The sequence below is a fragment of the Anabrus simplex genome, chromosome 3 (assembly GCF_040414725.1).
Source record: "Anabrus simplex isolate iqAnaSimp1 chromosome 3, ASM4041472v1, whole genome shotgun sequence".
Classification (NCBI taxonomy): Eukaryota; Metazoa; Arthropoda; class Insecta; order Orthoptera; family Tettigoniidae; genus Anabrus; species Anabrus simplex.
The window spans coordinates 24,609,771-24,753,949 of NC_090267.1; the positions used below are offsets into that span (position 1 = coordinate 24,609,771).

Here is a 144,179-nt window from a genome sequence, read left to right on the forward strand (position 1 = left end):
GGCCTTCTGGCCCGAACGTGGCAGGTTCGATCCTGGCTCAGTCCGATGGTATTTGAAGGTGCTCAAATGCGTCAGAGTCGTGTCGGTAGATTTAGAGGCACGTAATTGAACTCCTGCGGGACTAAATTCCGGTGCCTCGGTGTCTCTGAAAACCTTAAATAGTAGTTGGTGGGACGTAAAACAAAATAGCATTATTATTACAACCTGCACCTCCTTCTTAGTGCTTTACTTCTCTGTTATAATATCATGGATCTTTACCACCTTTAAAGTACGGGTGTGTGTCCGTGAGATGCATCTGAATTTAGCATGGATGGGTTTTTGGTCTATCTGGAATCAGTGAAATCAATTTCCCGGCACCATGACAACCAGTGTTGTATACTAGGTCAGTAGCAACATCTTCTCATTGTGCGCTCTGAATCCTCTTGTTCATCAATGATTCCTGAAATGTCCTTCTTGGAAACCATTTCTGCCTTAAAGTACCTATACATACATTTCCATTTTTTTTACTAAAATTAGTATGGCCACCAATTATGCTTGCCATCATGTTATCCTTAGCTGACTTCTTTGCTATATTCAATTTTCTAGTGAGTTCCTTCCATTTCTCCTTACTTTCACTGCAATTCCTAACTCCATTTCTTTCTAACCTGCACCTCCTTCTTAGTCTCTTTACTTCTCTGTTATAATATAGAGGATCTTTACCATTCGTTACAACCTTGAAAGTTACAAAGCTGTTTTCACATTCCTCAACCATTGCTTTAAATCCATCCCAGAGTCTGTTTATATTTTTATTTACCGTTTTCCACCGGTTATATTTAATTTTTTAATTCTCCCTCAAGCCTTTTTTTTTTTATGAGCCATGTGGTACTGCTTAATAGTCCTACATTTTAGACCTACCTTTCTATCACATTTACTTTTAACTATGACAAAAACAGCTTGGTAATCACTAACACCATCTATTTCTTGGTTTCTAAAAAGAGCTCATCTGGTTTTACTGGCACCATGTCCAGAATATTCTTCCTTATAGTTGGTTCTGTCACTTTTTGAATCAGCTCTCCTTATATTAAAATGTTTAACAATTAATTTATTGAAAACCACCTATTCAATACATTTAAAGTCTTTAAGACTATAATACAATCATTATATTAAAGTTCAAGCATATGGTACATGTTTCACCTGTCATTGCAGGCATCATCAGCCATAAATTCTAAACTCCAAGTCAGAGCTCTGAGTAGGTGCTATACTAAAACTATTCTCAAAAATTATTTCTATAACAATTTGCACTGATGTACAAGAACATCATGGTCATATTTGGAGTGAACTGGCCGATCATGTCTTAAAGGCATTATGAGATTTGATATCTTTGTATTATCTCCATTGGATGTGAACATGAGTTGGGCGTCCCATTAGAACTGTAATTTGGAATAGGCCTAAATTGTAATTCTAGACCAGGTACTACTACTACTACTACTACTACTACTACTACTACTACTACTACTACTACTACTACGTTTTGCACCATGTGCCAAGTGGAGGGCCACCGCTCAGATCAAATGAAATGTCCTACTTACAGGAAGCTAATATTAGAGGCAAGGAAGTTGAATTTAAATGACCAATAATGCACATACTGCAGGCGAATCTCATGAGGAAATCCGACAGTCATGACATTATGTATGCGACAGCCTTGGAAAAGAAAGTAGACTTAGTGCTTGTAAGCAAGCCAAACAGAAGGTGAGTAGCTGAAGGTGGTTGGTTCATGGACAAAAGATGTGATGTAGCTGCATATTTTTTAAATGATAAGTTGGAGGTGCTAAGCATAAGGGCAGAAGAAGGATATTTGTGTATTCAACTTCAGCAATATCAGATTTATTGTTGTTATATCTCTCCTAACATCCCTTTTGATATTTTCAAAGCTGAAGTAGATGTAATAGTTCAGGACTGTATGGCGTCAGGTATTGAATCTATCATTCTCGGAGACCTAAATGTCAAGTCGCCTCTGTGGGGGGCACCAACTGCAGATTGTAGGGGAGAATATTGGGCAGAATGGATAGTGACCCTAGACTTGGTGGTTCATAACAATGGAATCTTACCAACTTTTCCAGAGGGAGCTCAGAGTCTTTCATAGACGTCACCTGCTCAACGCAGGGTATAGCATTATTCATTGTTGACTGGGAAGTTATGGAAGATGAATCTCTCAGCGACCATCGTTTTATTTATTTTCAAGTTAAGGGATCGAAGAAGCTTAATGATATCACGAAAACGGTGTGGAACTATAATTGGGAAACTTTTAAAATTGCAATCGAGTGGATGTCACAAACTGTAGATACAGTGCAACATACTCTAAAAGATGTAACTGCTGTTCTTAAAGATGCTTGTAGGACCAGCCGATTGAGGGGATCAATAAAATATAAAACACGAGTCCCTTACTGGTGGAACAATGAAATAGACACGCAAAGGAAAGACTGCAATCGCAAGAGACGAATTCTTACAAGATCTAGGAAAGAAATCAGCCAGGTCAACTTAATACAAGTAGAAGCTGACTATAAGGCATCAAAGTGGCAACTAATGAAGCTAATAAAGGATTCTAAGAGAAATCTCTGGCAAAAACTATGCGAAGATCTAGACAGTGATATCTGGGGGGCGGGATATAAGATAGTGACCGGTCGAATAATCAACAGGGTACCAGTTTAGCTCCCAGCTGATAGAAGGAAAGCCATAGCAATGGAGTTGCTCCCTTGAACTAATGACAGACTTGAAACGGAATCAGATTTTTGTGTTGCAGAACTGTTTACTGTGGTTGAGTTACAAGAGGTAGCACGAAATATGAAGACTGGTAAGGCACCAGGTGTAGATGGAATCCCACCAGAAGCCATCAAGTATGCAGTTGAGGTGGCACCTGGTTGTATCTTATCAGTCTTCAATGATTTATTAAAAAAGCGTGAATTCCCCAATGAGTGGAAAGTAGCCAAGCTAGTGCTGTTATTGAAGGCAGGGAAACTATCATTAGATCCATCAGCGTACAGGCCACTTTGCTTATTAAACACCTTGAGCAAAATTTACGAAGGATTGATTAAAACTAGATTGGAGAAAGAACTTGAACAACAGGGAGGACTTTCTTTGAACCAGTTTGGATTTAGAAAGGGTAGAACCACAACCCAAGCTATTGAGAGTGTGATTCAAATAAAGGCAGAAAGCAGTAAGAAATGGGCTGCCTTGATAAAGCTAGATGTCAAAAATGCTTTTAACACTGCTTCTTTGAGAGAACTTCGTAGGATGAACATTTCTCGGTATCTACAACAAATAATCATTAAGTACTTCAAAGGACGAAGAATACAACTTCATGATTTAGAAGACCTTGAAATGAGTGCTGGTGTTCCACAGGGATCTGTCCTAGGACCCGCCTTGTGGAACATTCTATATGATGGTGTCTTACACCTGCAGCTGACAAAAGGGACAACATCTATTGGCTATGCAGATGACCTTGCAATAGTGGTAATGGCAGAGAATGTAGAAGAACTGACCTTCCGAGTAAATGAATCACTGAGACGAGTTAACCTTTGGATGGTAAATAATAAATTGAGATTGGCTCCACATAAGACTGAGGCTGTAATTTTGAAAGGTTCCAGGAATTGGAAAAATGTCCGTTTCTTATTAAATGATACAGTGATTATCCTAGAGAAGTCTGTACGATACCTTGGGGTTCTTATTGACAGGAATTGCACATTTGGTGCACATGTGAAGGCAGTAACCCAAAAGGCAGAGAAGAAGGCATCGGCATTAGCCAGACTTGTGCCTAACATCGGGGGACCAAGAACAGTTAAGAGACAGATTATGTGCTCTGCAGTATAATCCATTTTACTTTATGCTGCACCTATCTGGCACTATGCACTCAGGAGGAAGATTCACCGAAGAGCTATGGAAAGAGTACAGAGGAAAATGCTGCTCAGAGTTACCTGTTCATATCGAACTGTTTCAACAGCAGCTTTACAAGTTGTAGCTGCCAGTATTCCCATTGTCCTCCTTGTTGTAGAGAGAAAACTTTGGCATGAAAGGGATGCGACTATATCGGTTGAAGAAAAGAAAGCCTTGAGGAACCAACTTTTACTAGACTGGCAAGACTGATGGAATGGCACAACCGATGTTGGCCAATGGACAAAAAAGCTAATACCCGACATAGGAGACTGGCTTAAATGTAGATCCTGACAGGACATGGAAGATTCGGCGTATACGCCATGAAGATGGAAAAGACGCAGGGAGATGGTTGTCGGTACTGTTCTGAAAGGGATACAGTAGAACACACATTGTTCTACTGTGTTCGATGGGAAGAAGAACGAAGGAAAGCCTGCCAACAACTTGGCCGACGATTCACGCCAGGGAATCTGGTTCAGATTATGTTAGAGAGCCTGTTTGCCTGGAACACAGTAAAGGCAATGGCGACAAGCATTATGGGGATGAAGGAAAAAGAAGAGAAAGGAAGAACTTAATAATGAGGCTACTTAAAGGATGCAACAAAGAATTAAAAGAAAAAAGTTACTTAAGTATGGTTCGTCCATTATTGGAATATGCAAACAGTGTTTGGGATCCTCACCAAGAATACCTAATAAAAGAAATAGATAGTGTGCAGAGGAAAGCAGCAAGATTTGTAACAGGGGATTTCAGGAGAAAGAGTAGTGTATCAGAAATGTTAAAGGAACTTGGATGGGAAACTTTAAGTAAGAGAAGGGAGAAAACTAGACTTATAGGATTATATAGAGCCTATACAGGAGAAGAAGCATGGGGAGATATCCGTGAGAGGCTTCAGTTGGAAAATAATTATATCGGCAGGACTGACCACAAATATAAAATTAGAAGGAATTTTAGCAGAAGCGATTGCGGTAAATTTTCATTCATTGGGAAGGGTGTGAAGGAGTGGAACAGTTTACCAGGGGTAGTGTTTGATCCTTTTCCAAAATCTGTACAGATATTCAAGAAGAGAATAAACAGCAACAGAGAAAATAAATGAAGTGTTAGAGGGCATTCGACCAGTGCAGGTTATCGTAAATAAAAAAATGTGTGTGAATAAATTAATTCCATCCCCTGGTCTAAGGAGTTTGGACAGCCAAAGTAGGGGACTGCCTGTAGGGGTGAAGTACAGTGGGAACTTCGAGGGCCCTGGGACCGCTACAGTAGCTGTGAAGGCCCTTCAGGAACTCTGAAAAGTGGTGGCAAAAGGGGCTCTGGTTAAGACGCAGCAGGTTGTTATGCTACTTAGGATCCAGAACGGGTAAAAAAAAAAAAAGTAAATAAATAAATGCAATGTAAATATTAATGTTATACCAGTTGTATAGTATCATTTGAAGTAATTCCACATACTGTATATCAGTTGACTATATTTGTAAGTAGTACAGGAGATATTATCAGTAGAATTTTGTAAACAATATAAATTTATTAAGGATGAGCTGTGTGTTTAATAGAAAACATTGTTAGCGTAAATTGTATAATATTGTATTATAGGAAAAATTTTCTTCTCTTGTTAATTTAATATTTAGTGCTTGACAATAATGTATTTTAGTGTACCATTTGCCACCGAGGTAGACACCTCATTTGCAAATAAAGAGATTTTGATTTGATTTTTGATATACATCACTCCATTCTGATGCCATGCCGACAAGCAGTTCCAGAATGGGCTGAGTGAAGAGGGCAGGGGTTTTTAGTTGGTGGAAATCCAACTCCCACACAGAGTGGTGTCTTTAAAAGATTTTCCCCTGCCATAACAACAACAACAACAACAACAACAAAACTACTACTACGTGAGCCTCTGCCTAAGTGTGCACACTGCTCATTCAAAACAGCACGTCAAAGTAGGGATCGAATAGCTGGAATACTATGATGAACCAGTCTGTTATGTACTGGCAGTATCAGAAAATGTATGAACCAGAGGAATGGCATGCTAGAGAAGAAAGTTTTCTAACTTCCCAGCTATTTCCTGCCAATATTCAGTCAGGCTGTTATTCAGGGCACACAGCAATAATCCCATCTATCTGAGTTGAGCAGCAGCATAAGAGACAAAGAACATTACAACAAACAATGGTCAATGTAATGTTATTGTTGATCAATGTTGTAGGCTTTCAATATTGTAGGTCTTCACATTTAGTTTTCTTCCGACTCTCAAATACCTCTCTTACTATAGTCGGTACTGAAAAATGGAATAAAACATAAATGGTTGGAAATTGTATTCTCTATAACTTTTGCATGTAGTACTTTTCAATAGGACCAATAACATAGGTATTTAAAAATTAAATTTTAGGTGTCTTCCCCTAACTACAATTTCATCTGGGGTGAATAAAATTGTTTATAACTTAGACTGTGGTTTCTTATTCCCTGACCCTATATACTGACTTTCATTAAATTCTGTTAACCCATTTTCTCGTGGCTCGGCGTTGACATAGACTTGGCAACAAAAATACAAATTTATGAATATCTGTGTTATCAAAGCCGGTATGAAACAATGTATGACATAAATGATTGGAAATTAAATTCTATATAACTTTCGTTATGTAGTATTTATCGACAGGACCACTAGTAATGTAAATATTTGAGAATTAAATTTTAGGCCTTCTCCTAAACTACCATTTCACTCAGCGTGAGTAAAATGATTTAGAGCCTAGATTGTGGTGGCTCATCCTCCGATATCACATACCAATTTTAATTAAATTCTCTTCAGCCGTTTTCTCGTGATGCGTGTGCATACAGACAGACGGACAGAAATTACAGAAAAGTAAAAAGTGCATTTCCTTGTTACTATGGACATGATCGATACAGAAATACCATTCTTTTCAAATTACGAGCAATGTACAGACAAAACTCTTATTTTATAATCATCCTACATATAGTATCTTCAATACAGATCCATAATGATATTTATCACTTATATTGAAGCTCCGTTACACTGACAGCTGTTTGTTTTGACTGACAATGCAGGAAGCACACTGGAGATTTTACTACGAGCCTAAAGACTATACGCATGCTCATGGAGATGACGTCATGGTTTATCCACATATATCTCGATAAGGGAGGAGCACGGTAAGGTATGTGCCTTTTAGTCTACAACTACCCTCAAACAAGTGATAGTATTACAGTTGACCACAAGGGTCTGCCACCTCACCTGTTACTATTGGCTACAGCTCCCAGAAGTTACTATTGCATTACATCGCCAGAAGATTTTGCTAGTAGGTAATTCTGAACAGGGTTTGTAATTACGGGAAAATATTTGCTTTACATTGTGGGTGGAGAATTGTTTCTATTTCAGTTAATTTGAGTACTGGTAAATGTGGTAATTGCATGCATTATGTTTATGCTTGTTGTCATACTTAGGTGGACTTCGTGCTATGTAAATCCAAGAATATTCTTCGCATCTTTTAATATTTGCTACAATTCAACATTGTAGCAAAGTTGCTGTGAATTTTACTCTTACCGAATTAAGTATTGAACCTGCCAACTTGAGTCTAAAATCTGTCGGAGCCGCTCAGCCCGGCAGTTGTAATTTTAGTTTTGTGTTACACTCACTGCTTAGTCTTGGAAAAATGCATCCTCGGTTATAGGGGTTCTACCACATTATGAGTGGAGAAGCAACTGAACAAGGAACTTTTAGTGAAATGATTTAAGTAAGTTATTTTGCACTGATTTGCATTCTACTTTGGTATATTTGAAGACACATTTTGTTGTGAATCCCCTGAAAATTTTGTCACAAGCCGTCACTGCTATTAAAATAGGTATGTAAAATTGAATATTTTAGAACCTATTTGAGAGTCTACTCTAGGCAGCTAAAAGAACATTTTAGTACCTAAAAATCCGAGGTCTAATAATCACTATTGCATGTTTCTGTGGTGGTTGGAAGTGTAGTATGTTGTCTGAATATGAAGAGAAACATGTTGGAACAAACACAAATACCCAGTCTCCGAGCCAGAAGAATTAATTAGACGCGATTAACATCCCCGATCCATCCGGGAATCGAATCCGGTATCTTCTGAACCAAAGGCCTCAACACTGACCATTCAGCCAAGGATTCGGAGAAAACGTAATCATTACCGGTATTGGATTTCATTAGTTCTGTTAGCATTAACATTCAACTTTCGTAGTAGAACAAAGCAAAAATCTTTATTTAGTTTCATTATTTCTATCAATTTTGACATGCAACTTTTGTAGTTTCAATCTTGCCACCTGATGTTTAAGGTCGGGCTGCCAGGTGCGCCACTCTCAAGATATCTCTCAATAATAATAATTAATAATAAGTGAAATGCGCCGGCCCCGTGGTGTAGGGGTAGCGTGCCTTCCCCTTAAACGGAGGCCCTGGGTTCGATTCCCTGCCAGGTCAGGGGTTTTTACCTGGACCTGAGGGCTGGTTCGAGGTCCAGTCAGCCTACGTGATTAGAATTGAGGAGCTATCTGATGGTGAGGTAGCGGCCCCGGTCTAGAAAGCCAAGAATAACGGCTGAGAGGATTCGTGGTGCTGACCACACGACACCTCGTAATCTGCAGGCCTTCGGGCTGAGCAGCGGTTGCTTGGTAGGCCAAGACCCTTCAAGGGCTGTAGTGCCATGGGGGAATAAGTGAAATGCGCACAAATGTGCAAAGACTTTAATAGTTAATGGTCTTTACTGTATTTGTTGATTGATCTTGTTCTTTTTTTTGCACTGAAGTATGTAGTAGCGAACACACACTTCCTCACATAGAGAGCACACACACTCGTCATTCACCTCACGGAATTGCTTAGTCACACATAGCTTATGGTGGAAGCCATGGACTGCCATCCTTGTAACCACATGTCGCTGTTCGTAGTTCGCTTCTGTCCATTTTCGCTCCAGCATGGCGTCGGTGGCATAGAATTCGAGCTCGATTTGGGCTCATTTCATTCTTCTCTCTTCAATTATCTTTGCGCTTTGTCTTGTGAAGGGCAGAACTAGATTGATTCTTAGATCCTCGATATAGAATAGTTCTTTACAATGTTCGTACACTAGCCTGGACTTTGTGTTCGTAGGCACACCTAATACTCGCTTTAGAAATCTGGCTTTTAGTTTCTCTAGAGCCCTAAGGTCAGCCACAGATAACTTTTTCCAAATAATTTCAATGCCATAAGTGGCAATTGGGCTTATTGCAGCATAAAATAACTCTAGTGCTGTTTTTAAAGAAATTTTTTGTGGGTCTTTAATTCTATATATCACTTTGATGGCTGTTGTTGTCCTTTCCTTTATGTGCATCTGTAGGAGTTGATTGTCGTTTGTAAGATTATTCCAAGGTATTTGAAGGAATTCGTTATGTTTAGGTCTCTGTTCTGAAATTTAATTTTGTCCTTTGTTGTAGCTCTTCCTCCTTTTCTGAAGATCATCATTACTGTCTTAGATTCGTTTATCTGCAGATCATTTTCTTCTGCCCATGTTTCCAGCTTGTTCATTGCTTCCTGAAGGTCTTCCAAGTTGGATGACCCAATTACCATGTCGTCAGCGTATATGTGTTGTGATACTGTTTCACTGAATTCTACTATTTTCGATACGTCTGCAGTTGCAATGTTGAACAGTATTGGACTAATTGGGACACCTTGCATTACTCCATTGGTCTGGTAAATATCTTGGGAGAGAGAGATGCCATCACTTATGTTAACTATGTTGTATTCTAGGATGTTCTTCAGAAGGACTGTAATGCTGTGTGTTTCTCCGATCATTTGTGCTAGTTTCTCAATCACTACTTTTCTGTTTAGGGTGTTGAAGGCTTTTGTGTAAAGAAGTAAGTATAAATAACCACCTAATCGATTAGGTGGTTATTTATACTTACTTATTGATTAAACATCGATACGGTCATGAAATGGACGGCTTTTGTGTAGTCGATGAATACTGCATAGTATTTTCCGTTTGGAAAGCTTAAGGCCTGTTCTATTTCACTTATTAGGTTCGTTACCGTCTGCAGTGTCGAGCGATGTTTTCTGAAGCCATACTGACGTTCAGGAAGGAGATGGTCCGTTTCCCTCACTAATCGGTCCGTGATTATTCTCATAAAGATCTTGAAAGCATTGTTTTCTAGGGCGATGCCTCTAAATGAGTTTGGGTCCATGTTGTCTCCTTTTCCTTTATAGATTACTTTTATCATGGACTTCCTCCAAGATTCAGGTATTTGTGTGCTGTCCAGACACGCATTAAATAACTCAGTCCACACTTCTAGGAGTATGTCTTCGGTCATTGTAGATCCCATCAGGACCAGCAGCTTTCCTGCTTTTAGTTTTTGATATGGCTTGTTTTTCCTCATGAGTCGTTATTGGGATTGGGTGCAACTTTGGTTGACTTCCTGTTCGTGTTGACATACTTGCGGTTGGAGTGGTGCACTTCAGATTGAGGATGTTATTGAAATGGTTTTCCCACACGTCCATTTGTATTGTCTTGGTTTGAGGGACTTTGTTCCGTTTTAAGACAACGCACGGGTCTCTCTTCACTTCTTCGACCAATTGTTCTGCTTCTTGTTCCTGATGATGTTTTTATCTTTTAGAGTGAGTTTGTACTTTTTGCGTTTCATTGAGAATTCTTTAATGTCCTCTGTTTCTCCACTATATCTTGCTTTATGGAGGGCTTGCAGTGTTATGCGTCTTAGTTCATAGCATTCCCTGTCAAATCATGGCTTCGCGTGTCTTATAGGGGATGGTGACTGACCTAATGCTGTCTTCTATGGTTTTCACAGCCAGGTCAAGTTTGTTGGTTTTAAGGTGGTGCATCGCTTCCTCCGCACCCTTCCGTAAATTCTCTGTTCTGCTTTCAGTTATTTTTCTTGCCAGTGTGGGTGCCGTGTTGGTATTTTGTGTTTCCTTCACTGTTGATTTGATTTCAATGTCTGTCTTAATGGGAATGTGCTTCCTGAGTGGTGTGTTGGCCGACGACCAGAGTCCACCTTGTGATATAAAGCTTAGTGATCTTCCCTTGATAAACACTAGATCTATGACACTTGCACCGTTGTGCGCAAAGTAAGTTAGAAGGTCTTTGCTGTTTACCAGTTTGAAATTCTCTTCTGTCATTAGACTGAAGATTAGCTCGCTTTTTATGGTCTGGTTTGTCTAGCCTGCAGTTTAGATCCCCAGCAATTATAACATTTTCTTCAGACTCGATTAGAGAGACTGCTCGGGCAACTGACTCAAACGCATCTTCCATTGATGATTGTGGCTGTATGTAAAGTCCTACGATTGTGATATTTGTTGTGAAGACAATAACCATGTTGTCCACTGTGTGTGTTTTCGTTACTTTGCCCATTTTATTGTTATAAAGACAGGAGACACCCCCTGAGGGTCGGCCTTCCTGCTTTTGTGTTGCCAGAGCGTGCACTCCATAGTAGCCCGGAATGTCCATGGGTTCAGTTAGAAAGGTTTCTACCGGGCGAGTTGGCCGTGCGCGTAGAGGCGCGCGGCTGTGAGCTTGCATCCGGGAGATAGTAGGTTCGAATCCCACTATCGGCAGCCCTGAAAATGGTTTTCCGTGGTTTCCCATTTTCACACCAGGCAAATGCTGGGGCTGTACCTTAATTAAGGCCACGGCCGCTTCCTTCCAACTCCTAGGCCTTTCCTATCCCATCGTCGCCATAAGACCTATCTGTGTCGGCGCGACGTAAAGCCCCTAGCAAAAAAAAAAAAAAAAAAAGAAAGGTTTCTGTTAGGATAACTATATCACTTGTGAAAAGTACTTGACTAGTAGAGATCTTTGCTATGCTTTTCAATCCTTCGATGTTCCACAGTAGGACGGTCAGCTTTTGGCTGGTACCCATTTTATTATCCTCTGCTGATCGACTCCCCGTGACGTTGTGAGGGGCAAAATCGATATCTTTGCACTGTGACGTCTTTTGGCCAGAAGGACGGTTCATAAGCTTTCTCCTTTTCCTGAAAGTCTATTCCAATCAGGAAAGCTTTATTGCGACCCAGTGTTGTCAACTCTTTGCATGTTATGCCTCCTTGGATTCCTCCGTCTTTCATGTGTCATGTTATATCTTCTGGGGTTGTTGTTTCATGCAGTTTCCCCACGTATAGCCAGGCATTTCTTGATCCGGCCTTGAGGTTGCTTGATGATTGGGGCTTTGAACCTGAGGTTGATGGTGCGTTCCTCCTTACAGCTTCTGTCCAAACCTGCTCGGTTTCATTTGTTGATCTTTCCCGATTGGGTCCTCTCGAGGGTGAAGAACGAGCAGGGTTTGGTACGGTATGTTCTTCAGGGGGCTTTGAACCGGGGAGTTTTGGTGCTTTCTTCCTTGCCTTCGTTCGTTCATTCGACCTGTTGGACCTCTGGTAACGAGTGGATTATGAAGATTTCGGGATCAGTTTCGTTTCTGTAGTAGTTTACTTGCCGATCGTTTTCCCTTCGGATTTTAGGGTCTGTTCTTGCGGAAGTTTCCTCCTTAAGTTCTCGTGAGTCACACTGCTGAGATTTAGTTTTGTTTAGCGTCTTCTCGTGTTTCCTTAGGACACTGGGTTGTTCAGTGTCTGTCTCCTGGTGTGGTGGGGATTTGTTATTATTGGTATCATGAGTTTCTCCTGTGGTTCCTGGCAATACGCTTATTTCCTTTATTACTGATGATCTGGATGTTTGAACAAATTGTCTCTCAGTTTAGAACGGGAGAATACGGACGTGTCCAGTATTGTCTATAGCGTATTTGCTAATATCACTATTTAGTGATTAACTATAACCATACTGTACTTACTTATTGTATTTACTATGTGTATGTATATTTTATTTTGCAGCAATAAACATTCTATATGCTACTCTAAAGAAAGTTGTATATTTATTCCTTGCTCTCGATGGAAAAGGTTGAGTTGGAGAATTTTTGATAGTATGTTGGCCACACTGATATAGATATACTGGAGGAGTGGTAACTTAGCGCGCCATGCGAAGGACGATTACTAAAATGCGAAACTTTTTTCCAGTTTATTTTGTATTCACTGATATCAAAAGCATGTTAGCTAACTAATCTTGATAGTTATTTGTAATTGAATTCGTGGTCATGTATTTACGTGCAATGTCAACTAAGATATTTTTGTGTATAAATTGGGCTGTGATATATTGCTTATTGTGAAGTATTGAGGTTTGGAACAACCGCTGTGTTTTTAGTTTATTTCCCAATGAGCCAAATGGGATATACTGACGTTCATCGACTTTTACTTCAGAACTTTATGTGCGAGCCGGTTATGCTCAAGCAGAATGTTACAGAAAAGGTTCGAAAATTGTGTCGGCAAGTGCAAGGTAAGATTCAGTAGACTATATATATACTGTACTCGGTCGTGTCCAAGTGCCATGCATGTCTAATCATTTCTTGTAGTATCTCATTTCAGACAGAAATTATTACTGCAGTTTATTGAAAATAATTCGTATCAAACAATCGTGCCATGATCTTGACGCGCTTGTGAACGGTTGGCTGTTGAGAGAGCTCTTGCATTATTGCAGTGGTAGAATAGTTAAAACCTGTTGAAATTGTTTAAATTCTGTGTGTGTGTGTGTGTGTGTTCCATTTAGTGCTATTTATGTATTGGTGTTTAGTGCTCGTTGGTGGAAATTGGGAGTAGTGATATTTATTTGAATTTTATAGCAAGTAATTCAGTTGGTGTTCAGTAGATTACGTTTTCTAGGTTTAGTAGGTTAGCTAGGTGTACCTTGTTTCGAATTTAGGTTTAGGAAATATTTTAGGTAATAATATTAACTTTTAAAAGAATATAATTAAATATCTGTAGGTTCGTTGGTATAATACTTGCAAAGGCAGATTATCCGTCCCGCTTAGTAGGGAAAATAATAGTAATTCCACCAGCGGTAAAAATTCATATAACCACATTTCAGCTGAAAATTGTAGTGGGCAAAATTTTTCCTTCCGCAGCCCAGGGTTTATAACATTATAAGGAAGCTAAAATAATGCAAATGTTACTTGGAATACCTTGTAGAGGAGAGATGTGTTCATTGCGATGTCTAGGAACCCACCATCCCGCACCCAGAAGTGCATTTACTTTTATAACCTAATAAGAGGGCAAAATTTTTCCTTCCGCAGCCCAGAGTTTATAACATTATAAGGAAGCTAAAATAATGCAAATGTTACTTGGAATATCTTGTAGAGGAGAGATGTGTTCAGTGCGATGTCTAGGAACCCACCATTCCGCCCCCAGAAGTGCATTTACTTTTATAACCTAATAAGAGCAGCAGCCGCCATCGGCCATGGCTAGTGTTACTACTCGCATTCTCATTGGCGAACTTGAAGGAAATGCGACGTCTTTGCCATCAATGCTGATAGGTACATTGCGTTACCAACCCTGGCTGAATAAAGGCACAAAGAAAAAACACCATGTAAAGGAAACAATGTGATATACACAACAGCAGTTATTTAATTTAATACTTACGTTAATGTAGAGGTGGATACAGGGCTGCGGCAGCTTTGAAGAATTCGTGCATTTTCTGTTCTTCGCGGCTTCTAACCGTCCAGACCAATGGTCTTGTCCACGGCAAGAATCCTAACTGTCCAGACCAATGGTCTTGTCCATGGCAAGAATCTAACCGTCCAGACCAATCGTGTTTCCTCATGAAACTAGGTGCCTAACGCCGCTTCGTGGCTTCTAACCGCCCAGACCAATGGTTTTGTCCACGGCAAGAATCCTAACTGTCCAGACCAATGGTCTTGTCCATGGCAAGAATCCTAACTGTCCAGACCAATGGTCTTGTCCACGGCAAGAATCGTACCATATCTTGCCTGCGATATTCGTGTGAATCTATTAGAGCATAGTACTAATAATAACCTATCTAAGCATTTAGCTTTGTTAATCATCTTTGAGTACAGTTGTTCTTGCAAATTTTAAACTTGCAATTTTCATTTCTGTTTGTGCTTAGTAGTGACATAATGCCCCCCCCCCCCCCCCCGATTATTGCCTGGCTAAGCCCAGCCAGTGAGAGACAGATCCCGAGGTGGACCGTTCGTTCCTGGCTTTCCGTTTTTAGAGGCATTTAAGGGAAAAGGGGTGACGACCAAGCAAAATAAAATAAATTTTAAAAACAACACACTTACCTTTATTAACACAAACGTTCAAAACACAAAATTATCCTTGCTGGATTTATTACAATGAATTTTCATAATGTCTGATCTTCATGTAGCGCTTTATAACCAAAGTACAGGTGATCGATCACGGGGCGGATCTTGCCCTTGAGGTTTACGTTACCATGTTCTCCCTTGGTTGATCGGTCTTGATTCCTCCTCCTTACTTGTGGTGGAAACTTGATGAACTTGAGGCTCTAGATTTCGCGCCTGACGAGCTGGTTCTTTGGATGTCATGTCCAGCTGTCTTAATAATGCCTCAGCCTGGATTGCTGTTTGTGTGTTCAAGGCTATCATAATCCTCTGCACATCAGCCGGTAGTTGTCGGACAATCACCTTGACCAGTTCAGACTTCGATGGTGGTGAATCAAGTTCTCTAAGCTTACGCAATTGACTAGCAAAGAAGTCTGCGTACTTAGTGGGCATCCACGACGCATCCTCCTGGCGTATAGCTCCGCTTTAAGGTTGTGTTGTACATTGCTATTCCAGTACTTTTCCAGGAATGCCTTCTTGAAACCTTCAAAGTCGTCGAAGGAGAATCTAAATGCCACAAACCAGGTGTGCACTGAATTTTCTAAAAATCTTTCAGTGACTCTCAATTGCCTTTCTGGTGAGATTTTCGCATCACGGAAGTAGTCCTGAAGTTCATTAATAAAGCCTTTTGGTGTCACGTTGCCTCTGGCGTTGTTGAATTTCTTTGGCTGGTCCTTGTGAAGTCGGATGATATTAACTGTTTGCGTCTGATCAGTCGTGTTTAATTGGGACGTGTTTACCAACGGCCCTGAAGAAATCTCGATAAGATTAGCAGCGCTCTTTCGTAACGTTGCCAGTGGGGTTGATGCCTGAGCCGTGCCGGTTATGCGTTGCTCCAACCACGCTTGTTTTTCTAGCAACGAGTTGGTTATCATGCTAGTATTTTCATTTTGGATTTTTAGGAGGTGCATCTCATGTACAAGCTCCTTAATTCCATCCGACCGGGCGAGTTGGCCGTGCGTGTAGAGGCGCGCGGCTGTGAGCTTGCCTCCGGGAGTTAGTAGGTTCGAATCCCACTATCGGCAGCCCTGAAGATGGTTTTCCGTGGTTTCCCATTTTCACACCAGGCAAATGCTGGGGCTGTACCTTAATTAAGGCCACGGCCGCTTCCTTCCAATTCCTAGGCCTTTTCTATCCCATCGTCGCCATAAGACCTATCTGTGTCGGTGCGACGTAGAACCCCTAGCAAAAAATAAAATCTGTCCGAGTATTCTTTTCTCATACCATTGGAGTCGACTTTGTCCTTTCGGATTTCATTAATCAAGGTGGCTTTAATGGATTTCATTTCGGATCGACTATCCTCAAGCGATTCGTAAAAGAAATCCATCTGTTCTGAATTGTCAGCCTGGGATGTCTTGATTTCGTCAAGGATGCCCTTTTCGACCTGTTTCAAGTTCTCATTTAGTCCGGTGAACTTCCTTGCCCATGCCAATTTAGTGGCTTTGAGGTCCTCGGCGTTATCGTCAATCTTTTCCTCAATGTTCTGGAATGATTGCTCAACTTCGCCCTTGTACTTGTCTATTCCGGTCAAAATGTCTTGTTGAACGTTAGCCAACCGTTCACTAAATTCATTGGACATGTCTGCCATGGATTTAGCTATGTTTTCGTTTACTTCCTTTTTAATACTTGCGAAATCGCTCTTGACTAATACGAGTTCGCTTTGCATTGAAGCTATCTTGCCATTAAAGAGCTTAATGTCCGCGCAAATTTTTCCAAGACCTTCCTCAGTTTGATGTTTAATGTCAGTAAGTTTTTCCTCTATAGCTTCCCCAAGAGATTTTTCCAAATTTATCTGAGCATCACTAAGATCAGAAAGTTCTTTTTTCTAAATTGACTTGACTATTCGTAAGCGATTTCTCCAAATTAGCCTGACTGTTGCTGAGATCACAAAGTCCTTTCTCTAAATAAGCCTGGCTATCGTTAAGGGATTTTTCCAGGTTAGCCTGATTGTTGCTAAGATCACAGAGTCCTTTCTCTAATCTAGCTTGGCTATCGTTTAGAGATTTTTCCAGGTTAGCCTGATTGTCGCTAAGTTTCCTGTCCAAGTTCACCTGATGGTCACTAAGTTTCTTTTCTAAATTAGCTTGGCTAGCATTTAAGTTAGTGTTAAGTCTCTCCTCCATCTCCAGTAACATCTGCCGTAAGCCCTCCATAATAACAATAATTCATTAAATGGTTACTCTGGCAAGAGAAGGATTCCGATCGGGATGCGGGTATGTTAGGAATTGAACCCATCTAATAGCATAGGCACTGATTTGTCGACACCATGAAAGTTCTGAATTTTACCAATATCGGTCATACTTATCTTTCTAATTTAATTACGTTATCGCAATAATTCAGAATTTCTAATCACCAGCAAGAATTTTATTTTAAACAAGATCCATATAAACTAAATTTAACACGTGCTTACGTTAGCCACAATAATTTGGGCGAATAAATGTATCAGAGTCAGCTTAACTTAATTGGTCTTCTGATCTTGTCAATGTCATAAACACTGGACAGCACAAGATCATTTCTAAGCTTGGATAAACCCATCATTGAGCCCCACGTTGGATTAAGCCATCTTAAATGCCCCCGATTATTGCTTGGCTAAGCCCAGCCAGTGAGCGAGAGATCCCGGGGTGGACCGTTCGTTCCTGGCTTTCCGTTTTTAGAGGCATTTAAGGGAAAATGGGTGACGACCAAGCAAAATAAAATAAATTTTAAAAACAACACACTTACATTTATTAACACAAGCATTCAAAACACAAAAATATCCTTGCTGGATTTATTACAATGAATTTTCATAATGTCTGATCTTCACGTAGCGCTTTATAACCAAAGTAATCCTCGTCCTCCAGCTTTACTGTTCTGGAATGAAAATTAACAGAAAAAAATTAGGCCTTTACTGCCTTTAAAAATTAAAGTATTTAACTGAAAGAGTCCAGAGACTTCAATAAATATTTGCACAAAATTAGTAGGCAGCTATCTCGCCTATTATTCCACAGAAAAATTAACCTAAGGTTTCATGAATTTATATTAATCTCATAACGGGGTCAATATTGAATTTTGATGAATTTCGGTATTTAAAGTGCATAACATTCATCAATAACACCAGTTTAAGCTTTGATGAAAAATCAAAATCAATTCCAAAATCTTATAATTTATTATTATTATTAATCTTTAACCTTGTCTATGTAACATCCTTTTACTTTATCATCACACGATCGTGTTTACCAATTAGTGTATCTCACTAAATAATTCTCATGGCAATTATAATTCACATTTCTCTAAATAATTATCCTTCCAATTAATTATTGTTATTATTACTCATTATCACTTGGATTCAAGTTGATTATGCCATTTGTGTACATTTAATTTTTATATTTGCATAGCATTCAAAGTTCAAGTCTGTTTGAAAATATTTTGGAATTTGAATATAAATGTATTGAAAATTTCCTCATCCAAGTGTGAGTTAATTGAAGATTAATTTACAAATCGCTTGCCTTTGCGGAAAAGTAACGAGACGATTTTTCACCTAAATCTTTAGAAATTGCAAATTAAATCCTAGTCTGGTCTTACTCAACATTAATCTTATCAAATTTTTCCCTAAGGTGCTCTAAATAAGTCCTCATGGTGGCAAACAACGTTGAACACAATCTGTGCCGTTGCCATAAATGCACGACCAGATCAAATCACATTAAACAATCGAAAAACATTGAAAATATTCATAATTACACACACACACACACACCACATTCATTCAAGGTAACACGTACTTTTTATATACACTATTTACACCGAATCCTGCCCTTATAAATTTATTCATTATTTTTAGCATGGTCACATCAATAGTTTCTGGAGGATGAATTCGTGTATGGAAATACTCTTTCTTCAATAGTGGCTAGTGATCAAAATTCGTGATATCACTTGGATTGAAATATTCCTCAAACAACGATGGAGATTCATCTAAATTTCTGAAATTTATTTGAAGATTCCGATAAGATTCCATAATCATCACCATCACATGGGTTAAAAGTCGCAAATATCGCGTTCGTGAGCCTTAATCGCATTATTATTACTCCCTGTTCATGAAATATTCAACATGTGCTCCGCTTATAATAAACCACATTGTGCTCCCAAAGACAACAAGAAGTCACATCCTGCAGGACAGCCATATTCCAGGCACATAATGAACTGAGCACATTAAATCTCACATATAAGGAATCTAAGATAATTTATAGCTCATGACCGTTTAATTGCATTTTTTAACCCGATCTTTACTTGATTTTATTATTATTCAAGTGATTATTAGATCTATCAGTCCTCATGAAATGTCGTGAAATTAGATGACTCAATCCTAAAGAATACAAGTGATCTTAAATTGACACCAAGTTCGATCCTATCTCACAAATTTTACACGTAACTCCAATCCACATTAATTCCAATATCACAGGCAAACAAATGAAGTTTATCGCGTGGTCAGTGATTTTTAGATATATCTAACTCCTATGTATGGGAACTCACTCAAGGACAGACTACACGGCTAATCTAATAAGTTTCAAATTTCAGTCACACACATGTAACTCGACTACAATGACACCTCAAGAAATGGAAAATGAAATAATTCTATCTACAACAAGAACTAATAGAGCTACGATTTAGAGAAGAAAGATCCTCTAGCTTTACAAAGATAAGAAAGAAAATAAACATTTAAATGGTACTCAAGTTTTAGATGAGGTTCGACTCCAGGTTGCAGTCAGTCATTCCGGCATTTCCCTGGTCAGTCACCCTCTCTGACCAGATGCGCTTCACATACTTAGAAGGTCATGGAGACACGGCAGTAGACGTCCCACGATGAAATTAAGATGCACATTGTAGAGGAATAATCCACCGTGATGTACACAGCGATTCACTGGGATGAATTCCGTCACGTTCCAGAAGTGTAGGCTGTAACTAAGACAACAAATATAAAAATATGTTCACACACGCTGGATTACTAAATGTTCTCGTGGAGAAATAAACTTAACTTGGATCTCCAATGTTGAGATTCACTCCATAAGAGTTGCTAATAAACTTTCACTAATTTTATCAGAGCGGATGTCTTTTTGCACGGCAGAGTTCTCCTTCCGCATGGTTACGATGAAAAGTAGCAACAGCAGAGTGACAGCAGAGATAGTAGATATCAGCAGCAGAGCAGAGAGTGATTTACTTTGAACATGGCATGTTGTGGTCTTCGCTCGGGGGGGCGTGTACTTTTTAAAGACGATCGTTGGTTCACGGGGTCTCTTATAATTGGCTGTGAATGTTCTCGAAGTTTGCTCGCAGCACAGGTCGTCCGCGCGTGGCACGCTGGAAACACAGGCTTGTCACGTGATCTACCCCGCACTCAGTCGGACACGGATCAATACCTCGCTCTTCTGAATGATAGAAAAAACAGTTTGGTGCCCACACACAGCTTTGCAAATAACGAATACAGATCCTGGTGAACAATAACACTTTTAATGTTGGCTCGTCATAAATATTCTAAAGATAGCCAAATTTGAAGGGGACATCAAGGTACCAGTATTGTAATTAGGATATGTCTGAACATAGTTTAAACTTATTGTAGTGTACTGTACAGTAGTATACGAGTGATATCTTATTCAAATTTAGCGTGCTTATTTTATTATTGTAAAATATTTGTGTAGTACCGGTATGGTATGGTATGTTGGTTGAACGATTACAGGTTGACAAGGTAACTATACAGTAAATTTACAATATCCATTTGAACAGTTGAGAAATCACAGCTTATATACATATTTACAAGAGAGCAGCTTGGTGAGAGAGGGTGTAAAGATGTCTAGCATCAAGTGCGTCTCGTTGTTTTAGTCGTTGGATGACGATTGCAGCATTAACACATCAGTAATATGCAGACAGTCCAACCTTAGTTTATAATCACAGGGGGCAGGGAAAAATATTCCATAGTTTAATTTTTTATTTTTAGAATGTCAATGAGGTATTGTAGGCGTAGTCAAACTGAAAGTTGTCTGGTTGAAGTCCCGGGTTCAGTGCGGTGAATTTGGTCGGCGTGGACGGAGACTCATTGGGTGTCACTGAGTACACAATGCAAATTTGAATGGCAACAATGACGACAGTTATTTGTTGATAATTGTATTATTGGGAATATGTTGCGGGTTAGAATCCTTCATTTTTTAGTTTAACTTCATGTAGCGTTGAATTTTATGTGAAAACATCACCAACGGCAGTAATTAATGTTATGAACATTGATACCCTTTTTCCCCTGATTGTTTTAATGTAAATATTTGTATAAACTTTATAATTTCATACGATTTTCAATGAGTGCGTCAATTATTCTTCGGAACACCACTGCTGGACTTGGCCAAAATACCCAGCGATTTTACACATTGGTGCCGACTACTATGTCTATAAACTTATATTGTTTAACTGTATCACCTGTGAACAAGTTTTTCTTGGTTGCTTAATTTTCCCATTGTATCGAAGTCACATCTCCCCTACTAGAATAGAACGCTAGCCAAGACGGTAGAACATTACGGGTCTGATGGGGTGATAATCTTCTAATAATCTCTATAGTAGGGGAATATTAATTATGAGAGGAATACTAGTTCATTACTGATGAGAAGATAAACTGTATCTTATATAACAACTTTACTAGTGAAACACATCTTATTGATGTGGATATGCCATACAATACACTTTACAAATAAGATTTTAGGGTGATCTTGACGTTTGAAATGTTTGGTAGTCTCATTCTACTTTCAATTATTTCAATCTTAAAAGAGGCGTTACTTCTTGAACTATTTACACTTTGCACTTGTCCTTATCACATTGCGCTTGGCCTGTCACGATTACACACATTAATTAGTATGGGCATACACTGCTATAATTATGTTTATCTGTCGAGAATTAATATATTCAAATAATACCAAGTTACGATGCCCTAACACCGAATGAACTGAAGTAAATTGTATATTTCAATGACTACATTTCCAAATATTTGAAGGTCGTATCACGTCATTTCCCTAAATTAATCGTTGCTGAATATGCAATATACACACGCTTGTTTCATTAGGATTCCAGCAAATACACCAACATATTATATACAGCATTGCAATCCTGTGTGTGAAACAATAGAGCAATTTCGAACATCCAATATCGTATGAATATACAATTTGCACTTCCTGTAATAAATATACAGAACATATGGACTTTAAATACACTAGATGAAGTTGCAGGAGGTTCAATCCTTCTGTCGGTAGCAACAGTGGGCACCAACTTTCACTGTATCCAAGGAGTGAACTTGGGTCTCCTGATACATGGACTACGCTGATCTGTAACCCTATACGTTTTAAATGGTTAAAGAAGAAATTGGTGGGATCGTTCATCTCAGAACGCTGGGGCTTAATCGACGGTGTTAATAATAAATGGTAGCTTGGAATCATTGATTCGAGAGATATACGACAGATAATACTTCTCTACTCTTCACAAACGGAGCGAGCGTTCAGTCTCGTCTCCGTCCTTTTGCCGGGTATCGTAAATCACATCAGCCGTGACCTGGTTCACTTCCAAAACACAACGGGTCGCCCATCCGCATCCCTTTAGATCTGTCTTTTCACAGCGAAATACATCATTCCTTTCCTAGCGGCTTATCCCAAATTATTCCATCTTGTATCTACCTCCGTCCTTAATTATTTTATCTATGGCGCGGCATATACCTCGCGCTGATAAATTTAACTCGAAAGGAGCTTCATCTACATTTCACAATACCATGTCCAAACTACAGCCTGGACAATAAGCTGTCTCTTTCTGCTCGATACACAAAAAACAAGCTACCTTGGAGATGAATCTACTACATGGGTCAAGTCATTATCACCGGGTGAGTTGGCCGTGCGGTTAGAGGCGCATGGCTGTGAGCTTGCAACCGGGAGGTAGTGGGTTTGAATCCCACTGTCGGTAGCCCTGAAGATGGTTTTCAGTGGTTTTTCCATTTTCACACCAGCCAAATGCTGGGGCTGTACCTTAATTAAGGCCATGGCCGCTTCCTTCCAACTCCTAGGCCTTTCCTATCCTATCATTGCCATAAGACCTATCTGTGTTGGTGCGACGTAAAGCCACTTGCAAGTTATTCCAAGCACTCCCGAGCGAAATAGGCATGCAATGCATATTCCAATTTCATGTCTCGTTCGTTGTCTCCGACGTCTTAGATTCTAAATGGTGGTTTCCTATCTTATTATGTGAAGTGTCCAATCAATAAATTGAAAGCTTGTGATGACTCCTGTTAGCTAGTGAATCAGTGATGATCTGAGTCATTTATACAGAATATTTACGCTATATTATTTTACGACACTTCACACTTAGTTAATCTAAGGTTCTTAAATCTACGTCGTGCACTATAAACCCTTATATATGCAGAAAAGAAATATGGTTGCCTCAACCATGAAGAAATACCTCCTATAAAAACCCATCAAATAAATGTTGTAATCCCGCTAAAATAGCATAGTAGCAACCTATGTTGTATCTACATGCAAATTTATTATTTGTATTTTACATTATGATGCAATATTCAAATGATTCATGGTGAGGGTTGCTGGAGTCACGTCCTAGTTCGTGAACCATGGGCAGCGGCTGAGTGGCCTAATAAGTGGTCCTGAGAGTCGGGATACCAGTTGCTATGGAATGGGAGTGGGCATCTTGGACATATTCTGAGTCATGGCCCTCCTTGTGCTCAGGTGGATAGGACTACACAATCCACCCACCGGTGGTCCATAACCCGTCAGAGGAGAGATCCTCACTTGGACCATGTGTAAGTATGGTAGCATCCTGCTTCATGAATATACCGAGCTCAGAACATTTTAAGCAAGCCTCGGACCTATGGGAGTAACGGAGTCCCAGTCCCATTTGACAGGCGAGAGACTCCTTGGAAACAACTTGGCGAACGAAGTGGAATTTGATGGGGAGCTATCAATATTAATGGGGCTTATGGAAGAAAGAAAGTAGAACTGGCTGAGTCAGCAAAGAGGATGAATCTAGATGTACGAGGAGTAAGTGATATTCGAGTAAGGGGAGATAACAAGGAAAAGATAGGAGATTATAAGTGTACTTGACGGGTGTTAGAAAGGGAAGGGAAGAGTATGGGGTAGGGCTGATTATCAGGAATACCATTGCATGCAATATAGTTTCCGTTAGGCACGTAAATGAGCGAATGATGTGGGTAGATTTGGTGTTCGGAGGAATTGGGACGAAAATTGTCTCAGTGTATTCACCATGTGAGGGTGCAGATGAGGATGAAGTTGACAAGTTTTATGAAGCATTGAGTGACATTGTGGTCAGGGTCAACAGCAAGGATAGAATAGTGCTAATGGGCGATTTCAATGCGAGAGTTGGAAGTAGAACTGAAGGATACGAAAGGGTGATTGGTAAATGTGGGGAAGATATGGAAGCCAATAGGAATGGGAAGCGTTTGCTGTACTTCTGTGCTAGTATGGGTTTAGCTGTTACGAATACATTCTTCAAGCAAGGAGCTATTCATTGCTACACATGGGAGGCTAGGGGTACCACATCCATAATAGACTATACTGTATCTTAACCGACTTGGAATTCAGGAAATCTACCAGGAATTTACGAGTTTTCCGGGGATTTTTCGATGATACAGACCACTTATCTGATCTGTAGTGAACTAAGTATCACTAGGCCTAGGGTAGAGAAAATGAAATCTGTCTGCAAACGAATAAGGGTAGAAAATCTCCAGGATGAGGAAATTAGACAGAAGTACATGGATATGATTAGTGAGAAGTTTCGAACAGTAGACAGTAACCAGGTTCAGGATATAGAGAATAGGTGGCATACAGGGATGCTGTAGTAGAAACAGCAAGTGAATGCCTAGGAACAACTGTGTGTAAAGATGGGAAAAGGCGAACATCTTGGTGGAATTATGAAATGAGAGCAGCTTGTAAACGTAAAAAGAAGGCTCATCAGAAATGGCTCCAAATAAGGGCCGAGGCAGACAGGGATTTGTACGTAGATGAAAGAAACAGTGTGAAACAAATAGTTGTTAAATTCAAAAAGAAGTCATAGGAAGATTTTGGTAATAACTTGGAAAGGCTAGATCAAGCAGCAGGGAAACCTTTCTGGACAGTAATAAAGAATCTTAGGAAGGGAGAGAAAAAGGAAATGAACGGTGTTTTGAGTTATTCAGGTGAACTCATAATAGATCCTAGGGAATCACTGGAGAGGTGGAGGGAATATTTCGAACATCTTCTCAATGTAAAAGGAAATCTTCCTGGTGGTGTCGCGAACAGCCAAGCTCGTAGAGAGGAGGAAAATGATGTTTGTGAAATTACGCTTGAGGAAGTGGAGAGGGTTGTAAATAAACTCCATTGTCATAAAGCAGCAGGAATAGATGAAATTAGACCTGAGACCTGAAATGGTGAAGTATAGTGGGAAGGCAGTAATGAAATGGCTCTGTAGAGTAGTAAAATTAGCATGGAGTATTGGTAAGGTACCTTGAGATTGGACAAAAGCAGTATTGCACCTGCCGGGCTGAGTGGCTCAGACGGTTAAGGCGCTGGCCTTCTGACCCCAACTTGGCAGGTTCGATCCTGGCTCAGTCCGGTGGTATTTGAAGGTGCTCAAATACGTCAGTCTCGTGTCGGTAGATTTACTGGCACGTAAAAGAACTCCTGCGGGACTAAATTCCGGCACCTCGGCGTCTCCGAAAACCGTAAAAGAGTAGTTAGTGGGACGTAAAACAAATAACATTATTAGTATTGCACCTATTTATAAGCAAGGGAACAGGAAGGATTGCAACAACTATCGAGGTATCTCGTTGATTAGTATACCAGGCAAAGTATTCACTGGCATCTTGGAAGGGAGGGTGCAATCAGTAGTTGAGAGGAAGTTGGATGAAAACCAGTGTGGTTTCAGACCACAGAGGGGCTGTCAGGATCAGATTTTCAGTATGCTCCAGATAATTGGAAAATGCTACGAGAGGAATAGGCAGTTGTGTTTGTTTCGTAGATCTAGAGAGAGCATATGACAGGGTTGTTGTTGTTGTTGTTTGAGTCATCAGTCCATAGACTGGTTTGATGCAGCTGTCCAAGCCACCCTATCCTGTGCTAACCTTTTCATTTCTACCTATGCATCCTACATCTGCTCTAATCTGCTTGTCATGTTCATACCTTGGTCTACCCCTACTGTTCGTACCACCTACACTTCCTTCAAAAAACAACTGAACAAGTCCTGGGTGTCTTAAGATGTGTCCTATCTTTCTATCTCTTCTTCTCGTCAAATTTAGCCAAATTGATCTCCTTTCACCAATTCGATTCAGTATCTTTTCATTCGTGATTCGATCTATCCATCTCACCTTCAACATTCTTCTGTAACACCACATTTCAAAAGCTTCTATTCTCTTTCTTTGTGAGCTAGTTATCGTCCTTGTTTCACTTCCATACAATGCCACACTCCACACGAAAGTCTTCAAAAAACATCTTTCTGATTCCAATATCAATGTTTGTACCGAGGGAAAAGATGTTCGCCATACTGGAGGAGTATGGAATTAAAGGTAGATTATTAAAATCAATCAAAGGCATTAATGTTGACAATTGGGCTTCTGTGAGAATTGATGGTTAAATGAGTTCTTGGTTCAGGGTACTTACAGGGGTTAGACAAGGCTGTAATCTTTCACCTTTGCTGTTCGTAGTTTACATGGATCATCTGCTGAAAGGTATAAAATGGCAGGGAGGAATTCAGTTAGGTGGAAATTTAGTAAGCTGTCCGGCTTATGCTGACGACTTGGTCCTAATGGCAGATTGTGCCGAAAGCCTGCAGTCAAATATCTTGGAACTTGAAAATGGGTGCAATGAGTATGGTATGAAAATTAGCCTTTCGAAGACTGAATTGATGTCAGTAGGTAAGAAATTCAACAGAATTGAATGTCAGATTGGTGATACAAAGCTAGGACAGGTCGATAATTTCAAGAAGTTAGGCTGTGTGTTCTCCCAGGATGGTAATATTGTGAGATTGAATCAAGGTGTCATAAAGCTCATGCAGTGAGCTCGCAGTTGCGATCAACAGTATTCTGTAAGAAGGAAGTCAGCTCCCAGACGAAACTATCTTTACATCGGTCTGTTTTCAGACCAACTTTGCTTTACTGAATGGAAGCTGTGTGGACTCAGGATATCTTGTTCATAAGTTAGAAGTAACAGACATGAAAGTAGCGAGAATGATTGCTGGTACAAACGGGTGGGAACAATGGCAGGTGGGTACTTGGAATGAGGAGATAAAGGCTAATTTAGGATTGAACTCGATTGATGCAACTGTATGCATAAACCGGCTTCGGTGGTGTGTCATGTGAGGCGAATGGAGGAGGATAGGTTACCTAGGAGAATAATGGACTCTGTTATGGAGGGTAAGAGAAGGAGAGCTAGACCAAGGCGACGATGGTCAGACTCAGTTTCTAACGATTTAAAGATAAGAGGTATAGAACTAAATGAGGCCACAACACTAGTTGCAAATAGAGGATTGTGGCAACGTTTAGTAAATTCACAGAGGCTTGCAGATTGAACACCGAAAGGCATAACAGTCTATAATGATTATGTATGTATGTACGTACGATATTCAAATAATGATAATAATTGAAATGTTTTTATCCTTCAGCGACCACGAACACAGCTTTACAGGAGGGCACACCCATATATTTACTCGGTCTTCATGATGCCCTCAGTGATGTGTAGTCCTTTGATGACCAACTGTTGAGTCACGAACGTGACAGCTTGATCTCGTGCGTCGTTTTGGACAATCTCTTTTATACAAGGCGAAATTCCGGTAGGCAGCTAGATGTTTCGTTCTCTCTGCTACACAGGGCGAAATTCCGGCAGATAGCTAGATATCTCGTTCACTCAGACGTTCTTGTAGACTCCTTATGTAAATAAGGGGAAGTTGTTTCATGTGAATGCGTTAGTTTATATCACACATCACAGATTAAATATATGCTCAATGACACAAGCATCCCAGCCTAGTGACGGTTATGTCTCTTAAACCCGACATTATTTCCTCCTCATCTACCTATCCTTCTTATTGATAGTTACTCTAGGTCTTGAAGTTTCACTGGTTCACTTGGAAATGTCACTGGTTACGCTACCAATGTGTTAACACTCTCGTACTACACTACAATTTAGGCATACTTAGAGGCATGATTTTTTCGCATTAACGATAAACGCGACAAAAAATATTTTGAAGCGATTTTGCCTTATCTTTACGAATCATATGTTTCTGGTTAAGAAAATATGGATATTATGTTGGTGAATTAAAGTGATAAGGCCATTTTAAAGTGAAATTCATTTATTTCGCGATAAGCGCGATATTACAGCGAAATCTGTAGTGAATAACGAACTTGACATTTTGTTCCCAGATTATGTATGAAAAGAAAAGGAAGAGCGAACAAAGATTCATCAACAGGAAAGATGTTATCATTAATGTTCTGGATAATCTCTTTAAGACATGGCATCAAAGAAAAGGGGTTGGCTCCAGGCTTCATGCCAAACGAAATGTTTGGAATGTTGTTCTTGTGGCGGCTGGTAATCCCACCCCAGCCTGACTCCTCACGGCATTGTGCAATGCTGTAATCCCTACTGACGTCTACAAGCAGCACAATTGACTGGTGTAATTCGGCTTCGTGGTCCGGTAAAATTAAGAAAGTGATCACAGACAGTACCGAAGATGGGTCGCTCGACAAGTGTTACGGTGCACAGTAGAGCTAAAACAGTTTGCGAGTGAAGGTTTATACGTTTTGGAAAGCAATATTTTAATGTGTAGATTTTGTAATGTTCATATCGAGTGGAGAAAAGAGATACTGTCTCAAAACATTGTTTTAAAAATAAGGAACATCAGAACATAAATTTAGCACTCCAACAGTGAAACGGCAGGCAACAATAGAACTCCCATTAGATATGCAAAAGAAAGCTAAGAGTGAAAAAACAGAATTTATTCACGAAACAACAGCGATGCTACTCAAAGCCAACATCCGCTGGAGAAGGTAGACGACCCTGCAGTCCGGTAATGGCTTCAAAAGTATGTACCAGGTATGTACAGTCCATCAATTAAACCTCCACAATCAACAATCAGTGATAGTAAGACTAGGTTTTCTAAGACCTCTTTCTGATAAAGATTTTTCTTTTTTTCTATTGGTTAGGATTTTGAGACTTTCCCACAGCCAACCAACTAAGGAAACAATGATTAATTTCAGTATTTCATTAAAGCGAAATTAAAGCAATACGTCAATGTCTGTTTCGCAGAATAACGCGAAAATGAGTATCCTTCTCGCGAAATCGTTCAAAAATTAATGCGAAAAAATCATGCCTCTAGGCATACTCCACTGCACTTAGGCATTCGTAGGTCGAGCTCTTTACTGCGTTAGGGGGATTTATCTGGCGAGACACTGCACTTATACATTGCCGACAATGGGCCGTCCACTCACCTTCCTAACTATTTCACGTTCGTTTCTGATACACTCGCTCCGCGCACTTAGTTAAATACGTGCCTATTTATGTTAATTGAGCCGTATTAGTTTAGGCATATATGAGGCTCGATGCACGACTTCATCACACGGACAGCAATCATCACGGTTTCGTACCGTTTCTACTAAATTGGTTAGCAGCACACTGTACATGCAAATAACTTAATGAGATCGTGGTTACTTCCACATAAATTCACAGACTTTAATCAATCACTGTAGTGTATTGTTCATACTTCAGAATGATTCCTTCACAAAGAACTCGCACACAAGTCACGACGAACTGAAAATGAACTGGTGGTGTCTGTTCTCCAGCTCTGTAATATATAGGCAAGATACCATGAAGCTGGCAGGGGGGGAAGACACGCCATTTTTCTCAAAAGATAAAAATTTCATTGTTCCGTATTGAAATTAGAGTTGGGTCGCGAGATTCAGCGCGCTGTCATTCGTGTCCCGGAACGGGTGGAAAAATCCTAACTTAGACAATTTTTATCATAGAATGATGCGGAAAACTGCATTTTTCATCTCCTGGATATCGTGATATACTATAGGTGACGTTGTAAACGGTCACAATAGCACTCACGTTCCAGGTGAATTTCACCCCTCCTCTGCGCTGTTTGTGCCTGAAAATAATTTTATTTCTCACTTCATTTAACTTTTTGAGCCCTCTACACTTCACATAGTTCCTCTCCCTCGTTATCAACCCGTGCCATTGATAAACGTTCAAGATCTCCACTAAATTCTCGTCCAAACAATTAAATGAACTAATTTTTCATTCAGGACCTCCACACAAAGCCATAGCAATACTACAACTAAACCTTCGCTTCCCCCACAGTTGTTTCAACCTCCCTGCTGTAGTATTATACAATTTTGTGTAACTTCATAACATTTCATTGGTTATTTCCGTACTAGTGGGTAACAGTTCACTGAACGTAAAGATGCTCCTATCAGCAATCCCGTGAACTAAGCTGAGAACGGAAATAAAAGAGCATCATCTGCCAGAGAGCCTCCGTGTACAACACTGAACACCATTATATAACAGAAGTGCACAGTCCATGTTACAGCTTGGAAACAGAGATGGTTGCAGTGCTCCTAGTGGTCTGGCTGCTAAGTGATAGTACGGCCAAATGGATCCGTTCCTGTGCTAGCGAGAGCGACGCATGAATTTGGACGTGGTGATAGGTATGAGAATCTTAGCTTGCAAAGTACCTCCTGGTATGAAAACTTTTGTTACTTAGGATATCCCACCTCCCCACACGTTTCTCAGTATTTTAACATATTGAATAACATGTAGGCCTGATAGTCTACAATTTTCTCTCATAATGAATATGGCATGACTGTGCAATTTGTTTTACTACTGGTTCACAAATTACTTTGTATTTTCAGACATCCATATACATTACCATGAACTGATAAATACAAAAAATGTCATTAAATTTCTTGAGTGAAAAAAGGCCTATTTGGTTTCATCTAATTTTTAAAAATATGCTTTAGGTCACAACAATATAATACCAATATAATGGTCCGTTATTGGACATTATAAATTTTCCAGCTAACTCATTCTTGGTTGCCTGCGTTTCGCCCTCGTGTGCTAAGTTAGGCTCATCAGTTGGGACTTAGCACACCACCCAAGACGCAAGGCTAGTGCATACCGTGGAGGCCACTGCATAGGCTACTTGAAGCCACCAGCAGTGCCAGTGCACTATGAGAACTATGTCTCCTTTCCAAAAATTGATGCCTGCCTGGCCATCAGATAATACAGATGTTGATTCCCATAGGGAATTTAAAATATTTGTCCCGAATGAGTAAATTTATAATACCAATATAATGGTCCGTTATTGGACATTATAAATTTTCCAGCTAACTCATTCTTGGTTGCCTGCGTTTCGCCCTCGTGTGCTAAGTTAGGCTCATCAGTTGGGACTTAGCACACCACCCAAGACGCAAGGCTAATGTATACCGTGGAGGCCACTGCATAGGCTACTTGAAGCCACCAGCAGTGCCAATGCACTATGAGAACTATGTCTCATTTCCAAAAATTGATGTTTAAAATATTTGTCCCGAATGAGTAAATTTATAATACCAATATAATGGTCCGTTATTGGACATTATAAATTTTCCAGCTAACTCATTCTTGGTTGCCTGCGTTTCACCCTCGTGTGCTAAGTTAGGCTCATCAGTTGGGACTTAGCACACCACCCAAGACGCAAGGCTAGTGCATACCGTGGAGGCCACTGCATAGGCTACTTGAAGCCACCAGCAGTGCCAATGCACTATGAGAACTATGTCTCATTTCCAAAAATTGGTAAGTTTTATGGTGAGTATGGGATAAGAAGGGGCTAGGAGCGGGAAGGAAACGACCATGCCTTAATTAAGGTACAGCCTCAGCATTTTTCTGGTGTGAAAATGGGAAACTACGTAAAACCATCTTCAGGGCTGAGGACAGTGGGATTCGAACCTACCATCTTCCAAATGAAAGTTCACAATTACGCGGCCCTAACCGCATTGCCAGCTCGGTCCATTTCGAAACCTACAAGCTGAAAAATAAACTTTGTCACTGGGAACAGGAGTGCAATGTCGCATACTATTGTGTACAGTTTGGAATGAGGGGCGTTGAATGTTTTGTATTCTGTGGGAGAAACACCAACACAACCTTATCAACCAATAAAAACAATATCATGATGACATTTGAAGTTTTAAAGTTTATTGAAGTTAATGCAAATTAATTAATACGTTGAAAACCTTATAAATTACAACAGTCAGCCTCCGTGCCTCAGGCGGTAGTGCGCCGGCCTCTCTCCGCTGAATACCATAGTTCGTGTGAGATTTGTGTTGGATAAAGTGAAGGCGGGGCTGGTTTTTCTCTGGGTATTCCGGTTTTCCCTGTCATCTTTCATTCCAGCAACACTCTCCATTAACCTTACATTTCATCTGCCAGTCATTTATCATTGTCCCAGAGAAGTGTGACAGGCTTTGACAGCCGGCTCATTTCCTAACCTTGCCGCTAGATGGGGGCTTCATTCATTCCATTCCTGACCCGGTCGAATGACGGGAAACAGGCTGTGGATTTTCATAAATGATAACAGAAGCAGAGGAAACTGATCTTTCCGTTCAGAGAAAGGATATGTACATGAAAGAAGACGATCATCAGCGATCTGCATTTAGGGCTGTTGCCGAGATGGTAGTTTCATTACGATGTACACAAACAATATTTACCACCACACAACAGGAGTTGACCAAGGGTGGTCTGATAGAATAGATGAAACTGAAGAGCCTGGCACAAGTAAGTGGACGCAATGTCAGGACTCAGTTAATGAAAAAAATACAGTACCATGGTTTCAGCAAAAGTACAAGCATCAATAAAATACATACATATATCTTCATTGTAGACGGTTATGCCCTTCACCGTTCAGTCTACAATCCTCTGTGAGTTAACTATGTCTTTTCAAAGCCCTATTTTTGTAACTAGTTCTGTGGTTTCGTTTAGTTATACATATCTGACCTTTAAGTGGTGGTGGTGATTATTATTTTAAGAAGAAGGCAACCATTCTTTATATAACACTAATCAGAGAACAAAAATGGGAAGGGAATGGATGATTTTCCCTAAACATGCATGTTAAATTAATAATTTTCTATCATAAGGTGTATTGACAAGGTGGACTCAAAATAAACCTATAATATTTTCTTTAATATATTCAGACAAGTCAATACAGGATCAAATAAAATACCTATCATTTATCAACAGACTCCCTAGGATTCGCAGCGTAGTACCGTCCGGGTCGAAAAGAACAGGAGTTGACCAAGGGAGGTCTGATAGAATAGATGAAATTGAGGAGCCTGGCACAAGTAAGTGGACACAATGCCAGGACTCAGCTAAGAGCCCCGTAGTCGCTACCCACGCTCCCAATTTTGAAGCCCTTAGGGCTGCTTTTAGTTGCCTCGTACGACAGACAGGAGATGCCATGGGTGTTATTCTACCACTCACCCCACAGGTAGATCTGACCTTTAAGTCCCTGAAAACTCTGATCATCGTCTTGGTCTCACCCTACATCTCTTACCCTCTATGACCAAGTCCATTATTCTCCTAGGAATGATCCTCATCCATTAGTTCTTCCTGTGGATGGGGCTGATAGAACAACACCCATGGTATCCCCTGTGCAATGTAGATGTTGGGAAGGGCTTGAGGCAGTTGAAAAGATTTTATTCACTCTTTGTAAATATACCTTGTATGAGTGAAGCTCCAATCAGGTTAAAAACCTTAAGGAGTGAGGCCCGGGTTCGATGTAAGCCAAGCCTTGTTTAGATTCAAGCATTATGTATTTCTGTCTGCTTGGACTTATATTTCCTTTAGGTACTTTCGTCCTGATTGAATTGGAGGACAAATAAATATAAATATGGTTAAACTGATCTTATAATGTACTTACATATTAACTTTCGAAGGCTTGTAATTAACTTTGGTGGAAGACTATACGCTTCTCATATGTTTACTCTGTTGAAGTATGAAAGGTGCTTGTGCATCTTGGGAAGCCTTAGCTTTTCTTATTACCTTTGTTGTGTTTAGTGCTGGGCTTGTTCTTACTTTCTTGTTATATGAAGTGTTTTTAACTAGATGGTTAATGCCAGATTTTCCTAGAATTACCAGGTTCTAACTTGTTATTGAGCAGTTCAGGAAACCCTTCCGAGTTGAATATTGCGAAATTATGAATGCTTATTTTATGAGGGCTGGACACCTCTGTTATGTATTACTACATTAATCAGTTAGTTATGTAAGAGAACTTGTCAGATTGTATCACTATACAAACGCTTGTTTATTCTTATTCTTTCTTAAGGCATATTGTTACGAAGTAAAGCAAGTAGTCCCTTTCATCAAAATAAATTTCGGGCATTATTAACTTATTGTGCCTTGCACTCCAGCTCCTAAGGGCCCTCTGCTTCTTTTGAAAAAGCTACCGGGTAAATTGCCGGTACAATTATTATTATTATTGGACCTGCCTGGTAGCTATGATCGTTAAGGCATTGAAGTCTACTTATTGTGCCTTGCACTCCAATCAAGACCATCCTGTCACTTCCTTCCTACTCCTATCCCTTTCCTTTCCCATCATTGTCATAAGAGCTATCTGCGATGGTGCGATGTAAGGCAAAATGTAGCATGTTGAAAAAAATAAATTTAGCTTTGAAATGAAATGGTGTGTGGCTTTTAGTGCCGGAAGTGTCCGAAAACAAGTTCGGCTCGCTGGATGCGGGTCTTTTGATTTGACTCGTTAACAACCAGCGCGTCATGATGATGACACATACTCCCAGCCCCCATGCCAGCGGAATTAACCAATTATGGTTAGAATTCCCGCCCCTGCCGGGAATCGAACCTGAGTCCTCTGTGACCAAAGGCCAGTACGCTAACCATTTAGCCATGGAGCCGGACAGCTTTATCTATGGTAATATTATATTGAACTTGAATACGACAAAGTTATCAATACATACCAGATAAAACAGAAACGCAAATAATACAGCTAGGTAGCAGACCTCCAATACCAGTATAGTATGTACTAACTGTCTGCACTAAGTATATTATTCATTCTGATTCGTAAGGACTAGACCTGTTATAGGAGCATGATGATTAGTCTGCTATGTCGTATGAACAGCCTTCTCCACGTTTGTGTCACAAGGCAATTTCAGTCTTTTTCTACCGGAAACTGTTGTTTTACATCACATTGCAAGCAAACATCTTCAGTTTATCCTTGTTTATTCTTATGCCTGTAACTAGTGGTGCTACATTCTTTACACACATTTGTCACAGAAACACTCGTCTGTACTCTTTTTTGATGAGTGTAAGTTTCCCTCCAACATTTAATAGTGCACTTTTTCTCTTATTTGATACTGTTATGCATTGGCGACTTCCTTTATCTCAACTGACTGAGATATCTGTACATTAGCATGGTATGTGCACTTGCGTTTAGTGCAGTGATGGAATGAGAGGGGTAGTAGCACTTTGTTGCAAGATCTCCCCCTAGCCCCTTACATTATCTATTTCTGTAACATTTTTAGCCTGTCAGAATGAGATTTTCACATAAATAATTAAAATGATATTTTAGAAAAGTGTTCAAGTTATCCGTCCAAGATATCAAGGTCTGACTTATTGAGGGCTGAATGTAGTATCATCTGGTAGTCTTTAAGGCTCACTTTGTGAGTAGTTTGAGTTATACAATGTAGAAAGATGTATGTATGTATGTATGGTGAGTACTCTGCCCAAAGGCTGGTTGGATACTCAACAGCTCTGCCATAAGCTGTCGTAGATGACCTGGGTCTATTATAGAACTATTTAAAATAGTTTTTACTTGAGTCCGCCTTGTCAATATTCCTTATGATAGAAAACTCTTTATTTTACCATACATGTTTCGGGAAAATCATCTCCCATCATCCATTCCCTTCATCCCTTCGAACTGAAATCACAGATGAAGGGAATGGATGACTTTCTCAAAACATGTATGGTAAAATAAATAGTTTTTTTTAATCATTATAAGGTATATTGACAAGGCGGACTCAAGTAAAAACTATTTTAAATAGTTCTTTAATAGATCCAGACAAGTCAATACAGGATCAAACATAATACCTGTTATGGTTGAGTTTATCAACGATGACCTGGGTGTCGCTGAAGGGGCTTACGTGGGAAATGAGGAATGATGTAGTTTCCGGGCTAGAATTTGCTCTTACATGTCGGTCTGCCAAGCCCACTGTAATGCATGCACCAGCTGACCCTATGAGTGACATTTTCACACTGTTCTTTGCATGGACTGGCTTTGTAAGGAATGGTGTTGCTAACATCGTTCATAGCTCAGTAATTTCAAGGATGAGACTGAGACAGACAGACAGTGTTCTAGTCCATAGTGTGCTCTAAACATTAGGTATTGCCAACAAGGGCAGATGTAGAAAGATAGGGACATGAAAAGGAACATATAATTGGTTAAATGCAAACAAGCTAGTGTGGGAAATAACAACAAACATGAAAATACAAAAGTAGCTCAGATGTTAAGAGCACTGGTCTTCTGAACCCAACTTGGCTCAGACTGGTGGTATTTGAAGGTGCTCAAATTGTCAGCCTTGTGCCAGTAGATTTACTGGCATGTAAAAGAACATACATACATACATTATCATTATAGACTGTTATGCCATTCACCGTTCAGTCTGCAAGTCTCTGTGAATTTACTAAATGTCGCCACAGTCCTCTATTTGCAACTAGTGCTGTGGCCTCTTATCCTTAAATTGTTAGAAACTGAGTCTAACCATCGTCTTCTTGGTTTCCCTCTACTTCTCTGACCCTACATAACAGAGTCCATTATTCTCCTAGGTAACCTATCCCGGTGGGACAGAATTCCAGCAGCTTGATGTCTCCAAAAACTGTAAACGTAGTTTGTGGGGTTGTAAAAAAAGTAGCTTTTTTTAATTACAGTATAGTTGTTCAGATGAATAGCTACTCTCCTCTTCTCATACACTGAGCTTCATGATTAGGGTAAGCATCAGTCTTGAAGTTTGTATGAAAATGTGGAGCCTGTTTCCACACTATCCTGTTGTGTGTTCCCATTTTGTTTCTCTATATGTTATGAATTATTTCTTCTTCATATTGCCTCAGCTATTTTAATTTGATGCCATCTGGTTACCTGTTCATTCTGTTTTAATCTAGACCTACTAGATGGCAGAGCAGATCAAACCTCTCTTGGGCATCTCCGGATGAGTCATAATGAATTTTGTTGGGCAAACAACAATTTTCACCAGAACGGTTTTACATACTGACATTGTAGAACACAAAGTGTTGAATGGACTTTTCTTTTTCACCCTTTAAAAATCGGACTGCATCGGGTTTGTTTGAACAGGTGATATTGGGATCTGGAAGTCATCACTCTACCACTAGTCCACAGAGGGTGCTTTATGTTTGTTCAGTTTGTTGTAATGCTAGGTAGGAGTCTTCTCTCTATAGAACTCATTATACTGGTCAAGTTTTGTTGTTTTTCTAGTTTCTGATGCATGTCTAATAAAATCTTTCTTTGATGGAACATGTGTAACAGTTCTGGTTATTTTATATTTTTCCAGCAGGTAATACCGAGGCTGATTTAAAAACTCTAATTGATGATATCAATTTGAAAATTAAGAATCATGGTTTGGAGATTCGTCAAGGTACCTGTGAAGTGACCCTGAAGTCTTACTTCGTGTTAGTTCACACAAAGCAAGATACAATTTCTAAGTAAGTACTTGACATTCTTTGTTTGTATTGCATTTAATTATATTAACCCATTGCCTTGCTGTGACTGAAATTACCATCATTGCTTTGTGTTTCTATAAATACAATGATAGAAATTTCTGTCATGACTCTTTATCGCTTTAAAAAAATAGATTTCCATGTATATGTATTAGTATTTCTTTGAGTTCTCACTGTTTCTAACATATGTTGGTAATTGATTTTCTGCTGTTTTTTAAATCATGGTTATTTATTTATACATTTCATAATCAGTTCATTCATTCCATGACCTCCAGAGTCAAGCAGAAAGTTATGTGACTACCAAGGACAGAAAGTGCTCCTGTTAAACCTCACCATGTACCATGAAAGTTGGAGCAGTAGTGTTGGAGTAGGGTGCAGATTGATGTAGGATCTGCGTCTTTTAGACGTTAAATCTAACGTGTCCACAAGATGCACACGAGATGCTGTCAGTTGCTACAATTATATTTTTAAATCTATTACATGTATTTACAAATTAAACACACACATAACCTTACTCACAGTATCACAAACAAAACACTTCACTCCGAGAACATCATCAAAGCCGTCATTTTAAAACAACTGAATAACACAGCACATAGAGGTTACAACCTTGAACCACAGTTGAAACAGATGACTACTGACTGCCTACATCGGCATGTCAGCCTAACCACAACACGTGTTCATCATTGAAACAACTCTACTAAACAACAACTAACTTTTACCGTCAAAATCATCCCCTTATATATGTGCCTGGCCAGGCCTCTAGAAAGTTACATTACAAAATATATCTTCGTGAAAATTCTAGAGTGCGTAATACACAATTTACAATCGATGCAATATTCTCAATCGTTCTCGTCACCTATTACCATTCTGGAAGTTACAGTGTGTTTCACAATTATGGATTACAGTTTATATATACAGGTGAGAATAAATTATATAAATTACAGGTATTTACATTAACAGAACTGATATGAATGTCTATGTACAACACAAGTTTCATGACATAACCACGCACACAATATGATCATTCGACTACGTAAATAATAATAAATCTAATACTAAATGGATGTACATCACTTCATAGCTATACATGTGTGTTGTGTTTGAGTCATCAGTCCATAGACTGGTTTGATGCAGCGCTCCATGCCACCCTATCCTGTGCTAACCTTTTCATTTCTGCGTAGCTACTGCATCCTACATCTGTTCTAATCTGCTTGTCATATTCATACCTTGGTCTACCCCTACCTTTCTTACCACCTACACTTCCTTCAAAAACCAACTGAACAAGTCCTGGGTGTCTTAAGATGTGTCCTATCATTCTATCTCTTCTTCTCGTCAAATTTAGCCAAATCGATCTCCTCTCGCCAATTTGATTCAGTATCTCTTCATTTGTGATTCGATCTATCCATCTCACCTTCAGTATTCTTGTGTAACACCACATTTCAAAAGCTTCTATTCTCTTTCTGAGCAAGTTATCGTCCATGTTTCACTTCCATACAATGCCACGCTCCACACGAAAGTCTTCAAAAATGTCTTTCTAATTCCTATATCAATGTTGGAAGTGAGCAAATTTCTTTTCTTAAGAAAGCTCTCCCTTGCTTGTGCTAATCTGCATTTTATGTCCTCCTTACTTCTGCCATCGTTAGTTATTTTACTACCCAAGTAACAATATTCATCTACTTCCTTTAAGACTTCATCTCCTAATTTAATATTTCCTGCATCACCTGCCTTCGTTCGACTGCACTCCATTACTTTTGTTTTGGACTTATTTATTTTCATCTTGTACTCCTATACATACAAGCAATAATAATAATAATAATAATAATAATAATAATAATAATCATCATCACAAACGTAAAATAATAATTGTAATAATAATAATTCGAGCTCGATATCTGCATTAGTACCCATGGGTGAGAGAATATTGTATACCTGTTCATTGCACTTGTCAGTATCCCCCCTATAACTTGAAACAATTTCCACATTTTGTCACACTCGTCGACTTTGCCTTGGACGTAGATTGTATCTTCTTTCTTCCTCGATGTAGCTGGATGTGCTTTCCTCCTCTTGACCAGCATGTGCTGTGTCGGGGGTTGGGATTGCCTCGCTGCCAGCCTCTTCCTCGATGATAGTAATGTGTTTTCCTCATGATGACCAGATGATGCTGTGTCATTGGTTGCCTCTCCTCCAGACTTACTCTGTATGTGCAGTGGTTGGGTGACTCGCCGCAACTCCTATGCATGGACCATGACAGGAGGGTTGGTTTTCAGTAAGTAGACCCCATGACCCAGCCGTTTATCCACCTCAATAGGACCAACCCATTTAGGTGCGAGAACTGCGTGAAATCCTCCAATCTTATTACTGACTGGGTGGTTAGGTCACTTGTTGGCCTGGTAGGAAGATCTGCGTCTCTTCAATATCTAGAGCCTTGACCTGGGTAAGGGATCTCTTCTCAGCCAAAGCTTGCTTCTCCTTGATGTTCTGTTGCTGCCACTCTGCCAGGGAAATAGCTTCATCATCTTGACCCAAAGTGGATGGTGGACGAATCTCCCAATCCCCAGTGCCATACAGCTGTTGACCAAGGAACAGCTCTGCTGGGGAATAGCTAGTGACACGGTTGATGTGTCGTTGCAGGGCAAAGTGTGACTGCGGTATTTGACGGTCCCACAGTTGATGTTCTTTGTCTATCAGGTGGACTCTTACATCCTTTACAGCTTCTGGTTCCGTCGTTCCGTTGGATTTTCCCATGGGTTGTAGATAGGGGTGGTCCAGTGCTCCACATCCCATTCCGTCATTTGCTGCCACTTCCTGATCTATATTGCTGAAACTATGTTTTGAGTCATGAATGTGTTGGCCTATTGCCGAGAACCTGTTGTACTTGATGGCATTGACGTGCTCCTGATATCTAATTTTAAAACTTCTTCCGGTCTGCCCATGCCTACACACGCTCAGTCCACATCTCCGCTTCACATAACAAACAACAAGCATGCTGAACAAGATGAGTCCCATATTCCCAATACGGCCACGAATTTGTCTTGTCCCATTTTAAGTAATTTATTCATCTAATCAGTTTTCTTTCTTCTTTTTAGGCTTCACTATCCACATTGAATTGAGACAATTTTAGTCCAACTAAGACCATATTCAATCCACCACTTATTATATGCTGGTTATAAATAAATAATTATAAGAAGAACTTGTTAATAATACAGACTGTTGGACGTTGACATATATCTCTACCGATATCAACAGAGGAGTGAACTTTAATCTTGCTTCAACATTTCAATATGTACATCAAGATTTTAAATTCGCATATTATCAACCCAACATTGAACGTGTAACATCATCAACAGTTTCACAACCACAAGAGACTATTACGCCTGTAATGCCTTGCGAAACACCACCATATATTTGACGTACCTTTATTTTTAAGTGTGAAATTGTTATATGTATTTTGTATCATATTGTACGTATATTGTTAATGGTAATATAATATGTTACTCGCCCAGTTTGCAATTTTAGGCTGAAGATGACACTCTTACGTCTCGAAACTGGTACTACGAATAAATAGCATGTTGAAAACTAATATCTTACACAATATATATTTAGTATTGAACAGGAGGAACCTTCATTCAATTTTAACGGTGTAATCTCAGTTCAACTTTTATCTCAATGTTTGCAAAAGGCCTAGTTCAATTCTGAGTTTTTCAGGTTACAACTATTGAATTTTAGCTCCTGATCTAATTCCCAATTCTAATTCTGTTTTAAAGTCTAAATTCTAATTAAATTTTATTTTATTAATTATCTGATGTTGGCCTTGTTCCTCTCATTGCGCTTTTCCGTCATTATTATTTATTGTGCTTCTTCTTCTTCTTCTACCACTTGTATGCTTAAGCTATATATTAACTATCTCTATAAATATATTATCTCAGCACCGTACGTACATACGATGACAGCTGGGTAACAGCCTGCAGGCAGACGCCAGCGACTGCGGCTTAGGAGCAGTGTTATTCCGGGAGAGATGTGACGGCGGAAGGAACATCATAGAGTATGACAGCAGGAAACTATCTCCCACCGAACAACACTACTGCACTGCCGAGAAGGAAGCCTTAGCTGTGGTGTGGCCCATGGGCAAATGCAGAGGCTACTTGGAGGGAAGGAAGTTCCAGCTCTACACTGATAACGCCGTTCTCAAATGGTTGAACTCGGTCTCTGGCTCAAAATCTAAATTGATGTGCTGGGCCCTGTTAATCTCAGAATTTGATTTCGATGTGTGTCATGTCCCAGGACCAACGAACATAGGAGCAGACAGCTTATCTAGGCACTCGGGGATGGAACCTGAAGCGGGGAGCACTGTTGTCGAGAGGGAGTTCCCACACAAACTCGAGAGTGAGCCTAAGGAACCTGTCCCGATAACTATGAAGAAGGAACTTGATCCGGGAGTGATCAAACAGTGGCAGGAACAAGACAAGCCCTGCAGGACCATTAAGAGTTAAAAGCTTAATTTCGTGAAGTTTAGATATAAGACTAGAATGGCTGTTGAGTGTGTTCTTATACATTTAACATTTGTTTTTAACCTTTCTGGTAGAGTTTATGTCTGTGGAAAAGGTCCTTCTCACTTAATAGCACCTTAAAAACAATATTAACTAAACAACATTAAAACTATAACACTTATTAAAACATACTTAGTGCATCTTAAAAACTGGACTTGGGATTACGTAAAACTGGACATTTTAAAATATATAATCTTCAATAAAGTTGCTGAATGCACAACTGTTTTTTTGTTGTTGTAGTCTTATTGCAAGCTGTAGGGAAAAGGGAACATCTCAAGGTGTACAATATAATTATTAAATTAATGTAGTAATGGTCCACCTTTCAATACTATAATATGTAATATTCTAAATTACATTAATTAATTAGGGACTAGTTCAGCCCCAATGTAGAACATCTAATAACCAAACAAATGTACATGCACCCAATTGACATAAAACAAATGAAACAAATATATACAAATTGACATTAAAAAATTGGGATGAAATTATGATTAAATTTGAAAATAAACTAGGTTCTAACTTCTTGAGTATGCTCATCATTGAGATATTTCTAGTATTAATTTATGTACACAGAACATCTAATCATTAATAATTCAATAGTAAATGGGAACTGGTAAAAGTTGATCCCGTAGCTCATCACCAAATCTATTTGAGTGGTGTTAGTCAAATGCAAGCCATTGGACACTGCTGTAAATAACCATTAGCTGACGGAGAACTGTTAGATGTTTCATCATCAGTCAAGGTAATAAAATGAGATGCTCTCGTGGTGCTTGTTAAATCCTGCTGAAATGTTTTTGGACATTGTCCGGATGGCACATGAAGATGTGGTTAACATAGATACATTGTGTCTGGTATAAAATTTGCAATTCATTGCGGTGCCCATGAAGTTAACCTGAATAAATTAGATAAAATTAAATTAATGAATTGAATGAGAGAATGTGTTAGATGATCTCAAGATGTGTTGTGAACGAATGCAGACCTGGCATACCAATATATAAGAATCTCAGTAGATGTATGGTGTTTAGATATTATAAAAGTCTGGAAAAAGGGGAAATAAAAGAACTGTAGAAAACTGGAAATCATACTAGTGGCATTTTATTATGGGGAAAGAAACTGGACTCACCCCTCTCTTCCTCCACACAGCTGACTACCTTAAGTAACTTCACCCGCTGCTATTCTTCTCGTATAATATTGGTAGTTTCCACTGGCGGCAGAACCTAGCTGATAGGAGAACGAGAAGAAATCTTGCTAGTGAGAGGGACAATAGGGAGGGAAGATTTGCTTATTGGCTGTAGGCTTAATATATTAATCCTAATACATCTATGACATGGGGTATTCGATCGTATAATGGATTTTTATTATCCAGCACATCGTTTAAATTATTGTTCTTATTAACACATTGGAGACGCCGCTCGTAGAAACTACGGGCATGCTAATTCATTGCTGCTGACGGAGCTCGGAGAATCTACGGGCACGATTGCACTGTAGCTAAAAAATTGTATTTGCCGTTTCAGAGAGCTGTGACTTCAATAAGATACTGTCGAATGCTTCTATAAGCATAAAATATAATAGTTATGAGCATAAGTTGAGAGCTCTTCCTTCAAGGCATTGATAACACAGCCACGTTCCTACATAACCTAAGGCTGTGTCATCGTTGACTCTCAGCTGTGAAATGGGTGGGAAAGTATGTACGGTACATGCGGTCAGGAAGAGTGTGTGTTCGAGAGGCAGGCTTGTTTGCGTAATTCTTGTGAATATTTAGCATGTCTAATTGAAGTGTACCAAATTTCGACAACGAATCCATAATGGATGATCTTATGGAAGACACGATTTCTGGAAATGAGGATAACAATTACACACTAAGTAAACATGATGATTCTGGTGCTTCAGGTTAGTAAATGTAGAAAATGAGCTAATTTCAAATTGGTGTGAAGTGTAACGTAGTTTTTCATCGCTTCCTTGAAGTGGGTTCTGCAATACTATTTTATACTGCTTCCTAAAAATTGTGGGTGTTTCCCGTGTACCTGCAACAACTCGATGCAACACCGTCGTCAATCAACGAACAGTGGGAATGCAAATTTCTTGTTGTAAACAAGAATACCGGTGTCAATTGACTAATTAGGTTAGAATCTGCATTAGTGTGTTTCAGTAGATGTGCCCACAAAGTCAAATTTCGAAATATTAACCGAACTGGCATCCATAGCTGCGTCAGATTTTTTTTCATTTGTAAAACACGTTATTTTCATAAATTTATATTTTAAAATTGCTGCACTATTATGATAATTAAAACTAATTTTTGTGTAGAAGAAAGTGTGATCTTGCTATGCATTCCAAAAGTTGTTATAGTCATGACTTACCGTAGCATTGAAAAATTTTCACAAACCATAAAAAATCCTGCGATTTCTGGAGAATAGCACATTCAAATATGGCCGTCTCCAATGTGTTAAAGAACTGATCTATTCCAATGTATATGTTTTGGTATACATTCATTAAACTACCCTTATTAATTTTCTTATGTTTGGCATCTCACAGCTCTACGCCCCTACCTGCACGGCCAACTCACTTGGTTACATAGCTCAAAAGTAATAAGGCTCTTCGGCCAGATGGAATCGCTTCTGAATTCTTCAAGGAAAGGAGTCCAACCCTTGCTGAGCATACACATATGCTTATCATGAAAATACAAACTGAAATATTGGTTCCTGCAGATGTCAGTGATGCATTAATAGTGACTTTATGACTCTATTTAAAAAAAAGGGCGGAGAGCTCAATATGCCACAACCGTTGTTGAAGTTGAATTTAAAGTTTGACTGTTGAAATATGTCTAAAACGAGAAAGTGAGAAAAATTTAAGTAACAAGGGTTGTATTTTAATAGAGAAAACCTTGTGAGAATATATGTTGGTGAGGTGTATAAGGATACATGAAATTATTTACTTCATAGTCGGTTGTATTATTTTTTGCGTCCTCTCTTACACCGTGTCATCAGCTGATGAGTTTGTATGTGTATGAGGAGCTTGTGGTAGGTGAGGGGAAGCATATTTGATGTTTTTCTGGATCCTTTTTGATGGCTTTCCTAGATAAATCCAATTTGGTAGCCTCTTCTAACAATATATTGATATTGTGGCGACGTTTAGTAAATTCTCAGAGGCTTGAAGACTGAATGCTGAAAGGCATAACAGGCTATAATGATTATGTATGTATGTATCTATTTTGTTAATATTCTGGCTAGGGTTTTGCTTCTGATCTACGAGGATGGTTTGAAAAGTTCTCGGAATCACCGCTAGATGTCAGTGCTAGAGCAACGCGGTTCCCGCGCAATAATCACACATCCTTTGTGAGTGAACACGTGGCACGTCAGTGCTCTAGCTGCAGGAGTGTGGTAGTGATGACTCTTTGTTGTTGTTCCCGCGTAGTGATTTGTGACAGTGGAACAAACTGAGATTTGAGCAGTGATTAAGTACTTTGTAAAGAAAGGTATGAAAGCAAAGGAAATTCATGCCGACTTTCAGAACACACAGGGGACTCTGCTCCTTCATTTTCAACTGTTGCCTAGTGGACCAGCGAGTTTAAATTTGGTCGGGAGAGCTTGGATGATGATCCACGTATTGGACGGCCAAAAAGTGTTACGACCCCAGAATTTATCGCAGAAGTGCATAAAATGGACATGGAGGATCGTCGACTGAAAGTGCGGGAGATTGCTGAAGCTGTAATGATGTCTTCTGAACGGGTATATTATATTTTAACCGAAGAATTGGGTATGAAAAAATTATCCGCAAGATGGGCTCTTGACATTGGACAATAAACGCACCCGATTGGAAATGTCTGAACAAAGTCTGGCCCGCTTTCAGTGCAACCAACAAGATTTTTTGCGCCGGTTGTGACTACAGATAGAACTTGGGTCCACTACTATACCCTGGAGACAAAACAGCAGTCAAAGCAGTGGAAAGATGCTAATTCACCACCAGCAAAGATAGCAAAGGCAGTGCGTTCGGCCGGAAAGGTCATGGCCTCAGTTTTGTGGGATGCAAAAGGCATTCTGCTGATAGATTATCTTCCTACTAGCCAAACAATTTTGGGGCAATACTATGCAAACCTCCTAGACCAACTATAGGAAAAGATACGCGAAACATTGCCTGGTTTGGCAAGGAAAAAAGTCATCTTTCATCAGGGTAACGCTCCGCCGCACACAAGTGTTATTGCCATGGCAAAACTTCATGAACTGGGGTACGAATTGTTGCCACATACACCTTATTCACCTGATTTGGCACCATCAGACTTTCATCTATTCCCCAAGCTGAAAAGTTTCCTCGGTGGACGGAGATTTTCTACAAGGAAAGAACTGACAGCCGAATTGGAGAGGTATTTTACAGGCCTGGAGGAATCTCATTTTTGAGATGGGATCAAGGCATTGGAACATCGCTGGACCAAATGCATTAGTCTACAGGGAGACCATGTTGAAAAATAAAAGCAGTTCCACCGAGGTAAGATACTTAATTCTAGTACATTCCGAGAACTTCTCAAAGCACCTACGTATCTCAATATAAATATTTTTCAGAATATTCATTTCCTTTATTTAACGTTCGTAAAATGGTTAAGTTTTTTTCTGTTGTCGTAAAATTGTGTTTATATTCAGTCATATGTAGACTCATGGCAGAGTATTTCCTATATTTCTCGGCATTAACATGTTCCTGGTATCTTATTGAGAAATTCCGTCCTGTTTGCCCATTGTAAGCATTGGCACAATTTGTACACAAGTTTATATATCCCTGAATTTGAATATCTATTATTTGTAATGCTTTGGTAATTGAAAATTAAACATTGATTATTGTTATTGGTGCGAAAGTCTGTATTGAAATTAAGTCTCTTGAAAATATAGGTAATCTGGTAAATGTTTCCATTATTATAGGTGAAGGTGACAAAGATTTTCTTCTTATGCTCTTTTTTCAGCTGCGTTTGAGGTTTACTCTTTATTTAATTTATTAATCTATGTAGTATTTTGTGTATCCGTTCCTTATCACAATTTTGTAAATGAGATTAATTTCTTTTTGGAAATTTTTTTTGGACAAGGGGATGTTAAAGGCTCTATTTAACATGCCAATTGCTGAAACTGAGAAGTGAAATGAAAACCTACAACTACAACCTGTTTTCTAGTCAGTGACCAGGTCAAGAATGGAATGCGTCGAGGATAGGAATTGTGCCGGCTGCCGAAGCCTGTCGCACTCCTCTGGGGCAATGATTAAACTTACAAATGAAATGATAGTGGAGTGTGTTGCTGGAATGAAAGATGGCATGGAAAACTGGAGTACCTGGAGAAAAACCTATCTCACATGAAGTGGCCGGGATTTGGACCACAGAACCCTGCGGTGAGATGCTGACGCGCTGCCGCCTGAGCCATGGAGGCTTTTGAACCTGATAATTATTAAACTTAAAAGAACAACATAGTCTGCATGGTCTTGGTGAATGCTGGAGAGTAGTGTGGCTAGGGTAGTTGCTGTGGGTAACCTTATCAACTTAAGTTCATGAAGAATCGTAACGCATCAGAAAAAACATTGCACAATTCTAATGCTATCCATCGAGAAAAACTTATTTCTGTTACAGTGATTTAAAACTCTACTAAATACAAATTCAAACAAATACAGTATTATGAAAGTTATAGCTGAAAAATATTTTAACCCAGTCCTGTCTAGAGACATAACCAATAGGTATATTGGGAAGACTGTTATATTGCATAGGAGAAATAATGTACGCCAAACCACAAGGGTGCCTTTGCAAACTGTCACGTGTTTGCCAGTCTATTTGCGTTTAAAAGTATTTTTCCAAAGTCATATTCAATATTGGCATAAAAGTTGCATTTTAACATTATTTTGCAATTCAGAAAATGTACTTTTGGGATAAAATAGTTCTAATCATGAGCTTAATATGTAAAGAAAGGTTGAAAATAAAAAAGTTTGTGTCTCACAAATTTTACAAATCTCTACCAGTTGGGCTTCTTTGTTGGTCTGTTAGGCCATCTGCCCAGAACACTTTTGGATCCTCAGCACCATCAGGGGTTATGCGGTTATAAGGAAACCACAAAAAACAATGACACACGAAAATGAGGAGTGAAGTAATTTTCAAATAAGTATCTTATTGACATTTTTGGCCAAATTGGACCACTTGAGTCTTCCATGTACACTTTTTCTTTGAAGGTTGCACTGTTCGATTCTTATCTGCTCAGTTCTTCTTAATTTGTTTGATTGCAGTGTTCTTAATTCAACTCAAATCACTTTTTCAATTTTTGATTGTTAAGAAGGTGGTAATTTTATTCTTGATCTCTGCATCTGTAATTTAGAGTCTGACTGTTTTGAGACCCTCTTGAATTTCTTTGATCCAATGCATTCTGGTCTTCTTTCCCAGATTTCTCATCACTAGTTGTCATAAAATCCTGTTTTCTGGTAATCGTAAGATGTGAAAGAACGAAAGAAAGAAAGAGATTTTCTTCTTCATCATGCTGGTAACTGGGTCAATCTCTCGATAGACAGTTTCATTGGGGAAGATTCTCCAGACTCCTTCAACCTGGTACTTTTTATTTATGCAAGTTCTGATAATTCTTCTTTCAGTTATAAGTATTTTATGATAAATAATAGTTATACAAAATTAAAAGCTTCAGACAGAATACTCTATTCTTATAACCAAAAGCTCCAGAAAATAATGTTATACATGGAAAAATGTTTAATCTTAAGAGTAATACTATACAGTACTGGTAAGATTCGAATTGGTGATATATTTTGAATAACATGTTTTATATGTTTGCTATAGTATTGTCACCATTTTATATTTTGTACTAGCAGATGTATCCATGCTTCGTTTCATTATTCTATAATGAACTCTTATTTCTATGTCAATTACTGTACATGCAGTGAATAAGATTGTATTAAATTACATGTCTCTTTGTGTTATATGAGAAACAGCATGGGGAGGTTCCCATACGTTGTTTTCAGTGTAAAGTGCGAGTTGCATAATTGTGATGATAATGGCAGGCCCCCATTTCACTGCCATTCACAATTGAATTTGGGAGTTTCTACTATAATGGCAGGCTCACTTGCCTGCTGCCATTCACAGTCGAGTAGGGGAGTTTTCGTTATAATGGCACGCCCCCTTGCCTACTGCCAATCACAATCATTTTGGGGAGTATTGGTTACAATGGTATTTGTGCTTTCCTACTTCCAGACCATACCAGTTGAGGAGTTTCATTTTAATGGCAGGCACCTTCACTACTGCCAGTCAAAATTGAGTAGTCCTGTTATCATTATAATGACAGGCTCCTTTTCCTAATGCCAGTCACAACCGGATTTGGGGAGTTTTGATTATAATGACAGGGCTCCATGTTTACTGCCATTCACAATCGAGTTGGGGTGCTTTCATCATAACAACGGGCCCTCTTGCATACTACAACTTACAGTCAAATTGGGGTGTCTTCTTTATAATGAGAAGCTCACTTTCCTATTGCCATTCTTGGAGAGTGCTCATTGGAACGGCAGGTAATCTTTCTTACTGCTAGTCAACTTGAGTTGGGGAGTTTCGATTATAATAGCAGGCCACTTTGCCTAATGCCAGTCACATTCTATTTGGGAATTTTGTTTATAATGGTGGGCACACTTGCCTACTGCTAGACACAATCGGTTAGGGAAGTTCTGACCAAAATGCATCCTCCCTTGCCTTCAGCCAGTCAAATTGAGAAGGTACAATGGTAGGCTCTCCTTACTAATGCCAGTGAGAGTGGAGTTGGAGAAGGCCCACTTTCCTACTACCACTCAAGAGTCTATGTTTGGAGTGTTGATCACAATTGCAGACACATCTTCTGACAGTCTCTATTGATTTGGGGAGTTTTAATTATAATGGCTTGCATCCGGGAGATAGTAGGTTCGAATCCCACTGTCGGCAGCCCTGAAAATGGTTTTCCGTGGTTTCCCATTTTCACACCAGGCAAATGCTGGGGCTGTACCTTAATTAAGGCCACGGCCGCTTCCTTCCAATTCCTAGGCCTTTCCCATCCCATCGTCAGCATAAGACCTATCTGTGTCGGTGCGACGTAAAGCCCCTAGCAAAAAAAAAATTATAATGGCAGCCCCACTCCCTTCTAGATCACTAAAAATCGACTTCAGTTTATATACATAGATCGATATATAAAGTACTGTACATGCGCATTTCGAGTTGCAGACCTCCATTTTCAGATAAACTGCTGCTAAACAGTACATCATATCAACCAACAGATTGCACCATAAGATGCCTCTTTTAGTGATCTACATAGTTGGTCCTATGACATTTTCTCATATCTCCTCTATTTATGCATTAGGTTGAGTTAGAAGCTTTGAATAGGTCGAAATTTGGGTACGGTGTTCACATTTTGCTTTATTTTTCTGATATTGATGATACATCTAGAAACATAAAATTTGGCTCGCATGTAGCCACTGGGTGTGCAAATATTCGTGCCGAATTTGAAGATCCTATCTTCCATATAAGTGTGTAAAACTACAGAATATATGTGTATAAAGTACAAGACTTGCATACAGTCGAGAAATACAGCTCTATCTAATGTATAAGGATAGAGATATGACAAAATGTCATAGAACCAAAGTTGTAGATCACTCCAAATTGAACCACGGTTGTGTTATCTGTTTTGTTATACGATAGTTTTCAGGGGTAAAAAGTTAAACATTTGAAAATCTTGTAATTTTGCATCGGTTACATGCTAAAAGCTATAATTTTGCCAAATTGTGCCGCTGTCTTGATTTGGTGGGCTTAAATTGGGCCTTTCAGAAAATTTTATGCCCATGGATTCATCGCTTTGGAAAAACTTACCCCACTGGATGAAAGAAATTGCATAATTATGCTGAGACCTAAATTTCAAAACCCCACCAGTCTGGCCCACTCAGGGACTTTTTGGAATTTTCGAGAGATCATGAGGTCATGAGCTACTCTGGCAGAGAGTTTTAAGTTTCTAAGATACCTCGAAGTGCCTCATTAATTCATATCTATTTTCATTTTTTTTATCTTTATAGATCACTTCAAATAGACTTCCACTTATGTATACACACTCGGAGTCAACTCAAGTCCTAAGTGGTCCCTTTGATGTTATATATTGTACTGGTTACGACCTGTACATGCCGTATTTTTTGTTGATTAATTGTATTCAATCATTACGCAAGACGTTCAGAGCTAACTTGGTTTGTTTATGTTTGAAAGAGCGAGCAGGCTAGCCGCCGACAGCTGTGTGTGTGACGTAGCTGAATGGACAAGATAGACTTCCCGTCTGAAACCACGTTTAGCCTGCATGGCCTGGTATGTTCTGGATATGAACGTCACGCCTTTGCGAACATTCTATTGAAAAAAATTCATAACTTCTCTAATAATAATCGCAGCGACTTGCGCGATGCGTCATTTTGAAGAGGATAGCATAAACGTCTCAAATTGCGAATCCCAAGGAAATTCGTCAAGGGGTTCGCGAGATAATCCGCTTCAAAGAGATCACGTTATGTGATGACGTAGGAGCCCCAAACCGAATATAAGGAGAGCTCACTTTACCCAGATCAGACAGTCATAGCTGACTGTTCAGCCTTACTCTCCACGCTGCAGTGTTCGTCGAAGTGCTGACAGTGTCTATCTTCGAATATTTAAAGTCTTCATGTGGGACTTAAACTCTGACAGGTGTGTTGAACTTATTTTGCGTGTGTTGGATCTCTGATTATGACAAGTTATGTATTGGACTTAGGTGACAACAGTAAGGTATAACTTATATTCTGTGCGCACGTAGAAACTTCTCGATATAACTTACTTTTGTTCTTGCGGAACTGAGTTCATTACCACGTTGCCTGTGTGAAACTTAATCTCCGAACCAATATTAATTTAAATATGGCACTACCGCGATATACTAGGAAGTGTGATATTTCTTTTTAAATAGCAGTCAGCAGAACTTAATCTCTGAACCCATATCATTAATGTCAGTGTGACACTATTACGTTATACTATTAACCGTGACATTTTTTTCTTTAAATCTCAGTCAGCATAATTTCCTTAATAGACATGAGTATTTATGAAAGTGTTCAAACTTTCCCATGAATGTTACTGCAAATGATTACCATGATAAAAGTATAATCGTGTGCTACGACACCAAGGTTTCACTCCAAACTCAAACTGTGTTCTTTATCCAATTCAAACAAAATTGTGTATTATTTCTTCTGAACAGTGTGTAAATTATTTGTGTGTGACTGACAACAGTGTCTTTGATAAACTCTCGAACAGCCACATATTTTATTTAATGTCAAGTGCGCCTAACAACGAACTGTGCTTTTCATTTCAACCTTATTTCTTCGTCAAAGTGTTCAGTGTTGTTTCATGACTGACAGCAGTGTCTTTGATAAACTCTAAAGCAGTCATACATTTCTTTCAATGTCAAGTGCTACTTTATTTAGTGGAAAATCACCTCGATCTGTGCCGAGTGCTTGAACAATTTTCAGTTTCATTCTATCTATTCATGAACTGTGCTTTATTTTCTTTCAATCTCGATGCTACTCGCATCTACATCTTTATTGAACTTTTAAATTCTATCTACAAGATTAAGAGTGAATTCGACGGCATATCCCAACCATATAAAAAGAAACAGTGCTGTTAAACCAAAGTGTCGGGGGACTGTGTAATTCTGGACGCTCGTACAAGTTATGTGACGACTGATTACCCCGCAACATCGTCGGAGATAGTCCAGAACGTCGAAAGTTCGAGACTCAAACCCATATCAAACCAACCTGGGTGTTCAGGCCTTATCTCAATGTAATATTTGCAACTTCCAGAACGAGTTCCAGCCCCGTTCAGCCTGGTGAACTGGGAACACGGGTCATCAGAAGGCGATGTTGAAGACAGCGACTATCAACAGTAAGGTGATGTGCACTTTGAAAGGCATTTTCTGAATAAAAACTATTATTCAATCTATTTAAAATTTTTCTTGTAGATAGGACCCTGCCTCCTGTACCAAGCCCTAGCTAAAACTACCCAGAATTGCCCTGAGACCTACTTCGTGCTGACTTAAAAATTCATTCATAAAGTCGGGCTATTTTAGTGGTACAATATGTTATATAAAAGCCACTTACATTACCCGGCAGGTTCAGGAGGAGAACAGAGATAGACAAGGGGATAGGTAGGAAGTGCTCACACATGGAAGGATATTTTCCTTGGTTCTTGAGTTGACTTTCGGTGTACCATTTAAGGGGTCACATAGGACTTGAGTTGACACTGGCTACAGATTTAAATTCTTATTATTGTTAATGCTGAATGGTGGATTTATACACAGCAAGCAACCGGGACTGACAGCACAGGAAAAATTAAATTAAATTATTCCTGAAGAACACGAATTGAATGTAGTTCATTTATGATTAAGGAAGCTTTGAGATATCAGTAGCAATGTGACCGGGTTTTGTGGAATGGTCATTTGCTCTCTCTTTGTATTTATGCAATATCTTGTTGGGTGTGACATCCAAAGAAGTCAATGAATTGCCTTAAAGACTTCAAACATTTTGTTTTTACACTATACTTTCATGTTGATTCATTATTGAGATTTTTGGAGCTAATACGAAATACGCTATTGACAATACTGGACACTTACGTGTTCTCCCCTACTAAACTGAGAGACATGTTGACGGTGGCGCCCCTGGTGGCCCGACCTTGAATGTCAGGCGGCAGGATTGAAACTACAAAAGTTGCATGTTAAAATTGATTGATATAATGAAAGTAAATAATGATTTTTGCTTTGTTCTACTACGAAAGTTGAATATTAATACTGATAGAAATAAGGAAACTCAATAATGATTTCGTTTTGTCCGAATCCTTGGCCGAATGATCAGCGTTGAGGCCTTCGGTTCAGAAGATACCGGATTCGATTCCCGGCTGGATTAGGGATTTTAATCGCGTCAAATGAATTCTTCTGGATCGGAGACTGGGTGTTTTTGTTGTTCCAACATGTTTCTCTTCATATTCAGACAACACATGACACTTCCAACCACCACAGAAACATGCAATCGTGATTATTAGACCTCGGAATTTTAGGTGCTTAAAAGATATTTTAGCTACCTAAAATTGACTCTTAAATAGGTTCTAACATTTTTTTAGGCAGCTTCAATTTTACATATTTTAATAGGCATAAAATAAAAACCATGTTTATTTGGCTAAATTGATAATAAGTCATTAGGGGGAAATATACTGTAAAACAAGTTTCACTCATCTCTTTGTTGCAAACATCACAGAACATAATTTTACCATCCAGGGTGAAATGTGGAAACTCCTGTTACCACTTTTTAATTAAATACTTGGAACCTGACACTTTCGGCATAATCCATATGCTATAGTGCACTACTACACTCAGTTTGAGGGCCGTCCCGCTAGGTGCGTTGGCAATCAGTGTCTTGCGATATCTCGCAAAGTGGCGGGTTTTCTCTATGGTATATTTGCTAATGCCAGCTATTTTAGGTAACATGAACCCTGCTCCAAGGGAGAGAGATGGGAAGGGGGTTACAATATGATGCTTTGCACATGCTCCACAAGGGTACACAGTATGTAGGAACCATTTGGCTCAAAGTACGTCACCATTTTGAAAGTGCATTTCTTATTCCTCATGGCACTTCACAGTTGTGTATTATGATGTTTTTCTTGCATGGGAGCAGGAAAATGGGAAGATAGGAGATTTATTTCTGCGTTCCTGCTTTCTAGTATGCCAATTGTTTGTTGTTATGAAAGATGATTTGCCTCAGTAACTTCATCCAAAGCTATTTTAAAGAACTCTTCCGAGAGTGTTTTCCATCAGGTGGTAGCCAACCAGATATGACATTGTGAACCAAATAAATTTTCAGCTGTATGTTGTCCTTGGTTCAAGATATGTGATGCAGGCAGTTTGTACAGAACAACTGACCTTCTTTAAGAGAATATATTAGTGTTTGAATGCTCTGGTATAATTTATAGACCTTGCTATAAATTTACTGAATAATGCCTTTTATGAATTGTGAAACATATTAATTTCTATGCTCACCACTGACACTCTTGCCGATGGCATTTTGTAAACTCGCCTCTATTCTGTATCTATTCTCCTGGGGCATTGAAGAAATCTAGACATCAGTAGCTGTTAAGCATCTATGTGGGCTGTTGCAGAGTCCATTACGTTACCATAAGTTGCATTCTATATCTATATTCTTTTCCAGTCAATCTAAATTTTTGTGGGTAAATAATGTTATGCTCTTTCCAGAACTATGAAATATTACTCTACTACTGAACAAACATTCCTGAAGAAAATACTGGATGAAATCTTCTCTTCAAATGAAGGCTACACAACATCCATTGTTTGCATAAACTTCAATCATCAAGTATCAAAATCCTTTTCTAAGACTGAAGCCAATTCTACTCTAAGGAAACTGGTTGATGACAAGTGGTTAGCTTTAAAGGCAAGTATCCTCCTCCTCCTTACCTGTGGTGTTATATAGAATTCTTGTAATCACCTCGTTAATGAATTATGGAGTTAAAATCATGGGCTCTATATAAGTACAGTATTCTACTTTGCAGATTCAACCTGCTAACATCATGTTAAAGAGAATCTCATGCACATGGCATTGGATAGAGGCCATTAATATTTTAAAGATCTATGGCTCCTAAACAGTTATCCAGCAAACAGATATTTGACTTCAAGGAAGTGGAGAATGGTAGAATATATTGTGTATAACTCGTCATCACCCTTAGCATCACTGCTCTCAAGCCAGTCACAATAGCATTCCACTTCAGGAGACTGTCATGTTTGTATTCAAGTAACAGCTCAATTGAAGGTAGTGAGATGCATTCTATGTTTTGCATTCCGCAAGAGAGTTACTATTTGCAATATTAAATCAAGTTGTGAGTACATTTTGTGATCAATTGTCCACATTTTGAAACTAATGTATCAATTCTCGCTGGCTTTGTAGCATAAAGATGCATCCAAGTAGACCGTGCACTTTTACAGTTGTGTCTGTCGAAGTTTGTTCCCATCTTTCAATTGACGAACAGAACCTTCCATCAACTTAACCCTAGGCAGGCAGAAGCGTTTTATGACTGTAAATGGACAGAAAATATGGCGCATTAACCCCTCACCGTCGCAGCCATTTAAAGAGCTTCCTACCCTGCGGCCTGATGAGATTTCAACTACGCGCGACTGAACTACATTGATTCACTTCAAGCGTTATTACAAGTATAAGAGTAGCTTGATATTCACGAAATTTGGAATTCCTTATGACAGAACTATGTACATGCAGATAATTACATAATTGTTTCACATTTCCTTAGTAATTTAGTTTCATGTGATAGAGTTCGAAGCACTCTTCGAGATATAGACCCAAGTCACGCTCCTGGCAGCAGTACACCGACGTCTTCCTTTCACCGTGTTTGGAACATACGATACAACGTCTCTCAGGTTTGGATTTCTCACTCTTGGGTGCTAATTTCCTGATAAAATGTCTTTTCTGCAACCTTGGAACTGAATAATCTGATGCGCGCCGGCCTTGAATATTTCGTTCCCCGCCTGAGCGAGCGTATTTTGTAAACAAACCTTCCATCAGCTGAACCCGATAAGATAACTGCTCAATGTTTGTCGCTGTGATTAGTCTGAATATCGCTGTTGAAAACTTCCCTTTGATCTGTATAATTATCCATAGCCTCCCACACGAAATTTCCAATTACTGGTTCCTCCTTATAGTCACTCTCATCATTTACCACTGCATCCGTCACAGCCACGTCATCTGTTTCATTATCACTGCTGGTAATACTGTCACTACTACTTCCGACTAAGCTTTCATCTGAATTATACAATATTTCAAGCACGTTACTGTCAGTCAAACCACGGCTGAGCGTGGCACGTCACACGGACTGATGAAGCTGCAGCGAGACCGAAAACAGCAGGATGAAACTGAATGAGGGGAATAACATTTATGATGAAAAAACCAACTCTATACATATTTCAGATAAAAGCTCGAGACATCGTCTTTCAAATGAGATTTATACCATGAACAACTGGTTCTCGTATCATACGACAGAAAGCAGCACTAACTCATGTCTACGCGGAGCGCTTGTGGAGAGTTTCGAAAATGTTACAAGCTTAGAAATAAAGACAAATATAATAAATAAACCGCACTATTAATGTAAAATTAGAGCAAAGAACATCACGCGAAAAGACAAACTTCTCAGAATATCACTTCTTTATTTTATTCTGTGGGAAAGAATGAAGCAAACAGACTTTAAAAAAGCAGAGATTAGTGCTCAGACTTACTTGACAAGTACTTATCCTTGCAAAAACAACTACATTTTAACGATTATCAATTCTTATTTACAACACAGATAAACCAGAAAAAATGTCTTCTTGGGAACAAAACAATTTGCATATCCATAACTCGAAAACTCTTCGCGCTATAGCAAAACCATGTATGGGTCTATACCACGTATAGAGGTCGGCGCTGAGGGGTCAAACTCATCCAGAATTATCGAACACTAGGTATAAATAAGCATATGTACATAATATTAATTACCTACCTTGAATATTGGAGAGTTATCCCATTGCAGAGGTGCGTAGGATATTATTGATTTTCTTTTGCGGCAGCATGTTAGCGAGTAATAGGCATAAGAGTCATTCCACAAATAAGTTGTGCCAGTCAAAGCCCTTGTACCAGATAGTGTTAGAGATGACCAGTCTTTGATTCTACGTTTCTAGTGGAGGTGTTGCCTATTGTTTTCATTGTTTCCCTGAAATACTGTCTCCTGGTGAATTATGTAAAATTTTTGGTATCAAAAAATAGTGAAAAGTACTCTGTAGGTTTGGTTGCCATGTCAAAGTATGAATCTAAATTTAGTCCTTGAGTAATATTATTTATCAGGATGGTACTTGAAGATCCTGGGTCAAAGTTACACACTTCAGTCCTTTTGGCAGCCGTTTCATTCTCCGGGGCACTTGAGCCGCCCTTACACTGAGGAGACTCACTACTTGAATATCCTTCTTCGGACTCTTCAAATTAAAAATCACTTCCATCTACATCCGTAGAGTCCAAAATTGAAGCAGTCCATTGCTCCCTGACTCTCTTCTTAATCATGTTGCAAAATAGCTATATAAATTGCAAAAAGCTGGTCTCAAAATTTGTGATGCACACTTGACTGAACATGATAGCCTCTCCAGCTTGTAAAAAGCTTACAGGGAGACAACACAACTCTATTTGTAGATTATCCTTTCAGCCAGACCTCAAAATGTCGTTTACTGCCGTTTTTTAAATTACTACGTACACTGAAGTTACGCTCGCGGGCAATCTGTTATGGGATTTAATATATTAAATTCTGCCCTGTATGAGTTAAGGCATATATATTTCCAAAGATTTCAGGTCTTAGAAATCTGACCAATAATAACAACAACAACAACAACGTATATACATCTTCATTATAAACCGTTATGCCTTTCAGCATTCAGTCTGCAAGTCTCCGCGTTTTTACTCAACTCCACTTCAATCGCCTATTTGTAAGCAGCTCTGTGGCCTTGTGTAGTTCTTTAGTTCTATTCCTGTTATCTTTAAATAATTAGAAACTCAGTCTAACCATCGTCGTCTTGATCTCCCTCTAATTCTCTTACCCTCCATGATAGAGTTAATTATTCCCTTAGGCAACCTATCCTCCATTTCTCACTTGATGCCACCACCAAAGCCATTCAGTGCATACAGCTTCATCCACAGAGTTCATTCCTAACTTATCCTTTATTTCCTCATTCTGAGTACCCTCTTGCCATTGTTCCCAGCTGTTTGTACCAGCCATCATTCTCACTACTTTCATGTCTGTTACTTCTAACTTATGAATTAGATATCCTGAGTCCACCCAGCTATCATTTCCGTAAAGCAAAGCTTTATATGAAAACAAACTGGTGTAAAGATAACTTCATCCGGACGGAGCTCGATAGATGCAGTCGCTTAAGTGCGGCCAGTATCCAGTAATCGGTAGTTAGTGGGCTCGAGTCCCACTGCCGGCAGCCCTGAAGATGGTTTTCCGTGGTTTCCCATTTTCACACCAGGCCTTTCCTATCCCATCGTCGCCATAAGACATCGTAAAACAAATAGGAAGAAAAAAAAAACAACTTCATCCGGGAGCTGACTTCTTTCTTACAGAATACTGTTGATTGAATTGGGTTGGTTCAGGAAAGCTGAAGCTGATTGCCGTTTGCTATTAATAAAGGAGCTTCCCCATATTCTTGCTGTTGTCAAAATCCACTTCTACTGTGACCTTGGAAGAGCTACGTTTGAAGCAGCCTTCCGTCTTGTGTAGTACACACAATTCAAGACACATTTTGTAAATTCAAAATAATAGCAGCCACCTTGGAGGGAGTAAATGACTTGAACACTTAACAATATTCAGAACTGTGACAAAGGAAAGTCATACAATTTTTTAAAACCTTTTCATGAGAAGACAAGCGGAATATTTTAGTGATAAAGTTCTGGAAACATTTTAACAACTGTTAACAACAAGAAGTTTCAGCGTGAAGGGAGGAACGGTTGACAGTAATAAACAGAAGACTTATTTTTCCAAGTGTGTTAACCAAGCTGTGTTTCTTGTTTCACTTATGTATGTACTGTATCCTGTCTAGTAAAATGTTACTATAATAAGAGCTGAGATTTGTAAATGACGCTTGTCATTTGCGACTTCGAGGGTTGCTTTTGTACATGACCGGTAATTAATTCACACCTGAGAAACTCAGAGATTTCTCCAATTAGAAGTTTTAATTTTTCGGTTCCCGTCATATTAGCCCCCAATGTCACTGTAAACCTTTCTTTACTTGTTAACTGTTCCTCACAAACGAGAAATGCCGTATTACACAGTTAATGTTGCACAAAATTCGAGTTGCAGAGTATTCTTTGCTTCAAGAGAGGAAATGTTTGCATTGAGAAATTTGTGTAACCGAATTTCGAGTAATAGAGAAATAAATACGCACGAAGAATAGGACAAAAGGCCAGGCAATTTAAGTTACTTTGAGATACTGAAAATTCAAGTAATGGAGGTTCGAGATATTGAGGTTAGACTGTAAATATTTAAAAATTTTATAATTTCTGTAACACTAAATGCGGGTTTTGTCCTATTGTGAATTACGTTAAATCAAATGTAAAATTGCACTGGTCTTATGGAATAATTTTTGAGATTGAAAATTTCTTCTGTTAAATGCGGGTTTACGTTAAATAGAGGTCACACGAAATTGGGGTTATACTGTATGTTGGTACCCTATATGTTGGGTAAACTGCTACCGTCGTTTTTCCTCTGGGTTTTATTGTTTATGTGGTCTATTCTAGGAGGCCCCACTAATGTGCTGGCTTATCAGTCGCTGAACATTGCTGCTATAGAATGACTGGCCAGACCTCTGCACCGAGCACAAAGCTGAGCACTTCGAACAGCAACCCTTGGAAATGGCCCTAAATATTACTTTGGACCAAAACCATTTATATTTGTGAGAAACATACCAAGTCACCCAGCTACCTTTGCAACCCAAACAAAACACCAGTTTCGAATGAGTTGGGTGTTCCTTGTTAGTTTTGAGAAGCTAATTTAAAAGCAAAGTATGACAGTCATTTGTACAGACATTTATTTATATAGATGTACTAATTGCCAATATTTTGTTTTGCATCCCTCCCTGTTCAAACCTTTCTGTGTGGATAGTGTGTGTTTTATTGATCTTCTCTGTTTTTACAGGATGGCAAAATATTCATTGGTATTCGAGCCAGGATAGAATTGGAGCCATTTTTCAAAGTGGAGTATGGAGATTACATGACTTCTTGTGATTTGTGCAAGCAAATTACATTGATTGTAAGTGATCATTATAACATTGGTGAAAAATAAATTGGGAATATTTCTCAGATGAAAGGATTTACTGTAAAACGTAGTTAATTTGAAAAATTGGGGACCAAAAAGAAAAACTATGATTGTTGATTAATAGTACAAAATAATAATCATTATAATTATCATTTGTGTTGACAGTCAATTTCGAAGCAAGTTGTTTCAAGTTACTCAAAACCTAACACTACAGTAAATTGTGCCTTATTAATCTACTTCTATTTCCTTCATTATTTTGGACTGTGAAGATCTAGGCCTACTCCTCTTGCCAAAACAATTTGCTACTGTTTGTAAAATTTTTAATCCATTTGCTGGCAGTAGAAATTGGCAGAATTGTAACTGGGTCTTTTTTCATAAACAGTCTTGAGAATAATACTTCTTAATTTGCAAAAACCTCAGTGTTAACAATATTTACATGTGGTTATCAAATCCTGAATGATGATATGGTGAAATTGATACCGGTAATAGATCAAGGTTCATTGGAGAAAGCAGTCAGTGCTTTAGCAACTTTATTTCAATATTTTTCCTTTCCATTACATATCTAGTATAGTGTCATGCAGTTATTGCTTCATCATCATTTCATTAAAAAACAACTACACTGTTGGCATGGTTCATGGTGTGGGTTACTGTAGTCATGTCCATGGGCAACGGCTGAGTGGCCTAGTAAGTGGTCCTGAGAGTCGTGATACCAGTTGCTGTGGAACGGGAGTGGGCATCTCGGATATATTCTGAGTCGTGGCCCTCCTTGTGCTCAGGCGGCTAGGACTATACAGATCACCAGTGGTCTATAACCTGTTAGAGGAGAGATCCTCAATTGGACTATGTGCAAGTAGGGTAGCATCCTGCTTCATGAATTTACCGGGCTCAGAACATTTTAAGCAAGCCTCGGACCTATGGGAGTAACGGAGTCCCACTCCCGTTTGACAGGCGAGGGACTCCTTGGAAACAACTTGGCGAACGAAATGGAATTCGATGGGGAGCTATCAATATTAATGGGGCTTATGGAAGAAAGAAAGTAGAACTGGTTGAGTCAGCAAAGAGGATGCGTCTAGATGTACTAGGAGTAAGTGATATTCGGGTAAGGGAAGATGACAAGGAAGAGCTAGGAGATTATAAAGGGCACTTGATGGGTGTTAAAAAGGGAAAGGCAGAGAATGGGGTAGGACTCTTTATCAGGAATACTATTGCACGTAACATAGTTTCTGTTAGGCATGTAAATGAGCGAATGGTGTGGGTAGATTTGTCAGTTGGAGGAATTAGGACTAGAATTGTGTCCGTGTATTCACCATGTGAGGGTCCAGATGAGGATGAAGTTGACAAGTTTTATGAAGCATTGAGTGACGTGGTCAGGGTCAACAGCAAGGATAGAATTGTGCTAATGGGCGATTTCAATGCGAGAGTTGGAAATAGAACTGAAGGATACGAAAGGGTGATTGGTAAATGTGGGGAAGATATGGAAGCTAATGGGAATGGGAAGCGTTTGCTGGACTTCTATGCTAGTATAGGTTTAGCAGTTACGAATACATTCTTCAAGCATAAGGCTATTCACCACTATTCCCCCCTGTGGGTGGGGGCAGTAGAATAACACCCACGGTATCCCCTGCCTGTCGTAAGAGGCGACTAAAAGGGGCTCTGAACTTTGGAGCGTGGGCTGGCGACCACGGGGCCCTCAGCTGAGTCCTGGCATTGCTTCCACTTACTTGTTTAATGTTAATCCACTTAATTGTGCCAGGCTCCTCACTTTTATCTTTCCTATCTGACCTCCCTTGGTCAACTCTTGTTCTTTTCCGACCCCGACGCTATTAGGTTTGCGAGGGCTAGGGAGTCTTTCATTTTCACGCCCTTTGTGGCCCTTGTCTTCCTTTGGCCGATACCTTCATTTTTCGAAGTGTCGGACCCCTTCCATTTTTTCACCCTGATTAGTGTTATGTAGAGGATGGTTACCCAGTTGTACTTCCTCTTAAAACAATAATCACCACCATATTCACCACTACACATGGGAGGCTAGGGGTACGAGATCCATAATAGACTATATCTTAACCGACTTTGAATTCAGGAAATCTGTTAGGAATGTATGAGTTTTCTGGGGATTTTTCGATGATACAGATCACTATCTGATCTGTAGTGAACTAAGTATATTTAGGCCCAGGGCAGAGAAAGTGAAATCTGTCTGCAAACGAATAAGGGTAGAAAATCTCCAGGACGAAGAAATTAGACAGAAGTACATGGATATGATAGTGAGAAGTTTCGAACAGTAGACAGTAAGTAGGTTCAGGATATAGAAAGTGAGTGGGTGGCATACAGGAATGCTGTTGTAGAAACAGCAAGGGAATGCCTAGGAACAACTGCGTGTAAAGATGGGAAAAGGCGGAACATCTTGGTGCAATGATGAATTGAGAGCAGCTTGTAAACATAAAAGAAGGTTTATCAGAAATGGCTCCAAACAAGGGCCGAGGCAGACAGGGATTTGTACGTAAATGAAAGAAACAGAGCGAAACAAATAGTTGTTGAGTCCAAAAAGAAGTCCATGGGAAGATTTTGGTAATAACCTGGAAAGGCTAGGTCAACCAGCAGGGAAACCTTTCTGGACAGTAATAAAGAATCTTAGGAAGGGAGGGAAAAGGGAAATGAACAGTGTTTTGAGTAGTTCAGATGAACTCATAATAGATCCCAGGGAATCACTGGAGAGGTGGAGGGAATATTTCGAACATCTTCTCAATGTAAAAGGAAATCTTCCTGGTGGTGTCGCGAACAACCAAGCTCGTAGGGAGGAGGAAAATTATGTTGGTGAAATTACGCTTGAGGAAGTGGAGAGGGTTGTAAATAAAATCCATTCTCATAAAGCAGCAGGAATAGATGAAATTAGACCTGAAATGGTGAAGTATAGTGGGAAGGCAGGGATGAAATGGCTTCATAGAGTAGTAAGATTAGCATGGGGTGTTGGTAAGGTACCTTCAGATTGGACAAAAGCAGTAATTGCACCCATCTATAAGCAAGGGAACAGGAAGGAACGCAACAACTATCGAGGTATCTCATTGATTAGTATACCGGGCAAAGTATTCACTGGCATCTTGGAAGGGAGGGTGTGATCAGTCGTTGAGAGGAAGTTGGATGAAAACCAGTGTGGTTTCAGACCATAGAGAGGCTGTCAGGATCAGATTTGCAGTATGCGCCAGATATGTGAAAAATGCTACGAGAGGAATAGGCAGTTGTGTTTATGTTTCGTAGATGTAGAAAAAGCATATGACAGGGTACTGAGGGAAAAGATGTTCGCCATACTAGTGGACTATGGAATTAAAGGTGGATTAAAATCAATCAAAGGCATTTATGTTGACAATTGGGCTTCGGTGTGAATTGATGGTAGAATGAGTTCTTGGTTCAGGGTACTTACAGGGGTTAGACAAGGCTGTAATCTTTCACCTTTGCTGTTCGTAGTTTACATGGATCATCTGCTGAATGGTAGAAAATGGCAGGGAGGGATTCAGTTAGGTGGAAATGTAATAAGCAGTCTGGCCTATGCTGAAGACTTGGACTTAATGGCAGATTGTGCCGAAAGCCTGGAGTTTAATATATTGGAACTTGAAAATACAGTAGGTGCAATGAGTATGGTATAAAAATTAGCCTCTTGAAGACTAAATTGATGTCAGTAGGTAAGAAATTCAGCAGAATTGAATGTCAGATTGGGGATATAAAGCTAGAACAGATCAATAATTTCAAGTATTTAGGTTGCGTGTTCTCCCAGGATGGTAATATAGTAAGTGAGATTGAATCAAGTTGTCGTAAAGCTAATGCAGTGAGCTCGCAGTGGCAATCACTAGTATTCTGTGAGAAGGAAGTCAGCTCCCAGACGAAACTATCTTTACATCGGTCTGTTTTCAGAGATACTTTGCTTTACGGGAGCGAAAGGTGGGTGGACTCAGGATATCTTATTCATAAGTTAGAAGTAACAGACATGAAAGTAGCAAGAACGATTGCTGGTACAAACAGTAGGGAACAATGGCAGGAGTGTACTCGGAATGAGGAGATAAAGGCTAAATTGGGAATGAACTCGATGGATGAAGCTGTACGCATAAACCGGCTTCAGTGGTGTCATGTTGTAACTTTTTGATGATAATAATAATAAATAAATATATATAAATAAAATTACTCAAAAACTTAATAAAATTAATAAGCATAATTATCCGAAATGTCCGTAGTATGGGTGCCAGAGTTCACCAGAATGGATCCCTCGAATTTAGATAAGAGCATGATAAACTGTATATCCCAGGGCGTGTACATAATGCTGCGTACTGGTACATCTGCTGCAGGCCTTACCTAACCTCCTGAAAACGACTAATTAGGTAGGAACTGCACCTAGGTTCATCAATAACACTGATTCTAAAATAGCTACCTATATTCTTAACAAATTCCGTGCATGAGCACCTCATCAACATACAACATTATACATATAATACACACATTAAATATTGCTGGAAGACTCCATATTTACAACAACAACAACAATAATAATAATGAAAACAGTGGGAAAACGAAAGCGAGAACTAAGTTACCATTTGTAAATAGTCCGATGAACAATGTACATGTATGAAGATAAATACCCTTCACTGTCTCTATATCAATTCGACTTACCGATTCTCATAATCGGCAGTTATCACATCACACAGATACTGTACCTTGTACTACTGTGTTCACATATTTTAACACTTGTTGTAAAGATATATACACACGTCTGTCGATCCTCAACATATAAATTTATGGAAAGTCTGAGATAGCTTTCACCAACATATAATGCTAGGCCGCCACAAGTGCTACAATACTTAATGCGCAAGCACTCTCCACAATCAGCCACTTTCCACGAACATAACAAAACTACGCTCCACGAACGTTTGAAGTCCAGTCTATTGCAGCCGTGTCACTCCAGTACCGTGTATCAGCACTACTTCCTTCTCGTACAGTGTGTCAGTTGTAGTTGTAGTTATCTTCCTTCTCGTTCCTTTACCATCACCTCTACAATCACCCTTACACTGTTCCTTTACAATCTCTTCTAATGTCCTGGTTGCCGCCGTATCATCAACCTTTATAGACATCAACATCCCCCTCCTGTCAGATGATACGTCTGGATTGGTGCTTGCCCACCAATCATGAGTGATCTCTAGTCAAGACCAAGCCCTGAACTTCTCCTTGCTTCCAAGAGAATAACAAACACTCGGGAGTTTTACATGAATCACCAAAATTCCCTGGTACAACAACAAGCTTATCTCATCAGGCTGGGATATATACATGAGTAATGGAATTTCCTGACACAAGTACATCACAACAGACACTGGGGTAGCCATATGACTCATTCAAATTACCAGAGTTATTACAGCAATGTTTTCCCACTCATGCAAAACAAATTACTCATACCTACATATGTGGATATCTTCCAGCTTATAAATATAAATGACAAAACATACAAATGAAATACCGATAATAATAATAATAATAATAATAATAATAATAATAATAATAAATCGAATACCGACAATAATATCTCTACCTTCTACATATAATTCGGAGGTGTGATATATGTACTATCACAATGTGAGGCGAAAGGAGGAGGATAGGTTACTTAGGAGAATAATGGACTCTGCTATGGAGGGTAAAGGAAGTAGAGGTAGACCAAGGCAACGATGGTTAGACTCGGTTTCTAATGATTTAAAGATAAGAGGTATAGAACTAAATGAGGCCACAACACTAGTTGCAAATCGAGGATTGTGGCGACGTTTAGTAAATTCACAGAGGCTTGCAGACTGAATGCTGAAAGGCATAACAGTCTATAATGATTATGTATGTATGTACACTGTTTGCTGTTAAATATGCAACACCATGGACAATTCCATTGGAATGCATAGAACAGGGCCGGACAGTGACGTTCAGTTTTTCAGGCCGAGTGGTGCCGTATTTGCGCCAATAGCGACACTGTAGTTTGATGAACCGCTGAGGAGTGGCATTGTGTTTCGCCACTATTGATGAGTATTGCAAGCTGTCCACTTCATGGCCGTATCGATGAGTTTAATCAACAAATTAATCTAAAAAGCCACCTAATCGATACTTTATTTCTTTTGCCTTTGGCAAACTTAAAAATACATTAACAAACACAGTACATGTTTCGACCAGTTAGTGGTTATCTTCAGCTGTATATAAAAAATCTTAGATGATAACATTTAAAAGCAAGCACATTGGATCTTATAAGTATATCCCATGGGAATCCAAAAACTATTGTTCTAGATGCTTTAAATGAATTGGAAGATGGGGGGGGGGGGGGGTTGTTGGGGGTAAGGAGATTTATGTGAATGATACTTAAATTACAGTATCGTTTACAATTGTGTTTAAAAAACTTAAATGATGATAAACATATTTAAAATATTTAAAAGCGTCTATGGTAAAATTATTTTTGATAAAATTAGGTGGCGTGATTAAAAGTTCGTGTTTGTAACAATCTTCAGGCATTTGTGAGAAAATGCTAACTTAATTAAAATTCGCATCTATGGTGCTGTTAAACACTTTGTTTTTAATAAACACACTTAAAATATTCTAAAGTGTCTATGGTAAGGCACTTATTAAAAAACACTTGTGCTTGAATGAAAGTTTATGTTAGATGCACCAGTCTTCAAGTATTTATTGTTTATATTTGATAACTTCCTTGAGTGATATTCTTGTGGTTAAAAGGCCGTGTTGACTGTTTAACTTCCGGAAATTGCTCTCCGGAATGTGATAAAAGAATTTGTGTTAGTCGTTTAACTTGTTAAAACCCTGTGGTGGCTTCTGTTATACAAAATGGCGATCTGATTCGGGCAGCTTGCCTCGCGATCTTATCTGACAAATGTTTAATCCGCGTTGCCTTGGAGAACTGCCTTCGGTGTCACACCGCTATCACACTAGGTCGTGTTTTTTAATAAGTGCCTTACCATAGACTTCTTTCTAGTTGTGATCACTATCACTCTTTTGGGCATTAAATTTCATTCCATATTGCCATTGATGCTTTCACGGCCTGTACTTATAGACACGATACTGTATAGGCTTTTGGGCTTATGCCGTGTCAAGAAAATAAGGTGAAATTCTTTACATTTCGCAGGGAACTGTGCTCTGCTTCCTCGGAAGAAGTCTCGACTGTCCACGAGAAAGGCTTCTTAAACAATGACTCTTTAACATTTCGACATTATAATAGAAGTAGAAATGGTAGTTCATTCGCCACGTCCTGGGAGCCATCTGGTGTTATGTGTTTAAGTTTGAGATTAATTTTATGTTGTACTTTGTCGTTGTGGAAGCCCATATTGTGTGGGAAGTAGCTGATCCTTTCAAATAAATAAGAAAAGTTATAACCGAATGCATTTCCCCGTCGCATATAGATATGTACAGGATTTGAATTTTTATTGGGACTGTTAACAATCAGCGTAGTCATCATCATCATCCTAAACCATCTCCACTTTCCCGGGTATGGTATATGAGGCTCCTCCATCTCATCCTGTCCTTGTATCATTTCTCCTCCACCAACTTGTCCCAATCATGACCTCTCAGCAGTACATCGTTCTTAACTAAATCTATCCATTTCCTCTGTGGCCTTCCCACGGGTTGTATTCCTTCTACTTTTCTGTCAAATTCCTTCGTTGCAGTTCTTTTAACTGGCATCTTCTTCATGTGACCGAACCACTTCAGTCTTGATATCTGAATCTTATTGGGGAGAGAATCATCTATTCCTACTTCTAAATTTCTCATTCCTAATTTTGTCTTTCCTGGTTTTCTGGATCATAGTGCGTAGGAATTTCATTTCAGCTGCCTGGAGTTTGGAATTATCTCTATTTGTCAGTGGTGTGGTTTCAAGACTGTTTGTAGGAATTGGTGTATAAGACTTGTAACCGAGAAAACTTTTGATTCAGCACTAGGCGTAATATTGGTCATTTTGGACATTTCTGTTTCTCACTCCTTCTCAACCCCCATGCCGATGGAGGGTGAACTTGCCTTAAGGACACCGGGGAGTGTCCTGCAGTCAAAAAATCAACTTTTCAAAGGAAAAAGTCTGATATGGTCACTTACAGTGTTCTTTATTTGCTGATATTTTTTTCCACATTTTGACCATTTAAAGCACCTAATTGGTCGTCTAAACATGGTGTCTATATAGCCGCACTCCTGTACATGGATTTTGCCTGAAAGCTGTTGACTCGTGGTGTGGGTACCAAAAGGCACAGGTAAGACGCGATTCTTATATTCCTAAACATTAACTACGTGAGGCAGTTCTGTAAGAAATAAAACCAGTGTACAAAGAACTTGGTGATTCAAATCAGCTGGCTAATTGTTTACATGGCCATATTCAGAATCTGAACGAAAGTTTCGACCATTGCATATGGAAAAGGGTACCTAAAACCTTTCTTTGTAAACAAAGATACATTAAAAATTGTAATGTTCGATGCTGTTGCATGTTTCAAAAACGGTAGTGTTTAAAAACTTTAAGTTAGGAAAAAGTTGGCATCACACCATCTACATCGAGAGGACTCTTCAGAAGATAGATTTACAGCGAGTTATAGAAACAGAAAAAGCTTTTCAGGAGATGACCAAGGAAGCTAGGTTGAAAAAGTGGGCTGAAGAAAACAGGAGAGAAAGTGAGGAGACCAGAAATGATAATGGTTATGGTCCTAGAGAGTTTTATCTCCAATCGTATGTGCAAAATTGGCATTGTTTAATTTTTTTGTGCTTTCTCAGAAATTGATTTTTTTTTTTTTACTTTAGGTACACTTTTCTCGAACCCTATTATTGATGGTCTGCTTTTTTGCCCTGGTTATTCACAGCCTTGTGTACAATACTGCTGCTGAAAAATGTGATGGTAATATCCAAAATTAAGTCCATATTAAAAAAAAAATATATTGTACTAAACGTTTGGTCAAAACGTTATATATATATATATATATATATATATATATATATGGGTGACTTCAATGCCCAACTAGGTCGTGAACAGAAGTACAAGGAGAAACAGCCCTGAGATTATGAATGTCAAGGTAAAGAAAGGCATCAGTGTGGCCTCAGATCATTATATGTCTCTTATCAAATTCAGGCCAATTCCCGCAAACACAAGGAAGACAACCAAACAGATCACACGCTTCGACAATGATAAACTTCGGCAAAAGGTCTAGGAGTTCCAGGAGAAGGCTAGACCAAATGACTGTGACTTTAACAACGCCAAAAGTCTCCTTGTTGAGGCCACCAAAGATGTTGCAGAAATCAAGAGAAGCAAAAAGCATGCCTGGTGAAATGGTACCTGCGAATCAGTCCTCCAAGAAAGACTCAATGCGTGGAAACAGTACTACTCTACGAAATCAGAAAATGATTGGGAAACCTACAAAACCCAACGTGCCCAAGCAGCTAGGGTGTTCAGAACTGAGAAACGTAAATACGAAAAATCTCTCATTGAAAAGACAGAACAGAACTTTAGGAAGAATGAAAGCAGAGAGTACTACAGAGCCTTCAAACGCAAACTCACTGGCTATAAACCACCATCTCTATGCTTTGAGCGAAAGGACGGCACACTGGCGACGTCAAATGAAGAAAATTGCAGCATTCTGGCAGAATACTTCAAGAATTTACTTAATTGCTCTAAACCGCAAAGCGTCATTGAGACCAAGGAACCCTTACTCAGGTACCCAGATTCCAGACCACCCAACAGAGATGAAATCAAGCGCCACATTGCCCGTCTCAAAAATAACAAAGCACCGGGGGAAGACTCAGTAGTAGCAGAACTATGGAAATATGTCCCAGAGGAATCACTTGATATCTTGCAAAAGCAAATAGAAGAAATTTGGAACAAGGAGACCCTACCCGAAGATTGGAAAATAGCTTTGATCCATCCATTACACAAAAAAGGCAGCATGAAGAACATCAACAACTACAGAGGAATATCTTTGCTACCCGTGACTTACAAAATTCTATCACTTGCCATCCTGGAGCGTTTGGAAGCACAAGTCGAACATCAAATAGGTGAATACCAAGGAGGGTTCAGAAAAGGTCGCTCAACAGCTGAACAGATCCAAAATCTCAAAACGATCATCAGATATTGTACACTAAGGTCCAAGCAATATGTGTCTGTCTTTGTGGACTTTAAGAAAGCGTACGACTCCATTGACCAGGAAGTCCTGCTAAACATCTTAAATGAATTTGGATTTGATTTGAAACTGCTGACATTAATTAGAGCCACCCTGACCGATACAAAATCCAAGGTGAAGTTCCACGGATGTCTCTCGCATTCCTTTGACATCAAAACAGGAGTCCGACAAGGTGATGGGCTATCCCCGATACTCTTCAACTGTGTTCTTGAAAAGATCATCAGAACCTGGCGGGTTAGATTACAGGAAACCAACTACAGTCCATTGAGAATAGGAACCAAATCCAAGGGGATCGCAACAGACTGCTTAGCATTTGCCGATGATATTGCTGTTCTCTCAAACGACATAGAAACCGCTAGAGCTCAAGTTGAAATTTTAAAGGAAATTGCCGAACAAACTGGTTTGCAGATATCGTTTGAGAAAACAGAAGTAATGACTAACATCAAAGAGGCTCCACCAAAACTCCATACAAAATACGGGGACATCACCCGAGTAGACAAATTCAAATACCTGGGTGAGATCATCATGAAAAATGGACTGGACAAAGAAGCATTTCAGGAGCGAGTACGCAAACTGGAAATAGCCTACCAAACATCCCGCACAATCTAGAACAAAAAATGCCTTTCCCAAAACACCAAGATACGTCACTATGAAACAGTTCTGAAGCCAGTAGTTCTATATGCAGCCGAAACCCTGTCTTTAAATGCCAACAAAGGACTCCTTGAAGAACTGGAGAAAAGAGAACACAAAATTGTGAGAGGAATCTTGGGATCAAAGTACAGAAATGGAATCCATCAAAAGAGATCCAACAAGGAAGTCTACAGCAAAATAGAGAAAATTACCGACACAATCAGAAAAAAGACGGGCACGATTTTACGGTCATCTGAAAAGAATGGACGGAAGAAAGTTAACTAAAGAAATCTTTCACTTTTTTTGATTCAAACCCCAAAACCACGATTCCCTGGTTTAGAAATACCAAAGAAGACCTGCAAATGCTACATATCTCAGCTGAAGACGCCCTTAACAGAGATCTCTTCCGCAAGAAAATATTGTCGAACGGGCTAAACCGAGATGAGCAACCGAAGAGAAGACACGGTGCCCCTTGGACAGAGGAGCGTAAGCAGGCCCACTCGCAAAGAATGAGGGAAATTTGGGCTCTAAAGAAGGCCAAGTTCAGTGTCAAATGCAACAAGACTTAACGTGTTCCTTGATGGCCCCAGCAAATTATATATATATATTGTACAAAACTATTTTAATCCTCCTAGCCCAGGTCGAAACACAAAAACTAAGCCAACAGTATACAGCTACCAGTTGAACCACACCAAAGGACAACAAAAATCATTGAAATAGAAAGACTTCCAGCTCAAGGCTGTTTTAACGATCAACATTTCAGTTTTTTCACTTTCATTATGCATTTTGAAAACTTTTTAACTAACATATCATTTTGTATGTTTTCTATGTTTTTAATGCATCATACAGTAAATGTTTTACTGAGGTTGACCCAATGCCGGGTCAAAACAAGTCTATTTATGTGTGAACTTTCGTATTAATTGGACATAAAAAAAATATATATATATATTTCAGAATGAAAGAAGGGAGACTTTAATTTTATATTTCCCTGAATATGTCAAACCAGGTTTTAGGATTATTCCATATTGTTGGATTCTGAGAGAAGTGTACCTAATTTGTAGAAAAGTGCTTAGCTGGATGGTGGCGTGAAAAATTGAAAATATTACTTTACTTTGACAATGTTTGAGGTGTGTGGTATGTTCTTTATATACTCCTGTTGGATAAGCTATCCCATTTATACGTATGAAATTTCATTTGAATATCTTGTAATGAGGAAAAGTAAATGGAATTTAGATGTCAACATATTTTAATGTGAGTTTCATCAGTAAACACTTCCCAGTGTCCTTAAATGGCATCCAGTGTGTAACCATACATCTCAACGACCCCGAAATCTATTGATTTGACATTTAATATCTGCTATTTTCGATAATTCTTACATGTCAACCCCTCCCGTTCTGGTGGTAGAGATGTCTTACCACCACAATATTTGTTTGAGATAGTGATATGTTTACCAGGTTTGGTTGAGAGCTATACTGGAACATCCTCACATATATCCATAATCTCATTAATTTTGTTCATTTGCCTGTATACCCCTGCTTACACTCCATACCAGTGGGGCAGAACATAGACTTAAATAACATCCGGAGTGTCACTTTTCATCTCAACGATTCTGAAAACTATCTTCATGATAGTAAGTCATATGTTTACCAAGGTTAGTGCAGAGGTATGCTGGAACATAGCACAAATACCATATTTCTCTGAATGCAAGATGACCCCCCACTTATTCCTTCAAAAAAGTTAAATCAGGCGTAAAATGGGCTCTGTGAAATCATAATTTTATTTATAACAAATTTCAAAATTATTTTAAGAAATAAAATAATCACACCCAAGTATCATGTAAATCCTAGCTACTTCCATAATGATTTTCATTAGGAGTATCTAATACTGCCTTTGATAGTTCAGGGAATTCCTCTTCGCAATCCTGCATTCATTTCGCATCTCGTGTTATGGCCATTCCAACCATGCGTTTTTCACACACATCTCACAATTTCATGTTTGACTTCCTGAAAGGTGTCCTTGTTGTGAGCCACTGAATGCCTTTCTTGTACAGTACGCATTTTTAGACTACCTTTGTCTTGACACCAACTCCGAGTATTGGCTGTAGTTATGCCATATTTTCTTGCAGCTGCACAATTATTCTTAATTTCTGCATGTTTAATAACAATTAACTTAAAATTGGCATCATAATATCGACAAGAGTCAGTGAAAATTTGCCGGCAATACCTGTTCCATGTGTCTCTACAATACGATGATCCATCATGAAAATATTTTTGCTGTTTATAAAACGGTTACTTTTACTAAGCGTCAGGTACAGTAGACGCATTATAACTCTGTCACTGAGTAACCGTGACCTTTCTAAGAATTCTAAGGGTCGCATCCTTTCTATTCCAATTCAAATGATATTTCCTGCGCAGCTGGGGCTTGGAAGTTCATTATGGCTGGCCTTGCAATTACTGTAGCTCAAGAGAAATTGGCCTCATATTTTGATGCCGTTGTGCAGATTTGAGAAACGTTTTTGTAGAACCTAGAAGAATGTCATTCTGTCTTCACTATTTTTTGAGAACCGGTGACATTACACAGAGGCACTGTATAATTATCTCCCGCAGCTAGCAATGTTTGATAAAGACGGGGACGTTAAAGATAGAGTTTTGCACATGTGTGCGGGGATGAAGGGAAGTAGCGTGGTTACTGTGGTAGCTGCCAGTAGGGTTCTTTACTGTTACATTGCGAATGCAAGACAACCCTTGATTTTTCACTTGAAATTCTGAGGAAAAAACATCGTCCTGGATTTGGAGAAATACGGTACATCCATAATCTCGGTCATTTTGTACATTCTTTTTCAGCCCTTTTAACCCCCATTCCGATTGGTGCTGAACTTTGACTTCATCCAGAGTGTCACAGTTCATCTCAGCGACCGTGGAAACTATGGATTCAACCCTAGTATCAGTCGTTTTTAGTTATTTTTATAATTCACCCCTTCCCCTTCGGGATCTTGAGATGTCTTGCCCCCACAGTATTTTTTTTCCAGATAATAAGTCATATTTGTTCCAAGTTTAGCTCAGAGCAATGCTGGAATGTGCACACATACATCCATACTTTCGGTCACTTTTGACATTTGCTCTTTTCACCCCTTTTCACCTCCATGCTAATTGGAGCTGAACTTGGACTTAAATGATATCCGGAGTGTCACTATTCATATTGGTGTCACTGAAAACTATGAATTCAACACTAATTTTTTATTATTTTTATATCTCACCCCTCTCCCCCCCCCCAGCCCTGGGGGTAGCAGGGGTGTCTTACCCACACAGTGTTTGTCTCCTGATAGTAAGTCGTAAGTATACAGAGTTAGGTTAAAATGACTCTGGTGTTTTAGGAGATGTGATACATACATACATACATACATACTTACATACATACATATAGATATGTCTCTTGGTCATCCATGAATGGTTGCTAATTTCATGTGACTGGCAACCATAAGACACAGCCTGCCTGGTTGCTAGGTAACATTGTCTGGCTATCCATCCATTCATTACATCACAAAACTGCACAGTTGCTAGGTAACGTTGTCTGGCTATCCATCCATTCTTTACATCACAGCTTGCATGGTTGTTAGGTAACATTGGGTATCTATCCATTCTTTACATCACAGCCCACACAATTGCTAGGTAACATTGTCTGGCCATCCATCCATTCTTTACATCACAGCCTGCCCAGTTGCTAGGCAACATTGTTTGGCTATCCATCCATTCTTTACATCACATCCTGCACAGTTGCTAGGCAACATTGTCTGGCTAGCCATCCATTCTTTACAACACAGCCTGCACAGTTGCTAGGCCACATTCTTGGAAGCTACTCAGACGTCTGAACAATGGCCCCACGAAAAGTCCTCTACATAGCAACATTACTCCTAACCAGATTGCTACTCCTAATAAATGGCAAAACAGATAGGCAAAAAACACCACCAAAACTTCAAAGAAATATTGAACAAGAAATATCCAGTCTGTCCAATCCCTTCATCATGAATGAGCTTAAAATGCCATAAAGTGAGCAAAACTGTCAAGGCAGCCAGTCTAGATGATATGCATTTGGAGCAGATTCAACACTTTGGAAATGCTACCAAACCAGTAACTGGTTCTGGATGGGGTGCCCACCCCCAGACAATAAGGACAACTGCCCTAGCACTCTGCTACTCTGCTGCTGAATATGCAAACCGTGAGGTACAAATCAGCTCACGCAAATAAAGTCGACATTGCCTTGAATGAAACCTGCAGGCTAATCACAGGGGGAAGTTGCATTCACTTGCAGGTGATGTATTTTACAAAGATGCACACAAAATGCTGTCAGTTGTGTACCAAATTTTATTCACAAATTATATTTACATCTTCTACATACACGCACTAATAAGCTAACAAGTCTCATCGAAACAACTCAACTATCCTGAAGACTGCCTCTTTATATACGTTGCCTGGCCAGGCTTCTAGAAGGCCTACTTACAATGTAAGGAACTTTCTACATACTTCTGGTCGCACATAGCATTGTTCTGGACTTACTACAGTGTATTGCACAATGTTAGATTGGATTATACATCATATATACAGGTAATAATAAATTATATACTGTTAATTATGTGTTCTTATATTAAATAAACTCATATCAATATATATACAGCAAGGTGTTTCATGACATAACCTCACAAATAATACGATCATGATTATACCAAATAAGGTTTGTAGACAACTATGTAATAATAATACTAAAAGGATGTAAACACTTCATAGCCACACCTCACAAGTAATAATGATAATAATAATAATAATAATAATAATAATAATAATAATAATCAATATTTGCATTATTTACCCATGGGTTAAAGAATATTTTACACTTGCGTCACAGGTATAGCCCCACATGATATTAGACATGAGGTGGCCGCTAATATCGAGAGACAAAAGGTTAGCAGACCCTCAGCCCATCCCCTTCTTGAACATTAGCCACCACCAGCTCAATTGAAGTCCAGGAAGAGTTTTCTATAGTCTTCTGTTCCACTTGATTCTGACCAAAAAAAGGCCAGGGTTAAGCTATGGAAACAAAGGTACCCAGATCATCCAGAACGTGTTGAAATTGAAGAAAAGTTGCCACCTGGTCACAAAGAGGGATGGTGCATATGGAAGTCTTTAAACAGACTGCACTGGCGTTACAAGATCTAAGGACAATCTCATGAAATGGGGCATCATGCACGGTGGGGACTCATTGTGTGAATGTGGAGAGGAACAGACTTCTAGGCATCTCTTGGACTGTCGTCTATGCCCAGATTCATGTACAGGGTTGGAACTGGCACTGGCTGGAAACAATGCCATCAGTGTAGCCAAATACTGGTCGCAGCTTGTGTAAATATTGTATATATAATATAGATATTTTCTTGTAATACTTGCTTGTATATCTTGGTACCTCTGACACTTCCATCACACATTTTTGTTACACAACACTATTTTGTTACACAAATTTTCGTTCGACACCCAGGGACATATTTATGTCAAAATTCATATCTCTCACTATCACTGACAGATAATACGGAACATCAGATAATCGAGACAGCTATATTTAGACCTTTTATGGACATCATTACCGATGAAGGTGTTGATCTTTGATTTTTGTTTTTGTTTCAGGGCTACTCCTGCAAAAGTTGTGATAAGATATACCATGAATTTTGCATTCAGAAATATTTTCACACGTATAGAGTTGATCCGTTTTGTCCCTCCTGCAAGACTGAGTGGAAGGATGTTCAAATCTCAGAAGACTTTGATTCTGATTGCAACGGCAATTCAAGTGAACATGTCAGTGAATTAAGCCAGCCAAGTACAAGTACTGGTCGAAGTACACAAAGCACAACTTCCAGAAGGTCAAATCTTGCTGATTTTGACTTTTTAGGTGCAAGTTCAAGTTCAAGTAGTATAGAAGCTTCTACTGTTAAAACAAGTAGGAGACATTGAAAGTATGTGTGCTAATGATTGGAGTGATATTTTAAACGTTACTGAAAATACTTCATGCCTAAATGTTGAAATTGAGTTTTACAAATCGTGGACCTGGAATAACATCTAGAGTAGCTTATTAGGTTATTTTATTGTGCTGTATTTTTAAGTTAAGTAACATGATGTGTATGTTTAGTGTGTGTTTCATTCCATTGTATTTTTCATTGCAATATATTCTGTTAAATCCTTCCATGACTGAACAAAACACACACTAAAGTTATTGGTTGAACTTACTGTGAAAATATTTTGATTATCTTCAGTATTAAGATGTAGGAATTAGAATCCTGTATGACTTGAGTATGATGACCATAGATTAAATCAGATGGTCTGTTATCCAGCTACTCTGGCAAACCACCCATCATTTCTGTGAAGCAGTTTTGTGTACTGCAGCTGAGTATGTTCATGCTCAGTCCTTTTTGGCGACCTTTTCTTTGTCCATAATAATTACAGGTGTGTGTCTGCAAATCATATGGCAAATTGAAGAAAGCAAACATTGCTAATTAGTTACTTTCAAAACTTGCTATTATGCATAAGAAAATAATTGTTTCAGTTGTTATACACTAGTCATTAATATAATTACTGTATTTTTGTTAATACCATAAGAATACAGAAAGTACTGTAGAGTCTCGCTCATCCGACCTTCGCTTATCCGACATTCCGTGTTATCCGACACTGGTAGACTTAATTTGAACTTTTGGTGGAGACTAAATTCAGGCACACGCAGTGTGGAGGGCGCGACCGTGGGACAAGCACTGGCCTGACCGCTGGCGGTAGGACCAGTTTTTTCTCAAAGACAGGTGCAGTGACTCTTCAGTCATTGTTCATTGTAGTATTGGTTGGGTGCATATGTTATAGTTTTCATATCATCTGTGAGCATGGCGAGTAAATGGAAGAAAGTGATTGTTTCTATGGAAGACAAGTTGAGTGCAATAAAGAGACTTGACAAAGGGGAAATTCTTCAAAAAGTGGCTTCAGATTATGGTGTTGGATGTGTTACAGTGGGGAACTGGAAAAAAAGAGGGAAGAAATTGAAAAGTGGTGCTCTAGCAGAGCAGAGAAAAACAATGAAAAAGTGTGAGTACGAAAAAGTAAGTGAAGCACTATTTCTTTGGTTATCTCAACACTGGGAAAAGGGCCTGCCAATATCTGGCCCCATTCTGCAAGAAAAGGCTGTGTATTTCAAGAAGGAGTTTCATGAAGGGGGCCCTAATTTTACTGCCAGTGCTGGGTGGCTTGATCGGTGGAAAAAATGGTACGGCATTAGGCAGCTTAATATCTGTGGAGAAAAACTGTCAGCTAAATCCGGTGAGGTTGTGAAATTTAAAAAGGAATTTCAGGAAATAGTTCTTGCTGAAGGATTAACCGGTGATCAGATTTTTAATTGTCATGAGACTGGGCTAAATTTTAAGATGCTCCCATCAAAAACTCTCTCAGCCGAAGCCAGGACGTCTGTACCTGGCTACAAGAGTAGTAAAGGAAAGAGTTGCTGTCCTTGCCTTTAATAATGTTACTGGGAACTTAAGAAAGCAAAATTGCTTATGATCGGTAAAGCAAAGAAGACTAGGGCATTTAAAAACATTTCTGTTAATGCTCTTCCAGTCCATTACATGAATCAGGAGGCTGCCTGGATGTCTGCTGACATCTTTACAGACTGGATTTTTACGCATTTTGTTCCAGATGTAGAAAAATATCTAGCTCAAACAATCTCCCTAGAAAAGCTCTTCTTCTACTAGACAACGCTCCATCACACCCAAATGAAAAGCAACTTAGAATTGGCGACATCAAAGTCGTTCCTCCCTCGTAACGTGACGTCATTATGCCAGCCAATGGACCAAGGTGTGCTGGAAACATTGAAGAGGAAATATCGGCGGAAACTCCGTTCATCCCTGATAGAGGAAATGGAAAATGGCAACGACATGATAGAAAAGTTAATTTGAATCAACATGAAAGGCGTTGCATACTGGATAGCGCAGTCTTGGGAAGAAGATGAAACAACAACATTAGCAAAGTCTTGGAACATATTGTTGAGTGAGGTTGAACATCGAGAGGAGGTGGTACAAGATGATATGGAAAATATTGTGCTCTTACGGAATTGCATTCCTGGCTGAGATGCTATGACTAAAGATGTAAGTGGTGTGAACAAGATCAGCTGTTTGAACTAACTGACCCTGATATTCTTGAGTGAATGCTAATGAGAGTAAGGATTATGAAGAAGAAGAACGAGGCATTGCAGAGCAAAAGGAGAAAACGATAACTCACAGTAAAGGATTATGTGCATTGGAAATGGCCTTAACCTACGTTGAGCAACAGCCGGAAGCAAGCGCAACGGAGGTGTCGATTTTTTGTCGATGGTGGGATCTCGCAGCAAGAAAACATGGATCAGCAGGCAAGCAGATATTGTTGACAAGTTTCTGTTCGTAAGACATTTGGAATGTTTTCTTTCAATACTGCATGTACTGTACAGTTGAATTGATAATTCAGTAGAGTACCGTAAAACATGTCATTGCTTTAGTACTAGAGTATAGCCTTGCTGTTTGTTTCAGTTCGTTTTCAAAGTTATTCTGTATTATCCAACATTTTCGGTGATCCGACATACTCCAGGTCCCATTTACGTCGGATAATCGAGACTCTACTGTACATTTAAACAATGTAGGCTAAGAATGGATATCCCCTGGTTATAACATTAATCTTTCAGTTATGAGTTGCAAATGCCTGTGGATGCAATCTCTGTTGTCCCTTAGGAACCACTGCCACAAATGTATAGAAATCTTGGGAATTGGTGTCTTGTTATGTAATAATTATTCGTCTTCTTCATGTGCTGGCAATCACCCCTTTCTTTAGCTAACTTAAAGAGTTGTTCAGTGTTGTTGATGCAAGTCGAGTTTTTGATGTTTTGGAGCCATGACATCAGTTGTCTTTCCTTGTAATATGAGGTGTAGAAGCCCGTACTTTCTACCGCGTAGAACATGGCCTAACTAGCTGTTTTCCTGGCTTAGATGATGTTTGCCGGCTTACACTCAGGTCTAGCTCTCCTTAACACTTCATTGTTGGTTACAAAATCTATTCAGGCTATTCTGAGCATTCTCCTATGTTACCACATTTCAAAGGCCTCTAATGTGTTCATGGAAGAAGCTGTGACAGTTCAGGTCTCTATTCCATAAAGTAGTGTTGACCAGACATAACATCTCAGCAGCTTTTGGCTGAGTTTGAGGTTTAGATTCTCATCACAAAAGAATGAGCTCATCTTTTAGAAGGATGATCTGGAAATCTCAATATGGTGTCTGATCTATTTTTCAGGGTCCAGATTGTCTTTTAAGGTGCTCCCAGGATATGTGAATTGTCTTACTCGTTCAATGTTGAATACTTGATGAAATGGCTTCATGCTGCTTATGCTAAATACTATGAACTTGGTTTTTGTGGTATTGCTGTTCAGGCCATATCTTAATTCACTGAGATAAATTCTACTAATTTTTCAATAACAGAAAAAGAAACTAAAATCCGTTTTTCTGTATGTATTCGTCTATAGTTATGCAATATTGAACCACTGCATTTGGCTGTATTCTCTTTACTATGCAATGTTGATTTTTAACTCTAGAAGAACTCGCATAAACAAACTACCCAGAAGGACTACTCCAGTCATTTTGACCAGTAATACTTTTAAATTTCTTTTTTGGATGAAAATTATACATTATCACACCGTATTGCTGTTTAACCCTCTTAGTGCCAGCTCCCTTACTGCCGTGGTTGCTAAGAATGCCAGAGCGAAAACGCCTATTATGCAGCACCGAAGATGAAAGCATATCCTATCCTCGCTTTTCAAGATCTCATTGTAGTTTACATTTTCTTGTAGCTAAGTGATCCCTCTCTTCACTCATTATATTAACATCACGAAAATAATTCATACTGCAGAGTAAACAAATTAAATTTGTTCACACAATTTTTGAAAAATGTTAAAATTCACTACATCGTAGTATTTTGATTGCACTCACCTAAATTTTGTATTCCTGTGCACATTGATTCATTGTTTACTAGTTTGTGAAACATCAGTGTTTTAGGATAGATAGAATAGATTAAAATACTGACTTGGTCTAGCATCAGGAGGAGGTGCATGTTTAGGGCGAGGCATCTCAAGGAATGCAGGTGAGGGGTGAAATTGTACGTCGTGATCGGACTGAATTTCACGGAAATCTGGAATCTGGTCATCGTCACTACATTCTCCGTCAACTCCATCATTATTCCCGTCACTATCATTACCCTCTGAATCGGAAATTCATGCATCACTGTCACACGAGTAAGTCGGATAATATCACCACTATCGTCATTGTTTCAAAACGTTACCAGCTTTATTATCACTCTCAGTATCATCTGAATCATCGCCTCACTCGATATAATCAGAATCATACCTTAATTAATTAATATACTGTACCAAATCGTCATCAATTTCAAACACAATGCAAGAACTAGTCGCCATTATTACAAACACATGGTCAAAAATAGAAAAAACCATAATATCAACACAACATGTCACACAGAGATTCTGGTGATGGATTTAGAAACTATGTAATATCTACTACAGAGTGATGCTGCCTGGATCTGCCATCTATCAGATATATGCAAACTATTATGACTTGCATAGACAGCTGCAACAAGGAGCGTGATCGCGTTAAGGTTACCATTGTGTTGTGATCACCATTTTATACAGACAGTTTCATTTTTTATTTAAGAATACAAAGACGAACAATCAAGCCTAATTGAAGACCTCCTTGGAATAAGGATGTAACCATAACATTTTTGAAAAATGAGATTTCCGTCTAAATAGTGTGTATCATCACACCTCTATGTTGTGGTGTCATCTTATGTCTTACATTTGAACTTCAAGCAGACTTCATCCTCCGTGGTATAAGGATGGAACCTCAGGTGCAATAAATCATTTAAATAAAGACCATAGATGAAATCACATCTGTATTTTGAAATATTTTCTTGGCATTTTATTGTTATTGTTGTTATTTTTGTTATTATGCTAATATTATTTGCTATAATTTGTGTTCCAAGTGCATGTACAGTATTTCTCTTCTGTTATATATAAATGTAAAATATACTTTTAAAAAATATTTGCAGATTATTTTCCACTCTATCACTTCCACTTCATACATTATTTTTAAAACCTTAAGTTATAACCAATAAAATATTGTTTTTAATAGATGAACTCATTTGAACACTTGCGTCTGCAATTGGTTCAGGTAGTGAATACCATGAAATAAGTCCCAAAAGTCATTTTTCTCTCTCCTGAAAAATTACTGATTTGTTGGTTACAACCTTATTCCAGGAAGGTCTTAAATGTTGGTTATGAGAAATTAATTGCATTTAACCTCTGTCTTGTGTTCAATTGAATCCACCATATTTTTTCACACATTGCTGACCGGTTGCTTGTGCTTGTTACATACCCTGTGGACCGGACATTTTTCTACTGAGCATACTAGAGTGCACATAATTATGAAAATGTACATAAATATTGAACTAGTCAAGATTTTATCTTAAAAGTTGGTGTGAGTACTCACCAATCCCCCTAGTAGTGCTTGAGAGTATGGTCTCTTTGGAAGCATGGCCCTTTGTGCAGTGGCACTTTACAGAAGTAGCAGATGTAGCGTGTTTCACTGTGCTTTTTGTGAGCACTGCAGACTTTGCATGGTTTTGTTGGGAACTTCTTCTTTCCAGACCCCATAATACTTTCTAGAGTGTGCTTCTTCATGTCTCCATTCAGTCGTCCTGGAGAATCAAGCTTGGGTGTCCTACCTGTTGGTGTCTGTGAGGTCGGTGGTTGTATTTCATTCTGTTGTTCTTCAGCATTTTCAGTATCCCAGATTCTCACTGTCTTCATGAGAAAGTTCTTGTATCTCATTTTCTTCTAAGGTTTCTGCATGTTGTATACTCTAAATGTATTAAAGAGTGCACAGTTGATGAGCCACAGAACCACTTTCTTACTCCACTTTATGGTCTTATGGGGGATTGGGTAAAGAGAGAGGTATTGATCAGCTCTGTCAACTCCCTTCATGAACTTCTTGTACTCCAGGATACACTTAGGTTTCTTCACCCGCTTTCCTCTCCTGATCTTCACGGAATGCAGTGTGGCTTGATGAAGTGTGCTTATCATTTGCACTCTCTTATCTTTCCATGTCTGCAATAAAACTTCATTCTGCCAAGTAAAAATACTCTTTCCGGTCTTCAGTTTCTTTGAGGCCTCATTGAAACTTGTTGGCAGTCCCCTATTAGCTCTTATGGTACCTGTCTTCCTTTCCAGTACGTGCTCAGCTGTTGTAACACTGTTATAATAATTGCCTTGATAGACATGGTGCCAGAGGTTGAGATAAGTGTCAAGAATAGAAAAAAAATGTTTCTTCTAAATTTTTGCCTTCAACAGAGCAGATCTCAGTGTTGCATATTTACCCTGACACTGCCATTCCCCTACACATACAGGAATTCCATACCTAACCAATTTAGCTGGATTCTATGTTCTGAATCGTAGTCTACCTCTATATGGGATCAGGGCCTTATCTAGTGTGGTTCTGTACATTTCCTGAAATTTCTCATTTGCATCATTGTTATTGCTAAAAAGTGGTAAGTACCATAACTGTACTCATCAGTTTACTGAAAATTGGAGTCTCAATTAGTGCATCTGTACTCCAGTAATCACAAAGTCTACCTTTCCGTACCTGTCCCATTAGAATGAGCATTGCAAGAAACAGCTTTCTCATGTACAGTGATAGATTTCCATTTGAGAGACTTGGGTGACTGTATTTGTGAATGTTTTGAACGTGGTAGAGGTTAGATTGGTCTACAAGCAAGGTGAAGAACTCGCTACTAAAAAACCTGTCAAGAACTTCACTTACGCTTCATTATCTTGTGGGACGTAAGTTAGTCCTTGCCTGCTTTGCAACTGTTCTAAATATCTTGATGGGTCTGCCTTTATAAAACCATCTTCAGCGTCAATTCCGAATACATTATCAATGTTTACATCGTTGTTGTCATCAGTGTCACTTGCATAAATGAGCACACTATGTAAATTACGGCATGTAGGGGCTTGAATATCATATCCACTATCACTCTCACATTCAGTTTCTACTAATTCACAATCACTATATCCATTTGAACAATCATAGGCATACAATGTTTCTAAAATATCGTTGTCAGCTGTTTATGTTTTATTATGAAAGTTTACGTTTGTTTAATAGTCTGTTGACAGTGCAAGTGAAATTTGCTCAGTGTAGCTGTATCTTGTGCTTCGTGAATAAATAAATAAATAAATAAATAAATAAATACTGTATTACAAGAGCGCTCTATCTTATCATTGACTGAACCAGCAGAAAGAAAGTTGACATATCAAAACTAAATCAAAGAATAAAAGAAGGCCGTGAATAAAAAAAGTGGAAGATATACATCTGCGATTTATTCTACTCAATGTGCAAATCAGAAACAGTTCAATATATGGTCAGGAGATGTCACAGGGAGACCAAAAATGTCATGAATAAAACAGATTTCTCAGGGCTCGTCACCCATGTGTTAACATAATGGTTATGAACACTTCCAGAACATGATTCACAAACATATTTCTTACACTGGACACACAGATATTGTGTTTTGTTGGGACCTTTACATTCAATCGGACAGGTCTTGTGTACGTTCCTTGGCTCAGTGTTATCAATAGGTGTATGAGCAGGCCCTTTCTTTGACAGCTTATACGCTGAAGATTCTGCTAGTTTGAATAGAAACTTGTATTGGGTAACATTTTTTTTCCCTGCTGTCTCTTTGTGAAGGATCCAGGCATTGATACCAGCAAGGTCCAGTGTGTTGAAAAAATGTGCATAGGCCATCTGCTGCAGCCATATTTTATAATATACAAAGGAGACATCTGGTCCACTATATCAACTCCACCTTTAGTGGGTTGTAGAAGTTTCAGGGAGTTTCGTCAGTGTTCCTTGGTCCCTTGCAACTGATAACATTTTTCTTGGTCGTCCTCTGTTATGTATCTGTTGTCACCTGATTTGTAACACAGTATCGTACAAAGATCTGACAGTAAACTTTGCAGGTGGTGGAGCTTCTCTGGAAGCCTTCTTCATTGTGCTTACCGTGGTTGTGTTCTCTTGCTTCAACTTGTCTGAAAGATGTTTACCCATGAAGTAATTGTTGCACGTCGCATTTCTTCCTTTTCCAGTGAAAGGTTGCATGAGACATGTAACAACATGCTCTGTTGCAGCTATGTTGCAGGGTCTTTTATTATCTTCAGCCATATCTTAAATGTAAAAACACTTTTCTCAGGGAGTTCAAAAAGTAATTAATAATTCCCAATTACCAATACATGGCAACATTGTTGATGTCCATCTGAATCATCTATGGTATCGAAATCCACCAATAAGAAATGCAATAAAATTGAAGAATGCCAAATTCAGTATAATTAAAGAATGGCAGGGAAGGCAAGATACTAAGCCTGAGTCAACTTTGCCACACTTTGTTTTGTTGCTGCCAGCTGCATTTGAGCTTCCACAGAAAACCTGGTCTACTCTTAACAGGATACGATCGAGCCGTGATATCTGCGCAGATTTCCACTACAAATGGAAAATAATTTCTAATCCTAGCATGCCTGCCTTTTACCCGGAGGCCCCGGGTTCTATTCCTCACCAGGTCTGGGATTTTTACCTGGATCCTAGGGCTGGTTCGAGATCTACTTAACCTACGTGATTCGTCGCTATAAGACCTATCTGTGTCGGTGCGACGTAAAGCCCCTAGCAAAAAAAAAAATTAAAAAAATAAAATAAAATAACCTACGTGATTGCAGTTGAGGAGCTATTTGACAGTGAGATGACGGCCCCCGTGTATAAAGCCAAGAACAATGGCCGTGAGGATACGTCATGCTGACCAGCGGTTGCTTGGTAGGCCATGGCCTTTCAGGGCTGTTGCGTCATGGAGTTTGGTTTAATATAATTGTGTTGTCTCTAAACAGACAATCCAGTATATCATCACCGAGTGTCCAAAAAGAAAGTACAGCGGCGACATCACTGATTTTGCGCATGTGTTTCCAGGGACAGTTAGTTACATAAACAACCTAGACATAAAGATGTAGTTTGTTTTCCAAAATCATATACCTATGTATTGTATCTGTAAAGTCATACACTCATCATCATCATCATCATCATCATCATCTCCTAACTCCAGTTTCCCGGGTCTGGTGTACAAGCACTCGCCATCTCCTTCTGTCTTCATACATCTTCTGATCAGTACATCCTCCCATTTGTATCCTCTCTCCTCCACATCTGATCTTACGGTCTCTATCCAATGTTTTCTTGGTCTTCCCTGTTCATTCTCATTATGTGCTCATACCACTGAAGTCTGCATTTCTTTGACACTGATAATAGGAACCTCAATACCAGCTACTTTCCTATTCACTTCATTTCTGATCTTGTCCATTCTGATTGTTTGGTTCATGGTTCTAATGAATCTCATTTCAGTTGCTTGGATTCTACAAAGTCATACACTAAATACAGTAAATAAAATAAGCTATCTTTACCCAAGTAAAGAAACTCATTCACCATATATTTGGTGCTGGCATCAGCTGCAAGCCAGAATTTATCTTGTTTATTACTCATATATTGAATATAGCAGCGAGCCTTGTGTGGGTATAGCTGTTCATCTATGGTCATAAAGGCACCATATTTATAGCTCAGGATGCAGTTATCCACGAATGGGTTCCAGACTGAGGTAGTCACCGCAAAGCCATTAGCCTGGAGTCTCTTTGGCCCCACACTTGTGACCACAGTGGTTTAAAGGGAATTTTTTTTTCTTTTTCCTCCATACAGTTCTTGTGCATACATTATGCCTGTAGCAGTTTCTAGTAGGTCAATATCTGCTACCCGTATGTTATCTTGGGGAACTTCACTATAATTTTCTTAGTAAGACAAGTCGGTCCTCGAGTTTCCACCAGCTCATTGTGGTGCCTTAATCTTCCAGGTGCAAGTCCTAGTGCAATTCATGTCCACACTGTTCCATTGGCAACGTCTCATCGCTACTTCCTACAGCACGTTGTTGAGATGGAGATTGATGTGAAATTTGAGGTTTTCTTCCTCTGCTGAAACTTGAGGTGTTGATGGAACTTGGCCTATAGGTGTACTAGATCTTCTCACTGTTGTTGAATAGGTTTGATATGTTCATCTTCAGACTCTGTTTGCCTTGTTCTGATTCGTGAGGTTTATATTCTGGGTCATATTTATCATGAAAGTCATTTCATTCAAAACTGTCTTCTCCTTCCGAGTCACTATCTGGTAAACTAAGAAGGTAATTCAGTAATTCATCATCTTGCAAAAAACGCTGATGTGCTACGATGATAAGAATCAATAAACTTTAGCCACACTGACAGAGAACTGGTACAGAAAACAGTCTACTCTTACACTAAACAACGTTCAATGAAGAGAGATAACGGGACCACAACAATGAAAGTCAAAAGCAAAAGAGGGGGAACAGGGCCACAACAATTAAAACAAGAGTAAAAAAATGAAATGTACATTAAAAGTCACAAAATGTAAGCGCTTTAGCTTAACACTCACGATTTTTGAAGTCTTAAAGAGTGCTAACCGGTCAAAATGACTGGTGCGGTCCTTCTAGTGTTAAACGACAGTTACTGGTCTAAGTAATAATAATAATAACTTAAATGTTTCCACCTTTTCAATACAATATATTCACAAGATTACAAAATTATACGGTACTAGTTTCGACCCATCTAGGGGTCATCATCAGCCGTATTGGAGCAAAGATCATTTGTGGCGAAATCCTAAGACAATATTATTTTAAAGAATAACAAGTGAAATGAGATGTTATGGTAATAGTTAATAATACAAGGAATATACATAATAAGAGGTTTTTAACAAAGAATAAAGTATAAATGGGGTGTTGTAAAAATTATAATCATGGAAATCAGTAAGTTCTTGTATTGAAATGAAATATGGCTTAGGAAGAGGGCTTAAGGTGGGGCTGAAGGGTGCGGGAGAAAGTGTAATTGTCTTGGAAAAGTACCTTTGATTAAATTTAGAATTGAGTTTAGGTTGGCTGCATTATTGTTTCTGAGGAAAGTGATAAATAGATCGAAGAGTATGTTGGGTTTCTCTGAGATTTCATTGAGATTGTGACTGGCATTAAAGTATTGGTCTAGGTGTATGTAGTAATTTTCCATTATGTTCAGTAAAGGGCCCTTGTTTGCTAATACGAGGATGTCCATGTCTTGTTCAATATTGGTGAAATTATGGTTATAATCTTGCATGTGTTGGCCGATGGCTGAAAACTTGCTGTATTTTATTGCGTTAGTGTGCTCGTGGTATCTGATAATGAAGTTTCTCCCGGTTTGCCCGATGTAGGTTTTTTACAGGTGGTACATTTGATCCTATAAACTGCTATGAAATGTTTGGGCAAGTACAATCGTTCGCTGGCCACTCAGTCGAACTGAGTCTAAGCTAGTTTATTTAGGTCTATAATCAGAGCACTACATTGCTTTTCGTAGAAGCATATGAATACAAGTAGTACACCAGGAACCTCTCTCAAATTGAAGGATGTATTTTATGCTTTCGTTCTCAAGAGTACAGCTTTTATTTAATGCAAAACTTGCAAGGCTTTGAGTGAAAAAGAAATGAGGGGCAGTTATCTTTCCCCATCACCACCTTCCCACCAAATCAACATTTCTTTCCAAATTAGGATATGGGATATAAATTGGAAGAATATACGGTAGGTAACTCAATCGAAGTAAATGAAATTCAGCTTTAAATACTTCTTAAATGTTTGTAATTTGAATTCACTTAATATGCTTAGGAGTGTCAAAATCCATAACAGTATTTGCCTACTTGTCATGAAGGAGACTGCAAATGATTGGTGATTATCCTCGTGTTTAAGAACGTTGCATTAATACTGTGAATCTTCAATTATCCATCACAATTTTAACCATCACATTGTTAAAACCACATCACTCCCTTCTCTCCTTCTCACACCCTGCGATGTCTCGGACTTGTCATTGTTTATGACTAGCGCTTTGAGTGTGTTTGTTTGCATACCCTTTAGATGTTATACGTTGCAGTTTGCTGTCCCCAATTTAACTTGAATGGTTGAAATGACCAAGAAATATAAACGGGTGGCATTGACATTATCTCAGATAATGGAAAGTATTAAATACAAAGCTAAATAACGTATTGCCCCAATTTAAAGTCAATAAAAATAACTAGAGGACCCGTGCGGCTCCGCAGCATTCGTTATAGGTAGGTCAGATAACTTGTCTTGATATGCCTGTTGTAATACCAATATAATGGTCCGTTATTGGACATTATAAATTTTCCAGCTAACTCATTCTTGGTTGCCTGCGTGGCAATGAGAAACACACCGTCCACAGGATATTGCGTAATGAGCTGCAACTGCGCAAAAATGCATCGTGGTGGGTACTGCATGTACTGACGGAAGTTCAAAGGTGGGTGCGCTATGCAGTATGCTCCGATCACCTTGCACACTGGCAACAGGACGGCGATCAATTCTTGTCACGAATAATCACCATTGATTAATTTTCGGCCAGGTCATATGAACCAGAACTGAAACTTCAGTCCCCAGGGTGGCGACATGCTGGATCACTAAGGAGGCAGAAGTTCCGCCAGAATCCTTCCCCAGTCAAATTGCTGCTGATTGTCGCGTATGGCATCAGGGGTGTCATTGTTTGCCACTTTGTTGCACATGGCAGAACAGTGACCACACAGTACTACAGGGACTTCCTGGTGCAACAGGTACGACGTGGCGTTCGGGAGAAACATCCGGATCTTGTGGACAGTGCAATAATCCTGCACGACAATGCAAAACCACATAAAGCAGAGCGTGTAGGGCAGCTACTGTGACGTTGGGGATGGGAAGAATTGGAGCACCCACTGTACTCTTCCGACATTTCGCCCTGTGACTTTGATCTCATTTAAAAGATTAAGGAACCACTACGTGGTATGTGGTTTGCAACACGAGAGGACATTGCTAATGCTGTGCGCTAACAGGTGACCCGATTCACACATGGTGCGGATATTGCTGAGGCAGATGGTATTCAGCGCCTCCCACATCGTTAGCAGCTTGTGGTGTCAGTAGCAGGGGACTACTTTGAGGGTCTTTAGACCCAGGTTTGTCATGTAAACTTTATGTGTACTGTGTTGTCATTCTTTTGCACCGAGAAGGCCATATTGCCCTGTATACTACCATAATAAATTAGTGTGTTACGATATTTCAGTGCTATTCATTGTCCACACTTGTAGTTAACACCTTGTCCTTTCGTCTGTCTATGTCCCATTTTCCAACCGGACTGGTATCTTCAAGAAAAACAGTAGTTGCCATGACTTTTGCCCCAACCCTCGTACTTTTTCTTGTTAGCTGCTTATAAGTAATTACGAACACTCTACCATCTGTTGAATACATTTGGAAGCTGGGAAAGGTTAGAGAATCATAGAGTATTTATCAGGGAATAGTATTCTATCATGATCAGAGGAAGTGTATACTCTCTGGCTTGATTGGTAGTAATCAAACATGACTGCATGCAATGACATTACTAAGGATGAAAGTCACGTATATCAGAATATTAATGAAAGTGTTAGTTGCTTAGCAACTGCTAAGTACAGAATGTATTGCGGGTAGGTTAAGCCTTCGCCTGCAATTATTGGACTGGTCATTTAATGATATGATTTTATGATTACTCAAAGTTGAGTGAACTTAGAGACCTACCACTGTCTCATGATTCGCCGGCAGGTAATTCCGGAGAGAATAAAACAAAAATGAAGCAAATAGGTCCAGTAGAACGGATGGATTTGCCAAAACTGTTTTTAGTAAACTCATGTAATGTATAGATAATTGACATCATGTGAAAGCTTACAGAATGATGAAAAACAGTCAGATGGGCACTGTGATGTACCAGTGATTTACTGAAGCCTACATCTAACGGATTCCCCGTTCAGGACCAATCATGAAAACTGTCGAAATGAACTACAAGCTGGTGGAGATCGATATTTCAAAACAAGCAGAAGGTGGCAGGATAAACTTAAGTTTCTTCAAGGTACTAGACAGTTGGACAAAAAGGGAAAAGAACTGAGCAGCGGTTGGTGCAGTGATTATTTTATTCTATTATTGATGTACCTATTCTGCTATTCTTCATGGTCCCGAACCCTAATGGATAAGCAAGTTTCTTCTGTATAACTAATTACTGTACAGGCTCTTTTCTTCTTTCCTCTAATTAAATATGTTATGGAAATGTTGGGATCAGCCATCTAGGTTGATTGGCAGAACTGCTGTAAACTGACCAGAGTTGTTTTATAGTACATGTAAAAGTATTAAATAGTAGAGATGTTTTTAAAATGTTTGTAAGTAGAAAATAAATATTCAAAACTTACTGTGATATTTACAGCATGACAGCAAAAGTACTTTCTGTCTTGCCTTAATTATTATTGAACAAGTCCAATATTTTGGTCAATTGAACCATTATATATAACATCACTCACTTAATGAGAAACAAATTTTAAAAATACCTAGGTACTTGTCTGAACTTGTAACTAATTCATTGATCAGAAGGTAATGAGCATCGTGACTTGTAGAATAATTGTTGTTTTTGTCCATTACTTTTAGGAATGTTTTTCAAATTGCTTCTTGTATTATTACTACATCTTCCTCTGAAGTAGATGATTTCACTCTAGACAGTTATCAGTTTTTAAGGAAATCTAGAATGAATATCATAGCTGTTGTTTAGAAGTAACTGATAATGGCCTTATTATCTCCTACAAGTTCATAAGAAAAAGACCATTTCTGTGTAACTGCCATAATTTCCTTTTGCTTGGAATCGTCCGTACAACAAACGTAAGCATTGTGTGCATACCAGTGATGTGGGATTACTTTGCAACTAATTTCAGAATGATGCAAAATGAAGATCACACAGTGAATTGCTTGTTTTAAAAATTGAAGTGTCTCAGCATACAAACTCCTTGTACTTAATTTAGTACTATTCCTCTGTGAAACTTAATAGTTAATTAACTGCTGTAAATTATCTCCTTCCCCACCTCATCTGCAACAGTTACACATTCTCTTATGGTAGCAATCAACTTCACAATATCTGCAGTGCTTTAAATTTGTTCAGCACACTAGTCCTCCCACACGGTACTGAATTTTGGACATACACCACAAATATTCGGTCTTTCAGACCAAATCATTTTTTTTAACCTCAGAAGTAATGTAACTAAATAGTGATTATTATTCCTATCTTAAATTATGATGGTGGTGTTTATACTGAAGGAAATTTGTATAATTTTGTGGTCCTCAGGAGTGTTCTATATTTTTAACCTTAACAGTTTTGTAAGATACTGAAATTTTGTTAGACATCAGGATTTGGAGGTGGATCTGCTTTAGGATCAAGTAAAAAGTTAACTACTTAATTCGCACACTAGTTTATTAGTCTAAGTATTTATATTCAACCAGTATGATTTACTTTCATTTCACACTTAGAATACTGCATCACACATTTTTGGTGTTTTTGTTGCTACAAAATGCACCTTAAATACAATAGCGCACAAAGAAATATAAATATTAATGATGAAATTAAAAAGGTCAACATTTATAACTTATGTTGTATAATAAAAATGAACTAATCGAGATATATCAGTTAGGAAACTCAATTAAGAGCCAGAATTTTAGAACTGGAGATAATCGTGAAAACAATGTGCTAGCCTTTTTTATAATTTATTTCTTATTTGCACTCTTATCACTTTCAGTTCATCACTCAAGAAGTGCAACAACACACTGCTTCTAAAGTTTCTTGGTGCACTTAAGAAACACTGGATTCTTGCTGGTAGATAGTTCAGATTCTGTATTGCGATCTCTTTCGCTGACATAATTAAGATCTGTATAACGATCTTCTACATCATTGGGGTCTTCTAACCATATTTCTATACACCATTCGTAATTAAAGTCATAGATATTAGCTTTGCAACACCGCGTATTGCCATGAAACTACACTAACCACGGGGTCTGCTCTGTGTGACTGCCACAAAGCTGAATACCTCCCTCTGCTTAATATGGATCACAGTTGACATCAACACTGCAGAGAGAAGACACGCTAAGGAAAGTAACTGGAGGGGGAAGGCATTCAACCAATCAGCTGCTACAGAATGTTGATTTGAAAAGTTGAATGGGTCGCAGAGACTGTGCCTCATGACTTTGGGGTTAAGAATATAACCTAGTATTTGAAAACCCCTTAGCCACTCTAGAGATTCATTAGCTGGTTGTGGAAGCCTACCCACGTGTATAGACCTATGGTAGCCTGTGAAGGAGAAAGTTCATATCCTTTTATGGTGCCACATTACATCTTGTAAATGTAATTTTATGAAATATATTTTATTAAAGTGCAGGATAAAAATCTATCTGAAGAAAAAGAATGAGGTTGATAGGGTAAAGCTTCCTTCCTTGGAGAGTGAAAGAATATTTTGCAAGGCATTACATTGATGTATTTAGACTTAAATTTCTAGGTTGTGTGCAACAGCATAACTGTAAATATAAGGTGCATCTAATGCATGAATTTATTTGAAGGGCTCTTATTCTGAAAATTCTTCTGTTATGTTTTATTTGTAATGTTAAAATTTGTGCAATTGTAATACATTATTTTGAAAATACTGTTGTTCATGTAAAATAAACATATTTATGAACTGTATGTTAATTATGATGTTTGTTTGTGGAAGAGGAAAGAAGCAAATGGGTGCAGTCCATTAACAGCAATCAATGAAGTCTTAATTTTTCACCATCATCATCCTGTTTATCATCAATGATTGTTATGATTCAGCTTATGTATTAGAGAAGACTTGAGCACCAATTACAAAGTACATGGGGCAAGTGAGCATGAACCCCAAAGAACATGGCTAGGTGACAGTAGTGGCGATTGGGAATCTTTTTTTTTGCTAGGGGCTTTTACGTCGCACCAACACAGATAGGTCTTATGGCGACGATGGGATAGGAAAGGCCTAGGAGTTGGAAGGAAGCGGCCATGGCCTTAATTAAGGTACAGCCCCAGCATTTGCCTGGTGTGAAAATGGGAAACCACGGAAAACCATCTTCAAGGCTGCCGATAGTGGGATTCGAACCTACTATCTCCCGGATGCAAGCTCACAGCCGCGCCCCTCTACGCGCACGGCCAACTCGCCCGGTCGATTGGGAATCAGAAGTGGGGGGAGGGACAAAACATTTACAGGCAACAAAAGAGTACCCTGGTTTGTGGGGTATAGCAGGGGGGGATAAACATCAAACCAAAACCAAAAAGAAAAACAAGCTACAAAGTGGTAAGTTTTTTGATGTTCCGAGGGAATTTGGATAGAAAGGTAAAGGTTGACATTTTACCAGATTTTGATTCAATACTATATTTGCTGGCAAGGTGGCAAGTGCATTATGTCTTCTGGTACGGGCTAGAATAAATCTGTTACTGTCATTGACGTGTCTGTCTCATCCTTGGCTTTGACAATAAAGTGACCAAGGTATGAGCGATGCTAGAATACCATTCTTTATGCAGCCAGTCCCTGCTATGAATGGAGTGGAAATAGTGCTCATAGGGTTGGTTGATGCATGCATTTCAGTGGGCTTGGCAAACTGTTATATAACAGCAACTTCTGGCTCGGTGAGGAAAGCAACGGGAAACTACACTCCTCATTTCTGTAGTATGCCTCTTCAGTGACACCAAGGCTATCCATGACAGCTGGTGGCGTAGCTGTGGAGGATCAAACCAGCCTTCGGGCTGAATACCCAACATACAACACAATATAATAAAACTTTAAATAAAAGGAACAATAATTATTACACATCCATTACAATTAAATAAAGGTACGGCGTGATTATACAATTACAAATCATTTTGTATTTGACTATACACTAAGAAACTAACACACTAAAGAGACTGACGAATGTGCACGACAAGCGGGTGTATCATACCTCATTGTCCATGGTCTTGGCAGAAAAAATATCCACCCTTGCTACTCTTCCTCACAGCACAGGCAAAGTCTCCACTACTTGCAGTGGAGTTACACAAGCCAGTTAGCTCCGATGAATGACATTTTGTGCGTATTGCTTTTTAAAATAATGCATATAATTCCTAGTTTCAGCCAGCTAAAATGAAGTAATAATGTTATGTTTTCTCCACAAAGGGGGGAGAGGGTCTAACTGTCCACCCTCGCCCCTCTAATTGCCACTATTGCTAGGCGGCATTGTTCCAGTTAAAAGAAACTAATTGCAGAAGAAAATATTCATTGTATTGTAAATGCATTTGTTTAAAATAATACTTAAAGCTACTCGGTGTGAAAAGAATGCATTATCATTTTCATTTCCCCTTGTCCAGTTCCTGCCTGTTCGGGGTGTTGCCTCTCCTTCCACCACTCCCCTTCAGTACTTGTATTCCACTCCAGTCTCCTTTTTCTTATAACCTACTGTTCTTGACGGTTTATCCAGCTTGCTTCGGTCCTCCCCCTTGCCCTCTTTCCCTCTCTCTTAGCCTCCAACACTTGTTTTGATATCCTTTCCTCCTCCATTCTCATAACATGTCCAAACCATCTCAATTTATTCTTCTCCTTCCTATCACTAGTTTTTCTACCCTTCTTTCTTTTCTGATCTTAACATTATGCATTATATCTAGTGATAATTTCATATTATTGTCTTGTTTGTATTATTACTAACAGGTTCACAGCTCTATGCGCTTTGAAGTCAATTTGATTTGATCTCTCTTTTCAACAGTACGGAAGGGTCCCATAATAAACTATGGTTGATCATCCTCTCTGAAATCTCATATCTCCCCACAGCCTGTACACCAGTCAGTGTGTCCAAGACTGTAGCCAGGACATCTTCAGATCATGTACTTCTAACACATTAGCAGTATATGCTCTTTTAAGGGTTTGTGACATACATTTCCTTTGGCTGGGTCCATATTTTTTTCCATTGTTCCTGTGTTCAACCTCGAACTTCCTCTCACAGTGTGAAAACAGTACTTGAAGTTGCACACGAAGGATATAAATAATAATTTCCAGCTTTTAACCACCCAGGTGTGATAGGATCACTCTCCAACACCTCAACTTGTGAGCATCCTGAGTTTCATGCTTGAAATGCTCATTTAGCATGTTAAAAGTGCTTATTAGTCCACCTCTATGGTGTAGTGGTTAATGTGACTAGCTGCCACCCCTCCAAAGGCCCGGGTTCGTAAAGTGGTACGAGGACTGGAACGGGGTCTAGTCAGCCTCAGGAGGTCAACTGAGTAGAGGAAGTTCGATACCCACCTCAGCCATCCTCGAAGTGGTTTTCTATGGTTTCCCACTTCTTCTGCAGGCAAACGCCGGATGGTACCTAACTCAAGGCCACGGCCGCTTCCTTCCTTTTTTTCTTGCCTATCCCTTCCAATCTTCCCATCCCCCACAAGGCCCTGTTCAATATAGCAGGTGAGACCACCTGGGCAAGGTAATGGTACTCTGTCCAGTTGTATCGCTGACCAAATATCTCATGCTGCTGGGGACACTGCCCTTGAGGTGGTAGAGGTGGGATCCCTCGTGAGTCCGAGGAAAGCCAACTTTGGAGGCTAAACAGATTAAATATTAAAAAAGTGCTATTTTCTGGCAAAGCCTTACAGTTCTGAAGGAAATGCTTTTGCATATTTTGCTAGGAAATTTAATTCTTAATTCTGCATGTGTTCCTTGTTTTTAAAGACCAACAGTTGATCCTTTATTTTGGTTTGTATCAGATAAACGTGCATCAAAAATTGGATTGAATTGATTGATTGAATATGGCCTCCAGACAAGCCTGGGGCTGGTCTTTCTACCTAATGCCTATTCCTGTGCATTTGGGTTTGTGATGATGCAGGGAGAAGGTGAAACCGGCTTCAGCACATAGCCTATTCCTGTTGAACACCAAGGGGAAGGAGATAGCGGGGTTGAATATTGAATTATGCACTGCTGGAAGAAACAAACATGCAACCTCTTCAAGGACAAGGTCATTTTATTCACAAGGATGTGACAGGTGGTTCGTCATTGCAGGAGTATATAATTACAAATTCAGACCAAATGAAACACACACATTACAGTAAAGGGTGCCCAAACAGTTTCATCAATACACAGTCTACCCCCTCTGGCAGCAATGCAGGCGTGTATTCGCGCATGCAAATGGCATCCTCCTATCGACTGTCCCAAGCATCTCGCACCTTTCGACGCAATTCGGCAGTGGTCCTTGCAGGCTCTGGAGAACGCGCAAGTACCCGCTTCATCATGTCCCATACATGTTCAATTGGCCAACTGGCCAGGGTAGTTGTTGTACACCACGTAGAGCACGTTGCGCGTAGCAGCTGTGTGGACGTGCATTGTCCTCTTGATAAAGCACATCACTTTCCTGTCGAAGAAATCTCAGTAGCACGGGGACAATAACTGCGGGCACTGGTTGCATTACCGTGCAGAAACACCAACTGTGACCACTAATGGTAACTGATGGCCCTCCACACCATGAAGTCCGGGGTGGGACTTGGGTGTAATGCGAATGCACTCTGGAATAGGCCGCTCACCAGAACGTGTACGTTCACAGATTAGGGTTGGGCAGACCGGAACAGTCAGTTGATCTGGAACATTAGGAGCTTGAGGTGGTGTGTTTCGGTAATGTGCCGGGACTGACTGCGCAGTAGAGAGAACCTCGTGAGGCAACATGACATGCTCCGCTTCAGCAGGAATATGCTGCTGTATCGGACGTGCTGTGTGTACTTACGGCCAGCGTAAAACTGCACGAAACGTGAAGGAACTGTCGGAACACAAATTCGCATCCAATAATAACGTTTAAAGGTTGTTTTAGGTGATTTTTTTCGGTCCATATGAAATACACATAACACGGTTACAATGGCAGTACAGTTGTTTAAAAGTAACTAATCCAACGATATTTTCACCGTTTGAATATATCAACCTATATTGTGAATAATTAGGGCCAGGATAAAACTTCACGGCACGTGAAAAAGCAGTCGGAACTCTGATATAGGCATCCAGAAAATCATGTCTAAATGTTGTTTTTAGGATAAGAATGTTTTCATTCGTTCTGAAATGCACCTGTCACAATTACACTGGCAGTAGATGTTTTTACAAATGTCACAATGTTATTTTCACCAGTTAAAAATATACTCGCACAGTTGTAGGAACATTCGTCAGTACTCTATTTACGTACACAATATACAAGCGGAACACGAACATAAAAAATAACCCATACAAGCAAAACACGAAGATAAAAATACTATATACAAGCAGAGCAGGAGTAAAAATAAAACTAGGTCTATACAAGCAGAACACGAAAATAAAAATTGAAGGATGTTTAAGTTTCAAACGTCTCGTCATTGTGCCCGTTGAAGATCCCTTTGCAGACAAAATACAAGAACATAAATTACATGTCACTCTGTAGTAAAAACGTCGTAAACAGGACGCCGGTGCGAAATTATTGAAAGTTTATCGTCTTTCTTACGGTATATATCTCTAGGCTTCAATGAAAACTCTTACAAAACAGAACGCATTAAGTTACCCGCATGTACCGAAGGCCAGTTTCCGGTGCAAAGGAACTCACAGAACAAAGATACGATGGAACACGGAACACTCCAGCGCATAGCGGCACACTGCCGGTATCGACAGTCAGCTAGTAGGTGAAGGGCGGTGCATAGTGACGCTTCTGACAAGACATCGAGTCACTGTCTCGGTCTCGCTTGAGAATGTTTCGGAACAACTGACGCTCCGTGGCACAGTGTGTCGAAACCTGGTCTCGTCGTTGAAGACAACAGAGCGCCATTCCTCTCTCCAGTCGAATCTCATGACACCAGAGTAGCTGTGCTTGGGGTTTGGGAGCATATGGTTTCAACAAATTATCATATTCGAACGCGGGAGAAATTCTTCAGAAGAACGTTTCCATTATTTTGTAAATTACTGAGCTCCAGAAAGTTCCACCATCAATGTTTTGTATATGCTCCAATTTCAGATTTCCCTGTCTGACTAAATTATTACTCAGCTCTGCTGGGAAATAGCTGGTGATACTGTTGATGCGTCGTCGCAGGGCAAAGAGTGACTGCGGTATCTGACGATCATACAGTCGATGTTCTTTGTCTATCAGGTGGTTCCGTCGTTCCATCGGACTTGCCCTTGGGTTGTAGGAGTGGTCCAGTGCTCCACACCAGATTCCGTCATCATTTGCTGCCAGTTCCTCGACGTGAACTGACTCCCGTTGTCTGAGATAATGCACCGTGGATAACCGTAGCGGCTGAACATCTCGTCTTGTAGCAGGCTAGTGATGCGTCCCGTCGTGGCATCAGGTGTCGGAAAGGCCTCAACCCATCTTGTGAAGAGGTCAGTGATTACTAGGAGTCCTGTTTTACCCCGTGATGTTCTAGGGTAAGGATCCATCAAGTCCAGGGCTATGACCTCCCACGGGCGTTGTGGCCGTCTTCTTCGTTGGCTGGAATCTGCCTTCCGGTTGCTCGCCTTGGTGCAGACACAGATGTAGTACCCCTTCACGTAGTCCTGGATGTCTTTCCGCATGTTGACCCAGAAGAATCTTCGTCTGATGGACTGATATGTCTCTTCATCTCCTGGGTGTCCGGTTTCCGTGCTGTCGTAGAACTTCTCGAGGATGTCCGTCGTGTGTTGTCTGGGAATCACCACTACTGCAGACGTGTCGGAGAGGTGCGACCTGTACATCATTTGTCCTCCGTCAACCCAGAAGTTCTTGTAGCACATCTTGAATTATCTTGGGACAAGTCGACTATCGGTGTTCTGTCTCCTAATCCACTGCGTCATGGTGCTCCAGGGCTTGTCATGTTCCTGCCATTGTTTGATCACTCCCAGATCAAGTTCATTCTTGATGATCATAAGGACAGGTTCCTTAAGTTCACTCAACACTTTTGTTGAAACTCCCTCTTGACAATGGTGCTCCTAGCTTCAGGTTCAATCGCCGGGTGCCTAGATAAGCTGTCTGGTCCGGTGTTCGTCGGTCCTGGGACGTGACATACATTGAAATCAAATTGTGCGATTACCAGAGCCCATCGCATCAATTTAGATTTTGAGCCAGATACCGAATTCAACCAATTGAGAGCGGCGTTTTCGGTGTAGAGCTGGAACTTCCCTCCAAGTAGTCTGAATTTGCCCATGGCCCACACCACGGCCAAGGCTTCCTTCTCGGCAGTACAGTAGTGTTGTTCGGTGGGAGATAGCTTACTGCTAGCATATTCGATTATATCCCTTGCGCCGTCACTCCTCTTCTGGAATAGCACTGCTCCTAAGCCGGAGTCGCTGGCGTCCGTCAGCGGGCACATCTTCCGTTGAGGGTCGGGATGGGATAGACCGGGAGCGTTGCATATCGCAGCCACATTACCTTGGAATGCTACCTTTTCCTTGCTGGTCCATCGGAACGGGCGGTTGTAGAGTAGATCGGTGAGTGGTATTGCCTTCTCTTCAAAGTGTGGCACAGAGCTGCTATACAAATCCACACAATCCAAAGAACTGCCGTACTTGTCGCTTGGTCCGCGGGCGTTCAGCTTTTTCGATAGCTCGATTCTTCTCCGGTTGCCTTTCTAAGCCTTCAGAGGTTAGGACATGGCCAAGGTATTCTACGCGGGACTGGGCGAAATGGCACTTCTCCAGTTGGCAAGTCAATCCATGAATCTTCAGTCATTTCAGCACTTTCCTCAGATGTACAAGGTGTTCTTGAAAATTTTTGCTGTGATTTAAAATGTCGGCGAAATACACTTGGCAAAAATCTCCGACATATCCTGATAATACCTTATCCATCAGTCGCGTGAAGGTGGCAGGTGCATTCTTCAATCCAAAGGGAATTACTGCGAACTGGTACAGTCCTCTCGGTGTCATGAAGGTGGTCAATTGTCTAGAATTTTCCTCGGCCTCCATTTGCCGGTAACCGGAGTTGAGAAAATTTTACACCCACTTATTTGTTTCAGCGAGTCTTTCAGGTCAGGCATGGGAGCATGATGTCCCATGCGCCGTCACTCCTCTCCTGGAATAGCACTGCTCCTAAGCCGGAGTCGCTGGCGTCCGTCTGCGGGCACATCTTCTGTTGAGGGTCGGGATGGGCTAGACCGCGAGCGTTGCATATCGCAGCACTAACGGTCTTCTCGTTCAACCTGCGAAAGTCCACACACAGTCGATACTCCCCATTTTTCTTCTTCTGTGGTAGGACGATAGGTGAACCCGAACAGGATGTAGACGGTTCGATGAGACCTTGCCTTTCCATCTCTTGAATCTTCTGGATGACGAAGTTGCGCTAATCCGGGTTGATTGGATATGGACGTTGCTTGATGGGTGAGGAAGCGCTGCATTCAATGGTGTGTGTTACCATGGTAGTCCGTTCTATTTTATTGGTGATAACTTCCGGAAAGTCCTTCAAGGTATGTCTCAGCTCCTCTTCATCACTCGGTCGAAGATGTATTAACTGGATATCTCCCAGGTTTACGTTAACTTCCGCATCCTTGCGAGTCTGGAGATTTCCATCGTGCCAGGCGACCCTCAGACGTCTGTCTTCCAAAAATACTTCATGAGCTACATAGTCTAGGATCACCTTGTGTTCCTCCAGAAATTCATGACCTAATATGATGTCCGTTATCAGGTTCTGAATCACTGCAACGTCAATTACGATAGGCATGTTCATGCATTTAGCGGTTAAGTTAGTTTGTCCTTGGATGGGATAGGTTACCCCGTCCGCTGCTCCCATTACCCTTCCTAGATGGTGAGACTTCTTATGCAGTAGTAATCTGGCAACAGTCCCGTTAACAAATGAATGGCTTGCTTGGTTGTCGAGTATGGCTGGAACATACTCGTTGCCAATCCTTAAGATGTTAGCTGGATGGTATTGGCCTATTCTACTCACTATCTGACCAATCCCTCTCCTCCTTGACCAGGGTTGCTTATAGTCAGGTCTTGAGGCGTATTCCTGTTCCCGGTCCCATCCCCCTCAATCCAGAATGGGCCGGATCTAGTTTTTTGGCGTCAAGGCTGGGCATTTGTTCTTCAGATGTCCTGCTCTTCCACACTGGTAGCACTTCCTAACTGCGCTGGGCTCTTCCGTAGTTTTTCTCTTATGTTCGTCCTCCAAGTGGGCGATGAATCTGCGTAGATCATCAAAGGATCTGGTTTGTGATACTTTCACCAGGAGCCGAATCTTATCGTGGAGTAGCTCTGTGATATCTGGTAAGATCTCGTTTTCGCTCCATTCCGGATGCAGACGCTTGAAGAGTTGTTACTTCTGTAGGAGGAAGGCGCTAGCTCTAATGCTAGTGGGTTGTGCCTGAGCCAGTAGCTTCCTTTTCACGGAGCTCTTCACCCCTTCGGAATTAAACCTAGCGAGGAATTCCCTCTTGAAGTCCGCCCAGTTTAGATGTAATCCCTTCAAGTTGTTCCACCAAGTAGCGGCTTGCCCCTTTAATCGCGCTGTGATGAGTTGCACGAAGATTTCCTCTGGTAAACTAGTCCTTCTTAATAGGTTGACTGATCCCTCGACGAAGCTAGTCGGGTTCTCCTTCCAGTCGCCCGTGGAATTTCGGAAGGCTCTCTTTAATCAGCTTCGGGTCTAGGTGTCCTCTATTTCCGGTTACGTTTGAGAGGGTTAGATGTGTGGCGGTATATCCTGTTTGAGTCAATCTATTTTCTACTGCGCGAAGGATGCTTTCTCTTATATTTTGCACATCTCCTTTGATGGTCGAAATCCTGTTTTCTGTCCTTCCTTCGACAGCAGAAATACGGTTCCCAAGATTTCCCTCGACGGCAGATATACGACTTTCAAAATTTCCCTCGATGTTAGAAATCCTCCCCTCAACCTGTTGTTTTATACCGGAAACCTGGATTCCCCTCCCCCCTCCTTGAGGTCCAATGTATCCTTTTCCAGCTGGCTTACTCTACTATCGATCTTGTCAACCTGTCCCAGTTTTGACCTGATGTCCGAAATCTGCTGCGTTAATTGATTGGTGACGTCGCTAATTTGTGATGAAATTTTGCATTTACGGTTGAAATTTTTGATTCTAGGCCCTGTTCCACACTGTAAACCTTTGTTTACAGTTGTGATATTTGTCCGATTAAAACTTAGTTTGCTCGAGAAATTTGGTCTGATTGTTGCCTGAATTTTGTCTGAATTTTTTTCATTTACGTCTGAAATTTGGTTTGAAAGTTTGTCATTCTGTTCCGTAATGAGTGCCCTACATCATGGTCATTAAGTTAGAACCAATTTTGGTTATATTTACCTCCTCTTCTATCTCCGAATCTTCGTCGACTTCAATGAAAACTTTTCCGGATCTACATCCTTCTCCACGAGATCTTCCCGTAGTCGCGTCTGTAGCGATTTCTTCTTCCCGTTCGTCGGGAGATTCCTCTTGGTAAGTTCGTCTTTGAACTGTTTGAGCGACATATTCTCTAAAATGACTTGCATTTTGAACTACTACACTCCTATTCACTCAAATGTTTACGTCCTCGTTACGGTCGCCAGTTAACGTATCCACACAGACGCACACAAGATGCTGTCAGTTTGTGCAGTGAATTTTATTCACATATAGGCTATACACAAATTAACATACACATTACCTTAATCACAGTATCACAACAAAGCACTTCACTTCGAAAATATCAGCAAAGCCGCCATTATTAAAAACAACTGAATAACACAGCACGTAGAAGTTACAACCTTGGAACGCAAATAAAACAGATGACTACCGACTGCCTACTTCAGCATGTCAGGCACGTGGTAACAGATATAACCGATATAACCTTGTTACACCATAACTCAACTTCCAAACACTAACTAACCTCACTCTCAAGATCGCATCTTTATATACAGTATATCCTGACCAGGTTTCCAGAAAGATACATTGCAAAAACCTACCTTCTTGAATATACTACAGTGCGTAACACATAGATTACAATGTATAGAATATTCTCAAACGTTCTAGTGGCTTACTGTTTTATCATTCAGGAAGTTACAGTGGGTTTCACAATTTCGGATTACAATTTATATATACAAGTAAGAATAAATTATAGTATTAATTTACATGTATTTGCATTAATTGATATAAATGTCCATATACAGTGCCTCTTTCATGACATAACCTCAACAACGATCATATCGTCCGTACATATAAATTAACTACGTAAATAATACTAAATGGATGTAAACACTTCATAGCTATACATACAACAATAATAATAATAATAGTAAAATATTAATAATATTCGAGCTCCATATCTACATTAGTTACGCATGGGTGAGAGAATATTGTTTTCAAAATTATACCTGTTATCGCACTTGCGTCAACTTCAAGGCAGAAACAGGTTCTAAGAAGGATATTCCAGGAATCATTAATGAACAAGGGGAGTGTGTATGCGAGGATCTTCAGAAGGCAGAAAGATTCCGTCAGCAGAATGCAATGATTGTTGGTTACAAGGATAGTGTCCAGATAGAGAAGGCGATTAATAGTAAAGAAATATTAAAATTTACCTATGATAACAATGACATTTACAGTAAGATACAAAAGTTGAAAACTAGGAAAGCAGCTGGAATTGATAAGATTTTGAGAGAAATACTAAAGACAATGGTTTGGGTTATAGTACCATATTTGAAGTACTTATTTGATTATTGTTTGGATGAAGGAGCTATACCAAAAGACTGGAGAGTTGCTGTAGTAGCCCCCGTGTATAAAGAAAGGGTGATAGAAAACTGAGAAACAAGCCAGCCAGTTTGACATGCATTGCATGTAAGCTTTGAGAAAGCATTCTTTCTGATTATATTAGACATGTTTACGAAATTAGTAACTGGTTTGATAGAAGGCAGTTTGAGTTTAGGAAAGGTTATTCCACTGAAGCTCAACTTGTAGGATTTCAGCAAGATGTAGCAGATATCCTGGATTCAGGAGGTCAATTGGACTGTATCGCGATTGACCTGTCTAAGGCATTTGATAGGGTAGATCATGGGAGACCACTGACAAAAATGAGTGCAATTGGACTTGACAAAAGAGTGAGTGAATGGGTAGCTATGTTTCTAGAAAATAGAATTTAGAGAATTAGAGTAGGCCAAGCTTTATCTGTCCCTGTAATAATTAAGAGGGGAATTCCTCAAGGCAGTATTATTGGACTTTTATGTTTTCTTATATACAGGGTCCGCCAGAAAAATGTATACACACTTTACGGAGCAAAAACTATTTATTGTGTCTTTTTTTTACATTTAAATTTTGATTACACATGTACTCTCTTCAGTTATATGGTTACATGAGATATTCAAAATGTTCACTGTTGGCTGCCAGACAAATAGCAGAACGACGAGCGGTCACTGCAACTACGTCCATCAATGTTCGAATGGGGATCTCTGCACATGTCGCTGTAATCTGCTGGCGAAGGGCCTCCAGCGTGCGTGGCTTACGCCGATAGACTTGATTTTCACAGTTCCCCACAAGTAAATGTCCATATGGTAATATCTGGCGACCGTGGGGGGGGGGGACTCAGTGGGCCCTCATCGTCCAATCCAATCAATCAGTCAACACTGATCTGCATTTAGGGCAGTCGCCCAGGTGGCAGATTCCCTATCTGTTGTTTTCCTAGCCTTTTCCTAAATGATTTCAAAGAAATTGGAAATTTATTAAACGTCTCTCGTGGTAAGTTATTCCAATCCCTAACTCCCCTTCCTATAAATGAATATTTGCCCCAATTTGTCCTCTTGAATTCCAACTTTATCTTCATATTGTGATCTTTCCTACTTTTATAAACGCCACTCAAACTTATTCGTCTACTAATGTAATTCCACGCCATCTCTCCGCTGACAGCTCGGAACATACCATTTAGTCGAGCAGCTCGTCTTCTTTCTCTCAATTCTTCCCAACCCAAACTTTGCAAAATTTTTGTAACGCTACTCTTTTGTCGTAAATCGCCCTGAACACATCGAGCTGCTTTTGTTTGGATTTTTTCCAATTCTTGAATGAGGTAATCCTGGTGAGAGTCCCATACACTGGAATCATACTCTAGTTGGGGTCTTACCAGAGACTTATATGCCCTTTCCTTTACATCCTTACTACAACCCCTAAACACCCTCATAACTATGTGCAGAGATCTGTACCCTTTATTTACAATCCCATTTATGTGATTACCCCAATGAAGGTCTTTCCTTATATTAACACCTAGATACTTACAATGATCCCCAACAGGAACTTTCACCACATCAACACAGTAATTAAAACCAAATTAAAACCAATGTCCCGGCAGATTGTCATTCAGGAAAGCTCGTAATGCTACATGGTAGTTTGGCGGCGCCCCGTCCTGTTGGTAGAAAACTTCATCATCGGCTCCATAAAACGCACCTGCAACTTGTAAAATTAATGTGCGCAACATTTCCAAGTACATTGCTTCAATGACAGTACCATCAATGAAAAAGGGTCCTAGTAAGCCCCACACCAGACATTAAACCCTGGTAGACTGACCGCCTTGTCCACATGAACCATGCGGATTTTCCGGAGCCCCGTAGACACAGTTATGTCGATTCACTGTTCCATTAAGTTTAAACTGGGCTTCATCAGACCACACTAACTTCGTCAGAAATGGTTCATCTTGGGTTATCATTTGCTGATACCATTCGCAAAATTGCATTCGACGATCGGGATCGTCCTCATTTAGCGCATGCAGTAATCGTGGGATGTAACCTTTCCACTTAGCTGTTTTCAAAATTCGTCTTATCCCCACTTCCCGTAACACATTGCGTAACAGACTTCTGTGGAGAATTAGCAGAACTTTCCAAAACGTGAGCAGGACTGGTAGCTGTGCGCGTTCTTCCCGGCCTTCCTTTGTGAATAACACAAATAGTTCCTTGCGTCTCAAACTTCTCAGTAATGCATTTAATTGTTAGGCGTGTTGGGGGTTCTGTTTCAAACTCCCTCCTCTACTGACGATGCACTTCAACGGCATTATCAAACCTGATAAACCACTTCAGAATGTACTTTCGTTGCTCGAACGTCAAGCGTGCTCCAGCCATTTTGTTTTCCCACTATCGTGATGCAAGTACCAACATCTGTGGAGCACAAGATCATATTACAACATTTAAAAACAATAACAGTTGACAATGTCCATATCCCGATTGCGCCTAACAAAGATTGTATGCATTTTTCTGGCGGACTCTGTATATCAATGATATCGTATGTGTAAAGAAGTGGAATCAGAGATGAGGCTTTTTGCAGATAATATTCTGTACAGAGTAATAAAGAAGTTACAAGATTGTGAGGAACTGCAAAATAACCTCGATAATGTTGTGAGATAGACAGTAGTCAATGGTGTGACGATAAACGGGGTTAAAAGTCAGGTTGTGAGACAAATAAGAAAAGTCCTCTCAGTTTTAATTACTGCGATGATGGTATGAAAGTTCCATTTGGGGATCATTGTAAGTACCTAGATCTTAATATACGGTAAGGATAGATCTTCGTGTTGGAGTAATCACATAAATATGATTGTAAAAAAAGAGGGTACAGATCACTGCACATGGTTATGGGAGTATTTAGGGCTTGTAGTAAGGATATAAAGGAGAGGGCATATAAGTCTCTCGTAAGACCCCAACTAGAATATGGTTCCAGTGTATGGGAACCTCACCAGGATTACTTGATTCAAGAACTGGAAAAATCCAAACAAAAGCAGCTCAATTTGTTCTGGGTGATTTCCGACAAAAGAATAGCGTTACTAAAATGTTGCAAAGTTTGGGCTGGGAAGGCTTGGGAGAAAGGAGACGAACTTCTCGACTAAGTGGTATGTTGCGAGCTGTCGATGGAGAGATGGCGTGGAATGTTATCAGTAAACGAATTAGTTTGAGTGGTGTCTTTAAAATTAGGATAGATCACAATATGAAGTTAAAGTTGGAATTCAAGAGGACAAATTGGGCAAATATTCGTTTATAGGAAGAGGAGTTAGAGATTGGAATAACTTACCAAGGGAGTTGTTCAATAAATTTCCAGTTTATATGCAACCATTTTAAAGAAAAGCTAGGAAAACAACAGATGGGGAATCTGCCACCTGGACGACTGCCCTAAATGCAGACATGTGCCAGAGCGCCCAGACTTACCCTGTATCCTCCGACCAGATGTACGAGCTATCTATCTATCTATAAAAAATTTCATTCCCCACCCTGAAGGGGTGGGGCGGGCCACCTAGCGGGTTACGCCGTCTCTCTGGCTAAGAGATGCGGGCGAGTTTTGGAGATGTGCTGGAAGAAGGAGGAGGTGGGAGAGGAATTTTGCCAATGCCTAAGTATTTTACAATTTATTTATTATTTTATTTCATCTTTCCTTTTCTTTTTTCTTTCTTGATATAGAACATACATACAATCTACAGTTTGAACAAATCATATACCAGGAATTATCTTGCCATCCTACGCCTGGAAGGACATGTATGCAAATAGAAAACTGAATTTAAATCCAAAAACTTTTTTCTTAGCACACTGACACACCGACAAGTTTGTATCATAATTTTGAGTGGTTTCATTTATGAGTGAAGAAATGAATGAAAGATGGAGCTTATTGGCTGGAGTTAGAGTGTGGAGTGCTTTTAGACGAGAGTTTGAAGAGGTGTGAAATTGAAGTGGGACTTTAAGCTCGATTAAGCGGTTAAAAAATGGAGGTTGAATGTTTGCTTCGCCGCGGCTTGTAGATGAGTGAGGACTAACGTTCTGTGGTAGGAATAAATATTCTTTAGGGAAATGGTTAAGACGCGGAGAAGATCTTCAACTGTAGGTGGTGGGAAGAGGGAACGGTTGGGTGGTGTGGGCATGTTGATGGTTCGTATAGGAGCTATGAGCTCAGAACGGTTTTGGAGAGGTGCAGGGCGGCTTCGGCAACGGCGTGAATATGCTGGATGATTGCCTCCACAAGTGTGACACAGGAGGGTGACGGGTGTTAGGGCACGTTGATGTAGAGTGCTGTTGGCTGCAATGACCGCATACAGGATGTTTTGCTGTGCACTGAGTGGTACGGTGGTTATTGTATGTGATGCATCTCTCACACCTGATGGATTGTAGTGGTGGGGCTCGGGATGGCTCCACTTTGTGATGGTGTCTGTAGATTGAAACTCCGCTGGCCAGTATTCGGTCCACGTCTTCAGGTGTCGGCAGTAGGATTCGAACCATGTAGGTGGGTCCTGTTGAGTTCTTTATCCTGAATACCTTTCTCGCTGGGATGCCTTCGGCTTTTGAGTTCGGCGAGGATGATGTCTTCAGTAATAGAGGGGTCTATGCCTCGTATTATGCAACTGAGGAGTCGATAGCGTGTAGGAGTAGGCGGAGCTTTAATGGGTGGGGGTGGGAGACGTTGAAGGGGGGTGCTTAAACCGAGATAATTGTAGTGAGCAGGTTGGCAGCAGCATCCCTGTTGACCTGGATGATGATTCCGGCAGTAGTTTTCCGGATGTCTGCGATATCCTCCCGGCGCATGTTGAAGAGAAACAGAGTGGCAAATATGGCGTGAGGTGATTGGAAAGCAGGGGAGGGATGAGAAAGTAAAAAGGAATGAATACCTGGCGGAGTTTGTTGAAGAAAACGGGGGTGATTAATAGGGCATCTAGTGCCGGATTCAGCAATGAAGGAGAGCTGGGGAGGAGTAGGTGTCGTGGTGGTGGTGGTGGTGGTTGTAGTTGCAGGTGGAAGGTCTCTCTGCCTGTTGACTTCCATGGCGAGGGGCGGATCATGCGACCTGGCTGGTTGAGGGATCCGTTCCGAGGCCACTTCCAGGTGCCGTGTGGCTGGTACTTGTTCTGGAGTTGATCTTGGAGCCAGTCTCGTAAAGTGACATTGCGGTCTTGAATTATGTAAAGGTTGAGATGGTGTGACAGGAATATATCTGGCTTGATAATTAGGAGCAGCGTAGCTGGAGATCACAGCCGAATGGTAGACAGTTCCGGCTGTTTGGTTGAAGTCGGTGATGGTGCTGGTGGTGAGGTTGGTCGTCGAAGAGGTGGTGACCGGGTTATAAAACGGGTGTGGAAACATGGCAACTAATGTTCTGGAGGTCGCTCAAAATTCGGTGAATCAGAAATGCGGAAGTCGTTGATGATGAGCTCGTCCCGAGGTGAAACCTCCCGAATTTTCTTCAGACCACTTGATCAGCACACTCTTTTTAATAGGGAATGCCCTACGTGACTGATGTATCAGTGCAGAAAATCGTTGGACGGCGAAGGATCATGTTCGAGCTCTTACCCACACTAAACACCACAGGCCTGGGATTGAACGGGAAGCTGTGAAAATACGTAAAAATCCTGACAATTTCAACAGAGACACACTCTGTCACTTAAGTAATAGGTGGTTGCCAGCCATTAAGGATTTATACAGGTAGTTCTCTTCCCTGTCCTTTCACTATTATTATTCCGCTTCGACTTTTATCCTAATTCTTATTTTCCTCATCATGAGATGGTTCACACTGCGTACAGGGAGCCATCTAGTGGGGAACGAGAGTAACACTTATTTAGACAACGGTAAAGCATTCTTAAGTTCAAGTGATTCAAGCCTTCATTCATTTTTTGAGAAGCCTGCTCGCGAACAGACGAGATTATCTTTTCAAGACGCGGAGTAAAGTTCTCTGCGAAAAATAAAGGTCCGAAAGCTTATTATCGTATCTACATACTGTACCCATCCCGGGCATATCAGGGCAACAATTATATAATTCGGTTTCACAAACAGATGTATAAATGGAATTGTTGGATGAGAACCTTCGGGAGTCATTTCCCGGGCTCGAAGTCTCGTCCTCCCTACTTTCATTGCGTCAACGGCTAGAACTTAAAAGCATATGGGCCATGGAATGTTCGTAAGAGAAAAATAGGCACTACTTAAAATATAACGAAAGTAGGGTTCTCTGTAATGTGAGAGGAATACACTAATATTATTAAATCAGAAGAATCTTTGTTGAGAATATTTGCTAAACATTTTATTATACTGATAAAATCACTCGGTAAGTACACGAGATGATGCCATATTACAATAAATAAACTAAGAAATAATCAAAACTGAAGCAATAATTATATATATAGTATGCCTTAACGTCCTTTCAGTTTATTCGCAGTTGTAGTTGTCGCTTGGTATACCTTAAATCATTTGATTAATACATACTGATATTATATACATATTTCACATACGTATATTTATTTATGTATAACAGTGATACTCGATGGCATCTATTATTTAAATAGGCTGATCAACGATGGCACCTTCTTGTTGAATCATATCGTTAATTAACTATCATGGTTGTGGAATTTATGCATCTTATTAGTAGATTTTCTTTCACACGCGAGATTGCATCGCCATATATCAAACACTTGCTTTATTTGACCACAACAATTACATATTACACTGAACACATACGCGTATCCTGGGTTTACATATTCCTATTATATTCAAAGTAAAATCAACCAACGCTGGTATCGAACCCATCACCATAAAATACTTGGGAATAATAAAACACGTAAACACATTACATAGAAAAATATCAAACATATAGCACACAATACAACTTGAAGATATGACCTAATCAAGCCATAGTATCAGTTTAAATCCACGGTTCCAACGTGAGTCGAACCCACGTACTTCAGCTTCCGAGGTAAAAAAATCTGAAACTCCTATCACGAGCTAATTTAGTACATAAAAACGGGGAGGGATCCATCCTTCGCAAAATCATAAAATTATCAACGTTACTTACAACGTATCATTGCATGGAATCGATACTGCACTGGCAAATGGAAGAAGGCTTGCAGGTAGATGTTAAAACTCTTGGAAACAACACAATGTCCCTTCAGACCGTGCAAAACCCGACATCGTAAATCCGTCATTCTATGACAATCGCTGTGTGTCCAGCTCTGCGGCTACAAAGACACATTATATTCTTTCTTTTCTTTCTGTCATCTTGGCTCGTTCTCAAGTACGCATTCATTTGAGAGCCACCACTTCTTATTATTTATTATCTGGCTATATATTCAGCCTAATTCAATACATCACGACAACCATAATTATTATAATTCTTTATCATTCCAACATCTCAAACATTTCACAAGCCTCACCTTCCCACATCATACCACTGCATCTCAAATGCGTTCTATTAATTTACAGAGAAGACTCCATTCTAATTCGATTTCACTCGCGTATCTATATAATTCACATTTTACCTCGGTTTGAACATATTCAATGATCATTTATTATTATATGGGATTTATAAATACAGTACCTGAATCACCTTGAAGCAAACATATAGTTTATATTCAAATTACTATGAAAATCTTTACCAGATAGTAATATTACGAAGAAATTATAAATTTAGCTAAAGCGCTATTCTTCTCAAAATATGTGCTTCATATGCACTAAGAATTTATGGGATCTATGTACTAATTCATGCAAATAAGCCTACTAAAATATCAATGACTATTTTTGAATCACCAAGAAACCATAATTAAAATAATAAATAATCTTTTCCTAGTCACACGCGTATAGTGTTCCCTACATTTAATATTATTCATTATGACATTTTAATATTTGCAAAATAAAAATTGCTACTGGCATGCAAATCTCGTGGTTTAATATATTCAAATTAAATGTACTCATCGAATGCTGGATATGGTTTGCTGTCATCTCGAGGTACACTTGAGATTTTAAACCATCATGATGACTGCTCCTCTCTTTAATAGTCCTTGGTTCCTCTTCATCCTAACACGATCCATGTCTCGAACTGTGGTCTTCTTAGTGGAGTCTCTAGACTTTCCCTGATGTAATGACTGGAGGCACTTAGGCGCGATTCTCGTAGGCTCCAGTTGTCGGGGTTCGATGATCACTCACGAACATACAGGCAAAACTAGGAAATCAGTTACTAAACACTTTTTATGTGCTTTGAAAGAATCTACTGGTGATTAGATCCACTAATAGCTTTAAACAGATTAATGCAAATAGTGGCAAGTTTGTATAAATCACTATTCATTTCCCCATTAATCACACAGTCTAATTATCACCGCGAGTGTCCATGGAGTATGCAAACGGTAATTTTATCAGAAATAGTTCTTTTATTTTACAGAACGTCACTCACTCTTAAAATACTTTAGATCGGTCACTATTAATTACTGTACGTAATTAGCTATCTCACTACTTCTAAACAACCTGACGCGTTTGCCCTTTCACTAATGATTGCATCATGAGCCGCAACTGACTGTCGTTGATATTTAAAAGATTAAATGTTGAGATAAGACTTCTATTCATCACCACTGTACTTTATTTTGTACCACACGGCTTATTTCGCGATAATTTACACCGCACTGATGTGTTTTTCTTCCTCGACACAACACTTCATACACAGATATCCATAGTTCACTACTAACACGTGAGTACTGCGGCTACACAAATTACAATGGGATACCGCATCTAAGTCCGGGTCTTATTTGTAGTACTGTGTAGAGATGAGAAGAATGCAAGAATGAGGAATGAGCACGAACTCCCTGTTCTGCCCAGACAGATCGGCTTTTATCTGCTCTATCTGCTACACGAAAACATTGACTCACACTTTGCAATTAGCTGGATTACAACCGACAAGAACGAAGAACTGTCAGTAGGAGATAATATAAAGCAGCCTGGGTAGTAGCGGAGTTGCTATGACAACCATTGCGTCACTGGCTCTGCTGGTGAAAACCCCTTCGCCCCGTACCTCACCGGACATGTGCATTCTTCTGATCTCCCAACAATATCTGGGCTGACTGGTGATTGAGGAGGCAAACCACGCCCCTGGTCGAAATGGAGCTCCGGTACACGGAATCTTACAGTGACGTGAAAGCAATCAAATTATAGCTCCTGGCCCCTATTTTCTACTGATCTCATTTAAAATCAATACTATCAGCGGGTCATTCACAATCTCAAAAGCGTCCTTTTAAAAATTCGTGCGTAATGGTTCGTCTCGCAAGATCTCCCACTTTTTCCCACACGTTGCCGGATCTCGGCAGTCATCTTTAGTCTGCGTACCTCTGTATGACAGGCGTAATTACCGATCCACTATTAAAGTATTGCATTTATATGCACCAACAATTAGCATTAAATACATCGGTTCGAATGAGACCTGACTCATAAATTTCCATAGATTATCTCAGACGAACGTGTTCTTCTTCTTCCTCTTTTTAGTTGATTATGGTGAAGTGGCACCAATGAATGGGGTATTGAATTAGTAAAAGATATTTATTTCTTGGGGGTTAACACACCTTAATTTAGCCCACTCTCCGACAACCTACATTTCCACGCGTAGCGTCATCTCTCCTCCTCGCTCGCACAAGTGAGAGCGCGGTTTCAAGGTTCCGGGGTAATATGTTATCCTTTTCTAGATACAGCGCAGGAAACTGCTCCCTTCGGGCTGGCGTATCACAACTAACATTCCGGTTCGGCATGTAGACTAATTACGACATTATATGTCGCAGAATGTTGCGGAAAACGGCATATATGATTGACTAAACCTCCTAACATGCCTATGGCATGGTGATGAACGGTTACAATAAATCTATTATTATCTATGTAATGTCATCTTCATTCATTTTGCAAAATTTTGAATCACCTGTATATTTCAAGTAAAGTGTGCGTTTGGTGGTTGGTCGGTAGATGCAGAGCGGGTCTTGGCCCGTAAGTGGCCACGGCTGGCCCGTGGTCCAACAGCTCTGCACTCTGACCGCCCAACTGAGCAGAGGAGGGGCCACAGCTTTACCGTGGCTCTCCGCCTGTGCATTCGGGAGACGGGACCTGGCTGGAACTCACGGATGGCCCCAACCGTCGGCTGTCATGAGAATGGTTTTCCTTGGTTTTCCATTCTCCTGCACTAAGGCAGATGCCGGGACAGTTCCTAGTACAGGCCTTGGCCTCCAGTCCCCTCACCTTCTCCGAGCATCTCCTTCACCGTAACAAATCTCCCGGCCTAAGAGACGGCGACACTGTCTAAGTGGCCCGCCTCCCTCTTCAGGAGAGGAAAGAAAACATTTCAGTAGTAGAAGTAGTTTGGCCGTTGCTTAAACTAATGTTTGTATTTCATATACCGTATTTTCTCGCGTAATTAACGCACCTTTTTGACGAAAAATACAGGCGAAAACTTTGGATGCGTAAATTACTGAAGGAATTCACATATTTAAACATTTAATTACACTGACTGACAGAGCAAATGCAACACCAAGAAGGAGTGGTCAGAACTTTATGCCAATTGCAGGGTAGACTGACGTCACTGAGGTATGCTCATGATGTGAAATGCGCCGCTGTGCTGCGCACGTAGCGAACGATAAATGGGACACGGCGTTGGCGAATGGCCCACTTCGTACCGTGATTTCTCAGCCGACAGTCATTGTAGAACGTGTTGTCGTGTGCCACAGGACACGTGTATAGCTAAGAATGCCAGGCCGCCGTCAACGGAGGCATTTCCAGCAGACAGACGACTTTACGAGGGGTATGGTGATCGGGCTGAGAAGGGCAGGTTGGTCGCTTCGTCAAATCGCAGCCGATACCCATAGGGATGTGTCCACGGTGCAGTGCCTGTGGCGAAGATGGTTGGCGCAGGGACACGTGGCACGTGCGAGGGGTCCAGGCGCAGCCCGAGTGACGTCAGCACGCGAGGATCGGCGCATCCGCCGCCAAGCGGTGGCAGCCCCGCACGCCACGTCAACCGCCATTCTTCAGCATGTGCAAGACACCCTGGCTGTTCCAATATCGACCAGAACAATTTCCCGTCGATTGGTTGAAGGAGGCCTGCACTCCCGGCGTTCGCTCAGAAGACTACCATTGACTCCACAGCATAGACGTGCACGCCTGGCATGGTGCCGGGCTAGAGCGACTTGGATGAGGGAATGGCGGAACGTCGTGTTCTCCGATGAGTCACGCTTCTGTTCAGTCAGTGATAGTCACCGCAGACGAGTGTGGCGTCGGCGTGGAGAAAGGTCAAATCCGGCAGTAACTGTGGAGCGCCCTACCGCTAGACAACGCGGCATCATGGTTTGGGGCGCTATTGCGTATGATTCCACGTCACCTCTAGTGCGTATTCAAGGCACGTTAAATGCCCACCGCTACATGCAGCATGTGCTGCGGCCGGTGGCACTCCCGTACCTTCAGGGGCTACCCAATGCTCTGTTTCAGCAGGATAATGCCCGCCCACACACTGCTCGCATCTCCCAACAGGCTCTACGAGGTGTACAGATGCTTCCGTGGCCAGCGTACTCTCCGGATCTCTCACCAATCGAACACGTGTGGGATCTCATTGGACGCCGTTTGCAAACTCTGCCCCAGCCTCGTACGGACGACCAACTGTGGCAAATGGTTGACAGAGAATGGAGAACCATCCCTCAGGACACCATCCGCACTCTTATTGACTCTGTACCTCGACGTGTTTCTGCGTGCATCGCCGCTCGCGGTGGTCCTACATCCTACTGAGTCGATGCCGTGCGCATTGTGTAACCTGCATATCGGTTTGAAATAAACATCAATTATTCATCCGTGCGGTCTCTGTTTTTCCCCAACTTTCATCCCTTTCGAACCACTCCTCCTTGGTGTTGCATTGTCACTGTCAGTCAGTGTACGATTCATTTACATTAAAAGGTACATAAAATATAGTACACCCGCAATTGGTTCAACTCATCTTCGGTTATCGTCATTTGGCGCAAAATCCCGACGTGATTTTTTCTTTTTTGAAAAGTGAAGTAGGGTATATCAGATAAATTGGAAGCATGGGTTTGAAGTATCGATACTGGGAAAATAGTCTTCCCGAGCTGGCAATAGGACCAGAAGTGAAACAAACATGAACTCATAAACGTACAATTCATGTATGTATATAATAATGAATAATGATATACCGATAAAAAAGAAACTGTCCAACGCGAGAAGGGTCGGGCATCGAAGGACAGACCCTGATAGATTTCCCCAAACCGTTCGTATCCAATCTTGAACGAGTGACGTGTCCATCCACCACTTTTCTCGCGGAAATTTTACTTCAGGCATTGTTTTTCGTTTTAGAACAACGTAATGTGCAAGCTTTCTGACGTCACCTGTTCCAGCAAGCATTGCAGTACATCGTTGTTTTTCGCTTCCGGTAGCGCGTACGATAACACCGTATGTCCCCTTCTTATCCAGTAGCGGCGATTGGGACTTAGAAGTGGGGGGAGGGGGCAACAAGTTTATGGACAGCAAAATGTACCCGGGTTGAACGGCTAAAACTGTGGGGAGGAGAGAGGACATAAACATAAAAATTAAAAAAATACAAAATGGTAACTATTTTAATGTTCTCTGAACGAATTTCTACAGCGACGTAAAGGTTGATTCTACCAAATTTAGTGTGGTAATAATAGCACTATACAATAAAACTTTCACCAAAGGAACAATAATTACAAATGTATTACAATTAAATAGAAGTTCGGCGTGATTAAACAATTATAATGTCAGTATTTGACTACTCAGTAACAAAGGAACACATTAGATCAGGGCCGCTCAAACGCCCAAAATCTCTCGCGTGCAAACTGAGGCGTAGAGTTCCTATGCAGATTGCATCGGCCCCACTCGGCTAGGCTCGGACCAGCGCTCCGTCTCTGGGCTACTCGGCTAAGCTCGGCTCAACTCGGCTCGGATTTGGAGCGCTACGGAGCAAGTGAGGAAGAGGGAGACAGGCGGAGCGAGCGAGACATGCGTGGGGAAAGAGAGAGACAGCGCTATTGCTCCAAATCGAGGGCACTCTGGGCAACCAAGCGAAGTCGTCTTTTGCACCGTGCACAGCGCAATGCACTGGTGCATGCAACCCGAGAGGCCCTGCACTAGACAGCACTACACACACATGTTGACAAGACTGACAGACAGACAGACGCATGCGCGCGGCAAGCAGGTGAATCATGCCTGTGTCCGTGACCTTGGCAGAAATATATCCCTGCTACCCTTCCTCACAGCACATACTACACGCTGCTGCGCTGTATGAATCGGATAGCCGCAACGAACGACATTTCCTGCGTATTTCCGATAACTATTTTTCTTTTTGCTATTTGCTTTACGTCGCATCGACCCAGATAGGTATTATGGCGACGATTGTATAAGAAAGGCCTAGGAATGAGAAGGAAGCGGCCGTGGCCTTAATTAAGGTACAGCCCCAGCATTTGTCTGGACTATTTTTTAATAATTAAATAAATTAAAGGAAGGAATTAGCTCAAAAAACAATATGAATTGCAAAAATTGCTTTTTAAGAAATAATTTATAGTTTCATGCGATTTTTAGTAACTCTTTTAAGTTCTTCAGTCTGTCGAAAGTTAAAAATGTCAGGTGGCTAAAATGGAATAATAGTGTATTTTTCACCACAAAGTGTGTGTGTGTGGGGGGGGGGCTACTGCCCCCCCCCACTAATCGCCGCTACTGATTAGCGTGGTTGAACGAAAACGTAATTTGATCGCGTGATTTGGCCATGCGGTTAGAGAGGCGCGCACCTGTGAGCTTGCATTCGGGAGATAATGGGTTCGAACCCCACTGTCGGCAGTTTATCTGTGTCGGTGTAACGTAAAAGCAACTTGTGAAAAAGAAGTATTTCGAAAGTGATCACTACCATTTGCTAATCAAAAGCAGAATGAGCGAAGTTTTTCGGGTAGTTATCGCTATCATGTGTTCACTCATAAAGGAATGAACATATACAAATGATATATAATTGTCAGTACAAAGTCAGGTTCCTTTGCTTAGTGATCAGCGTCGAGGGCACCGGGTCAGAGAGAGAATTGGATTCGATTCCCGGCCGGCTCTGCGATTTTAATTCCTCAGACTTAGAGACTGGGTGTGTGAGTTTGCCCCGATATTCTGCTCTTCATTACATACAATACGACACTACGCTCCCAACCACCACGGAGAGACACAACAGAAAATGCATACTTCCTCATAGGCTTGGCCTGCGGAAGGGCAACTGGACGTACAACAGGGTTAAATACGACACTATTCTACCAAGGTGTAGGAGGAAGAAGAAAAGGACAAGGAGTTCTTTTTTTGTGCTGTGGGCAGTGTATGACTTTTAACTCAATTGTTGAGTCGAGAGTTTATTGCAGAAGGTGTACCAGATAGCATATTAGCTGTGTAGTGAATGAAATATGAATGAGGCAGCTGTTGTCAGGTCCTAATGAAGTCTGCTGGACAGTTAATGTGTGTTACGAGGACAAAAATGAGTGAAAGTCGCCACTTCAGCTGAGTCATTATTACAAACCTTACCTCGAAAACTCATTTTTACTCATTTCATCTACTTCGGCCAAGTTAAGTACAATGGCCAGAATATGGAAGCCCAAATTACAGATGTCGAACGGAAGGTCTTCTTACCGGCAGATCTCTTTAGAACATTGAACATGTGCACCGGTACGTTTGATCATTTCTTCTGCAATCGTGCTATTTGAAAACAGACGCTGACTTGCTGTAATCGTCGAGTGGGAGCTGAGACAGGACACTTCCTATCTCGCTTGTACGCAAGTCTGTCTTCGAAACCCGAAATTACTATATGAAATGTCATTTAACATTTGAAATGAACATGATAATGCAACGTATGAATAAAATTTATATATTACTCGTACACTTTTTAGTGATAGATGGACACCCTACTGCTGAATCGGTCGACCTCGGCAATATTCGAGATTCGTATTGGCAACCTTTGAAACACAAACTATGAATCGATTATGCATCGCTGTGGGACATTTGGCGTACACTTTACATACTACTACTGTTGTTGTTTACACAGCAAAGACAAACTATAGAATTCATGCTAGGAACAAGATTCGCATCGAGAAATGTTATATAATGTTGTATAATGTGTATGTGACACAGTTGTTGGCTTAAGATGATAACGGTTTAGAAACTGCATATCGATCGATCATATTCTCGATTAAATTCAATTTCATTTCCATTCAGTTGGCAGTATTACCGGAACCGGGAGAGCTCCCTCCTTACTCCTCACACCCATACACAAATCTGTCACTAAAAGGTGTGGGAGTAATACACTGTATATATATATATAAACACGACGCACCAGGAAGGAATTGTCCGATGGCAATAAAAATCGGTGGATGTGAGGAACAGACATAAAAAAAACCGATCAAAAGTGCAGGACAATCGAATGGTTTATTGGAGAGTAAGAGCATTACAAAGTGAGGACGTCAATACGATGTTGGTTCACCCCTGGCCTGAATGTAAACTGTCACTCGACGTAGCATAGACTTATGAAGGTCCCGGATGGTGTCCTTTGGAATTTCGTGCCAAATGCTCTCCAACTGTTGGGCTAAATCGGCGACATTCCGGGATGTTCGCAGTCGCCTTCCCATGACGTCCCAAATGTGCTCTATGGGAGAGAGATCAGGCGACCGAGCTGGCCAAGGAAGGATAGGGCAAGCTTGAAGACAGTTTATAGCAACACGTGCCGTGTGAGGCCGGGCATTATCCTGTTGGAAAGTAAGGCCTGGATGTCGCTGAAGGAACGGTAACACAACCGGCCGTAGAATTTCATCAACATACCGCTGTGTTGTCAGTGTGCCAGGAATGACTACCAGAGGGGTCCGGCTATCAAAAGAGATGGCACCCCAGACCATCACCCCCCCCCTGTTGTGGGGCTGTGTACCATGCGGTAGTCAAGGCAGGATCCCCACGCTGGCCTGGACGTCTCGAAACACGCCTGCGGTTGTCGTCAGGGCACCGTTGGAAACGGGACTTGTCACTAAAGACGCAGTTCCACGTTGCTCGAGCGCGGCACCGCTGTAATCTGGCTTGACGGTGAACAGGTGTGAGTTGTAAGCGGCGCAACGGGCGACACGAGTGCAAATTCCTCTCGCTCAGGCGTCTGTTGATGGTCATGGTGGACACATATGTGCGGGTCACATGCTGGATCGTTGATAACGACGACTCCGGTGCTGTGACAGCTGTTCTGACAATCGCTCTGTCTGCCCGTGCTGTTATGGCCCTCGGTCGAGCACTGCCGTCCTGACGCTGATGGATGCCTTCCGGTGCTGACCCAAGTCTGATCGCCGCATCACTTCGACCCAAATGTCCAGCGACAGCTCGATTCTACCAACCAGCTTCTTTCAATCCGATCGCACGACCTCTTTCAAACTCTGACATCTGCTCGCAACGAGCACGAATCCTTCGGCGTGGCATTCTTACAGCCGACGTTAAGATATCGCAGTCGAATGCAACAGCTACTTTGAGCATACGCTTCAGAATCGCGCCGTATATACACCTGATGCATGCGCAGTTCGGATGAGCGGGAGCTCCCGCTATTCATTCATTGGACACGAAACTTTTAATCATTTGCATGTTCGGTCCGAATGTCTTTGCATACGTAATTTCCTTACAATCGGACAACGCCTTCCCGTTCGTCTTCTTTTTTGTTTTAGAATGTAGTTTCGATCGTGATAATTACGGGGTGGACAAAGTAAAACTAGCCTGGAAAATATTTATACGATTGACGCGGAAATGACCCTTGCTAATGAACTGCCCATCACAGTAAATGCTGGAAACCGTGAGTTCGATGCTCCAGTTCGTTGCTGTCACATGTGTGCGCATGCGCATTTCCCGCATCTCTGGAGTACGTCGCTATGTCATTACGTGTGAGTGAGTGAGGGGAGCAGACGTGTTTAGTGACCAGTTGAATGCAACACAAACTGGTGCTGAGTGCTGCTGCTGCTGCTGTTGAGTGTCATGCGAAGTAAGATTTGTAAAAACCCTGTGCGGAACTGTTTGCCAAAGAGTTTAAGACTGGAAATGTTTTGACGAAACCTCCAGCGAAGTGTGCATTACAAAACTTAGTGGGAAAATGGCGAATAAAAACCGTATGCATGTTGGGTATTCAGTTTGATCCTCCACAGCTCCGCTAACAGCTGTCATAAACAGCCTAGGTGTCACTGAAGAGGCGTGCTAGGGAAATGAGGAGTGAGGCAGTTTCCCGTTGCTTTCCTCACTGCACCAAAAGTTGCTATTACATATCAGTCTGCTAAGCCCACTGAAATGCATGCACCATCCGACCCTACGAGCGATATTTTGACACCATTCATAACACGGAATGGCTGCATAAAGAATGGCATTACTAGCATCACACATACCTCAGTCACTTCCATATTGTCAAAGCCAAGGATGAGACTGAGACAGGTCAATGAAAGTAACAAATTTATTCTAGCCCATACCAGAAGACATAGTAAGCACTACATCTCGCCAGCAAAGGCATATAAAAACCGTAACTATCCGAAAAGAGTTCGAACACCAGAAAACATTGCTCGAGTTAAGGAAAGTCGGGAACGAAGTCCGATGAAATCTCAACGCCGTTTATCTGTGTAAGTGTAGACGCATTATCAAACACCTGCATCTGCATCGTCACAAATTTACTGTTGTTAAAATGTCCAGACGAACCTTCGTAGATTCTGCCCAGTTTTATGGGCGGATGCCCTTCCTCCTATGGAGGGATGTTATCAATATTGATTGTTGGTAGTGTGTTGTGCGTCGATGAATAGAAGTGTAAGCTATTGCGACGAACATAAACACCCAGTCTCCGAGCAAGAAGAATTAATCATCCGCAGTTAAATCCACGGCCCTGCTGGGAATTGAAGCCAGGGCTCTTTGGACCGAATACCAGTACGTTGACCGTTCAGTCAGAGTTGCACAAGTAAGGAAACGTCTAAACAGTTACAAGGGCCATAAGTGAGGTTTTACGAATGAGTTGAGATTAATTTCGATACGAATATGTGAAATACTAGTCCGCCTCTGTGGTGTAGTGGCTAGTGTGATCAGCTGCCATGCACGGAGGCCCGGGTTCGGTTCCCTGCTCTTGAAAAGTGACAGGAGGACTGGAACGGGGTCCACTCAGCCTCGGAAGGTCAGCTGAGTAGACGGAATTTGATTCCCGCCTCAGCCATCCTAGAAGTGGTTTTCCGTGGTTTCCCACCTCTCCTCCAGGCAAATGCCAGGATCTTACCTAACTTATGGCCACGGCCGCTTCGTTCCATCTTCCTTGTTTATCTCTTCCAATCTTTCCAACCCCTTCAAGGCCCCTGTTCAGCATGAGGCACTAGTCATCCTCCCCAGTTGTATCCCAGACCAAATGTTTCACGCTTCAGGACACTGCCCTTGAGGTGGTATCCCTCACAGAGTCCGGGGGCGGCGGAGTAGGCAACTCTGGAGGGTAAACGGACTAAATATGTGAAATACAGTTGAACCTCGATATCTCGAATCACCTCGGGAGCTTCATTTTACTTCGAGTTATCGAAATTTCGAGATATAGAGAATACCGTATAGCAGGTAATTGAATCATGTGTATCTACGGGCTCATAAAACCAAACCAAACCCCATGGCGCTACAGCCCTTGAAGGGCCTTGGCCTGCCAAGCGACCGCTGCTCAGCCCGATGGCCTGCAGATTACGAGGTGTCGTGTGGTCAGCATGACGGATCCTCTCGGTCGTTATTCTTGGCTTTCTAGACCGGGGCCGCTATCTCACCGTCAGATAGCTCTTCAATTCTAATCACGTAGGCTGAGTGGACCTCGAACCAGCCCTCAGGTCCAGGTAAAAATCCCTGACCTGGCCAGGAATCGAACCCGGGGCCTCCGGGTAAGAGGTAGGCACGCTACCCCTACACCACGGGGCCGGCAAGGGCTCATACTGGATACAATATTATTTTTAACAGTACCGGTACATGAAAATATACAAAAAAATTTACGGCATCACTTTAATTATAACCCTTATTAGAGTAACTTAGTCCGCCTCTGTGGTGTAGTTGTTAGCGTGATTAGCTGCCAGCCCCGGAGGCCCGGGTTCGATTCCCGGCTCTGCCACGAAATTTGAAAAGTGGTTCGAGGGCTGGAACGGGGTACACTCAGCCTCGGGAGGTCAACTGAGTAGAGGTGGGTTCGATTCCCACCTCAGCCATCCTGGAAGTGGTTTTCCGTGGTTTCCCACTTCTCCTCCAGGCGAATGCCGGGATGGTACCTAACTTAAGGCCACGGCCGCTTCCTTCCCTCTTCCTTGCCTGTCCCATCCAATCTTCCCATCCCTCCACAAGGCCCCTGTTCAGCATATCAGGTGAGGCCGCCTGGGCGAGGTACTGGTCATTCTCCCCTGTTGTATCCCCGACCAAGAGTCTGAAGCTCCAGGACACTGTCCTTAAGGCGGTAGAGGTGGGATCCCTCGCTAAGTCCGAGGGGAAAACCGAACCTGGAGGGTAAACAGATGATGATGATGTTTAGAGTAACTTTTTAGAAGACAGAATACAGTACATACAGTAGTGAAACAAGAAACATACCTCTGTTAACACCTTTGGGAAAAATCGTGTAGTCTCTTCTGTTTCCTCCCTTCACGTTGAAACTCGTTGTCAATACCAAGCAGCCGAGATTCCAGTTTGTCATTCGCGACTTTGGGTTTACGTACGTGAATGGTGATAATTCACACCCGAGAAACAGCGAGGCTTCACCGATTTTCCGATCACTAGAAGTTTTAGTTTCTCGGTTCCCGTCATGTTAGCTCCCAGAATCACTGTAACCCTTTCTTTACTTGTTAACTCATCCTCACAAACCACAAATGCCAGATTGTACAGATAATGTTGCACAAAATTCGAGTTAAAGATTACTTTTGCTCCGAAGAAGGAAATTTTTGCTTCGAGAAATTGGTGTAACCGAACTTCGAGTAACAGAGAAATAAATACACGAGAAGAAGAGAACAAAAGGCCGGGATAAGTTACTTCGAGATGCTGAAAATTCGAGTAATGGAGTTCAAGATATCGAGGTTCGACTGTACTTCCCCCTTTTTTCCCCACACTGGTGGGGTCGCGGGTGCGAGGAGCCAACCAACGGCAACAGTAGTACTGGGAATCGAGCTGCTGTTTTAATCTACCGGCCCCATTTCACCCTCCACCACGGTCATCATCAACAGCGCCATACATGGCTTCTAAGGTGCGCGGCCACGCACAAGTGGCAAAAACCCGGTGCTAGCACCTGCTATCCGCCAAAAGAGCGTATTCAAACCGATGCCTCTCCCGTCCGCCTAATTTTAGGTCACCAAGATCCATCCGAGGTCAATACTCCGACAACCTACCTACTTTGCTACGAACCATGCGGAAAACAACATCGAAAAACAAAGGACGAGGGATGGATATTCCAATATTAAAACTACGGAACCTTTCTGCAAGCACCTAACAACTACAGTAGGAATGGAACAATTTGATTCGCATGCCAGATCAGTCAACGTTACTCAAAAAGTACCAGCACGGCGAAATTGGTCTTACATATTGTTACGGGGTTTCCGTGGAGGAATAGGAAGCGCCTAGGTTGAATGGCTGGACAAGGGATTACTTAGGGCAACTTTAAACATAACAAATTTGGACATTTTATTTCTTTCCTTTCTTAAAACTGAGACTTGGAACATCTAACAGAATAACAGGGAACAGTTTCAATCAATCAATCAATCAATCAATCAATCAATCAATCAATCAATCAATCAATCAATCAATCAATCAATCAATCAATCAATCAATCAATCAATCAATCAATCAATCAATCAATCAATCAATCAATCAATCAATCAATCAATCAATCAATCAATCAATCAATCAATCAATCAATCAATCAATCAATCAATCAATCAATCAATCAATCAATCAATCAATCAATCAATCAATCAATCAATCAATCAATCAATCAATCAATCAATCAATCAATCAATACTGATCTGCATTTAGGGCAGTCGCCCAGGTGGCAGATTCCCTATCTGTTATTTCCTAGCCTTTTCCTAAATGATTTCAAAGAAATTGGAAATTTATTGAACATCTCCCTTGGTAAGTTATTCCAATCCCTAACTCCCCTTCCTATAAATGAATATTTGCCCCAGTTTGTCCTCTTGAATTCCAACTTTATCTTCATATTGTGATCTTTCCTACTTTTATAAACGCCATTCAAACTTATTCGTCTACCGATGTCATTCCACGCCATCTCTCCACTGACAGCTCGGAACATACCACTTAGTCGAGCAGCTCTTCTTCTTTCTCTCAATTCTTCCCAACCCAAACATTGCAACATTTTTTGTAACGCTACTCTTTTGTCGGAAATCACCCAGAACAAATCCAGCTGTTTTTCTTTGGATTTTTTCCAGTTCTTGAATCAGATAATCCTGGTGAGGGTCCCATACACTGGAACCATATTCTAGTTGGGGTCTTACCAGAGACTTATATGCTCTCTCCTTTACATCCTTACTACAACCCTAAACACCCTCATAACCATGTGCAGAGATCTGTACCCTTTATTTACCATCCCATTTATGTGATTACCCCAATGAAGATCTTTCCTTATATTAACACCTAGATACTTACATAGATCCCCCAAAGGAACTTTCACCCCATCAACGCAGTAATTAAAACTGAGAGGACTTTTCCTATTTGTGAAACTCACAACCTGACTTTTAACCCCGTTTATCAACATACCATTGCCTGCTGTCCATCTCACAACATTTTCGAGGTCACGTTGCAGTTGCTCACAATCTTGTAACTTATTCATCACTCTATAGAGAATAACATCATCCGCAGAAAGCCTTACCTCCGATTCCACTCCTTTACTCATATCATTTATATATATAAGAAAACATAAAGGTCCGATAATACTGCCTTGAGAAATTCCCCTCTTAATTATTACAGGGTCAGATAAAGCTTCACCTACTCTAATTCTCTGAGATCTATTTTCTAGAAATATAGCAACCCATTCAGTCACTCTTTTTTCTAGTCCAATTGCACTCATTTTTGCCAGTAGTCTTCCATGATCCACCCTATCAAATGCTTTAGACAGGTCAATAGCGATACAGTCCATTTGACCTCCAGAATCCAAGATATCTGCTATATCTTGCTGGAATCCTACAAGTTGAGCTTCAGTGGAATAACCTTTCCTAAAACCGAATTGCCTTCTATCAAACCAGTTATTAATTTCACAAACATGTCTAATATAATCAGAAAGAATGCCTTCCCAAAGCTTACATACAATGCATGTCAAACTTACTGGCCTGTAATTTTCAGCTTTATGTCTATCACCCTTTCCTTTATACACAGGGGCTACTATAGCAACTCTCCATTCATCTGGTATAGCTCCTCCGACCAAACAATAATCAAATAAGTACTTCACATACGGTACTAAATCCCAACCCATTGTCTTTAATATATCCCCAGAAATCAGATCAATTCCAGCCGCTTTTCTAGTTTTCAACTTTTGTATCTTATTGTAAATGTCATTGTTATGATATGTAAATTTTATTACTTCTTTGGCCTTAGTCTCCTCTTCTATCTCGACATTATCCTTGTAACCAACAATCTTTACATACTGCTGACTGAATACTTCTGCCTTTTGAAGATCCTCACATACACACTCCCCTTGTTCAGCTTTAACAATATCTTGGACTTAGAAGTCCTAAATCAGGTACAAAAACTTGAGATAAATAACTAGTCGTTAAATTACATAGAGAAGAGCATTGTTGCTCCCAACAGGTACAATATTTTGAAACAGCAAGATTTGCTCCAAACAGGACCACTTCACCGGAGTCTAGGCTCAAAAATACAGGAGTCTAACCTAAAGAGGCAATCGGTTTCTTATGACGCACTTAAAATTACACTTGCCAACCCACTTCATAGTTTTCATACACGTTTGCCCAATGGTGGGTTTATCCTTTGCTCAACAATTACAGTTGTCACTGTTCCCAACGGAAACTAAACCGAAGAAACAGTCACCCCATGAATAGTACAGAATAAACATAGGCATACTTACCCAGCCTACACGGCCTTAAGAGTAAAAAGAAGAGGTTGCGCATAACCGGCCATCAACAAAAGGCAAGGAGGCGAGACACCAGCACTCCTCATAGAAATTTCTGGAAACCTAAGCGGGGTTGAAGGCCCAATGACACAGAGGCTATTCCTGTACTACAAAGGGCGTCTAAAAGAGGAAAATTTAAAGCCGAGACAAGATTTCCAAAATTTAGATATTGAATACTTTAGTCACCCAATCGAAAAATTAATGGGATACGACAGAGGGTCACCTCTCTCGTTCCCTTACATTATACATATATCAGTAAGGAATAGAAGTTGAGTCCTCAGACTACGCCGAAAATCCTACGTTTAAACCAGATTACAAAATTACATTAAAAGAAAATGGCTGAAACCTTCCCTTCAAACTACCCGCAGACGCCTTCACATGTTTACTTGAATTCTGCTATTAGGTTGTTTCGCTGGATGTCCTTCAAACAGGCCGCGCCCCTGCCTCCCTAGGCCTCGCGTCAAGTTGCACTCCCGAACACTGGAGCAATTCAGACAAGTACCCTACTTTTATAGTTCCGTAGGGGAAGATGCCAAATGAAATTGAACCACTCTTTGCTTATAGGCTGAATTCCCCTACACACCCCCGGGTTCGATTGGTTAGACGCAGGCATCGTCTATCGAGAGCGAAATACCTCGAGAGCCAGTTTGCTCCCCGCTCTCGAGGAACGAGAGCAGCTTAGCGAGCAAGTAGGGCAACTGCATGACGTAGTACGTACTGCAGGCCAGTGGCGCAAAGGTATAGCACATCTTTCCGGACAGATTAGATTGTGACACGATACGCGTGAACTCGTATGAGGTGACAGTAGTGTGTTTCCGTCTTTACGTTCACACCACACGACGTTCAAATCTAGTCGGTTAATGTTGCATTTACTGTGGAAGCGAGTTCAGCACAGCATAGGCCATCGATGCCAACAAGTTTTAAATCTTCCTGGGAAGAAGAGTATTTAATAGTTCAAGAAAATAACACAGCAAAACATTTAATATGTAATAAAATTTTGAATCACATTAAAAATATTAGAAGAATATAAAGAGGTTTTAATGTCACCACATGAGGATATTGAGAGTAGGTTTTACAGACATTCAGGCATTAGAAGAGGATCTGCAGGTGTTCGCTACGCTCTTCTCAGTAGAAGTACAAACTGTTAGACCAGAACTGCAGCTAGAACTGATTGACTTACAGCGCGATACTCAAATGAAAGATAGGTTTGCAAGCACACACAGTTTGAATGAATTTTATGTTCGTTTTCCACGGGAGAGATTTCCTAGATTGTACACATTTAATGCTCGTATTGTAAGTATATTCGGATCAGGTTATTTATGTGGACGGATGTTTTCATTATGAAGATTTTTAAATGTAGACACAGAAGTAGGCTCACCGATGAAAACTTGAAATGTGTCTTGCAACTTGCCAGTACGCAAACGATAGTACTCAACATAATGCAATAATATCTAAACGAGCCCAAAGGTCCCGAGAAGGAGGAGTACACCAGTGATATGTTTCAGTTCGCGTGTTTAATACAAATATTGAAATGTATGTTTATGAGAGTGCAAAGAATATGTACAAATCACATAAATTGTTTTCTTTCGGTAAATATACATGTCCCGAAGCTTCAGTTAATCGTAAAAAGTATTTATTCAGGAAATATTACACACTGCTGTATACTTCCTTTATCAATGAATAATTTTCTTGTCCTGTTATACTCTTTAATCTGTGTTGTGTTCGTCTCACACGACCCATGCTGCAAATCCTTCTTCTTCTTCTTCTTCTTCTTCTTATCATCATTATAAAAGCTGTTGTTCATGTGGTAACATTTCCGAGCGGCAAGTACAGCAACCCTGCTGTCCGCTGTTCTCTTGTCACGTGACAAACAGCCGTCCCGAGCGGAGCAAGTAACACCGGCTCCCTAGAGCAACTATGTGATGACGTCTGGGTTAGAGAACATATTTACCAGCATCTGTTAGGTAGATTGCAATAGAGGACGAACCAGCTAAATTGTTGACAACTTCAATACGTAAAAAAATCCTAAAAAATTTTTACCAGCTCCCAAAACAAACTAATTAACAAGGAAATATTTATTTTGTGAGCTGGCAAACCCTTTTTTAAGGATTTTTTATGTATCGAAGTTGTCAGCAATACATCTGGTTCCTCCTCTATTATTTCCTTGTTAATTAGTTTTTGCTAGTTGCTTTACGTTGCACCGACGCAGATAGGTCTTATGTTGACGGTGGAACAGGAGAGGCCTTGTAACCGTACAACAGGGTTACAGATTCCATTCAGTATTCATTATTTATTATTATTATTATCATCATTATTATTATTATTATTATTATTAACCCGATTCATTTGATTTTTTATATTCTGTTTCTCATCATTTAGACTGTAATAATTAGGTATCACGTATATTATTGTATTTCATCATAGGTTAAGTGAATATGTTTGTAATTATTCTGTATTGTAGTAAGTGAGATTTGTTGGTTTCATATTGTCATGCTGTGGCTTGTAACTTTGGCTAGATGAGCTGGCATAGTATTTTGCAATCGAGGCTATGTTTAACTGGGAATGTTGTGTACAAGGAGATTTCCCGGTGACGCATTCGGTATAGCCATTCTTGGACCGCTTGGGTACGCTTAGACGACACATGACTGATGACATCAGTGCGTGGACACGTGATTGCGACCAAGTGTCAGTATTCGCCAGCTACTGTATGTGGAAGTGGAAGGGATGAACAGTGAGTGGGGAGAGGAGTCGTCATCGCGAGGTTATATAAAGTCAAGGCGACGGTGGGGAGAGGGTAGGACGAGTTCGACAGCCGTAGTGGAAGGACGTGTTCCTCCCGCTCGCTCTCTCTCTCCTTGCCAGGCGCTCTGTACTTTCCCAGTACTAGTCAGGCAGCTGTACTTGTTAGTACATTTTCGAAGGAGCATTGTCTGAGCTGTAGCACTTCTTAGTGCTCGCTCTTTCTTCTGTTTCAGGTTATTTTACAGGAGGACCAAGATGGAGAAGACGACCCTACCAGTGAGACTGGTCGACTACGACTACCAGGGAGCCGTCGAGAAGCTGCTGGACGCGCTCGACACGGCGGATGTCCCCAGCTATGAACGCCCGGGACTGGTGGTGTTCAACCGGCCGGGGGAAAGCGACTACCAAGGGACACTGAGCGTCTTCGACCACCTGAATGCGACTGCGGAGTTCATCGGAGAGCCACTCCTGCCGATCATCGGCATTATGGTTGCTTCCTGGGCGATCATCATCCGCCCTAACGACGCAGCCAGCTTCAGGGTCTACGAGGAGCGCGCGTCCCAGCAGTTCCAGGTTGCCCGGCTACCAGGACTCAGGGAGCACCTGGACATCTCGGGCTACCAGGAGGCAGCCTCGCAGACGGAGCCAACGACCGAGGACGACGGCGGCGCTCCCGAGCGCCGCGACGGCGCGACTCCAGTTGGAAAGCTGTACTCCACGAAGTACACGCAGACCAACAAGGCGACAACCAGGGCGAAGTGGTCGCAGACGCAGGCCTACCAGGAAGGGCCTGTTACCCGGGCGCAAACCAGGAACGCGCCCGTGTTGGTGGAGAGCAGCACAGCGGTGGAGAAGGACGCCCCCTGGCGTACTGATACTGCTGCCCAGGTCCAGCCTGCCTGCACGTCTGTCGAGTTGCAGACCTCGATGTGCGCCCCCCAGGACAGGGAACGCAGTCGAGTGTTAGCACCGACCGACGCCACCGCCGCCGCCAGCCAGGAGAAAGAAGAAGATGGCGACGCAGAGGGGCCGGCAGCTACCCCGGGGTTACCAGGCCGGGAGGAGGGCCACCAGGGCGAGGCCTCTTCCCCCGCCGAGAAGCAAACCTCGGGAACGACCGACGCCGCCGCCAGCCAGGGGAAAGAAGAAGATGGCGACGCAGCGGAGCCACCAACTACCCCGGGGTCACCAGGCCGGGAAGAGGGCCACCAGGACGAGGCCTCTTCCCCCGCCGAGAAGCAACCCCCGGGAAGAAGAAGAAGACGACGCCGCACCAGGAAGCAGAAGGCGACGCTGGCTCACCAGGAGAGGACCGCCAAGCAGCAACCCAGGACTGCTCCCAGGACAGCAGTCAACCGAGGAGCCAATCAGGAGAGGACCTCAGCGGGTAGCGGCAGTCAGGTGAGAGTGAAACGTCCCCCTCAGCAGCTCTTGCAGTGTTTCCGCTGTCTGAGGTGGGGCCACCGTCAGGTTAGCTGTGGGCTCGAGGTGAGGTGCAACCGCTGTGGTGGTGATCACTACTACACGGCCTGCGCAACACTTAGAGACGCGCCGGTGTGCGCCAACTGCTCGGGGGGCCACCCGGCCTCCCATCGCAGTTGCCCTGTCTACCGGGCCATGGCGCGGGCAGAGAGGAAGGAGGCCCGGCGCCATGACCCACCCCCTTCCAGGAGGCCCCCGCCTCGGCGGGCTTGGCTTCATTCTCCGGGATCGGAGACTGGGTACGAGGTACCCCAAGGAGGTGGAGTCGTGCGACAGGCCCTAGTGGTACTTGACGCATGGCTCCGCAGCCGGCAAGGACCGCGCTAGTCACAGCAGTGCCCAGACGGACTGATCCCCAGGTGATGGAAAGGCAAGGAATTGGTTTATGTATTGTGCATGTTACCTGTTCCTAACTAACACAACCTCTGGTCTTTTTCCAGCCCACATCCTTGCATGTGCTATCACAAGATGTCAGGTTTTACATGTAGGCTCTTTCTTCTTTCTGCCTATGTGGTTTTTCCCTGACCCTTCAATACCATACTTCAACACCATATACCTAATACAATCTCGCCTGGTAGCGTGTCTGACATGGAAACAGGCAGATACTCCTTGTATCACTTCCCACTCTTCCCTGCTATCTCTTTCTTCTTCTTAGAAATAATAGCATGTCGGAGGCCATGTAGATTGAGTCGTTGGTCACGCGGGGGGAGCGGGCTTCGGGGGCCCCCCCGAAAAAAAAAAAAAAAAAAAGGTGGGGAGAGGGATTCTGTTCTTACTCAGTTCATAAGCAGTTAATATCGTGCAGATCATATGTAACAGCCAGATGTATCAAATGGAAGAAGTGGTCTTAGTGTGATGGTAAGAGCTAAGAGTTGTGTTTTCATGAGGTCCGGTAATAATCGAGGAGGTCTACAAGTGGTGCTTGTATCCGAGCAGAGACGGGTACTATGCTGATAAAGAAACATCATCTTCTTGTGAGGATGGACTTCACAAGATGTTTCAATAATATTTTCCAATTATTTAAAATATATTGAGTGGACGTAATTACATTGGAGCTCCCTACACGCGTACATGGAATGTAGGCCAACTCCTTGTTATATAAGAAGACTACAACAGACGGCTCCCGACTTCAGCTCACAGGTTTTCCCAAGAATTTTCAAGTTCAACAGCGGTGTATGCAGACTACAGGTAATTAAAGCATCAGCCATGTTATGCATTCATAACATGAAGAAGAGTGTAATCAGCGGCGATATCACATCTCACTTCAAGTTCATGCCAATAGCTTTTTTTGTTTAGATTAAATTTTCCTTTTCTTAATACCGCAAATCTCACGATATATTTCTTGTGTTAAATTAAAAGACGTCAATGATTGTTCATTGTGACGTAAATTATAGTCATAAACTCAGTTTTATTTTAATTATAATAAGTGATTCCAGTTCCATGTACAATCCTCAATTGTGGAAATGCAACAGTAATTTAATATTGTCCTGATCCATGTCCCTGTATATTGCCAGATATGTGAGTTTATCACCTCACGCCTTGAGATAATTGATATAAGAGGTATGCTCTACCGAATTTTGTTGTTTTTCTTAAAAAAGCAACTGGCGCTCAAACAAATGTTATTTATATTGTGTGGAAGATATGTAGGTATTAGAGTAGTGGTAGGAGTAGCCACAACGTGTCGCCAGCAACGTGGGACTCGAAAGGTTCAGAAAAAGTGTTTCTGAATGGCAATATACATGGATCAGTTCTTTTAATGAGTACGCACATGTTAAATTCACCGAGTAATGTTAGGAAGGTCATTTTGTTGAAGTTTGTATTTAAGGGGTAATGTCAGAGGAATTGCAAGGGGAAATAGCTTTGAGATCGCGAAAAATTAGTAGGAAACCGAAGATGGACAAGGATAGCAATATGCAGTCAGGTGATGAGGCTGAGGTTATTGTGTCCAAGGAAATCCAAGGTGGTAACATAAATAGGAAGTTGGTGACTAAGGTGGGACCTACTGAAAGTCAGAAAATAGTAGAAACTGAGGAAAACGCTGTCACGCAAGATCAAAGTAAAGGGGTGATTGACCTGGGTTTATTTAATTTGCTGATGTCCAAAATGACTGAGCAGAATAATATCATTAGTGAGAAAATTGAATCTCAGAATATTATTATGAGTGAGAAAATCGAAACGGTTATTAGTGAAAAAATTGAATCTCAGAATAATATTATGAGTGAGAAAATTGAAGCGGTCATTAGTGAGAAAATTGAATCTCAGAATAATATTATGAGTGGGAAAATTGAAGCTCAGAGTAAGGTCATAAATAGTATTAATAAGAAGATTGATGATGTTAGTAATAAGATAGATCATAAGGTGTTAGAAATAAGTAAGCAAATTAATAATTTAGAAAGTAAGGTAAATAGGGAGTGTAGTGACATCAGAGCTGAGATGGAATTGGGTCGGAGCAATCTCCATACTGAAATCGAGCAAATTAGTGAGACATGCATCAAACAGATTGATGAATTAGGCGCCAAGATCGAGTCTAATAAAGGAGAAATCAATGAGTTAGTAGAAGAAAGGTTTGAAAAGATAACCAATACAGTGGGGCAAGAAACTAGGAAATGTATTAGTAGGGTAGAACATGTGGAAAGAAAACTTGGAGAAGTAGGTGATCTAGAGAGTGAACAAAAATCATTATCACAGAAGGTGAGAGAATCGGAAGAAAAGTTGCAAGAGCAATTAAGAAAAATTCAAGAAAGGGCTGAGGAAACAGTGGAAGAAAAATTTCTGAGTTGCCAGAGAGTACTCCAGCAAGAAGTGCGTGATAGTAAGAATGTACGTGAGATAATTGTAAATAATGGTTTAATCACTAGAGATCATGATTTACCTAAGTTTTCTGGGAAAGAATTCAACCCGATGGAATTTATGAGAGTAGTAGAGAAGAAATTTGCTGTTCAATTAAGAGACAATATTATTAGCTGGGAAACTGTATTGGAGATCTTATCTAATGCTTTCGTAGGAGAGACTAAGTCTTGGTTTCAAGTATATAAAAGCTCGATGTCTAGTCTAACTGAATTTAAGGAGAAATTCATGGCTAAATTTTGGAGTGAAGGTGTTCAGAGTAGAGAGAGAGAGAGAGTAATGTTTGGCAGGTATAATTCTAACGAGGGTGTTAGAATGACTGAATACTTTTTGGCTCATGTTTTGGTGTGGAGAAATTTAGAATGTATTGGACCTGAGGCTGATATAGTTAGACTTATGGCTAAGCACTATCCCGATAGAATAAGAGAAGCTGTTTGTATGCAAAGAGTGGAGACTATTAAGGAAATGGAGATTTTGTTGGAAAGTTTTGATGCCTTAGGTAGTAGCTTGAATAATAGTAGAACACCTAATTGGAATGTAGAAGGAAGGAGTAACCAATCTAATAATCAGGACAGGACTATGAATAGTCGTAACTACAGAAGAGAATATCAGGAGAGACCTAATAATAATTTCCACAGGGAGAGAAATTATCAAAATAGTTCGGAAAATTTCAGGACTGGGAGGCGTGATTATGGTAATCAACCAGAAGAAGAGTTGGCGGGACTGTTGACCTCGCTTAGAGATAAGGAACCAGGTACTGTTCTAGTGAACGGTAAATTTACGTATAAGTTATGTAATGGTTTTCTCACTCGGAAATGTTATTCTGGGAAGTTCAATGTATGTGTACCTAAAGCCCTGCAAGAGGATATGATTTGGTTTTATCATAAGGAGCTGGGTCATTTTGGAGCAAATAAGGTCTTATATGCTATTCAGGGTAACTTTGTGTGGAGGAATATGGGAAGGCACGTGAGGAAAATACTCGCTACGTGTGATCTCTGTCAACGCTCTAAGCACCCGACTAGACTTCTAGAGGGGCCCAGGCAGGCTGTTATTGTTGACAGACCCGGGAAGCTTATTAGTGTTGATCTGTTTGGACCGTTAGTTAAATCCAGATATGGTTACCAATTTGTTTTTGTCTTGATTGATGCCTTCAGCAAATATGTCAAGATGTACCCATTGAGGAAAGCTACAGGGAGGGGTTGTCTCAAACAGGTCGTGGACAGATATATTCCTGAGTTCGGATGTCCCCTCAGAATATTATCTGATCATGGCAGCCAGTTTATTTCGAAGATCTGGAATACCAAACTTAATGAACTGGGGATCAAAACTATATTTTCATCGGTACGTTGCCCGCAAAGCAATATGGTTGAAAGAACGATGCGTGAAATAGGACGTATATTTAGGGCATATGTGCATGACAAACACAACTCGTGGTTTTCACAGTTGGGTAATGTCGAACGTTGGTGTAATATCACGTTGCACGAGTCCACTGGATTTACGCCCTATGAAATTCATCACGGCAGGAAGCCTACTGATGAAATTGCGAGTATGTTAGGTTTGGACTTGGGAGAGGAGAAAACTAAGGATTTTTATATCCAGCTGGCTAGGGAGAATTTAAAGAAAGCAGGAGATAAACGTATTCGCCAGCAGAAAAAGACTACATTGGATGAATTTGAACTTGGTGACAAGGTTTTACTCAGAGTGCCACTCCCGTCATCAGCAGAAGCTGGTCAATTTTCTAAGTTTTTCTTGTTATATCAGGGATACTTCACCGTAGTGAAACGGATTGGGAAATGTGCTTATTCATTAGAAGACAAGGAAGGAAATATCGTAGGCACATACAATATAAGAAATCTTAAGAAATATATCATGTGAGTTTGTTGATTAATTTTCATTATTATGTTAATTCACCATGTTTTATGAAGCTGGCATTGCGAACAGGACTTCAGTGAAATTAGCGTGTGTTGTGATAATAAGTGAGGCACGGCAGTGCAATAAACTCCAGTGCTTGGAGAAAGTGTATATAATGGAATGTCTTCGAGAACTACTTTTGAACACTCAATGAACGTTTGAAACGACAGAAGTGAGAAAGAAATGTAATCTGTATGTAAATAATACTGTATAATCAAAGTGAAAATGATAATTGATAAATGTTTTATATGTGTAACAACGAACATCCAGATGGATGATACTATGTGCCCAAATTTGTAAAGGGCATTTTTATACATGTATCTATGGTGTACTCGATTTCAGGTGATTGTGTAGATATTTCATGAATCAATCGATTCATTTAATCGATTATTTCATGAGGGAGGCGTTCTGTAACCGTACAACAGGGTTACAGATTCCATTCAGTATTCATTATTTATTATTATTATTATCATCATTATTATTATTATTATTAACCCGATTCATTTGATTTTTTATATTCTGTTTCTCATCATTTAGACTGTAATAATTAGGTATCACGTATATTATTGTATTTCATCATAGGTTAAGTGAATATGTTTGTAATTATTCTGTATTGTAGTAAGTGAGATTTGTTGGTTTCATATTGTCATGCTGTGGCTTGTAACTTTGGCTAGATGAGCTGGCATAGTATTTTGCAATCGAGGCTATGTTTAACTGGGAATGTTGTGTACAAGGAGATTTCCCGGTGACGCATTCGGTATAGCCATTCTTGGACCGCTTGGGTACGCTTAGACGACACATGACTGATGACATCAGTGCGTGGACACGTGATTGCGACCAAGTGTCAGTATTCGCCAGCTACTGTATGTGGAAGTGGAAGGGATGAACAGTGAGTGGGGAGAGGAGTCGTCATCGCGAGGTTATATAAAGTCAAGGCGACGGTGGGGAGAGGGATTCTGTTCTTACTCAGTTCATAAGCAGTTAATATCGTGCAGATCATATGTAACAGCCAGATGTATCAAATGGAAGAAGTGGTCTTAGTGTGATGGTAAGAGCTAAGAGTTGTGTTTTCATGAGGTCCGGTAATAATCGAGGAGGTCTACAAGTGGTGCTTGTATCCGAGCAGAGACGGGTACTATGCTGATAAAGAAACATCATCTTCTTGTGAGGATGGACTTCACAAGATGTTTCAATAATATTTTCCAATTATTTAAAATATATTGAGTGGACGTAATTACATTGGAGCTCCCTACACGCGTACATGGAATGTAGGCCAACTCCTTGTTATATAAGAAGACTACAACAGACGGCTCCCGACTTCAGCTCACAGGTTTTCCCAAGAATTTTCAAGTTCAACAGCGGTGTATGCAGACTACAGGTAATTAAAGCATCAGCCATGTTATGCATTCATAACATGAAGAAGAGTGTAATCAGCGGCGATATCACATCTCACTTCAAGTTCATGCCAATAGCTTTTTTTGTTTAGATTAAATTTTCCTTTTCTTAATACCGCAAATCTCACGATATATTTCTTGTGTTAAATTAAAAGACGTCAATGATTGTTCATTGTGACGTAAATTATAGTCATAAACTCAGTTTTATTTTAATTATAATAAGTGATTCCAGTTCCATGTACAATCCTCAATTGTGGAAATGCAACAGTAATTTAATATTGTCCTGATCCATGTCCCTGTATATTGCCAGATATGTGAGTTTATCACCTCACGCCTTGAGATAATTGATATAAGAGGTATGCTCTACCGAATTTTGTTGTTTTTCTTAAAAAAGCAACTGGCGCTCAAACAAATGTTATTTATATTGTGTGGAAGATATGTAGGTATTAGAGTAGTGGTAGGAGTAGCCACAGCCTAGGAAGCGGAAAGAAGCGGCCGTGGACTTAAATTAAGGTACATTTGCCTGGTGTCAAAATGGGAAACCACAGAAAACCATCTTCAGGGCTGTCGAGAGTGGTGTTCGGACCCACTATCTCCCGGATTGTTAATTAGTTTGTTGGGCTGATAACCTTAGATGTTAGGCCCCTTTAAACAATAAGAATCATCATCACCTCAATTAGTTTGATTTTAGTGTAGCAGGTAGCATTAGTACATAGATGTAAGAGCCATATACCGTTGAAGAAGTAAGTTTTTGGGAGATTATAAGTTCAAGTCACTTGGCACATATGGACGTATAGAAGGCGCGCAGTTTAAATAGCCGGAGAAAGTTTACCCCTGGTACACATATAATATCCTAAAATATACAGGATGTAACAATAAGGTAACGTCAAACTTTCAGGACACATTCTCCACATGTAGAAGAGAATACGTTGTATGGAAATGGGCTTCATTTCAATGTTAAAACTCATTTTCTATGACTCTACATAGTACATTGATCATATGAATTTTTATTTTTCATTGTAGAATTTGCTATACGTCAGACGCCATCACGTACTTGCTCTAGGGAGCCGGTGTTACTTGCTCCGCCTGGGACGGCTCTTCGTCACGTGACAAGAGAGCAGCGGACAGCCGGGTTGCATACCGTGCCCTTACTGTACTTGCCGCTCGGAAGTAATACTACATGAACAACAGCTTTTATCATAACAATACAATACAATACAATACAATACAATACAATACAATACAATACAATACAATACACTACACTACACTACACTACACTACACTACACTACACTACACTATAATATAATATAATATAATATAATATAATATAATATAATATAATATAATATAATATAATATAATATAATATTATTATTATTAGGCCTTATTATTATTATTATTATTATTATTATTATTATTATTATTATTATTATTATTATTATTATTATTATTATTATTATTATTATTATTATTATTATTATTATTATTATTATTATTATTTGGAGACAGAAGACAGAGTATAACAGGACAAGAAAATTATTCATTGAAATTTACAGCAGTGTGCAATATTTCCTGAATAAATACCTTTTTACGATTATCTGAAGCTTTGGGACACGTATATTTACCGAAAGAAAACAATTTATGTGATTTGTACATATTCTTTGCGCTCTCATAAACATACATTTCAATCTTTGTATTAAATACGCGAACTGAAACATATCACTGGTGTACTCCTCCTTCACGGGACCTATGGGCTCGTTCAGATATTATTGCATTATCTTGAGTACTATCGTTTGCGTACTGGCAAGTCGCAAGACACATTTCAAGTTTTCATCGGTGAGCCTACTTCTGTGTCTACATTTACAAATCTTCATTAATGAAAACATCTGTCTACATAAATAAGTTGATCCGAATGTACTTACAATACGAGCATTAAATGTGTACAATCTAGGAAATCTCTCCCGTGGAAAACGAACATAAAATTCATTCAAACTGTGTGTGCTTGCAAACCTATCTTTCATTTGAGTATCGCACTGTAAGTCAATCAGTTCTAGCTGCAGTTCTGGTCTAACAGTTTGTACTTCTACTGAGAAGGGCATAGCGAACACCTGCAGATCCTCTTCTAATGCCTGAATGTCTGTAAAACCTACTCTCAATATCCTCATGTGGTGACATTAAAACCTCTTTATATTCTTCTAATATTTTTAATGTGATTCAAAATTTTATTACATATTAAATGTTTTGCTGTGTTATTTTCTTGAACTATTAAATACTCTTCTTCCCAGTAAGATTTGGAACTTGTTGGCATCAATGGCCTACGCTGTGCTGAACTCGCTTCCACAGTAAATGCAACATTAACCGACTAGATTTGAACGTCGTGTGGTGTGAACGTAAAGACGGAAACACACTACTGTCACCTCATACGAGTTCACGCGTATCGTGTCACAATCTAATCTGTCCGGAAAGATGTGCTATACCTTTGCGCCACTGGCCTGCAGTACGTACTACATCATGCAGTTCCCCTACTTGCTCGCTAAGCTGCTCTCGTTCCTCGAGAGCGGGGAGCAAACTGGCTCCCGGGGCATTTCGCTCTCGATTGACGATGCCTGCTATACGTCACTAATACACGGATCCGGCGACGATGGGATAGGAAAGGCATAGGAGTGGATATATCCCTGGCATTTGCCTGGTGTGAAAATAAGAAACCACGGGAAACCATCTTCAGGACTGCCGACAGTGGGTTCGAATCCACTATCTCCCGAATGCAAGCTGACAGCTCCGTGACCCAAGCGGCGCGGCCACTTGCTTGGTTCGTAGGAAACACAGAGGCACAGAACGTACCAGCATAGCACATGAAACTCTTTGTTATATGGAATGTTCAAAATTCCCTCCGTTATCAACCCGCCCTCCGGGATTAAATGCCGATATAATATAAGCTTTTGAAATGTGGTGCTCCTGAAGAATGCTGATGTTGAGATGGATCGATTGAACCACGAATGAAGAATTGAATTGGTAAGAGGAGACCGATTGGGCGAAATTTGACCAGAGGAAGAGATAGAATGATGGGACATGTCTTAACATACACAGGACTTGTTTAGTTGGTTTTGAGGGAAGTGTACGCGGTAAGAAGGGTAGAGATAGACGAAGATATGAATAAGAAAAACAGATTAGTGTAGTTGAAGGATGCAGTAGTTACGTAAAAATGAAAATATTAGCACAAATTAGTGCCCGCCCCGTGGTGTAGGGGTAGCGTGCCTGCCTCTCACTCGGAGGCCCCGGGTTCGATTGCTGGCCAGGTCAGGAACGCTATTACACAGATTGTCAATCAATCAATCAATCAATCAATCAATCAATCAATCAATCAATCAATCAATCAATCAATCAATCAATCAATCAATCAATCAATCAATCAATCAATCAATCAATCAATCGATCGATCAATCAATCAATCAATCAATCAATCAATCAATCGATCAATCAATCAATCAATCAATCAATCAATCAATCAATCAATCACCGCTGATCTGCATTTAGGGCAGTCACCCAGGAGACAGATACTCTATTAGTCACTGACCTAGTCTTCTTTAATTTCAAATCATTTGGGTTATCAAACGTCTCCCGTGGTAAATTATTTCTCTTCCTATAAACGAATATTTACACCAATGTGTCCCCTTGAATTCAACCTTATCTTGTTATTGTGATCTTTCCTACTTTTAAAAACGCCACTCAAACTTATTCGTCTAATAATGTCATTCCACGCCATCTCTCCACTGAGACCTCGGAACATAGCGCTCAGTCGAGCGGCTCGTCTCCTTTCTCCCAAGTCTTCCCAGCCCAAAGTTTGCAAAATTTTCGTAATGCTACTCTTTTGTCGGAAACCACCCAGAACAAATCGAGCTGCTTTTCACTGGATCTTTTCCAATTCTCTAATCAAGTAATCCTGGTGAGGGTCCCATGCACTGGAACCATACTCTATTTGGGGGTCTTACCAGAGACTAATATGCAGCTCCAGGTGGAGGAAGCTTTTATAATTAAAAAACACAATGATATTTTGTTTAGTGGATTCATTTAGGGTTGTATTTAGGTGGCCTATTTAAATTTGAACTTCCACTTCCTTAGTTATATGTTCGCTACTTTGTCCTCAACGCTTGTGACCCACTGACTTCTCTGTACGACTCGCAACTGCTTATGTGCCTGATGAGATTTTAAAGACATTCTTTACAGTGAGCTACTCCCACACAACAAGACGATCAATTGGGACGTGAAAAGCAACTAGTTGGAGAAATACACCAGGATATTCAGGACAGAAGATACTGAAACTAGAGAGCCGAAAGAGTCTGTTTTTTTGTGTTAACAGGAGAAAGTTATACGAGAGTTTTCAGCAGAAAATGAGTGATCTGATTTACAGTGTATTGATCTCTGCATTAATCTATGAAATAAAATTATTTATTGACTATAGGATCCGCAGCATAACACGTCTTGATATGCCTGCCGTAGTCATATTGTTTTATACCCCCCATGGTGGAGGCCCCGGCTTCTATTCCCGGCCAGGTCAAGGATGGATCTGATGGCTGGTTCGAGGTCCACTCAGCCTACGTGATTAGAATTGAGGAGCTATATGACGGTGAGATAGCGGTCCCGGTCTAGAAAGCCAAGAATAACGGCCGAGAGGATTCGTCGTGCTGACCATAGGACACCTCGTAATCTGCAGGCCTTCGGGTTGAGCAGCGGTCGCTTGGTAGGCCAAGGCCGTTCAGGGTTGTAGTGCCATCGGCTTCGTTTGTTTAGTCATATTGTTTCGCCTGCCCTTTTGACTGGTTTTATGAATATTTAATAAGAGCACGTTATGGTATGCCG

General features: G+C 40.4%; 1 protein-coding gene across 2 annotated transcripts; it reads left to right on the forward strand.

Annotated features, from left to right (window-relative positions):
• The first annotated feature begins 12,878 nt into the window (after positions 1–12,878).
• Positions 12,879–80,887, forward strand: LOC136866964 (non-structural maintenance of chromosomes element 1 homolog). 2 transcript variants are annotated; one of them, XM_068226977.1, is made up of 5 exons: positions 12,879–13,235; positions 37,685–37,835; positions 55,663–55,858; positions 61,143–61,256; positions 77,719–80,887. In XM_068226977.1, exons 1-5 carry the CDS (start codon positions 13,115–13,117, stop codon positions 78,040–78,042), a joined length of 906 nt encoding a protein of 301 aa, XP_068083078.1. In that variant the 5' UTR covers positions 12,879–13,114; the 3' UTR covers positions 78,043–80,887. The 2 variants fall into 2 exon arrangements, with proteins under 2 accessions (XP_068083078.1, XP_067000154.1); XM_067144053.2 differs by having other exon boundaries at positions 37,688–37,835.
• Positions 80,888–144,179: the final 63,292 nt, after the last annotated feature.

What these genes read in the sequence shown, in the direction of transcription:
- LOC136866964 (XM_068226977.1), top strand. Translation starts at nt 13,115, where the DNA reads ATGAGCCAAATGGGATATACTGACGTTCATCGACTTTTACTTCAGAAC. An exon ending in ATTGTGTCGGCAAGTGCAAG is followed by an intron (nt 13,236 to 37,684) that starts GTAAGATTCAGT and finishes ATATTTTTCCAG; the next exon opens with CAGGTAATACCGAGGCTGAT. An exon ending in GCAAGCAAATTACATTGATT is followed by an intron (nt 61,257 to 77,718) that starts GTAAGTGATCAT and finishes TTTTTGTTTCAG; the next exon opens with GGCTACTCCTGCAAAAGTTG.